At 42.4% G+C, this 121,907-nt stretch overlaps 1 protein-coding gene across 2 annotated transcripts; it reads right to left on the bottom strand.

The window, feature by feature from the left end:
* Positions 1–2,528: 2,528 nt before the first annotated feature.
* Positions 2,529–82,310, bottom strand: LOC129707311 (casein kinase II subunit alpha). 2 transcript variants are annotated; one of them, XM_055652251.1, is made up of 13 exons: positions 81,981–82,310; positions 52,447–52,679; positions 37,459–37,570; positions 35,391–35,492; positions 27,878–27,928; positions 23,921–23,977; positions 18,712–18,795; positions 13,561–13,671; positions 7,927–8,028; positions 4,905–5,005; positions 4,612–4,760; positions 3,931–4,020; positions 2,529–3,794 (listed from the first exon to the last, which is right to left on the bottom strand). In XM_055652251.1, the coding sequence occupies exons 2-13, from the start codon at positions 52,545–52,547 to the stop codon at positions 3,679–3,681; spliced, it is 1,176 nt and encodes a 391-aa protein (XP_055508226.1). In that variant the 5' UTR covers positions 52,548–52,679; positions 81,981–82,310; the 3' UTR covers positions 2,529–3,678. The 2 variants fall into 2 exon arrangements, with proteins under 2 accessions (XP_055508226.1, XP_055508225.1); XM_055652250.1 differs by having other exon boundaries at positions 23,921–23,980; positions 81,981–82,309.
* Between the last annotated feature and the right edge of the window lie 39,597 nt (positions 82,311–121,907).

Raw genomic sequence — 121,907 nt, 5'->3', positions numbered from 1 at the left:
TAGGGTGAGAATGGGAGAAAAAGGATTTGAGGGTTTGGATCAGGCAGTTGTGATAATTTTTCATAAGAGTAACACTGTTTAGGGTGAGGTTTAAATATTTTTTACTCGGGTGGCAATCATAAAATTGTCACACCCAACAACTTCCATACCGATCCCACCTGCATTGAGAAACTTTGGAATGCAGCAAAAATTTCAGTTGGAGATCGAGAAGGGATAGAACAACATTAATTTAGAGAGGCAACTGGGACAAAAGTTGGTCTCTGCAATCTGCTTAGGTGTTTATCACTCTGCTCGAAAAATTAGATGGAAAACACCCAAATATAAACCGATCAAATGACTGCAACAATTTTACTTTAAAATCAAATCAAAGAAATATCAAAGAAACTGGAGGCCATAAATACATGTAGGCCAGAAGATATCCAACACAAAAAGAGTACCATTTGCATTCTCATGAGTTAAAAGATTCAACCCCATTTTATCCATAATTAAACCAAGTTTTCACAATTAAATTTTGTTAAACTGAGTTTGTGCTTTCCCCCCCATTAATTTTAAAACAAAACAGAGACTTGCAATTTCAGCAATTTATTTTTTAACAGATCACCTGTCAAATCTAAATGCATTTCACATCTAAATTAGTTCGTTATTCCTAAGACTGCAGGATAACAAGTAGCTCCATTTAATGATGTAAATAGGTGCACATGGCCATAGGTGTTTTTGTTTAAAAAGAGTCAATGTCTGATTTGTGTTGACATTTAGAACCTTCAAATACTTTTGGTTTTGGTAGGAAATTCAAAAAGAATAGATACAATCTATATGCTGTTTTATGACGACTGTTTTAAATCAACAGGGCTGAAGTTATTTGATTATATACAAAGATCAAAGAGGACCCTTGAGTTTTGTCATGTGCTACTGATTCTCTGATCCGACATCACTAATAAGCACAGAAACAGCAGAATGCAGTACAACAAAATGGACATGACATCCAAGTGGTATAAGGAGGCTGTAAACCAATTCAACCATTAAAAAAATCCTTAAGACTGGATAGCAACAAATGTACGTTTGAGGAAAGTTTCCTTAAGTCCATCTTCAATCAATTTGTTGGTAGCCTTGACATTTCATTGCAAACATGTTAGTAAATGTTGACATCTTCCTTACAGTTGTACAGTACCATGACAAGAATAAGGTTGCTAAATGTAAACCAAGACAGATCCAATGAAATTACAAGTCATACGACATGCGGTGTATCATAAAACATTATTGGGGCATTTTACCAGTTCTTTTATTAAAAATTCTCAGTTTTGCACAGGTCCGAAATTCAGATAAGTTATTGTAATTTGAAATGCAGATCTTGGACCCATTAGTGAAGTTTTGGTACTCCATTCCAAAAAATTATAAAGGGGAAGGAGAGGAGCTTCAAATATTTACTGTGAAACAGTAACATGTACAACACATTGCTCTATCATCGTGTTAATGAACCATCTGCACAAAATGGAATGTGATTTTAGAAAGGAAAGCACGAGTGTCAAATCTTAAATCCAGTTGTGCTGCTGATTAATTGGGGATTTAATTACAATTTGTGAATTTCTTCGGTAGAAAAATTAAATGAAAAATATCAAAATTAGGGCTGAATATCCAAAATGGCTGTTAACTTACATAGCATAACAATTTTAGTAATCATTTTAGAATATAGATCGTATTAAGCCAAAATACTGTTCCAATGATTGTATTAGTAGACCATCCGCACCTCAGAAAAATAAATCAAGATACAGCAGTGCTTCCTATAGCTTTCATTTTAGTTTTTTTTTTTTAAGTCTTGTAAGTTTTGGTGATGATCTTTGCCACTTATTTACATGAGGTGTGTGTTAGAAGACAAGCATCACCACAAGGTTTGGTACGTTGAAAGTCAGCCATTTCTTGCTCCCTTATCCAATCCAAATTTGTTTACCTACAAGTGCAGTGCATGCATTGACCCCCCAACGAGGGATACACAGAACCAGATTAAAAACAAATGATAAAGTATCTTGTCTATGTTCATATCAATACGTGTTAGTGACGACTGCATTTTGATTGCAGCATTACTCTAATTTTGCATTTCCATGGAAAGCAACTCCTGAATAACAAATTTAATGGGTGGCTAAAAAAAATGCTTATATAGTTCCTAAAAGATTTCCTGGACTGGAAATGTTTGGGGATCATTGGTGTTAAAACGGCTTTCTTGTACTCACAAATACAAACAGCACTGCTCTGCATTTATTAATATGTGAATGTATATGGGTACTGCTGTTCAATGAATAGCAATGTATGGCCACTGCATAACCACCACATTTCTGCATATAAACATGCACAATGCCATTAAGCCCCAGCACCAACTGAGCTGCAGAAGTACCCTCATCGCTGCAGCCTACAGGGCATCAGTAAGGTTACCCCAATGACTCAGAGTCTGACTCAATACATCCAAGAAGGCAAATGCACATACCACATGATAAAATGCAGTGGAAAGAACAAATAATGCACCTAACTGGATGATGAATATGTAACCAGGGCCTGTTTAATAAAATGTAGTCAAACACAGTATTTACTCAACTGCCATCTCACTAATCACCAGCAGCAGCCTTGCTTCTAAACATTTTTTCTTTAAAACAAAAAAAAACACCCACAAATTTTCCTTCCCCACCCTCCCGAAAAAAGCTGAATCTCTCGTTTTAGGATTCAACATCCCCACTTCCCTTTAACTGCTTTAAATAAAAGGCAACCAGAACAAAACAGTTGAAACAATGGAAAATGAGCATATAAAGTGGTTGTCTACGTGGCATTAATGGTACTGGTGCTGCCGTGTGTGTGGAAATATACTCAGAGCTGTTAAAAACTTTCAGTCCAAGAGTTTCAAAATAAATTCACCATGGTTCAAACTCTGAAAACCGTTGCATTAACCAAAGTAACTTTATGGTATGCTGTACTTGGGACAAAAAAGAGGAAAGCTTGCTTGCTTTTTTCAAGCAAAAAACATTAAAACGTGAAGGAACAAATTAGCTTTCAAGATACTCTTAAATAACAGCAGTTTTGCCAGAGTACTTTGAAAAGCACAGTACACATTTAATGTTGTGCTTCCAGTATTTAATATTTCCAATTCCAATAGGTTGGAGGTCAGAGACAATCTCTCTTAGCATAGCCAATACAGGCCACTTGGATTTTAGATGGCAAAGTTGCAAATCGCATTTATTCCCATTGTTGGTAAAAAAAAAAAGACTTGAATGAAAAGATGATTATTTCAAAATAAATTATTTCCAAGTTGCTAAGTTTACGGCAGCAGACAATGCTCAGAGAAGTAACGTCGTCCGCTCAAAAACCTTAGGGGGGGAAATGTGGTAACACTGAACAAGTGCTTTTGTGTAGGCAACAATTTCTGACAGAGGCATTACATATGCCCTAGTAGGACTAAAAGAGGTATACTGTCTCTAAGTTTGTAACATACAAAACACAAAAAAAAAAATTCTCAAGTAAAAATCTGCCATTTTTTTCCTTTTCAAAATGATTGAACTGAAGAGAATCCATAAGCAACTGCTCAGACGTGACAAGCCCAGCTGGTTCCCTGTGCTTCCAAGGAGTGAGGTGGAAGGGAGGGGGTGGAAAGGGGTGACCAGGCTGTTGCCAGGGTTACAAGTAGTCAGGAGGGTGACATCAAGGCTGGGCTCCAGCAGTGGCAGGAACCGGCGTCCCCAGGGTGTTGGTAGCAGAGATGACTGGCGAGCCAGCAAGGGGTCCCAGTGGTGAGGAGGTTGGCATTGCAGATATCCCTGTGGACAAACAGATTAAACAATATCAACCACATGAAGGAATAAAACATTTTTGAACAGATTTAAAGTTAGTGGACGTCAACCAGTAGGAAAGCCCACCCGTCTGGTACAAGATGCTAAAGGCAGCAAAACTGACCTGACATCATACTGGCTGAGCTGATTGGAGTGCTACCAGTTGGCATGTTAGCACAGGAGCCCATTCGGGATTGGTCTTTCACTATTGGGTCTGTGGAGCAAAACAGAATAAAAACTTGGTACAAGCATGTGTTTGTATCCACTCGTTATCACCTTTTCCACAACCAACAATGAACCATTGTGGCCTCCATCGTTCCTTGATCATTGTTACTGGATTTAATTTGTTCATTTCATCTTTCCATACCACTAGATTCCCACTCCCCTGACTCTCATCTGAAGGGTCTCGACCAGAAATGACACCTATTCCTTTTCTCCAGAGATGCTGCCCGACTCACTGAGTTACTCCAGCATTTTGTGTCCATCTACAAGCATGCACAATATCTCTTGCTTTTTCCTTCAACAAGGATATGATCAGTTTGTTGAAATATCCAAATCAATTTTCTTTTTTAATCCATTCCCTCTGTTCCCAATAGTGAAAGAAAGCCTGTCTTTTTTAATTGGTTGAAGGAAACATGTTGCAAGCTCCCTCTGACATTCCCGACCTTGGCAAAGGAACTCATTTGCACCTAGTGTTTAGTTGGCAATAAAAGACCGACGCGGTTGTGGAATAGTAGAATGGTGTCCTTCCGATGGGAATTGGAAACAAGACCCAGCCCTGGCAATCTAAGAGAACAGGACTTACAAAAATAAGGATGCTCCATAGCTTCTCGTGCTGTTAGACGCGTTTGGTGATCGTATCGTAGCAGCTTATCCAAGAAATCCAGTGCTTCTGAACTGACAAGATGCTGATTTTCACTGTGGACAAAGCGTTCCCATCTTTTACGGGAGTGTCTGAAACAGAGTAAGAGCGGGTCACCCAACTTTGCCCGATATTGTTTCTGTGCACAAAACATTAAAAGGCACAATTTATTTGTCATTTATATGCTGTTACATAAATGATATATCATCCCATTTTAACACAAGATATTTACTAACCTTCCCAGGATATCATTAAACCGAGGATCCAGCTCAATGTTGTACTTGTCAATGTAGTCATATAGGTCTTCCGTGCCTAGCACTTTGGCTATTCTGACCAACTTCAGGGACAGAGGGGAAAGAAATTGAAATTGTTCAGAGAAACAAAGATTATACATGAGTGTTAACCCTTAAATTAATTTGAATTTCCTTATAAAATAACAAATCTCACTGGGAAAATTTGATTTTGATAGCAATTTGTTTGTACTGACCATGTAATCAGTTAAAACTATGTAGAGATGAATCCATAATAGAGAACCAGTGAGTTTTGCAACGTCACCAATCGCTTTGTGAAGCAATTAGTGACGTTACAAAACTCACTGGTTCACACTCAGTGTAAGGTAACACCCATGCACTTGCTGGGTTTCAAGATGTTACAATTTCTCAGGTGTTCCTGTATTCCCTATGCACCTCGTCTTGGGAAACAATTCAAATGTTTCAACCTGGGTTGAAATTTTAAATAAGCCGAGTTAATCAGATTTTATCATTCTAATTTACATAACAGTTAATCATGGGTTTGTCAGAAAGGTTTCATTCTGATTTAGTTTAATTGATTTTACCACATGACCTAAGACGCAGGAGCAGAATGAGTAGGGTGCTGACATGGATAGAGAACTGGTTATTGGCAGACATGAAACAAAGAGTAGGAAATAACAGGTCCATTTCAGAATGGCAACCAGTGACTAGTGGGTTGCCGCAAGGCTCAGTGCTGGGACCCCAGCTATTTACAATATATATTAACGATTTAGACGAAGGAATTAAATGTAACATCTCCAGATTTGCGGATGACACAAAGCTGTGAGCTGCTCGGAGGATGCTATGAGGCTGCAGAGTGACTTGGATAGTTGGGTGAGTGGGCAGATGCATGGGAGCTGCAGTATAATGTGGATAAATGTGAGGTTATACACTTTAGTGGCAAGCAGAATTCAGATTATTATCTGAATGGTGTCAGATTAGGAAAAGGGGAGGCGCAACAAGAGCCGGGTGTCCTTGTACATCAGTCACTGAAAGTAAGTATGCAGATACAGCAGGCAGTGAAGAAAGCAAATTTTCTAATTAGGCCATTCAGGCTATTGCGTCTGCTGCACTTTTCAATCATGGCCGATCTATTTTCCCCTCTCAACCCCATTTTCTTGCCATCTGCCCATAACTAACACCCTTACTAATCAAGAATCTATCAATCGATGCTTTAAAAATACCTCATGACTTGGCCTCCAAAAGGTCTGTGCCAACGAATTTCACCACCCTCTGGCTAAAGAAATTCTTCCTGATCTCCATTCTGATGTACGTCCTTTTATTCTGAGGCGGTGCCCTCTAGTTCTAGATGTTCCCATTACTGGAAACATTCTTTTCACATCCACTCTCGCTAGGCCTTTCATTATCCGGTAAGTTTCATTGACATCCCCCCTTAATGTAGTTGAATTGAAACCCATGAAAATAGTTTGAATTTTAATGATTCATGAAATGGCAAATCCAAATGTCTAGAAAGCCTATAAAATAAAAATGTGTGGATGGATTTCCTGCAGTGATAATTCAGACAAGGCTAACTCATACATAACTTAAGAAACAACCAGATACTGGTGTTTATTCTGGGGGATTACAGACATGCACCTTCCTTCCAGACAAGGACAGTTAATATTGGTAAATTGTTTCGTTAATCCATATTTATTTTGCAACTTGCCCTGATACAAGAAAGGAGTTTTCAAATAAAAGGCCAATACAAAAGCTTTTTTCCCCCCCCACCAAAACACAAATATATTTTATACACCCAGCATGGATCTTAAAATCTTCAATGCATCCCATTGTTTTTGTGGAGCTTTAGGTAGGTTATGCCACCCACCCGTGTCACCACAGTGCCACGGTGAAGGGAAATGTGAATTCAAGTTATAGACGTGTGCCAATCAACCGAACAATTCTGAAGACTGGAAGTGGTATAAAAGGTAGCAAAGTACACTGTCGCAATTAATTTACACACTTGTAACCAGGATGCTAATTACACATTTCAAGTAAATTTGATACATTATGTATAATTAAATCCCACTTATATAAATGTATTTTCATAACTTAAAAACTAGCTACTATTATGTCAGAAGTTGTATTCTCAGGATTCTTCACCTCAAATTAGCCACAATGTCATACCAGCTATTCCTCTGCAATGAGTTTTAGTTTTTACACTCTGAATATTATGCCATGTGGAATAATCAAATTGTCTTGGAGTTGAAGCAAGGAAATTCTATCAAAACAAAATGGAAAATGACAGATAAGAAGGGCTATTGAACCGCAGAGGGATAAATGGAAGTAAAGAAACTGATCAACCATGACTTTACTAAATGCCAAATCTGACCAAGTAGGACAAATTTAAACACTCTAGTTTCTTGGTTGGGGATGGCTGCGACTAACAAAATAATCTACTGCAAAGGAGAAGAAATCTTCCAGAGGGAACTTATGGGGGCAGCGCAATGGCACAGCAGTAGAGTGGCTGCCTTACAGCGCCAGAGACCCAGGTTCAATCATCACTACGGGGGCTGTCTGCCCAGAGTTTGTACGTTCTGCCTGTGACCGCGCAAGTTTTCTTTGGGTGCTCCGGTTTCCTCCAATGTTCCAAAGACGTGGAAGTTTGCAGGATAATTGGCTCCTCTAAATTATCCCTGAAGTGTAGGATAGAACTAGTGGACGAATTGCGAGTCAGTGTGGATTCAGTGGGCTGAAGGGCCTGTTTCCACGGTGTATTTCTCAACTTAAACTGAATTTAGCAAGTGCAGTGTCTTCGAACGAGGAACTTCAGGCTAATTACTTGAACTTGACTGAGATGAACACTACTATTTCAACTGACAAAGCATTTGAAACTCTTGATTGTCCCAAAAAGCAGTATACAAAGTACTTTCATTGATTAGCTGGTTGGACCCATTTGAAGTCGTGGCAGTGCAAAAAGTTGCATTCTTAAAAACAAGCCCTTGCATAATGAAAAAGTGAAGATTCTTACCTGATCATAATTATCATGCCCGTGGAAAAATGGCTCTTTTCTGAATATCATGCTGGCAAGCATGCAACCTAAACTCCACATGTCTAGACTGTAATCGTACATCTGCAATGAACCAAACAAAATGTTTTCAGGAAGTGGAAATTACAGGGGACCACTTGAAATAATGAAAATAAATCTTTTAAACCCCTTTCAAAAGAATTTGGGTGCACAATTACCATGTAAAATATTCCAAGGTTATAAGTGACATGGTAAGTGGAAACACTAAAGCAGCCATATGATCAGCTCCTGAAACATTGATTTGAATTAAACATTGCAACAATCTCAGTTGCTGAAATGCATCCCTTAGAAAATGGTTGCCACCAACTCCCCTATTACACATGAGAATTCTAAATTAACAAATCTTCCATCCATAAAATTCTTCAACAGTCATTTCTTAACATTCACCCCTTCTGGGGTTGCAGCCTTTTGTTCATGTTAAAGGAGCAGAATTAGGACATTTGATCCATAAAGTCTGCTCGCCCTTTAATCATGGCTGATCTATCTTTCCCTCTCAACCCCATTCTCCTGCCTTCTCCCCATAACCCGACACCCTTACTAATCCGTACTTTTTGTCAAAGGGTATTTTATTGTCACATGTACCAATGAAGGTACAGTGAAACTTGATTTATCATTTGGAGGCATTAGTGTTACTCTTGTACCTCGCAGTATGAATTTTCATGAGTTAATTTATAAATAGCCAATCTTTTCTGCACAAGGTTATCACCAATAATCTCCAACCCAGGACAGATTTTTCAAGGGGCTATAAGAGAGCAACTATGAACAGCAACCCTAAATGATGCTCCACATTTCATCCTTAAAAGGCAGTGCTTCAATTAAGACGTTAGCTCAGCCTGGACCAATGATTAAACTTGGGACTACTTTTGTATTAATCTTTCAGTTCAGAAGATCTGAGTGTACTCTAATTGTTATAAAGTACTTAGATGTTTAGTAATTATTGTAAAATAGGGAAATTAGAAAACAAACTTCACATAGCAAAATTCTATTAACAGTAAAGAATTGTTAAAGAAGCAGCATGCAATGGCGAAGAAGCCACTGAACAACCATGTCCAAAATTAAAGAATACGCTGCGGTTCTCCTTAAAGTACCCGAGAGGCAGGCTTGAAAATCAGTACATTCAGCAGTGCCACACTTTCTCAATTCTAATCAGGAGTGTCAGCAGAGGTTATGTGATCAACACCTGGCATCTAAAACTCACATATATCTAAATCAGGCAAAGGAGCCAAAGATGGTGCCATTTTTATATACAATGATCTAATCTAATTCAAACAACACTTTCTTAATAAGTAAAGATAGACACAAAAATCTGGAGTAACTAAGAGGGACAGGCAGCATCTCTGTGCTGGCTCAAAGGGCTGAATGGCCTCCTCCTGCACCTAATTTCTATGTGTTTTTCTATGAGAGAAGGAATGGGTGACGTTTGGGTCGATACCCTTCATTGGATTTAATGTCCTTTTCCTGTCCTACCAAACCTTGCTCCGAAATCCTAAAAACAAGACATCCTAAATAAACCAAAATATGAATTTAATCAAATAAATCTGAAAGGTTATAAAGATAAAATCAACTGCAGACCATTTGATTTTATACTCAAAAAAGTGCAACACCAACAGAGGTGTTTATACTCCTAAACATGAAGAGGAAAACTGGTGTTTTGAAGTAGCATTCTAAATGCCATCTCTAATAGAAGAGATCAGAAAAAGCACAACTAGAATTTACCAAAGTAATCGCAGCCTCGGTTTCTAACAATTGTCTTTGAAGGTCACCTTTTGTCTACCTATCGGCAATTTGTTTGTCAACTGCCAAGTACATTATTTTTGTTAGTGTCCTGAATATCAATTCCAGCTCTCCTTTGAGAAGCTGACACCTTTTTATAAACACACTTTCTTAGAGTTTCGTTATTTACTTTGGATGTCAAAATGTTTGTCTGAAATCAGTGTTTAAAAGGCTTTTTTTTCCAATGCAATACTCCACAATTATCAAGTCATTCAGTACAACACCGGGCATGTAATTAGCTACTGTGAAACTGTCTCCAGATCCCTCAAACTAGTTATTTGGACTAGCATCTTCCCACATCAGTGACAGCCTCAATGTCGCAGGGCACTTGTGGTGTTTAAAATTCTCTTGGCTGTTCAACACACATCGAGATTATGAAAAGATCTCATCCAGAAACCTCTTAAGCTAATTCTCCGGTTTAGTTTAGTTTAAAGATGCAGCATGGAAACAGGCTCTTCGTCCTTCCAAGTCCATGCTGACCATCCATCTGTTCACACTAGTTTTTTTCTGAAGCGTTTCACTGTACCTCGGTAGAGGTGACAATAAACTCAAGTCAAACTAAACTCAAACACTAGTTCTATGTTATCCCACTTTCTCATCCACTCCTTACAGACTAGGGGCAATATTACAATGGTCAATAAAAATCTACAAGCCCACACATCTTTGGGACGTGGGAGGAAACCGGAGCACCTAGAGGAATCCCACACAGTCACAGGAAGAATGTGCAAACTTCATACAGACAGGACCCAAGGTCAGAATGGAACCCGGGTCTCTGGCGCTATGAGGTAACAATTCTACCATCTACGTCACTGTGTCATCTTGTTTATTCTATTTCCATGTACTTAATGCTAGTGTGAATAAGATCCAAAGTGGCATGTAATCATTGATGCAAGAGCAGGTAATCAACCGTCCAAAGATACCACGAAGTTTAAGAGTCCAATTTCAAATATTCTACATCCATCACAAGAATGGAAGTAACTAAATTTGTCTTCTGAAAAGGATAAAGGGCCAATAAAACTCTTCTCCAAGACATTCCCTCATGCTTTGCTCAAGGATATTTTATGCAATGACACATTTTACAATGGAGCCTAAAGAAGCTTCTTTTCTTGCTCTTTAATTTTTACTGAATACAAATTGCAAAGGATGGCAGTGGAGGGGTAGAAGGCAAGATAAGATAAAGGGGAAATGTCGATATCTATCAAACATTTTCTTTCTAACATAGCTGAGGGAGATCAAAAGTAAAGAAATCTGTGGATGCTCGAAATCTAAATTAAAAACAGAAGATGCTTGAAATACTCAGGCCAGGTGACATGTGTTAAAAGAGAAAGTTAACAGTTGATTACCTTCCATTATTATGATGGCAAGACAAGATGATAAGGAAGTTAGATAGATGCACAGAGCCTTTGTTTGGACAGCAGCAAAGAAGGAAGGCAAAGAAGGTACGCTGATTTTGTAATAAAAATATTGGTTTGTAATAGCCCAACCATTGCTAACACCTTTTAGGAAAGATTTCAATGCCTGTAAGTATGCAGAGGAGAGACTATAATGTTCAGAGGAGAAGAATTCAACGTGCGTAGAGAGAAGTTAGATATATTTTCCACATTGCAAAAAAAAATGTTGTAACCAATTATTGGAAAAAGCTATTTTCCCTCCGCTGCACAAATTTTGACTTTTGTAGATAAAACTTTACCCATTCGAGCCAAGCCTGGATCACACAATTTATTATTTTGGGAAAATGCCCTGGAGTTATTAAAAGTTATGAAAAGTGCTCAGCCTGCATCAGCAAAAGATATTACAATCGACTTCCTTTAAAATTGACCATTTAATTTGCCAGATTCAACGTACATAAACAGCATCTCAGGTTCAAATGAGCAAAACAAACCATTTTGAGTGTTTGCAATTACCCAAACTCTTCATAGCTATGTCAGGTTGAATTTTCTCTTGCCAAATGCTTAAAAAATGCTTGGAACTTTTAATATCCTTTTCACTTTTATCATTTTTTTAGATAAAATGGAAAAAAGGAAAATTTGTTAGAACACAGAATATAGTACAGGGCAGCACAGAAACAAGCCCTTTGGCCCACAACCTATAGAATTCACATTTTAAAGAACATAATGCCCAGATCCCTTTTTAACTGAACTGTCTGAAAAAACATTGTTCATTGTCTCCATAAACTTCAAGAGTAGAAACAGGTAAATTAAATCTGCATTTATAAAATCACTTGCAATCTGATTGAAAATTCACCAAAAGGATTTTGTCTGTGGGAGATTTTTAAGGCAGAGATAGATAGATGCTTGATTAGTACAGTTGTGAGGGGTTATGAGAATAAGGCAGGATAATGTGGTTAAGAGGGAGGGATAGATCAGCCATGATTGAATGGCGGAGCAGTGTTCATGGGTCGGATGGCCCCTAATTCTGCTCCTATCATATTACCTTATGATCCATTTTTGAAAATGCTAGCAAGGAAACTAAGTTTTCTGGAAATCTCTCTCCAATGAAATTAGTTACTTTGAAAACTGAGAAGAGGAATGATTTAAAAGTGAAATAAAGGACAATAGGAAAAAAAATGACTGGGTTATAAAATTTGGATCTGTTCATAGAGACTGTGGAGGTTCACTTGAAGGTCCCAGGAAAGAAGGTAAGAGTAGAAGTCTGCGTTGGATTCTAATTTCAACAACAGTTCAATGACAAGACCTTGGAAGGGTTTCATAAAAGTCTGAAGCAGTCAGAAATAATATTTTTCAACTGAACAAGTTTATTTAACCTGCCTGGTATCTAAAGCTAATATAACCCGTCTGGTTACAATAATATTTTATGGGTCTTTATATCCCATTTATTTAAGGTGGACTATAATCTAGCATCTAGAAGCTGACCTGCTAGAAGCTTCCAGTGTCAAGATAATCATAAATAACCTGATTATTTATACTCACAATTAAAAATGTCTAAACTCCAAGCTATTAGAAGTGTTTGAAAATAGTAGAGGTTGCAACTGAATAAATCAACTGTATAATCTTACAAGTTTGATCATGTAAGGCAATATCCCATGATGTTTTCTAGACCACAGCATATGAAACCTCATGGTGGCATGTGATGTGTCTAGTGGGCAATGAGTACTGTACCAATTTTCGGTTGGGTCTTTGTTAATTATGCTGACATAACATTGGCTGAATAGAATTCAAGTTCACCCACAGAGGAGCCTTAGATTTTGAATGCAAAGAAAACGTGCTGACCCCAAAAAATAGATTTTTTTTGCACTATATTCCACATCTACAATCTGCATATTAAATTGAAGATGGACACAAAATGCTGGAGTAACTCAGTGGCCCAGAGGAGGGGCCGAGGAAGGATCCCAACCCAAAACATCAACCAACCTTTTTATCCAGAGATGCTGCCTGACCCACTGAGTTACTTCAACACATTGTGTCTATCTTCAATATGTACCAGCATCTACAGTTCCTTTCTGCACACTTCTGCATATTAAAATCGTTGCCAATTTAAATAAAGCCTTAAACCAAATAAAACAGATGTTGGACATCTGGCAAAGAGGAGACAGGATTGCTGGAAGTACCCTGTAGGTCAGCAGCTGTTGTGTTCTGATGTCAAGACACTGACCCAAAACCTTGTTCTGGTTTCTGTCTCCATAGCTGATTTGAGGATTTCGATTTACTTCATACCTACCAAAGTACTTGACCTGTGTACTAAACTGGTAAAACTAACCAAATAAGGTGGGTACAATCAGGAAAAAATACCAGAGCAAATTAATTCAGTGCAGACGTTTAAAAAAAAAATGTTTCTTGGCCTCACCTGATAATCTACAAGTAGTTCGGGTCCCTTGAAGTACCTGGAAGCCACTCGAACATTGTACTCCTGGCCAGGATGGTAGAATTCTGCCAGCCCCCAATCTATCAGCCGCAACTAGTCAAAGATAAAACAGGCCACAGATTGGCATAGATGTCATTTTCATTTAATTAGGTCAGAGCAAGTGATTGAACTAATTAGAACTGAGGAATGGAAGATTAACAAACTAACAGCCTCTTTTGAAACCTCAAAAACCTTATCTAAACCTCATCATTTCCACACATTGCGGAGACATTACGCCAGTGCCAAGACTAATGACATCCCCACTGAATCCTTTACCAGCAATAACTCAAAGCTAACACCTATATAAAAAATACTGACAACATGCATCAAGTATTTGTTCACCACCGTTATCAGGAACCGGCCTGACTGCATTTATTAAATTTACAGCATTTTGATATCAATTATAACCATTCACCCACTAGAACAGGGGTGTAGCACTTATACACCCACTCGTTGGTGGTTGAATTAGTTATACCTATCGCTTTAATAGAAGGGTTGATGAGGATAAGGTGCTAGATACGTCTCCACAGACCTTAGCAAGGCAAAAGTACAACACAGTTCAATATGCTTGCAAACAGCCAACGCAATACGAAGCAGACATGTTGGTGCTGAAGACAACGTTGAACCATTTGCAACAATTTTTAACGAGAGGTTTTAAGCAGTTAATCTGTCTTCCCCTACTGATAGCTTTCCCTTCACAGATGTGTCTTCAATCAATTCACTCCACAAGAAGCGACAAAGAAATGGTTGATTGCATCAGATACATAAGAGGTTATAGACCTCAAAATCATACAGGATATTCTGAAGACATGCACTCCAGAAATAGCTTCACCTTTAATTCAAGGTGTTACAGCACATAGAACAGAATCCACTGAGCAGTGTTGAGATATGTTACCACAATAAGCGAGTTCGGTATTCCGACTGCGCGTGCCCACGTCATAGGTCACTAGCGATAAACAGTCTAGGCAACGGTGGTGCTGCTTGTGTGCAGGCTAGCGTTTTCTCCGTGGTCGGGGTCTGGCCTGGCTCTCCTTTGCTGCGGGTGCTGTTGAGTTGCTGTTGGGCCGTCCCCGTCCTCTCACCGGTGTTCCGTCACTGTCCGGGTGGCACCGCTGGCTCCAGCTCGGTTCTGCCTTTCCAGCCGGGTTGGCCGGCTGCCCTGGACTGGCCGGGTCGGGCCAGGCCCCCCGTCGCTGCGGGCGTAGTTGCTGCTGGACCGTCCCCGTTCCCTCCCGGGAGTCCTGTCCCTGTCTGGGGGCGGCCCCGGACTAGCTGCCAGCGCGGGGGAAGGAGCTGGCTCTGCTCTGGCTCCCGGGGGGGCCGTTCCCCAGCGACCATCGGCTGCGCCTCTCGCTTTTCCAGTGGCTGTTGAGAACTTACATTCTCTCAATGGGAAAGATGCCACCGCCCCTTGCCCCCTCATCTTTCACACTAGAGTACAACAGCACCCACAAACTCGGAGGGGAGGGTGACACCCTATGGGAGACGGCACCCAGCCACAGCTTGGGAGAGGCAACATCCTGATTCACTTCTCTTCTCCATCTCCACCTCAGTCCGACACCGAGATTGTGATGAAGATGGGCAGCCGCCGGCCCCAGCCCGCCTCCCAACTCGTATCTGCCTCCTCTATCTGCCCCCGACAAATACAAACTTAAAAAAAGACCAAAGAAATCGGACCCAAACTATACTCACTGAAATTACAGCACTTTGTTCGATTTTTATTTATACGTTTGACCTTTGACAAATCCAATGATTCCTTGCATTTTTTCGGAATACCAAACTCGCTTATAATGAAAGCAGGAGAAAACTAACCCAACCAACTCCAGCCCTAATCAAAGGTAGACACAAAATGCTGAAGTAACTCAGCAGGACAGGCAGCATCTCTGGAGAGAAGTAATGGGTGACGTTTCAGGTCTATACCCTTCTTCAGACTCTCCCCCTCTGTGGTTCCTCCTACACATCCAGCCCTAATCAATCTAGTCTCAACCATCAGTAAGCGCTAGCAAGTGCATTTATTTATCAATAACTTGCTCAACAGCATCAGTCCAGTCCAACTTGAACTACACGGGTCCAGACCTCATTGAGGCCTCAATCAATATATTGAATTCCAAGGGTGAAACAAGGACACAGTCAGTCAAGGCAGCATTTGACTGACTGCAGCATCAACTAGCACTAGAAAAAATGAAAACTATGTTAATCAGGACAAAACTCTCTACGGTCCAGAATGTGGCTGGGATAAAGGTAGCAGCTGTTTTGGTTGGTAGCCATCATCTTGCCCCAGGCCATTCTCTCTAGAGTTCCTCAAGGCGGTATGCAGCAGCTAAACTTCACCTTCAATTGCTTTAATTTCATCACAAAGTTTAAATCCATTTGCAAATACTTAGATAACATTTAATACTGGACCAAATGGTGGGAAACATCTGCAGCACATGTGGCAAGTAACTACAATCTTCAATAAAAAGAGAAATAACCAACTCCCTTTGATGAGGGATGGAACAAAAGTGCATTCTGTCAACATTCGCTAGCCATAATTTTAACTAAATTGGCCAAATAAATCTTGTGACTAAACAAGTAGATTAGAGAGTGGGTATCCTGCAGTGAGTGACTGCCATCTAACTTCAAAGAGCTTTTCACCATCCATGAGCTCCAAAATCAACAATATTTTCCTCATGAAACTAAAGGACCTGCAGATGCTGGTTTATACCTTGACACATAATGCTGGAGTAACTCAACGGGTCAGGCAGCATCTCTGCAGAAAATGCATAGGTCACGTTTTGGGTTGGGACCGTTCTTCTGAAGAGTTCTGCTGAGTTACTCAGGCATTTTTTGTCTATCTTTGGTCAACACTTTCCTCATGTTTGGCTGAATGCAACTTCAATCAACACTCAAAAAGCTTGACACCACCCAGGTCTAAACAGCTTGCTTGATCAATAGCCCATCCTCCAGCTTAAGTATTCATTCCCTTAATCATAATCACAGAACAACAGATTGGCAGTAATTCACTAAAGCTTCCAACAATACCTTAAAAACCCATAGGTTCCATCCCTTGCCAAAGAAAGAGCAACAAGGCCAGGGCACTCTGCCATCTTCAAGTCACACACCATTCCTAATTGATAGCTCTACTGATCATTCCCAGGCCAAAACCGTAAAACCTCATAAGGAACAACATTACTGAGGTTTATCTGCAATGCAGCGGTTTGAAGTGCAGTTCACCATCATAATCATCTTCTCTAGATAGCCAATAAAAGTTCCTGCCAGCAGCAGGAACATCCATGCATGACTAAAACACAGCCCTGGTAGAAATTTAATGATCTAACTGTGTGTAGGTAATAGCATTTTACTTAATAGCATTTTACTTCTAAATTACAAATATTTGAATTTACATTTTGTCTAAGTTGATTCAATGGACTGTCTTAAGCCTTACAAAGGAATTACAAGACAGTGAAGAAACCCTCTGTGTTCACAGAATTATTTTTGATCCCAAAAATAATGAAAAACATCCAAACATAACAAATCAAAGGCAATCATTTATCCTTCCGTATGTATAACTTAATTTGTTTTGTCTTGGCTGGTTTATTTGAATAAATTTAAATGTAGCCCAATTACCAACCCTTTCACTAACTAAAAACACAAGCAAAAACCAGACTGCTGTAGAAACTCAGCATGCCAGGCAGCACCTGTAGAGAGAAATGGATGGTTGGTGTTTCCGTTTGAGACCCTTCCTCTGGACCTGTTGAGTTCCTCCAGTAGTTTGCTTTTTGCTCTGGTTTCCAGCATTACTAGTCTTTTATGCCCAAGAAAACACACCAAAGACTACCATTGTTGGAAACTGAAGCAAAAAGCAAACTGCTAAAAATAAAAGTTTTCTTCACTGACTACTTATAACCTCATGCACAAGTTGGACAGAAAGATGCACTTTTTACCAGTTTTACGCTGAATGATATAACCCAGATCTGAAACATCATTACTTACAAATCAGTCAAATAAATAACACAGCAATACAACATTTCAGACTACCATAACTAGAATCACAGTTGAAAAAAAAACAATGCATGAGGCAATTACAATCATTACTTGTTCTAAAATAACTACCGTATTTCTAAGCAATGAAGACGCACCTGCGTCGAAGACGCACCCCTATTTTGAGTTGCTATATTTTGAAAAACGGCTGGCGGGACAGGATCAAGGGTTTGGTTTAGTCAGTAGAAAGGAAGATGTGCAACTCCTTCACGGAGGCAATGAGGACTGGGGAGCCTCCATCTTCGCCCGTCCCCACAATGCTCTGTGTGGTTCAGGTCTGAGGGACGGGAACTTCCTGGCACAGGAAGATCACATAACGGGGGGAGAGAGAGAGAGAGCGCCCGGGACGGAGAAGCCAGCCATTCGCCCAGTAGCTACCCGCCAACCACCACCTCCACCGGTTGCGTCTGTGCCGAAGCAAACCGTGGCTGGCGGGCAAGCGGGTCTACAGAAGGCACTGTGGTGGCGGCCGGTTGCACTGTCCTGTCCCGGCATCAGTGGTGAATCAGTTGCCGGCCCCCTCCTTCTCAACGCTCCTGCCCTCCCAGCAACTTTACCCCTGGCAGCCCAGCCAAGTTTACTACTTTGTACAACCCACGCCGTGCTGACCCAGGCCAGACTCCCCACATGCTGTGGAAAGGAACTCCCCCCCCACCCCCGCAGCGCTATCCTTTTACAGCTGCTTCCCACTTCACACAGTTCCAGGTTCGAAGGCGTGGCAGGTTCCGCGGAGCAGTCGCTACGAGAATGGCATTGCTCGGCCTAAACTTCGGCCTCCAAGACGCAGGTAAATGTTCGAGCCTTATTTTAGGGTAAAAAATAGCGTCTTCATTGCCGGGAAATACGGTAATTCCAATCAATACAAGCTTTGAAAGCTGCTATATATCAGCTGCAACACTAAAAAATGAAACATGAAAACACTAATTTGAACACTGCCTTTGGTTAATTCTCTTTGATTTGCAGAAATCAGAAAGCATTACCTATACGAGTTTAATTGTAATTGTTAAATATTTCAAAGGGAAAATGGATCATTTTCTGTAACCTGTACTAAAGTAGTGGGTTATTTCACCTTACCTTTCTGTGCTCATGGTCGATCATAACATTGTGTGGTTTAACATCTCTGTGCATGATTCCCATACTATGGCAATAATCCAGGGCCTGTAAACATAGGTGTATTCTCAGATGAAATACAAGAGTCCTATTAGGATTTCACGCCATCAGGAACTGATTTTGTTTGTTATGTTAGAAGCATTATCCATCATCACCCAATTTGGATGGATTCTCCCATACAATTTCACCAGAAAATGTCTTAGCCTGTGTGTGACATTTGGAAAATGATGACAGAAAAGTCACCAAGTGAATGTCTTAAGGTTTCCTTACCATGCACAAATTTATTTTGGCCAGAAAATTGAGACCAGTGCAAAAGGGGTTGATAAACATCTTCTAATTAATCATATTATAGGCACAATTATTAGCAAAAACGACATGTTTACACCTACACTGTTCTAATTGGCAAAGTATCCACTTTATCAAAAGACAACTGAGAAGGAGAAAATAGGGATTTGGCGGCAAAGTAACGTAATGCACTGTGATGATGATAATCTCATTAAAGGCATTACCTTGAATGAAGGTTTGAGTTTCTGTGTATAAAGTTAAAAAAATAATTGCAAATCATCCCAGGCAAGTTGTCCATTTATAACAGAGTAACATTCCAACAAATAAGCTCCTAGCAGTGAGCAAAGAGCACTTCAAATGGACATTGAAAATAATATTTTTGCAGATAATTATTCTTGAACATTGCAAAGAAAGGTGCAATTAGAGCTGGGTCTCTGCTTTGAACAATTAATGCCCATCTGTAATTCACTTTAAATATTATTTTCAGTTTTCTAACACCAAATTAATAATTTAACTTACAGCTGTAATGAGCAGCAAACATGAATGTGTCAAGGCTTTGGATCCGTATCTTCTTGTAGCGTAACATGATAAGGAGAGTGATGCTGCATAGTAGATCATGCATCTTTTAATATGATAAACAGCCTCACTTCTCAGGCGGCTGGTGAGTTTTGGCATGCAATCTTTCGAATAGCGAGGGAGATTTCTCTGGAATTTTGGCCAACATATTAAAACTGGCAGCAAAGTTGTGGGTGTATGGAAATATAAAAACTTCATAGCATCCTACAGCATGGAATAAGCCCTTTGCATCCAAGCTAGTCCCATTTGCTTGCGTCTGGCCCATATCCTTTCCTAGCCATGTACTGACAGTATCTAATGAAAGGTCTGCAAACTAAAACATTGGTTCCTCTTTCTACAGAAGCTGCCTGACATGTTTTCCAGTTTGTTGAATCTTACAGCATAAAATTCCATCACTCCACATTCTACATCAAAAAACCTCCTTGCCTTTGGCACATCAAGGTCATGGAAGCTCTTTTATAAATGGACGTTTTTCGTTCAATTACATCAGCATAATGTATACACCATTTGTATTAGTGGTGCAAGCCAAACCAGATCATGGGATGGAGTCAATGATCAGGCAATGATCAGACTTGCCACTCTATAATCTCAGTGCAACTGGTGGTGGCCTGTAGCTGGACTCCATGAGGTATCTTTAGGTTGATACCTTTCATTAGAAACTGTTAGAATATGGATAAGAAAGGTTTAGAAGGATATGGGCCACCTGCAGGCAAATGAGACTAGCTTGAATTGGGCACCTTGGTTGGCATGGATATGTTGGGCTATAGGGCCTGTTTCCATTCTGTATGACTATGGAATTACAATGGCATGGACTTCGGCGTATGCTTGACTACATTGCAGAAGTTATTCAGATTGTCAATCTGGGCTTCCCTGCAAAAGTTGCTCTGAATACTATAGGCACAATGTATGTGGAACAATATGAATTAGTCTGTATTAATTTGTATTAAAGAATCTTTTTTTTTCTCCATACTGGACAAAATTAACAATTCTAAAGTTAATACTTGCATCAATAGTATTGTGCATGTCCATAATTTTTTTTTAATAAACAACCCCATTGGCCCCCTTTGTAATTCATCAGCGAGTGATAACTTTCCAAGGACAAGTGTTAATCACAAAGGGGGAGAGAACATGAAATTGATTTGGATTTATAGATAAGAGCATCTTTCAGCAGTTAGAATACTAATGTCAATTTTTTGTGTTTACAGAATGGCCAATCTTACATAACCCATTCTAAATCAACATTATAACAATGGCTCGTGACGTGAAGACCAACTGTAAAGAATAGGAAACAAATTCCATGCGTGGTCTGCTTTATAGAATATTATGTAAAAATGAAAAACTATGAAGTTAATAAGCACAGGCGTCCTGCAGACATGACAAATAAAACTAAACAGGACAACTGGCCTGTGGACTGTGTAAAGATGAAATGCAGACAGGCAGCCTCCATTCAATTACATTTCACAGCCCCAAAATATAAAAATCTAACCAACAGCTGCATTAAACATTTAGTCTCAGAGAAGCAAGACTGCACCAAAACTACAGGGGCCTGTGGTCACACTGCAGAATAAAATCACAAAAACAGCGCTTTTCTGCATAAGCATTACAGTGTACACTTGACTTGTAGAATTGATGGATCATTTATATCAAAGTGCACTATGTAACTAATGCACTCCACGAAAGAAAAAAAGGCAGGGTAACTGCAGACAACCATTTACCAAAAAATATAAAAAATCTTTCAAGAGAGAATATGGGCCAAAAAAAAAAAAAAAATGCTTGTTGGATTCTTGTAATCTATAGATCAGGGGTATGGAGCAAAACTATAATAAAGCGATAGGCACAAAATGATGGAGTTACTCAACGTGTCAGGCAGCATCTCTAGAGAAAAAGAATAGGTGATGTTTCGGGTTGGAACCCTTCATCTTTATTGTTCCCTTATTCTTCTTCTGAAGAAGGACTCCAACCCGACACGTCACCTATTCCTTTTCTCCAGAGATGCTGCCTGGCCCTCTGAGTTACTACAACATTTTGCATCTATCTTCAGTATAAACCAGCACCTGCAGTTCCTTCCTACATATAATAACGCCATACATTTTTTGAATGGCAGAATAGGAATAAGATGTCAAAACGGCCACTCCCGTTCAGAAGGTCTATCGTGTAGGATCTTTCTCACCTTTTGGGAGGCAACCTGCCGATATTGGAGTCCAAATTAATCAACATTCAGGAGGTTGGCATTAACTTGGTCTCACCTTCATGCTCTATTCGTGAGCGTTTTGTTGCAATGGTTGAAATATCAAGCTAATACTCAGGGAATTTACTTCTGCGGACATGTTAAATACTTGCCAAGAAGAAGGTGGTCTGACTAAAATGCTGCAGGGGCCCACTAAGAGAGATAAGCTGTTTCCTCCAGGTGGTTATTAAGAAAAAGGTGACAATCTTAAAATTAGCAGCTGGCCACTCAGAAATAAAAATTAAAAGCACCTTTTCCATATTAAGGGAAGATGAAATCAAATTCCCTTCATCACGCTCTAAACGTTGGGATTATCTCAGCTCTGAAATAAGGTTCTTGATGTAGAGGGATATCAAGGGATTGTGGACCCATGTCAAGTAAATGGAATTGAGGAGAAAACAAATTGTTGGAGCAACTCAGTGGGTCAAGCAGTCCTGTGGAGGGAATAGACAGACAATGTTTCGGGTCAAGATTCCAGCATCTGCAGTCTCTGGTGTCTACAAATGGAATTATGGAACAAATTACCTACAATCTGTTCAATCTTAATTAAATTGTTTGAGGAACTGAGCGGGCTACTCCCAATTCCAGTTACTTGGTACTCCATTTCCACATAATTAAAAGAGACTGAAATACAGCAGTCCAGTTTAATCAATAGCCTTGGTCACCATCAGAGCACATTAAAGTGTGAGTGCCAGTGGCATTTATAGATAACTGGCTGATTCCCCATTCACCAAAAATACCCTTTGTGAAAAACAAGCACTGCTTACCAAACTAAATGCAGTTGGTGCAATTCTTGTTGACTGTGATGTACAGTGACATCAGCTTAAGTGCTTAGAATATTGACATGCTGGTATTGAGCAAAAGCAGGAATGCAGAATAGAGAACCCTGGTTCAGTAGAGCACAAGGATGGTTGGAATTCGGAATTAGCTGCCAGAGGAGGTAGTTGATGCAGGTACTGTGATGGTATTTGAAAAGGTACAAAGATAGGAAAGATTTAGAGAGATATGGGCAGTGTTGAGGGGACATCATTGTCAACGTGGGAAAGTTGGGATGAAGAACCAGTTTCTATGCTGTATGGCTATTAAATTATCCAGCAATTGATACAGTAATGAAGTTGGTGGACTTACCCCATTTCAAAATGATGGTGGAAGAGTGCCATTTGATTGTTTCCCCCCTGCCCCCTCCACACACAAAATCCACTGCAATTACTCACTTGGATATTCTAACCACACCTCCCAAATAAGGGTGGAAAGAGCATGTAGGAAAGAACCACAAATGCTGTTTTATACCGAAGATATGCGCAAAATTCTGGAGTAACTCAGAGGGTCAGGCAGCATTTCTGGAGAAAAAGAATTTACAACGTTTTGGTTTGGAACCCATCTTCAGACTCTGGTCTTCATTCACTCTTCTCGATTCTTCAGGGCTGAGAAAGGGTTCCGACCCAAGATGTCACCTTTTGCTTTTCTCCAGAGGTGCTGCCTGACCTGTTGAGTTACTCCAGCATTTTGTGTCAAGAAAGAGCATGGGTCCTCTATGACTTGCAGGATGGATCATAAGTCACTAATTTAATCATGATTTTAGACTATTGATTGCTCACAAAGAAATATGAGTGGTTAATACCTGCCACCTGAACCTGCAAAATATATTCTTGAAGAACCCACTAGTTAAAAATATGGCTGCTGTTCAGCTGACTAATTAATCAGTGAATCAATGTAATCATCCCTACTCACTGTGTCCCTATACCTTGTAAAGGTGATCTCACTACATCATCTTCATCAAAATCAGGAGTAAATCTAAGGCTCACGCACTACAATTTGGCCTGGCAGTCAATTATAGATTCCACAGCAGTAATGACATTACAATCAAAAATTCTTTTGAGAAAGCCTCTCGAGTTTAAATCCACAACTGACACAAATTACCTCCTTAAAATTGTAGTCAGCTCAGTGTAAACCATCAAGGAAATTAGTTATTCTGGAGGATTGACCATTAGGAGTCACTGGATTATGCTGTGCAAGTATTCTAGTTTTTGCTCCATATCAGTTATTATCCTTTTAATAAACACTTTAAATATTTTTCCAACATACCTTCAAAATCTCATACATGTAGAACCTTATATCATAATCTGTTAAGGTCTGGTACAGCTGCTGTAGGGAATACATTCAGAAAAGGTTAATATTTTCCAATTGAGTCAGCAATGTTTTACTGCAAGATCAAGATGCAACAAACCTTAAACACAGATCAATGACAAAACGTATTACCACTCCATACACGTGGATAGCAATTGCAAAATGGAGCAGAGCACATCATTAGAAATTGAACCTTTGTAAAGGTATTAATAGTCGATGAGAGGGTGGATGGACAATCGCATTGAGGCTTCGAGTTAACAATCTCAGTAATGAAACCAAGAATTTAAATATACATTAGCAAACTTCTCAGAATGCTACAATTAATTAGATAGAAGCTCAATGATCATTACATTAGGAAGGAACAAAGCAGGTCAGTCATCGCATGATGAAACTTGTGATCCATTCTAATTTCTTCCAGACCATAATAATAGTATTAGCAATAAGGAATAAAATAAAACAGATTAGACGATCTGCATTTTCAAGCAGCAAGGGGGTTTATAAGTTCAGGTCCACCACCGATTTTCGAGCAACTGGTGGTCTGGCGCATCCTTTAATCCGAACAAATTACGTGATCGCACTTGAGCCCCCACCCCCAGGGGCACTGTGGCCGGATGACGCGACTGATCGTAACCTCATTGGGGCATCTGCTCCAATTGGCGGCTCGAGTTTGCCCCCTGTGGTCAGACGTTATGGGGAGAAGGCAGGAGAATGGGGTTAGGAGGAAGAGATAGATCAGTCATGATTGAGGTGGAGTAGACTTGATGGGCCAAATTGCCTATCACTTATAACCTTAAAAAGATACCTTTAATTAGAAAAATGTTTCCTCCCAATGTTGTTAGTTCAACCTAGACCCCAACCTCTGGCTCTTCAGCAAAACAAAACCGAACAAACTATTAGAGGAAGGAGGTGAGGCAGAGGTTCTCCAACCTCATCTGTTGCATCCGCTGCTCTAGGTGTCAGCTGATCTACAGCGGTGAGACCAAGCGTAGTCTTGGCGATCGCTTCGCCCAACACCTCGGCTCGGGTCGCACTAACCAACCTGATCTCCCAGTGGCCCAGCACTTCAACTCCCCCTCCCATTCCAAATCCGACCTTTCTGTCCTGGGCCTCCTCCATGGCCAGTGAGTCCCACCACAAATTGGAGGAGCAGCACCTCATATTTCGCTTGAGCAGTTTACACCCAAGAACATTGACTTCTCCAATTTCAGGTAGTCCTTGCTTTCTCCCCCCTTCCCCTCCCCAGCTCTCCCACATAGCCTACTGTCTCCGATTCTTCCTTTCTTCTTCCCGTCCCCCCCACCTCCACTTCAGTCTGAAGAAGTGGTCTCGACCCGAAGCGTCACCTATTCCTTCGCTCCATTGATGCTGCCTCACTGAGTTTCTCCAGCATTTTTGTCTACCTTAAACTATTGGAGGAGCTCAGTAGACAGGCAGCAGCTGTGGAGGAAGAGACATGATCAACGTTTCAGGTCAAAACCCCGATGCAGGGTCTCAACTTGAAACATCGACCACTCCTCAGCCTCCACTGGTGCATCCTGACCCACCGAGTTCTATCAGCGATTTGTCTTTTGATCCAAATCAAAGCATCCGCCGTCTTGTGTTCCTGTCTCTTCAACCGCTCCTCAAGAATGCCTGCAATTTGTCAATCATATCTTGCTGCTGGCAGCAGGGAAACAACATGCCATCGCGGAATTATATCTGTAACCACAGAACAGGTCTTTGCTCCCCCAACCAGAAATTTATCCTTCCCTGCCCCCATTCTCCATATAATTATTGCTGGCTCAGTCCTTATCATCTCTCCTTTCTATACAGCTGCCATACCATCTTAACTCCCAGATAAATCCTCTTTCTCCATTCCCTCCTCCATCAGATTCAGAATCGAATTCTGACCTAAATGCCCACAGGGATATCCTGAAGTACCTGCCTGCTCTCTCACTCAGACACGTATCCAGCCCTCCATCCGCACTCTCGTGCTATGGGGCAATGACCTCAGGAACCATGTGTTCCACAAAAGGAGCAGCAGCACAGTTGTGCAGCCGCCAAAGCCGCTGCATCGGAGACACAGGTTCAAGCTAAAGGCCCTGTTTCCACGCTGTATCTCTTAACTACACTAAACAAAGCCTCCCAAATGGATAACTGAGACATCAACTAAAGCTCAAATTCCAGAACCCGTCTGACAATACTTTCTGCACATCAGTGCCAGGGACATGGGAATCATCCTAGATTTCCACAAGTCACAAAATAAAGGTGCCCTGCCACATCTTCATTAGATTAAGCCCAGCTTCTCTTTTTCCAATTCCACAACTCACCAAAATCATGTCAACAGTTGCACCATAACTTAAAATATAAGGAATAAACTGAGTCATTACGGTAAATTTAACTCTGGTGGCAGGCAAATTATCAGAATCCATTTTGAGAGGTGGTTAAACCATAAAAGGGCACTCATTTATCATGGGCTGTCAGTATTTGTTATGGGAAGATCATGCCTGACTAACAATTGAATTTTATTTTGAGGAGGTGACAAGGAGGATCAATAAGAGGAGTATGTTTTATGATATCCAATGGATCTTAGTTATGCTTTTGACGAGACTCAGAGTCAAAATTGTAAATACTAATGGGATGCAGAAGAAAGTTGCACGTTGGATCGCAAAATAGGCTCGGCAGCAGAAAGCAATGGGGAACAGCTGTCAGGTGCTTTTGTGACTGGGCGTATGTTAGTAGGGTTCCACAGTGTACTCTGAAGGCCTGGGGTTTAAACATGGAGGGCATGGTAAAGTATGCAGATGATGCAAATATTGGCCACATAAATGAGATTGAGACCATTTAAAAATTCAGGTTACACCATTATGTGAAAGATTTAGAGGCAAGACTTAGTTCCAAAATGGAGCTCCTTTACCCTTTCAGCATAAAGTATAATTTGTGCACATTATGGGGTGATTCAAGAAGAACTGCCTTCAAGGCCAGGGAATTTTTTTCCTGTTAAAAAATATAGCTTTTTAAAGCACAATCTTCATAATTAGTAAACGGATATTTGTTGTTAAAGGGAAAACCTTTGTAGGCTGTAAACATAAGTTCCCTTTTATAAATATCCTTTTTAAAAGGCATGAACAGAAAATGTATTGTGCTGCTTGAATATCATGAGCTTTGATAACAAGCAGTCAGCAGATTTTTGGGACGAAATATGGAATTAAAAGATGAGTTAAGATGAATTTTAAAATAAGGGGCCGGGAGGTATTGTCTGTTTAATGTGCCAAATCACGTGGAGAAATAAAATAGAGAACCAGTGGACATTGGAGAATGTTGCATGGATTAAATAGTGGGCACAGAAATAAGATTTTCAGAGAACAACTACCTATTGCAATCTTGGATATGCCACCATTGAAAGAAAGCTGATGCCCATGTACCAAGTGAAATGAAAATACTGCAACAAATCCACAGCTACTGTATGTGGGCGATTTTTTAGTTTAGAGATACAGTGCAGAAACAGGCCCACTGAATCCGTGCCGACCAGCGTGCCCCGCACACTAACACACTAGCGACAATTTACAATTTTACCAAGCCAATTAACCTAGAAACTGGCAAGTCTTTGGAGTGTGGAAGGAAACCGGTGGACCCGGAGAAAACCCATGCAGGTCATGGGGAGAATGTACAGACAGCACACATAGTCAGGATTGAACACGGGCCCCACGTGCTGAAAGGCAGCAATAACCGTTGTGCCACTGTGCCGCCTCTAATAGATAATGCGGATGGATGAATGATGGATGAATATCTTTGGCTTTAAATGGTCCGCTATATTCATCCAAGCAAGGTTTGCACTTTGCTGCAACAAGAATAGAGATTGGGGGTGTGGGGGGCAAGGGGGAAATGAATACCATTGCTATGCTGATAGCTGGTTTAAAAAAGGTCCAATCTTACCTTGAAATCTGTGTTGTTTACATGTTCAAAAACCAAAGCAGGTGTCCGTGACTAAGGAAGAACAAAGCATGAGAAATATCAATAGTTTATCTTTTTTTATTTTTATACACTTATCCCGCTACAGTGCATACTGAAGCTGATGTACACTGGCACTGGAGAAATAAACATCTTTCTCTTAGATAATGTTGTGCAGTTGCCACTTAACCAATATTTTGTTTGGTTCATGACTTTTGCAAAGTGGATGGTGAACAGGCTTTGACCTCTCAAGGAACAGCAGATGCTGGAGTATATGCATTGAAAGTGCTGGAGCAGCAGGTCAGGCATAATCTATGGTGGATATGGACAAGCAACGTTTTGGGTTGGGATTCTTCTTCAAACTGACTGCTGTGGGGTGGGGGGCAGGGAGGAGAAAGCTGGAAAAGAGGTAGGGGTGTGACAAAGCCTGGCAAGTGATAGGTGGATACAGCTGAGGGGATTTTGACTGCAGATGGGTGAACAAAAGCTCGAGAAGAAAATGATTTTGGTTATCACATAATCAGTCAATTGACAAGAGATTGCATCTATTCTGGTTTCTTTTGGTAGGTTGGTCCAAATTAATGACAATGTTTACCATTAGAATAATGAGATGGACAATGCCAATAAATATTGAGAATGTGCCTTGGCTTTCTCTGCATTGAACATTATGTTTAGAACATAAACTATATGCAGTTAGCCAGTGATTTTCAAATCACTTCAAATACACCCTTCATACAAGCTGAACAGACTGAAAAATAACACCTCCAAATGAAATTAATTAACCCCTTAATGCACACAAACACCGTAAAAAGAATACTTGATTGAAGCAATGGCCAATAACGAGTTTTTTGTAAATAAAACAGCACTTTGCACTTTAAATAAGTGGTTGTAGTAAAATGAATATTTGTAAAACACAAAGCACTTCACACGCTCGCAGCTACAGATTCCCAGTGGGAACAAAGCAATCATTCAGGACAACCCTATTTTACAAACATTATTAATACAACAGATTGTTTATATAAAATGCAATGCAATTTGTCCACACCCATACAAGATGCAAATTAAGCAGTTTGAACTTCAGAATATATCAGTACTGGGCAAGTGAGCAAACTTGCCTGTATTGGACGTGCAGAAAAATCACACACACTGGAAAATGCATCCGTGCAAAAAAGGGAAAAATTATGACCATACAAGCAGTTCCCTGCATGGCTCATTACCACCAGTCAGATCATTGGGACAAGGTGAAGATCAAGTTCCTTTGTGGGGATTGGTGCAGTTAAGAGAAATAAATGATCCACAAATTCTGGGTTCCTTAAAGGTGGTGATTATTTTAGGTATCAAAAACTGGTAGATTAGTGTTCAAGAAGGAACTGCAGATGCTGGAGAATCGAAGGTAGACAAAATTGCTGGAGAAACTCAGCGGGTGCGGCAGCATCTATGGAGCGAAGGAAATAGGCAACGTTTTGGGCTGAAGAAGGTGTTCGGTCCAAAACGTCGCCTGTTTCCTTCGCTCCATAGATGCTGCTGCACCCACTGAGTTTCTCCAGCAATTTTGTCTACTGGTAGATTAGTGGTCTTCTTGGACTCCGTGCCATTGGATCCCGACCCAGATCCGTCAAGGTGGCTGTCTGTGCATCAGTCTCTCCATGTTAAACAAAGTCACGCATAGGCGTCCTCCGTGAGAGGAGTCATACATGTTTTGAGTGACTGCCGATGATGAGATTAGTGCCTTAAAATACTGGTTGTTCTACCACCACGACTAGTTTTAATTCAATCTAAATTGGTGGAATGAGGCTTAACGTAGCATTCAATACAGGCAGTTCTGCTATAATGTCAGTGTATAGCAAATCGCATTGTAAAAACAATTGTGTTAAAGGGGAAAGGATTAAAGACTAGAGTTTCAGACTTGTAATAACAAACTTATTTTCCCCCATAGGATTTTCAAACGGTCTTTTTTAATAACTATAAATTTGTTTTTGTTACTACATGCAAAAAATATCAAAGGCTGCATGTTACAATGTTCAATTGTATAATATTGCTCAGGTGTTAATAGAAGTGATCACATATTAATCACAATTTTCCTCCCATAGTGAAAGTAGCAGATGTGTTCTTAAGAGACAATGGTGTTTGATTATTGTAGGGAAGTTACATGGAAACAGTTTTATTAAGACAGCTTTTTTCCTGCATAAGTTTCTTTTGCTCCCGATCAAAATTGCATTGTAACCAATTGGGCCCCAATTCAACAATAGTAACATATCTAATTTGCGTTGTGGAAATACATGTTGCAGCAGAATTACCCATATAAATAAATTATCTACATCTGTTATTAGATGGATGGATATGTGTAGAAATTGATACATTCGGTAACAAGAAACATTACAACCAAGTTGATGAGTTTGTTTAGTGCTGAAAACAAGAAATGCAAAACAAAATGGAAAAGCAACAAAAACCAAATAACAAAAATTGTAATAATTTAATACGCCAAATCAAAAAAAGTTTTCATATTAATAATTTATTCTTCATAATCAGACAAAACTTCCTATCATTCTCTTAATCCTTCTCTAATTGGACTATTTTGCATTTCATCAATCCCCTTAAATCATTCGATGAAAATAACATCTAACCACCATTTAACGTGGCTATGATTTATCTTAGATTTCCTAAAATAGTTATTTTGTGAAATAACTATGCAAACAATATAAATCCCAAAAGAACTTGAGTTTACATAAGAAAAGAACATAAAGCTGACCATTCAATAAAATCATGACTGATCTTCCAACTGAGCTAATTTTTCTAAACTATCTCCGAATCCCATCTCCCTTTATACTTAAATCCACCTCTGTCCTGAATATACTCGGCCACTGAGCCTCCACAGTCCTCTTGGGTACAGAAATCAAAAGATTCACTATCATCTGAGCAAACAAATTCTTTCTTATTGTTGTCCTGATTATCTGGTCCCTTACATTCAGACCATGATTGATTGAATTGATTGCAAGATATCCAGCATGGAAACAAGCTCTTCAGACTGCCAGTTCACGTTGACTGTTGATCACCCATTTACACTAGTTCGATTTTATCCCACTTTCACATCTACAACCTGCACACTAAGGGACATTTAACCGGGCGGGTTTTCGGGATATGGGAGGAAATCGGATCATCCAGGGTAAACCCACATGGTCACAGGGCAAATGTGCAAACTCCACACTGCACTGAGGTCTGGATAGAACCGGGGCCCCTGGCTCTGTGAGGCAGTAGCTCTACAAGCTGTGCCACTTTGCCAACCCAGACAGGAGAAATATGAGCGTAATTTTAATCCTGTCAAGCCCCTTAAAAATTGTGTACTTTTCAATGAATTTGAAGAATTTTCTTCGAACTAGAAGATACTCAAACTATGTTATTTATTCAGCGGGCAAACATGTGGTCTTTTGGTGCAACTAGCAGATCCAAGGATGTTTGAAAAGTTGTGGATGATCCCTCTTTCGGACTTCTATTACCATTTTAGGAAGTGATCCACCACTTTCCCAGACTCATTGGTTCATCTTAATAAATTGACTCACTGATTTAAAGCTACAATTTTGGCAAAAATAAGGTGTGTCGGTCAGGACGCATACATTTAGCAACCAAATACTGCAGAAGATTGCTTTTATAGCACAATTTATTAGGACATGGAATGTCTTACCATGTAAGGGGTGGAAAACAGAATGTTATTTTTTTTCTAAAACTCTAAATAGCTGTATTGTTTTCCCCACACCCAAGGGCAGGAAAAAGTGGGAGAAGTAAATTAATTGGTTTAGTTTAGTTTGGTTCATTGTCATGAGTACCAAGGTACAGTGAAAACCCTTTGTTGAGTGCTAACCAGTCCGCGGAAAGACGAGACGTAATTACAATCGGGTCTTTGAAAACTCTAAAATATGCAGTGAATTGCATTTCTGCTAGTTAGTTCATGCCCTTGAAGTGCAGGGTTTTTGAGTCATGCTTCTTCCAACTTGCTAATTGCAACCAGCATTTTTATTCCAGCAGTTCTGCATCAGCAGGGCTTTCCCTTTTTTGCAATTGTAGTTACAATTCAGGCAATATTATGACTGAACAATGTGTAGGAAAGAACTGCAGATGCTGGTTTAGATCGGGGGTAGACACAAAATGCTGGTGTAACAGCACCTCTGGAGAGAAGGAATGGGTGACGTTTCTGTTCGAGACCGTTCTTCAGACAGATGTCAGGAGATTGGGCGGAGATGTAGTCGGAGACAATAAGATTGGTAGGAGAACTGGGAAGGGGGAGGGGGGAGGGGATGGAGAGCGAGGGAAAGCAAGGGCTACTTGAAGTTAGAGAAGTCAATGTACATATCGCTGAGGTGCAAGCTACCCAAGCGAAATATGAGTTCATTCATCATTGTTGAAAACATTAGACGCAGTGGTGCTGGTTTCCAACGGGAACGGTGACGGAAACACCACACATCTCCGTCCTCCATTTCCTGCGGACTACCGCCACTGGAAGTATAGGGTTTTGGTGTGTGTGCTTACAATGCTATGTATGGCAGTGATCGCAACTTCTATTGAAGTGTGGATGGCCGTTGGCTCGCCAGAAGCTCATCCACCCTTTGAGGTGCTGTTCCTTCAATATGCGCTGGGCCTCACTCTGATAATGGAGGAGGCCCAGGACAGAAAGATCAGTGTGGTATTGGGAGGGGGAGTTCAAGTGTTGAGCAACCAGGAGATCAGGTAGGTTTAAGTGGACTGAACAGAGGTGTTCAGCGAAACGATCACCGAGCCTGCGCTTGGTCTCGCCGAAATACATGTTCCCGATGTTGAGGGCGTCCAGAACCAGGAGCCACAGTTTAAGAATAAGGGGTTAGCTATTTAGAACGGAGAGGAGGAAAAACTTTTTCACACAGAGAGTAGTGAGTCTGTGGAATTCTCTGCCTCAGAAGGCGGTGGTTCTCGGGATGCTTTCAAGAGAGAGTTAGATAGAGCTCATAAAGATAGCAGAGTCAGGGGATATGGGGAGAAGACAGGAACGGGGTACTGATTGTGGATGATCAGCCTTGATCACATTGAATGGCGGTGCAGGCTCGAAGGGCCGAATGACCTACCCCTGCACCTATTGTCTATTGAGTCCACACCTGGAACAGCGGATACAGTAGATGAGGTTGGGGGAGGTGCAAGTGAACCTCTGCCTCACCTGAAAAGATTGTTGGGATTCTTGGGACGGGGGAGGTATAGGGACAGGTATTGCATCTTCTATAGATGTGATTTCCGGTGGGCGGCGCGACTCACGTCGCAGCGGCCTCTGCAGTCTGTCTGTCTTTTTGTTGTTTTTTGTCTCGTTTGAATGTCGTTTTTATTATTTTTTGTGTGTATGTGTGTGGGGGGCGGGGGGCGGGGGAAACTTTTAATAATCTATCCCCTGCACGGAGAACCCGACCTTTTCTCTGTCGGGTCTCCGGTGTCGTTGGGGCCTAGCACCGTGGAGCGGCCTCCAGCAGGAACGACCTGGGGCTCCAGTTGCGGAGCTGCGGACCTACTCACCATCGCGGAGCTGGCAGAGTTCGGAGCGGGAGGAGTGTTGGTGGCACGCTGCTGTGACCCGACCCCGGGGATTCGGAGGCTTACCGCAGGTCTGGTGGACAATGACAACGGGAGCCCGCGGGTCCCTGCTGGGAGACCGCTTTTCGGGGCTTCCGCAACGCGACTTCACCCGCCCGAGTTGCGGGGTTGAAGAGTACCTGGAGTGGGGCCTTACATAATCGCCCGGCGTGGCTTGGAACAGCTGTGGGACATTGCTAGCACCCGCCGGGGGCTCCAACAACAAGACCCGCAGCGTGGCCTTGCATCACCCAGCGCGGCGTTAATGGCCGCGGGACAATTGCCATCACCCGCCGGGGGCTTTGACTTTGACTCTGACATCGGGAGGGGAATGGGAAGTGCAGGGGAGAGATAAGCCTTTGCCTTCCATCACAGCGAGGAGGAGAGGCGCTGTGATGGATGTTTGTGTAAATTGTGTTGTGTCTTGGTTCTTTCTTGTGTGTATGACTGCAGAAACAACATTTCGTTTGAACCTCAATAGGGTCAAATGACAAATACATTTTATTGTATTGTATTGTATTGTAGTTACAGGGAAAGTACCTGGGAGGGGGTAGTTTCGGTGGGAAGGACGAGTTGACCAGGGAGTTGCGGAGGGAACAGTCTCTGCAGAAAGCAGAAAGAAGTGGAGATGGGAAGATGTGTTTACTAGTGAGATCCCGTTGAAGGTGGCGAAATATAACTGTACAAAGCATTTTCATATTTATTATAACATCTTGCTGATTCCCATGAATGCTAAATTCTCATGTTATTGAAAGTCAAATTGTTCTCAGTAAGTTGCTTTGTAATCATAACTGGGCAGTCAGCTAAATTCCATGTCTCTTGATAAATGTCAAACTATGTGAAGATGTTACTCTTTTGTCCCAAAAAATATAGGTAACTAGATTTTTCTAAATGATAAATGTAAAAAAAAAAAAAAAATCTGTGAACAATCATGCATTCACTCCATGGGTTACTCAATGTATGATCTTGTTCTCTCGAAATTTAAATCATTAACTACAGATGTTAGCTGGTCTCCATGGAGGCTACTAGATCAGCAACATATTCAACCTGATCAACTTTATCCATCCAGACTATTAAATGATACAGCCACCAAGTTAGCCAATCAATTTACTGCGTCTGTAATGTGATGAAACAAGCAATTCTGCATTTAAAAGTCAGAAGGAAGAATGTTCTACACAATCCATCATAAAAATGTATGTTAAATGAGTGACATTTTTGTTCACAAACTATAAGTGTACCTGTAGTCACCCATCATTCTCAAAACCATTCAGAATTATATCCAGTTGAAGGAGACAACAAATGCAAATGTTGGACAACTTAGGATTTGGGCAACAGACAGAAAAGGAATTGGCATAATTTATCAATCACACAAATCACATTTTGGAACAAACTCTAAAAAAAGTTAGTTAACTAAATAGAGATTTAAGACATCATCTGATGAATGCAGCTCCGTATGGGGTATTATTCTTGATAAAACCACTGACCTATTAATGATCACAATATAATTACTGAGCAAGTTTGCTAAGAATTTATCTGCATTCAATTAACTACTGTGAACACTGTCATCGTGAATCAGATAATAGTAATGACGTTTGTGTAATGCAACTCAAGTAGAATTAATCCATGGAATAAAAATCATTTGGCTGTTCAGAAATCTACCAATTTAAATGAGAGGTACACCAGAAGCATAATCAATTAATCCATTGCAAAATGTGACAATAACAAATGTTCAATCTTAAATAATTTTATTTGTATTCTCATGATTTCAAGGATTACTTTTCTCAATGTTTTTAATCTGTACAAAATGACAAGAACTTTTCCCCAATGTAAATTATTTACAATTAAACTTTCATAAGTTTAATACCGTTAAAGAAGGATGATAGAAGGATATGAAAGAATAGAAATCTTCACATACCACTGGATCTTTGACGATATCTATGAGAGTGATAATATTTGGACCGCCACGCAGATTCTCCAATATTTTAATTTCACGCTTTATTTTCTTCTTCTTTACAGGCTACAGGAAATAAAAGTACAAAATATTATAAAGTAAATTGTGTTGTTTCATTTATCCTTTCGGTGACCATACGTCAGCATGCATGCAACAAGTGCTAAAGTTGTGGTGTACTTTCTGAGATACAAAGTTTCCCCTAATAGTACACAGGGATGAATAGATAAGACAATTGAGGAAGTCAAATCAAGATACAAATCAAATAACTTCCATGGCCAGACAGGGCAGCACCAATTGCAGCCCGATAGCAAAAACAATCCCTTCGCTGAATTCAGAAAAATAAACTTTAAAAGATTATGTAGAATTTCAAACGTGTTGGAAATAGGGGAATATTAGCATGCACTGACATTTGAAGCAGAATCAAGTCTCCAGTTCGTCACTAATTATTTTGCAACCGAGGAAGGGAGAAAGGCTTTCTCACAAAGATTTATAATGAAAATGAAATAGTCCCTCCGAAGATGCTGCCTAAACTGCCTTTGTCTTCCAGCTGCTTTCCTCTCTCCCCCCCACCCTTGATAGATTCCAGCATCTGCAGTCTCTGGTGCCTCCATGAAATTATATTTGCTTTCTCAATTTGCTTCCTCACATCCCTGACAAGCCCCATAAGAATCTTATGCATTTCAATGAAGTCACCTACTAAATCTTTACGAGCGGTGTTAGGCATTTCTTTGTAATTTTTTCCTCAAATTACACATTTATCCCAGCTGCTCCTCCAATTTCCAGTGGTGCTCACTCTGACCATGGAGGAGGCCCAGGACAGAGAGGTCGGATTCGGAATGGGAGGGGGAGTTGAAGTGCTGAGCCACCGGGAGATCAGGTTGGTTAATGCGGACCGAGCGGCGGTGTTCGGCGAAACAATCGCCAACCCTACGCTTGTTCTCACAGATGTACCGGTAGGCGGCGCGGCTCTGGCCAGCAGCGGCCTCTGCAGTCTGTCCGCGTTTTTATTATTTTCTGTCTGTGTTTTAATGTAGTTTTTGTTATTTTTTGTTGGGGTGTGTGTGTGGGGGGGTGGGGGGGGGGGGGGGGGGGTGGGGTGGGAAACTTTTTAAATCTCTCCCTGCACTGGAGACCCGACCTTTTTTCTCGTCGGGTTTCCGTTGTCGTTGAGGCCGCAACGAGGAGCGGCCTCCAACAGGAAGAAGCCGGGGACTCTGGTGCTACTCACCGTCGCCGCCGCGGGGCTGGCCGAGTCCGGAGCGGTTGGAGCGGTGGAGGAGCGCTGCTGCTGCTGCTGCTGCTGCTGAGTCGGAGGCTGCTGCTGCGGGTCTGCGGACAGCGGCGCCGGGAGCCCGCGGATCCCTGGAGGGAGACCGCTTTTCGGGGCTCCTGCAACGGTGAATTCTCCCGCCCGAGTTGCGGGGTCGAAGAGCTCCTGGAGCGGGGCCTAACACCATTGCCCCGCGCGGCTGGAACGGCCGCGGGACTCTGCGAGCGCACACCGGGGGCTCCAACACCAAGACCCGGTGTGCGACCTCGCACCACCCGGCGTGGCTTCAATGGCCGCGGGACAATCGCCATCGCCAGCCGGGGGCTTTGACTTTGACTCTGACATCGGGGGGGGGAGAGTGCAGTGGAGAGATAAGTTTTTTTTGGCCTTCCATCACAGCTATGTGATGGATGTTTATGTAAAATGTAATTATGTTGTGTCTGGGTCTATTTGTGTGTAATGTATGGCTGCAGAAACGGCATTTCGTTTGGACCTCTAGGGGTCCAAATGACAATTAAATTGACTCTTGACTCTCTTGATGTAGATCAGCTGATGTCGTGAACAGCGGATGCAATAGATGAGGTTGGAGGAGATGCAGGAGAACCTCTGTCACACCTGGAACAACTGCTTGGGTCAAGGCAGGGCTGGTAGGGTACTTAGTCTCATTTATCTTTGATTCGACAACATATGCTTCAAAAACATAGATCTTGTAAAAATGAAATATTAGTGTGCAATGTTAATCAGTACTGAAGCATGGCTTACCTTAAGTATTTTAACAACTACTTTTTCATTGTTTGTGATGTTAATAGCTTCAAACACTTCACTGTATTTCCCTCGACCTAATTTACGAACTAACTGGTAGTCATCTTGATTTCTGCACGAAACAAAAATAATACATGGTTTAAAATAAGTTCAAAAGCAAAGCACATTTTACCTAAAGACAACAAAAATGAAAACATAAAATAGTTTCCAACTTATTAGTCTTAATTGTAATTTAAATATAAAACATTCCTGAAATGCTTTTCGCACCTGTAGAAATTTGTATTTCAGTTACTGTTGAAAATATTGCATCTTTGTCCTCAATAGTAAAATGGTAAAATTGATTGCATGAAAGATGAGCACTGTTTTTGAAGATTATTTTTCCTGGGCAGCAGTGGTGGGTGCTTGTCTGCAGAGTTTGTACATTCTCCCTGTGACCGTGTGGGTTTTCCCCGGATGCTCCAGTTTCCTCCCACACTCCAAAATGGGCAGGTTTGTCAGTTAATTGGCTTCTGTAAACAGTCCCTAATCCATAGGTTAGAACTAGTGTACAACAATCACTGGTCCTCGTGGACTCGGTGGGCTGAAGGACCTGTTTCTACGCTGTATCTCTAAAACTAAAACGTAATTCTGCATTTCATGGATGTTCACCAAGTATTGCAAATGAAAGCTTTTGATTAGTGAACAATTTTGGAGTTAGAATTGAAACCTGCTAGTTGTGTCTTATTCACAATTGTATCACCACACATCTCACCCCATGACCAATTTTCTCCAATGAATAAAATCCCATGGAACAAAGGAGTGGTCCTAAAGAGGATGCAAAATATATCCCAATGACAGAGATCAATAATTACACTATTAAGATGTTGAATGTTTAATAAGAGCACACTTCCTTGTGCTCTTATGAAAATATATCATTGGGCAAGACAGATGATCACAACACCAAGAAAAGTTTGAGGTTTTAGCAAGGTCCATGGAACGTTTACATTGATCAAAGCTATTCACAAAATGAACAATGCTCTGCAGCTGTTTTGATAATGGACAATGTAAATGGAGTCCTTTGCTATAAAAATCCAGTATTAAACTTATTCATCCACAAGAAAACTTAATTACAAGAACTGCACTCAAATGGATTAGAATATTTGAAAGCACAAGGGTGATACATTTTCATTAGAATCAAGGTCACTTCAAGAGTGTTAGGATGTTTCTATAATGGTACAGCAAATTTCATACCGTGAAAATATTCAGTTACAGAATAAAGAATGGCCACAAATGATTCCAAGTTACGGTCTCAATATTTGTAGCACAACAGCTGTAAGTAAACAACCTTCAGAATAAAGTAAGAAATCTAATATATCTTGATCACAGTCTGTTGTACACATTCCATTCTGTCTTCCATTCCCTTAGTGTGAATTGTTCAAGTTCTTCCAGTGCAACTCAAACAAAAAAAAGTATACTTATTAAAACGGTTTTACTCAGATCACTAGTAAATGCTGCTTTTTTCTCTTGCCAAAAATAATTGGGGATAGCTTGATTGCAATCACATATAGTGTTTTCCTTGACAGGATAGCACGCAAATAAAAGCTTTTCACTGTACCTCGGTATATGTGATAATAATAAACTAAAATTAATTCGTGCACAATCTGAACAAATCCCTAGTTGATGGCACATATAAGGTGGCAATTGGTCAGTCAATAGTTCAATTGTGCTTTATTGCCACGTATACACTGCCCAGTGAAATTCTTCTTGCATAGATCGCACATGCACGGGTTGCCATATTTTGACACCATTTATAAAAAGTTCCATGTGCTCGATGTACTGGAGCGATTCCTAATCCAGTTAAGCACCAGACTACTGCAGGGACTCCTCCGTTGGCCTCAACCAGATCGGCCTGCGAACCAGGGTCACTCTACTCGCCAACCACCTTTGTGTCCCGGGGGGGGGGGGGGGGGGATCTCCTGCAGCCAACTCGGAAGGCTGCAGACTGTGACCCGCCAGGTCTTCCTTCATCGGGCCACCAGATCTCCTGGGTGGGTTCCCCGCTCCGTGGCAACCTGGGAGCCATGAGGGATTATCGATCCCCAGGCAAAGGTCAATTTAAATGATCAGATATTACCATCTTCACAGGCCCCATAGCAGAAGCGTCCACACGTCGGGCTGGAAACTGGAAGTACCTGAGCTAATTCTGTTACCACCATCATCTATTGCAAAGTGATGGGTCCCACTGATTGTTGCCGGAAGCTTGCATCCTTTTCAGGACAGATGATGACAGCGATGATGACATTTGAAACATGGAAGATGGACACAAAAGAAAAAGACCATCTTTATAGGGCCATTTGCAGAAAGCGAGGAAAATAAAATGCCTCTTTTAGATGGCAATAAACATCTTACATTTAGTGATAAGGCAGCAGTCTAACTGAAGAGATGGAGATGCGAGTTGTAGTGTGCGATAATCTCTATCCAACATATGTATACTAGCTTGAAACATTCATACCCAGTATTTTTGGAATACAGCTTTAAGTGGGTTCACTAAAATGACTGCATTGTTGAAGAAACCGTACTTGGCAATTTTAAATAACTTGCTATTGATTTTCTGGAAATTTGGCAGTCACTGCACGTTGTTCGTCAGTTATTCTCAAGCAATACAATGTCATTCATTTTATATGTACGGAGATGGTTGATTAAACAAATTTGGGCCTTTCACACAGGTGACAATGGTGTAGGAATGCTGTAGCATCAGTGGTTCTTGATTGTTGAGATTCTCTTTTCCTCTTTGCTTCCACCATTCTAATCTTCTCATATGAGTGAGCAACACTTTTTATGCCGGTAGGTCAAACAGGACAATCCAATACTAGTTGTTTCCAGTGATGCACGTCAAGTTGGAACTGTGATGGGATGTTTGAGGAGTCTTTGAATCTCTTTTTCTGTTCAGCATGTGATCGTTTGCCCTCCGTCATCTCTACATCAAGAGCTGCTTTGGTATTCTAATATCAAATAATCTTCTGACATGTCCTGCCCACCTGATCTGTGATCTGATGTGTAAATGTTGAGGTGTTTTATTTTGGAACAGAATGTGAAGTATTCTACGCAGACAGGTCATATGACAGGGGTTAAGCTGTGTGGCATGTCTGCTGTACACTGTCCATGTCTCACAAGCATAGAGCAAGGTAAATATGACAACGGCACAATACGCCTTCAGTTTGGTCTTTAGGCCAATTCCTCTTTGTTCCCACACTGTACTTCAGTCCATCAAACACAGAGCTGGCCTTTGTTACATGGTTGTTGACTTTGTCATCAATGTTGACTGAACTTGAGAGAGTGCTGCCAAGCCCCTGACATTCACAAGGATGTTAGGTTATATGTATGAGGTGTTTGGTGAAGATTGGCGCATAATTTCTGTGCTAATTGTAAGGCGATATTTGCCACAGGCATGGGCAAAATTATCCAAGCTTTCCTACAAATTAGTTTCTAAACTTGCATTGAGTGCACAATTCAACAAAGAGGTGCGGCACAGTGGTGCAGAAGTAGAGTTGATTCTTCACAGTGCCAGAGACCCGGGTTCGATCCAGATCTCGGTGCGGAGATTGTATGTTTTCCCTGAGACCACGTAGGTTTTCTCCGGATGCTCCAGTTTCCTCCCACATTCCAATGACTTGCAGATGTATGGGTTAATTGGCTTCTGTAAATTGTACTTAGTGTGTAGGATAGAACTAGTGTGTATGGGTGATTGTTGGTTGGCGTGCACTTGGTGGGCTGAAGGGCCTGTTTCAACGCCGTATCCCCCCCAAAAAAATGAAGTCCCTTCAGCCTTTTCTCGTACTTTGGTTTTCGTTGAGCTTCCTTAAAGGAGTATGTCAGTCCTGTACACAAGATTGATCTAGTCTACTTTATTAGACATAGGCATCGGACCGCATTGCAAAGAACATCATACCAAAGATGGTAAAAACATTGTTCAGAGAGACCGTGACTGGGTCTGAAGACTCTGTCAATCTTTACTATGGCCATCAAATTGTCATAAAGTTGTCAGCTAACTGTGATGAACATTTTAGGGCATATATACTTTGCTATAGACACACAAAACAGCTTTAAAACATAGGTGGAAAGGGCAACATTCCTTCTGCTAGCTTCACAATTGACAACTCTTCAATCCTTCTGACATCCTTTTTCATCTTTGGCATTTGTACAGACATCTGCCCATCGAAACTCTCCCCTCACCAGTATCCAGCTATTACCTGGCAGGGTTTGTCCCACCCCTCCTCCCTGCTTTCTCTCCCCACCTCCTACGATCAATCTGAAGAAGAAACGTCACCCATCCATGTACTCCTGAGATGCTGCCTGACCGGTTGATTTACTCCAGCATTTTGTCTTTTTTTTTGGTGAACGGTCAGCTACAATTCCTTGTTTCTAAAGAAAAATTGATCTTGTTTTTCCTTTCTTCTATTTAGCCATACCAGATATTTTCTGGCAATCATTCCAGGCTGTGCAAAAACAGCGTTCAATAAGAGCCACAGTACAATATTAGAAGTAATACACAAAGGGTGATGGGTGCGTGGAATGAGCTGCGGAGGAGGTAGTTGAGGCAGGCACTATCACAAAGTTTAAGAAACATTTATATAGGTACAATGGACAGAATTGGATTAGAAGGATGCAGGCAACTAGTACTAGAGTAGAACAGGCATGTTGGTTGGCATGGAAAAGGTGGGCCAAAGGGCCTCTTTCCACACTGTATAACTATGAATTCAGAAACTGCCAGGTAGTTAAACGTAATAACAAACCGGGCACAAGGGTGGGCGGGGGTTGGATCTCATGACGAGGAGGCAAATGGCATAAAGGGGGGGGGTGACAAGGTGATGAAGCAGGGAAAGAAGGCTTTGGAAAATGAAAGAAAGGAATCTAAAGGGGCTATTATGTGAAACTAATTAGCCAGGATCAGATAAACGTAAAGCACTACGGCGGGCTACGTGATCCACCTAGTTTGTGCAGGCCATTTCACAAAAATGCTTCTTAACTCTGCAGAACAGGCAGCATCTCTAGAGAGAAGAGCTGGGTAACGTTTCCGGTCGAGCCTTATATAGTCCACTCAGCCACCAATTAACCATTCTACATTTCCTTGGATTTCCAGTTTCCTGACAAAACGTCTTCAGCGTGTGTGTGTGAACGGAAAGAGCTCCAATTGGCATCCAGTGTTGAGTGGTACACCTCAGGGCACAGTACTTGGCCCACATCTATTTTTGCTTTACATAAATGACATCCATGAAAAAGTCGCAAGTACGACCAGACTGTTTGCTGTACCGTCCAATTAAGTCAGCTGATGATGAAGATGCTCTCCAAAAGGATCTCGATACTATGGTTGAGTGGTCACAACAATGGGGCATGCAGTTCAACCCTTCCAAATGTAAAACCATGCGTGTCACCAGAAAGAGGAATCCAGGCAAAACATCTTACAATATACTTGGTGCCACCCTTGAAGAATCCAAACAAACCAAGTATCTTGGCACCAAATTGCAGAATGATCTGCGTTGGAATGGTCAGACTCATCATGCAACGGTGAAAGCAACAGGTGTCCTAAACTTTCTGAGGCGCAACTTTCATCATTGTTCACCTTCTGTCAAGAAGAATACTTCATCCTCGTTAGACCTCATTTGGACTACGCAGTTGCAGCATGAGATCAATACACAAATAAAAAAAAATATTCCATCGAACGTGTCCAAAGACAGGCTGCTCGATTTGTTACTAACACCTATGAGAGAGAAGCGAGTGTCACCAAACTTCTGAATTCTCTGGAGTGGAACCCTCTCCAAGACAGACGTGAAGCTCACCGTTTGACCTGTTTTTACAAAATGTTAAATGGTCAGCTTAACATAGATTACAAGACCTACACCAAACCCAAACAAATTAGGAGCAGACGAGGGCATTTGATCCAATTTGTGATCCCAGCTACAAAGACAGATGTGTACAGCAATTCGTTCTTCCCCCGCACAATTAAAGCAAGGAATAATCTCCACCCTACTATAGTTACCCAACCAGATGCAACTAAATTTAAAGTAGCTCTTTCTTCCCAATAATCCTTTCTGGCTTAAGTCCTCCCTCCACCACCTCCAGTTTAAATTCCATTTGGAATATTTTGGAGGACCAAGAAACCAAGAACCAAGAAAGATCCATCATTTATTTATTTGCCTATGTACTCCACAATTTGAAATTTGTAATAGAAGAAAATCACATGTGGTTAAAGTGCACATTGTCAGATTTTAATAAAGGCAATTTTTATACAAAAAACCCCCCAGCAATTGCATGGCAACATATACGGCACAAGGGGAGGCACAGTGGTGCAGCGGTAGAGTTGTTGCCTTACTGCGCCAGAGACGGGAGTTCACTTCCGAATATGGGTTTACTTCTATACGGAGTTTGTACGTTCTACCCGTGACCATGTGGGTTTTCCCTGGGTGCTCCGGTTGCCTCCCACATTCCAAAGACATACAAGTTTGTAGGTTGATTGGCTTTGGTAAAGATGGTAAATTGTCCTCAGTGTGTAGGACAGTGCTAGTGCTCGGCGTTTACTTGGTGAGTCAAAGAACCCGTTTCCACGATATATCTCTAAACTAAACATGTAGTGACATGTACAGGGGAATATCCCTCAAATATGGAGAAATACAGTTCAACACAGGGATTAGAATGAGGATGTGGGGCCATGGAAGCAGATTGGTTGGCAATGACAGCTATGTTTTCAGGTAAAAATGGAAAATGATGGAGACTCAGCAAGGCAGGTAGCAACCGTGGAAAGAGAAATAAAATCAGCTTATCTGATCAGACATTTTGCCAGAAACGAGGGAGGAAAAACAAGTTGCTTTTAAGCTGCAGAGGGGGGTGGGGGGGTGGGGGTTGAGAAAAGTGGGCCGTATGGGATATCTGCCATAAGGCGAGGTTACGGTTGCCATTGGGAAAGGCAGTAGAAGGGAATTTAGTCAACATTTTATCAAAGACATGGGAAACCACTGAGGGCGAACAAAGCCGAAAAAAGGCAAAAGTCTCATGGAAAGTGAAGCAGAACTTCAAGGTCGGCATCCTTGGAAGAGAAGTGGCAGTGCATTCAACAGCCAATACATAGAATTGGTTACAATAACACAAAGAATGCTAGTGGTAGTTGAAATGTGACAGACATGGCTCAAGGGTGTGCACAAAGACTGTTATAGAAATAGAGCTTTAGGTTGTACACATGGATGAGACGCATTAACAGTTGGTCGGCATAGCAGAATTGTATAAAAGTGGCTTTAGTAAGGTACATGGAGCTTCAATATTTACTTTTTAGATAAGAATTCAAGGTCTACTGAGAAAAAATGATAAAACTTCATGCTGGCTATATAGACAATAGGTGCAGGAATAGGCCATTCAGCCCTTCGAGCCAGCACCGCCCATTCAATGTGATCATGGCTGATCATCCCTAATCAGTACCCTGTTCCTGCCTTCTCCCCATATCCCCTGACTGCTATTTTTAAGAGCCCCATCTAGCTCTCTCTTGAAAGTATCCAGAGAACTGGCCTCCACTGCCCTCTGAGGCAGAGAATATATAAATCTTACAGAATTTATATTTTGGGTTACTTTGCTCTCAGAAGGTTACACATGGCTTAAAGATGCATCTATTGCCTAACTTGATGTGTCAGTGGCATTACACAAATCTTCCAGTATAAATGGTAATTTTTTATCAATACAGCTCTGAGTAATCAAGGTATTGCCAATTTCAATTTAATTGTGGTATATGGTTCAGAAGCTGATGCATTCCTCGACTGATTTAAAAAAAAGTGAAAATGCTGAAAGTAGTAGAAATCCAAAGTGAACAAAAAATGAAAACAATAATTTCATCCCCTTTTGAGAAGATTCTGACTGAAACTGCATTCAAGGTCAAATTGTATGTTTGCATTTCATCAGATCTAACTCCAGGAAGCAGCCCAAGCAATGAACAAAATTAATCAAGATATCGGCAGTTAAGTTCTTCCTGGAAATCAACAATATAAAATTGTTACATAAAATCAATATAAGCTTTGAACTGGTGTTTGATGCAAACTAGAGAGCAGCACAGAAAGAGGCAGAATAGTCAAAGCTATGCAGCACGGAACAAGGCCCCACTGTCCAACTCGTCCGACCATATTGCTTAACCAAAGGAGTTTCCTTAGCATGCACCTGTCCATATCCATCCAAACCTTACACATCAAAGTGTATTTTAAATGTGGCAACTGTACCTGCCGCTACCAGTATCTCCGGCAGCTCAGTCTATATAGGCACCACCCTCCATGAAAAAGCTGTCCCTCAGGTCACCTTTAAACCCAAGGTGAGTACAGGAGCTCTCAGTTTCCAGTTCCGGTCCAAGGCGAATGCACGCTGTTATCTGGCAACTGAACGATTCTCTCATCAGCTGGAGTGCAGTCTTGACCACACATCTATCTCATTGGATACCTTTAACTATACTCAGACTTTATCTTGCACTAAATGGTGTACCCTTTATCTGTGCACTATACACCGGCTTGTTTTGTAATCATGTATAGTCTTTTCGTTGACTGGATAGCACGCAAGCAAAAGCTTTTCACTGTACCTCGGTAAACGTGCCACCAATAATAAATTAAGCACATATTTCTGTGCAATAAATGGTTTCCTCATTTATTACATTTCAGCAGCAATTACATTTCAAAAGCAAGATTTCTTTAAAGTAATCCAATGGAACGCAGATAGTCATGCTGAGACCCAAGTTTAACATCGCATCTGAAAAGTGGCACCTCCAACAGTGCAAAGCTACTTTAGCACTGCACAAGTGCCAGCATGGAATGTTGTGCAGTTCTCTAGTGGGACCAACTCGCAACCACCTTATCTTATTGTCATGGTTTAATTAATTGCAAAGCAGAAAGAAATTCAGTTTAAAAAAAAATCTGAGTCCATATCGCCTCCTAACAAGTTGGCCAGGCATATTCTGAACAAATACCTTGCTTTATGTTCTTCAGTGCCTGATAATTAAACAGCAGTTGTTCTCTACTCTTAACCCGACTCCTGCTGCTGATAGTAAGCACTATAGATCACGGTTCATTTTCATCAGAACTAAAAAAGGTTCAGTCCTCAGGTTTCTTGAGTTTTATTAATCTGCATTTCAATTCTGGACAATAAAATAATTTAAACTACTGCCTCATTTCAACCGATTCAGATTAGTACTGTTCTATCATTTCAAAGTCCCCAATGTCATAACATTGACAAACAACTCTGTGTAGAAGCAGTGCTAAATATGATTGTCTTGAAGCAGTCAGGCTTCCACTGTTGTATTAATTTGTACATGCTTCACATTGGTTCTGTTACATGAATTAAAAGCTTTTCAGAACCGCAATGCTTATGAAAATGATATGAATATATAGATAACTCAAGATGGCTTTCACCAAATGTCTTATAAACATATAAACAAAGAAAATAGGTGCAGGAGTGGGCCATTCAGCCCTTCGAGCCAGGGCTCAAAGGTTATACAGGCTATATGATCATGGCTGATCATCCAAAATCAGTACCCCATTCCTGCTTTCTCCCCATATCCCTTGATTCCGTTAACCCTCAGAGCTATATCTAACTCGCTCTTGAAAACATCCAGTGAATTGGCCTCCGCTGCCTTCATTGGCAGAGAATTCCACAGATTCACAACTCTCTGGGTGAAAAGGTTTTTCTTCATCTCAGTCCCAAATGGCCTACCCCTTATTCTTAAACTGTGACCACTGGTTCTGGACTCCCCCAACATGGGGAATATTTTTCCTGCATTTAGCCTGTTTCATCTCTGAAGAATTTTATATGTTTCTATAAAATCCCCTCTCAACCTTCCAAATTCCAGTGAATGTAAGCCCAGTCGATCCATTCTTTCATCATATGTCAGTCCCGCCATCCTGGGAATTAACCTGGTGAACCTATGCTGTAATCCCTCAATAGCAAGAATATCCTTCCTCAAATTATGAGACCAAAACTGCACACAATACTCCAGGTGTGGTCTCACTAGGGCTCTGTACAACTGCAGTAGACCTCCTTGCTCATATAGTCAAATCCTCTTGCTATGAAGGCCCATCTTCACTGCCTGCTGTACCTGCATACTTACTCTCAGTGAGTGACTGATGTACAAGGATACCCAGGTCTCGTTTCACCTATCCTTTTCCTAATCTGACACCAAATTCAGATAATAATCTGCCATCTTGTTCTTTCCACCAGAGTGGATAACCTCACATTTATTCACATTAAACTGCATCTGCCATGCATCCACCCACTCGCCCAACCTATCCAAATCGCCCTGCAGCATCATATCATCCTCCTCGCAGCTCACACTGCCACCCAGCTTTGTGCCACCCGCAAACTTGGAGATGTTACATTTAATTCCTTCAACTAAATCGTTAATATATATTGTAAATAACTGGGGTCCCGGCACTGAGCCTTGTGGCACACCACTAGACACTGCCTGCCATTCTGAAAAGGACCCGTTAATTCCAACTTTTTACTTCCTGTCTGCCAACCAGTTCTCTATCCATGTCAATACCCTACCCCCAATACCATGTGCTTTCATTATGCACACTAATCTCTTGTGTGGGACCATGTCAAAGGTTTTTTTTGAAAGTCCAGATACACCACATCCACTGGCTCCCCCTTATCCATTCTACTTGTTGCATTTTCAAAAAATTCCAGAATATTAGTCAAGCATGATTTCCCTTTCATAAATCACTGCTTTCCAAATGCACTGCTATTACATCTTTCATAATCGATTCAAGCGTCTTCCCCACTACCAATGTCAGGCTAATTGGTCTAAAATTCCCTGTATTCTCTCTGTTAAACAATGAGGTTACATTAGCTACCCTTGTCTTTGTTAAGCACCTATGTTAAATGTAAACTTACCCAGTGAATAAGAATCCACCACAGTTCTTTTCTAACAAAAAAGCAATAAGAATCTCTTGTATAATTGCAACTTCTGTTTCAAATTCTGTGAAGGAACTGAACCCCACACACACCTGGGATTGTGATGTTGTGCATTACAAGGCGAGTCTACGCAGTATCACACAAATACCATGTTATTGGCAAGACCTCTGCCATCAGCAAATGAGAAAATGTGGCAGCATATTTTTACGTCACCCGTAACAAACCTTCATGTAACACAGTAAACAGGTGGAAAATAGTGCAATATTTGGCAAAGGGAGCCCAATTACATTTTTTTTTTAAAGAAAACCATGCCCCTTTGACTCTGGAATGTCTATTCCATTATAATTTCTGATTCATGAGCAATAAATAATTTGTTCAGAACCCATTTATTTTAATTTGGTTGAAGAAAACTCTACACTAACTCACTGCTTCATTTGTTTACCATTAAGTCTTAATGAACAACAGAAAGCCACCTGAGTATTTCCTAGTTAGGGTTTGTGGTGATTATATAAGCCATAGACATTTTTACAGATCAGTTTTAAACCAAGAAAAAATGTTAAATCAGCAAGTAGTTCCCCAAGCAAAAAGATGTATCAACATTTTAACCTTTCATGGTCCCTACTTTACAATTGTTTTCATTCAGGGAAACAAAACACTTCAATATCTCCCCACATTCATTAATTTTCATCAAGAACAACCCTGAATTGATTTAACTTCAAGTCCTCCAAATGAGCAAAGTGTCTCGACATTAAATGGGTTCCACAATAAGAGCCCGTAAACAATGACATATACAACCCGATGTCTGAGGGAATGGAATAGAATACTTTCTTGTCACTTGTGACAAAGCAGAGTGAAATTTTTTGCTTGCATACCCAAGGTGTACAAATAGCGGCCAACCATGGCGCTGACAAAGTTACAAAATATGCCGGCTCCTCCTTTGTCCCGTCCCCCCCTCGCCCACAGCGGCTTCCCCATGCCGTATCCTCCATTGTTCATTGTTCTCCCTCCATCACCCACTCCTGGCCTTCCCCCCATTGCCCCATTGTCCATTGTTTCCCCCCCCCCCTCCCCCATGCTGGGTCCTCCATTGTTTCCCCCCCTCCCCCCACGCCGGGTCCTCTATTGTTCTTTCCCCTCCCTCACGGCGGTCCCCCCCCCCACGCTCTCATTGACCGCCGGTCGAGGCTTCACTGCCACGGCAAGGCTTCAACACCGTCAAGGCCCCATCATCGCAAGCGTATATTTTTGGTCAAGGTATTAGGAGTAGTCCGACCCTTTCTGGATTGAATTTTAGATGAGCAGATAACCAGAACATTAGTTTAAAGTCTGATGTGAGCATTCCATCAGTATGGCACTGGATTCTAAATTGGGACAGGGAATCCCAACCATCTGATTCCATTTTGAGAGTGGCTGCAAAAGGTGTCAATCTAACATTTAATTAATTTTACAGAACCTATAACCATAGACTTGACCTTGCATTTTTCTCACTTTTTGTTCACCCTATCTTCCCCCATCAAATACAAATCAACCATGCTGGTACACTGAAAATATTATTTATAGAAAAACACCTACAATCATTTTAAAAGCATAAGCTGGTGGATTCCAAAATAGAAATATAACATTGAATCTAGTTCAGTGATTCTGAATGGCAACAGGTCCTTCGGCCCAACGCATCAACGCCGACCAGCGATCACCCAAATACTAGTTCTAGCCCTACACACCAAAGGACAATTTACAGCAGTCAATTAACCTACAAACCTGAACATCTTTGGGATGTGGAAGGAAGCCAAAGCACACGGAGGAAATGCACGAGGTCACAGGGATGACGTGCACATGCAAACTCCGTACAGATAGCACCTGTTGTCTCAATCGACCCCGGGTCTCTAGTGCTGTCAGGCAGCAAATCTACTGCTGCACCAGTGTGCTGCACTTGAGCATGTTTATGCAAACTAATTGCATCCCAACTGAATATATATTTGCTTTGATGACTGATGTTCCAATTTGAACTCTTCCTGTATTTTCTAGATTAACTTTATGTTATTTTTAAATTGGTTAAAAAACTGAGGCCTGTTATGTAATAAACGTTAATAGTCAGGTGGATGGACAAACTAGAGATACACAGGCTATGTGGGAATATATAAAAGAAAAAAAGGGGGGAGATAAACTGAGATACAAGACACTGTTGATGCTGGAATCAGGAGCCAAAAAACAAAGCTGCTGGAATAACTGAAGTAGACCAAGTAGCATCTGTGGAGGGACATGAACAGCCAGTGAGTTGAGTTGGAACCCTTCATCTGGCCTCACCTTAGTCACCTTTAAGGTTACAATTATTTACTAAAGCAACAGATATACAAAGAAACAAACTAGCATCGTACAGACCAAGCACCCTCATAGGTCTACATTTTAGCAACAGCACAATTTTGTACCAATTCGTTTCAAGGAAAAACAAATCGACTCTCAGGGGAAAGGAATGCAAAAGCATGGCTTCTGCAAACACTTTTAATACACATGGGTAAACTCAAGATGAACGACGGGTTGGTACAACCAGGTACAATAGATGTAGATTTGAGGATTCCACTATCACCAATATCCACTATTCCATATCCACCAGTCCAGAGACACAACCTTGCCTTTGCATTCCCCGGAAACAGATTAGACCTAACCAGCCCAATCTTTATTACGCATCAAGCAGTGCCCTTGAAGAAGGGAAGAAGGGTCTTGACCTGAAACGTCACCCATTCCTTCTCTCCAGGGATGTTGCCTGTCCCGCTGAGTTACTCCAGCATTTTGTGTGTGCCATTAAAGAGATGGTGGTGAGGCACCATTTCCCACATTGATCTTTGTGGTCCTAGTCATAGGTGCAATCATTTGTTTCAGGGTAGCCCAGGCAAGTGATTAAAATTTTACACCTGTTTCTACTTTCAATGTTCTCGCCAATCTGTGAACCCCATGGGCAATCACTACCAAAGTGTCTGCCCACACACTCAGTACAACTCTCCTACACTTGTCTCCCGTACTAAGTCACCCCAACCTTTCCCTCCCAACTCCAGTCCCGTCCCGACCCCCTGGGAAACTGAAGGGAGCGACAATCAACTGCCATGGATACAAATAATGTCATACACAAGAAAGGGCAGATGCTGGTTGACAAAAAGTGAACATACAGTGCTGGAGAAACACAAAGACGCAGCAGAATTCTGGAAACGTCATCCCGTCACCCATTCCTTCTCTCCAGAGATACTGCCTGTCCCGCTGAGTTAAAGAGTGCCCACGGAAGACTCACGAGTCGCTACGGTAAACTCACGGGCTACTACGGTCTTACAACAAGTTTAAAAGTTTAAAATTTTTACTTCAAGAGTAAATTTGACTTGTGGAAATCTTTCATCATGTTGAGAGATTTTCACGAGTTAACAAGTTTCCCGAGTACCTGCCATTAGCGTTACGAGTCGCTAAGTTACGTCCACGAGTTCCGACGTTCCCCGCTACATTAATTCTACGTGATTACCACGAGTTTGATTTGTTTTAAACTCGAGGTCACTCGTGGGTGGACTCGCACCAGGAGACAGGGAGCTAACCCTGCAAAAGGTAAATGCCCCCACAGAATGAAAGAAACCAATGTAATTTCAACCACCCAAGATTAAGTACCGTCACAATTCTTTCGAGGATTTATTTTCCTGAAAGGGCAAATCTCTTGTGTTCAGACATCAGAAACTTGTAGCCAAACAATTCTCCAGGGCTCTTTGCCCAGTTTGACAATTCGAAGTAGCTCCATATCTCCAAAATCACTGCATTTCAGATTAAATCATAATACCTGTTCAGATGGGTCAAATTTAAACCCACATCTAAGGAATTAATCCACTGCCCAAGGCAACACAAATTCATACAACTTACACAACTTGCAGATTCGTAAGACCTTAATGTGCACAAATTGAGTGAATATTTCTTAAAGTAACAAGCACACTAAATTAAATTCATTAGCACTGAACCATTTAACATGTTCCTAGGTTTCAAAAGATAATACATAATTGGAAGTACCAACATTTGTTGTTGAACATTCAAGCAATCTGATTTAAGCAAACTTACCCCCATTCCACCACGTGAGATTCATAATCCCAGTATTCTCTTGGTTTGTGTGTATTCACTTCAGTATAAACTCTGGCCCTGCTTGGCACAGGTCCTGCCATGTCTTATTGGAGGAGACCGGAGGCAGATCAGAAGCAGATGTTGAGCGGTTTAACAGCTGGGGGCAAGCAATTACTTTTGGTGTTGACAAGCAATGGAGTGGGAGGGGCCTCTCTTAGATCACACTTTTTCCACTGTTAAGAGAACACAAATGTTATAGATTAACAGTGGGCATCTTTACGAGTTTTGCTTATTGTATCCATTCCTCAAGACACGTTTGTAAAACTATTCCATTATCAACAGAAAAATACATGCAACAAGTTTCAAAGCACTCAGTAAAATAGACTGAAAAATGACCAAGAAACAATCAATTACAGGCCACAGGCAGGCAGAATTGGTTGTGGTACATTTGTACTTTAGGCTGTTGGTTATTCAGTAGGTATTACACTGCATATGTTCCTATTGTCCTTTTTATTGATGTGCATTTTCAAACCTGATGGGAGGTATTAAAAATACATAAAATTAGTCTTAAAGGCAGTATCTGGACGGTGTCCGAATGGCAACAATTCATATACTGGAGAGGACCTGTAATGTGCTGAATACATTGGCTATAGACTGAGCATACCATTCTTGAATGTATTCAAATGGATTTCAAATATACTTTAATGAAGTAACACCAAATAAATCCGCCACTGTTCCACCTTTAACTTTTAATTATTTTTCTCAAAAGAACACCGTCTTGAAAAAGTTGCTATGTTGACTTTAAGTCACAACGTCATTAAAATACTGTACCATATTCAAGTACTGAAATAGAATTATTGTTCCCACACCATATGGCAGCCTTTAAAAAAAAATAATTGATTAGAAATAAACCACCAATGCCAGGGAATAGAAGAGTTTCTACAACAAGAACACTGACTGCTGCACACAGAGCAGATTCAATCTTTGAAATTATAACACATGTGTATACTACAGAATATAAAACCCCCCAAAATCAATTTAATTACATAACATTAGAATACAATTCAATCTTCCCTTCTATTATTTGAATCTTTTGCAATAAACTGGAGAAAGGGAATGTTAATTTCAATCTCCCATTGAGAGAAACACATTGACAACAGGATCACAAAGCATAGCCTTTTATAAGGCACAGAAGGCGACGCGAGTCTTGCACCTGTACTAGTGCTTTGAACGCACCATCCAATTAGCGCCACTCCCACTCTTTCCCCATAACCTTTATCCAGTATATCTATTTATTTTGAATGTTACAAACCAACTCACATTTCAGTCTCTACAAGGAAAATTGCCCCATTTCTCCTCTGCTTCAATTGCTGATTTAAATGATGTATTTTAGTTAGCAATTCAATGAACAGAACAACACTTCCATCAAAACCTTTCATCATTTCTACTAACATATTGCCTCCTTAACTTTTTCTGCTCAAAATGCAATGCCATCTTCTATATTTTCTCACCTCAAATTCGTAGACGACACCTCCATACTGGGCCGGGTATCAAATAATGACAAGATGGAGTAGAGGAAGGAGACCGAGATCCTTGTAACCTGGTGCCAAGACAACAACCTCTCCCTCAATGTCAGCAAGACAAAGTAGAAATGATCGACTTCAGGAAGTGGTGACACACATACCCAGGTATACATTGATGGCGCCAAAGTAGAGATGGTTGAACCCTTAAATGTTCTTTGGAATAAATATCACAAGCAATTTGTCCTGGACCCGCTTCATTGAACCAATGGCTGAGTAAGCAGATCAACGCCTTTACACCGTTAGAAAGCAAAGGAAGTTTGACATGTCCCTAACAAACCTCACCAACTTCTACAGGTGCACCGCGGAGAGAATTTTAATCAAGATGCATCACAGTGTGGTTTGGGAACAACTCCAACCAAGACAGCAAGAGAGATGTGGACTTAGCCCAGCCCACCATGCAAACAAACCTCCATCCATTGACCATCTGTACTTCATGCTGCCTCGGCAAGGCCATCAAAATAATCAAGGACCAGTCTCATTCCGGTCACTCCCTCTTTCCCCCTCTCCCATCAAACAAGAGATACAGAGTTTGAAAAGCAAGTTCACACTTGATATTTATTCTTTTATTCTGTTCGAAATAAAGAATTAATTAAAAACAAATTAAAAAATGCATACAGTACATTCAGAAAGTATTCAGACCCCTTCATTTTTTCCACATTTTGTTACATTACAGCCTTATTCTAAAATGGATTAAATTCTTTTTTTTTATCATCAATCTTCACACAATACCCCAAAATAAAAAAACGAAAACAGGTGTTTAGAAATGTTTGCAAAGTAATTAAAAAGAAATAAGTGAAATATCACATTTACATAACTATTCAGACCCTTTACTCAGTACTTTGTTGAGGCACCTTTTGCAGCGATTACAGCTTCAAGTCTTCTTGGGTATGATGCTACAAGCTTGGCACACCTGTATTTGGGTTATTTCTCCCATTCTTCTCTGCAGATCCTCACAAGCTGTCAGGTTGGATGGGGAGCGTCAATGCACAGCTTTTTTCAGGTCCCTCCGGAGATGGTCGATCGGGTTCTAGTCCGGACTCTGGCTGGGCCACTCAAGGACATTCACAGACTTGTCTCCTGCGTGGTCTTGGTTGTGTGCTTAGAGTCATTGTCCTGTTGGAAGGTGAACCTCCGCCCCAGACTGGGGTCCAGAACGCTCTGGAGCAGGTTTTCATCAAGGATCTCTCTGTACTTTACTCCATTCATCTTTCCCTCGATCCTGATTAGTCTTCCAGTTCTTACCGCTGAAAAACATCCCCACAGCATGATGCTGCCATCACCATGCTTCACCGCAGGTATGGTATTGGCCAGGTGATGAGTTTCCTCCAGACGTGACGCTTGGCATTCAGGTCAAAGAGTTAAATCATGGATTCATCAGACCAGAGAATCTTGCTTCTCTCATGGTCTGAGAGTCCTTTAGGTGCCTTTTGTCAAACTCCAAGCGGACTGTCAAAAAAGGCACCTAAAATTCTCAGAAAGCAAAATATCATCGACATGCAAAAAATACCAAACGTTCCTGTACAAAATACAAGCAGTACTATTCATTACTCCAATTAGAGGGCAGCCCTAGGAATGGTCTTTAAGTAGCAGAGAACAGCTATTGAGATACACTCTTTATGTAAATGTTAAATACAAAGTTTAAGGAAGTGCCCAACAATAAAGCTGTACAAACGCTCAGGATTTTTTCCAAAAGCGAGTATGTTTGGGTGTAATTGAAAATACATTTAATTGAAAGGATAATTAAAAGTTTAAAGTCTGTGACCAATATTTGAGCCAAGTCAAACCTCAACTGCTTTAGCCCAAACCTTGACTACATAATACCCATTCAAACTAATATAATCATCACTAAGAATCGATATATACTCGTCCTTATTCCCAATGCTATTAATCCCCTATATCTTATTGCCAAATGTAAATTTGATGGCTCTACACAACCAACTCTTTTGTGGGTAATTCAAACCACCACTTGGGACAATAACCTTGCCACTGAGCTACTAAACAGGCTGAGCCAGGGTTACTACACTTTGATCAAGATCAGCTCCTGCACTTGCTATTTTCCTGCATGTGCATAGAAGTGCAGAATTGTAGAATTTTGTTTTTAATCTTTGAAATTCCAAACAAAAATAAAGTATAGCTACTTAAATGCACATATTAGCTAATTATGAATGGTAGAAATTAGGAAAGATGTTTTAGTACAAATTCAGCAATTAAAACACCAGCCGTAGTTATGTTATATTATTACATGACTGAAAATTGAACATACGGGCCAATTTCTACAACCAATTTTATTTTAAATGAACTATCCTATAACCTTTTGCCTCCATTTTCTTACCAGTAATTGGGAACCTAATTGAGAAATAGGAATGCTAATCAGTTAGCAGCATCTATAAATATTATAGTCTTATAAATATTATAGACAGTTAACAGTCGTTGCTTGACTTGCGAAATAAACACAACTTGTAATCATAGGTATTTATTTATTGTTTTCGGTTATGAAGAGGGCAGGCTGTTAAATTAACTGCTTGAAAAGTTGCAGGATACACGGCACACTTTTAATTGATTCTCAAAAATGATTCTCAAAATCCCAAAAGGGGGCAAAATGAAAAGATAAGTAAACACTGTCAACTCCACCTTAGCTTTCTCCTGTATACCTCTGTCATCATAAAAGCAATCCTTCAGAAAATTCAATTTGGACAACTCGGTCTCAAGAAATGGCTGAGAACACAGGAATCAACTGGACCTTGTGCTAGGAGCGACTTGCACTCCAGAACTAGTTGCATCTTTAATCAAACTGTTCCAAAATGATACAAAGGTGCGCAACTGGTATCGACCTGACCTAGTTATCTTCAATCCACAAGCAGGCCAAGTCAATTCAGCTAATTACTTGTAGGAAAGAACTGTAGATGCTGGTTTAAATCAACGGTAGACATAAAATGCTGGAGTAACTCAGCGGGACAGGCAGCATCTCTGAGAAGAAGGAATGGGTGAAGTATCGGGTCGAGACCCTTGTTCAGACTGAACTTCAAGCATTTTTGTGTCTACCAGCTTATTACTTCCCAATTCAAATACTCTCAATCATCAACATGATGGAAGCTATTAACAACAGTGAACATGGAAAAGGAGCTCCAAGAGTTCCATATTGTGTGAACAAACCAATTACCTTAAAGCCACTTTCTTACGCTAACCATTTTTGCTTTAACTTTGAAAGAATATCAGTGCTGTTCAAGAGGCACTTATTCTTCCAGTCTGCCCACTGTACAAAGATTAGAATCATTCTTTCCACAAAACAAATTGGAGGTCAATAATCCCAGCCTCTGGACATCAAAGAAGTTCCACAGGGTTGTATCAACACAATATTCACGATTCATAAATTATCTTGCCTACTATTATAAAGTTAGAAGGAACTAGACCAAGTGGGACCTGTTGGGCCCCGTTCCCCCAACGCAATATGCCACCACTCACCCGTTCCCCAACGCAATATTCGACCACTGACCCATAGCCCCTCATCCTCTCTCTATTTAAACTTTGAAAAAAATGCAAGCACTTGGTACCAATTCCACTTCCCCTGCCTTCCCCAGAACTTCCTCCCCTTCCAGTTCAGCCTCACTCTGCCCCCTCCCCCTCCTGTTCAGCCTCACTCTGTCGGGATTAAGTGTTCTATGATTGCAAATGAGATCCCATTGTGATGTCGTAGCTGTAACTGCCAGCAACTGGCACTGAAGTGTTGAAGTGATTCTTTCTCAAACTGGATTTTGCAAAATTAAAAATGTGATAACTTGTAAAATATTACATCAATCTGACAAAACCTGTCGAAAACGCACGACAGGACAATTGTGAGTAAGGTGGTGCAAACATTTTAGCACTATCGTGTACCGTTTTGGCGTAATTTCAGGATCTTACACGCACGCACACAGGCAGACATCCAAACAAGATGAGAGTGTATTGGGGAATGGGGAAATGAGCTGCAGCTGCGCAATTGGGGGCTATGGGTGAGTGGTATTGTGTTGGGGGTACGGGTGAGTGGTGCAATATTGCGTTGGGGGAACGGGGCCCAACGGGTCCCATAAGACCAAATGGGACCCGTTGGGCCCCGTTCCTCCAACGCTATTTTGCACCACTCACCCGTTCCCACAACGCAATATTCCACCACTCACCCATAGCCCCCAATTGTGCAGCTGCAGCTCATTTCCCCATTCCCCAACACTCGCTCCCCTTCATCCTCCCTTTTCTCTCCCCGCTCCTCCTCCCCTCCCCATCTCCTTTCCCCTACCCTCAGTCACTCCCTATCCTCTGTCACTCCCACCCTCCCTCCATTACCTCTCTCCCCTCCCTACCCCTGACCCATTGGGCCCCGTTCCCCCAACGCAATAGTCCACCACTCATCCGTTGAAATCGACCTATTAGAGGAAAAATGCATCTTCAATATACATGTCTCTCCCCACCCCTGAAAACAATTGCATTTAAGTGACATATCATCCATTCTGCAGGTATGCAGTTATAATCAAATTTATTCTTATACGTTAATTCTATATGATATTTTACTGTTATTTCAGGTGTCGATAGTTGGTCCAGAATACTCGTTGACAAGATCTTACACAGGACTACGGAGTACTTGTCAAAGAACTGCCGTCTTTGGTCTGAACACCCTGTACATCTCACACATAAAACAATGTAAATTATGTAAATCTTACCATAAATGACAGAAATATAAAGTGTTATCCTTGTTTATGAATTTTGATGTAGAATTATTTAAAATTGTGTGGATTGATGCAACATACTGCTAACATACAAATGTGTAGTTATGAGATATTCACATTTAAAAACTCAGTAGCTCGGGTGGTTGCGAGCGGCCGCCGGGACCGGACAGCGGAACTGCAGCTAGACCCGGGGCTCGCAGGTGACCTGGGAACTGCAGCTAGACCCGAAAGGTCCTGGTCCCTGTGCAAAAAAGGCTGCGGACCCCTGGACTAAACCAAACCCTCGATCCTGTCCCGCCAACATTTTCTCAAACTTTAGTAACTCAAATGGTGGTGCGTCTTCATTGGCACGTTAACCCAAATATCATAATAAATTGGTACGTAAACGCAAATAACTCAAATATACGTTATATTTTCCTCAAATATATGTTAAATTAAAAATTCATGTCTAAAGCTCGCGCCTCTACATCAATGTAGGTATGTATACACTACATTTCATTTCACTAATATAGAATGAAAAAATATCTTGCCATGTGTTCATTGATACTTTATTCACAATATTAGGATTTCAGAGAGAGAGAGGTTGAATGAAAGAACAAAATGGTTCAACAAAGTTAGAAGAGATCACAAGAAACTAGAGAAATATACCCATGTGTGTATTTATATACATATATATCACACATATATACGCATATATATATATACACACACATATATATATATATGCACACACACACATATATACACACATATATATACACACACATATATACACACACATATATATACACACACATACATATATATATATATATATACATACATATATATACACATATATATATACATATATACATATATATATACACACATATATATATATATATACATATACATACATATATACACACACACATATATATATACACACACATACACATATATATATACATACATACATATATATACACACACACATATATATATACATACATACATATATACACATATACACACACATATATATACACACACACACACATACATAGTGGCTTGCAAAAGTTTTCATACCACTTGAACTTTACCACATTTTGTCACGTTACAACCACAAACGTAAATGTATTTTATTGGGATTTTATGTGAGAGACCAACACAAAGTGGTGCATAATTGTGAAGTGGAAGGAAAATGATACATGGTTTTCAAATTTTTTTACAAATAAAAAACTGAAAACTGTGTGGCGTACAAAAGTATTCAGCCCCCCGAGTCAATACTTTGTAGAACCACCTTTCGCTGCAATTACAGCTGCAAGTCTTTTTAGGTATGTCTCTACCAGCTTTGCACATCTAGAGACTGAAATTTTTGCCCATTCTTCTTTGCAAAATATCTCAAGCTCAGTCAGATTGGATGGAGAGCGTCTGTGAACAGCAATTTTCAAGTCTTGCCAGAGATTCTCAATTGGATTTAGGTCTGGACTTTGACTGGGCCATTCTAACACACGAATATGCTTTGATCAAAACCATTCCATTGTAGCTCTGGCTGTATGTTTAGGGTCGTTGTCCTGCTGGAAGGTGAACCTCCGCCCCAGTCTCAAGTCTTTTGCAGACTCTAACAGGTTTTCTTCCAAGATTGCCCAGTATTTGGCTCCATCCATCTTCCCATCAACTCTGACCAGCTTTCCTGTCCCTGCTGAAGAAAAGCATCCCCACAGCATGATGCTGCCACCACCATGTTTCACAGTGGGGATGGTGTGTTCAGGGTGATGTGCAGTGTTAGTTTTCCGCCACACATAGCGTTTTGCATTTAGGCCAAAACCTCAATTTTGGTCTCATCTGACCAGAGCACCTTACTCCACATGTTTGCTGTGTCCCCCACATGGCGTGTGGCAAACTGCAAACGGGACGGTGTTAAGAGACGATGGCATTTGATTACCGTGGGGAGGTAATTATTCCCCCCCCCACCCCACTTTTTTTTGACAAAACGGGAAAAAAAACTGGAATGCATATTTCCAAAATAACATAAGTGGTTCTCTAGTTCCCAATTAAAATCATGCTCTAACCAATTCAGCTAACATAATACAAACAGCATTCCCCAATTCATCAATCGCATTATATCCAATTCAGGATATGGAAACATGGAAATAGAGGGGGTTGCACGCAAGGTCATCAGGTCAAAGGGCGTGACGCACGGAGTAGCTCAATCTTTCTGGAGTGCAAGGCAGCTTCCGGCATACACTAATAACACACGAAACACGTACGTTCTTACCTGTTTGAAACTGCCAAAATGGTCAATTTTTGCGCTGTGAAATAGGAGTAACCGTGAGAGAAAACCGACAAAATCACTGCTACACATTGACTTGCGAAAGAGCAGCGTGCCGGCGGATTGAGGGCAAGTCCCAGCCCATGACCCCCCGGGGCTGGAGTCACCCTCCAGTCTGAACCCGACCAACAAGGTGCAAGCGGCCGAAGGAACAGATCCCCCGGGACAGTCCCCACTCTCCCCCAGGGGTCAGCGATGTCCGGCTACGGACTAAACCCGCCAACGTTCCCGTCAGCTGCAGCAGAGTTGGGGACAGTCTAGTCCCTCCGTCCACCCAGAGTCACTGACCGCACCGGACCCCGACATCGGGGTGATTCAACCCCCGACCCCCAGCACCACACGGGCAACTGCTCTACTCTAGACCGCAAGACATTGAATAGAGTTGTGAACATAGCCCAGATCATCACACAAACCAGCTCGTCCCCCATCGATTTAATTAATACCACGCTGCTGGAGGAAAGCAACCGACTTAGACTCAAACCCCAATAATTTTCTCTTCTCCCTTCTCCCATTGGACAAAAGATACACAAGCTTGAAAGTACACCACCAGATTCAAGAACAGCTTCTTTCCCATTATCAGATTCTTGAACAAACCTCTCATATGCTAAGGATGAATTTTCAATCTTCCAATCTACCTCGTTGTGGCCCTTCACTTTTTAAAAATCTGCACTTTTGCTGTAGCTATAATTCTGCACTGTTTATTTTATCTTTTATGCTACCTGGCGCACTCATGTAAGGAAAGATTTGTACAAAGTGTTTCACTGTATCTCGGTACATGTGGCAATTCTAAACCAATGTACTATCGATATCATTGTGCTGCTTTGCTGCTGTTCAAGGAAACCATTTTGAAGTGTAACAGGACGCAAATCAAAAAGTGGGTGAGTTAGCAAATGGTGGTTGCTTCATGGGTGACAACTTGTGTTGCACTGCACGACAAACTACACTTCAGAACTGTCTTTCAGAGATGCATTCTTAAGTATTTACAGGGCCTAGATAGATTTTTGAACTAGAGGGATCAAGGGTTTGGCAGTTCTGGCGAGGAAATGGGCAAATTCAAAGATCACGTAGATCAGGAGTATCCGGGGGAGCCCCAGCCCGTAGACAGGGGACCCGCCCAGAAGGTTCAGCTCGCCCCCTGGAGACTGAGGCCTTGCCCGCCCGGTGGGCCCAACTTAAGCACCATGGATAGTAGAACCGCGACCCACGTTGGAAAACGGAACCCGCCCAGAAGGACTAACTCGCCCGCCTTGGATTCAAGACCCGCCCGCCACGGACAGAGGACCCGCGGACCGGACCCACCCAGAGGGCACAGCTCACCCACCTTGGACAGGGGACCTACGGGAATCCACCTGGAGGGCCGGTAAGCAGACTGGCTGAGGGGAGCGAGTGAACAGCCTCGACGGCTGGAGGCCCTGCAGCAACCTGGGGCTTGGCTGGTCCGGGCGCTGCTCCCAGTGTCTGAGCACATGGACCGCACGCGGCCTCAGCGGTAGAGCAGTGGCGGAGGACACCACGGCTACACCTGGCCAACTCTGCAAAGCCGCCAGGACAACGGGCCTTCGTGGTCAAGTCAAGAACCCTGCACTTACAACAACTGTGACTTGAAAATGGCACCAAACTGACGAGTTTATTGCTTTCCCATTTCTTATTTTATGTTCTTAAGTTAAACATACTTGCCTATTATCATAGATGTGACGATTCAGTTGCTTAATACTGCTGGGAACATCAGCCTAAAAGCCACAGTTTACAGCAACTGACTGATTTCAACTTAAAAGTTACACCATTTCCCTCTCAATCAACTGTTGTGTTACAAGTCTCTAAACCCAAGTAGGTTATTCAAGACAAAATTAAAACAGAAATTAAGTATTATTGCTACATTCAAAACATATCATTTTGAAATCAGTTTGCATATGCAAGAAAGCGTATCAATGGAAAATATATAAAAATGACTAAACAGAAATCAAGGTCTAATTTCTAAAATCAAATTCATAATCACATAACTCAAGAGTTAACCTCAGCATAATACAGTGCATTCAGAAAGTATTCAGACCTTCACTTTTTGTTACTTTACAGCCTTATTCTAAAATGGATTAAATTATTTTTTTTTAAATCATCAATCTACACACAATACCCCATAATAAAAAAGTGAAAAACAGGTGTTTAGAAATGTTTGCAAAGTAATTAAAAAGAAATAACCGAAATATCACATTTACATAAGTACTCAGACCTTTGCTATGACACTCAAAATTGATAGGTTCATCCTATTTCCATTGATTATTCATGAGATGTTTCAACAACTTGGTCGGAGTCCATCAGTGGTAAATTCAATTGAGTGGACATGATTTGGAAAGGCACACACCTGTCTATACAAGGTCATACAGTTGACAGTGCATGTCAGAGCAAAAACTAAGCCATGAACACGAAGGAATTGTCCATAGACCTCCGATACAGGATTGTGTCGAGACATGGATCCGGGGAAGGGTATAAAACAATTTCAGCAGCATTGCAGGTCCCGAAGAGCACAGTGGCCTCCGTCATTCTTAAATGGATGAACTTTGGAACCACCAGGACTCTTCATAGAACTGGCCACCCGGCCAAACATAGCAAGCGGGGGAGAAGGGCCTTGGTCAGGGAGGTGACCAAGAACCCGATGGTCACTCTGACAGAGCTCCAGAGTTCCTCTGTCAAGAAGGACAACTATATCTGCAGCACTCAACCAATCAGGCCTTTATGGTAGAGTGGCCAGAAGGAAGCCACTCCACAGTAAAAGGGTCAAGTCAGCCCCCTTGAATTTTGCCAAAAGGCATGAGAAACAAGATTCTCTGGTGTAATGAAACCAAGATTGAACTCTTTGGCCCGAATGCCAAGCGTCACGTCTGGAGGAAACCAGGCACCGCTCATCACCTGGCCAATACCACAGCTGAGCATCAACGCTCCCCATCCAACCTGACAGACTTGAGAGGATCTGCAGAGAAGAATGGAAGAAATTACCTAAATGCAGGCGTGCCAAGCTTGTAGCGTCATACCCAAGAAGACTTGAGGCTGTAATCACCGCCAAAGGTGCTTCAACAAACTACTGAGTAATACTTATGTAAATGTGATCTTTCAGCTATTTCTTTTGAATTGCTCTGCAAACATTTCTAAACACCTGTTTTCGCTTTTTTATTATGGGGTATTGTGCGTAGATTCATGATAAAAAAATGAATTTAATCCATTTTAGAATAAGGCTGTAACGTAACAAAATGTGGAAAAAAATGAAGGGGTCTGAATACTTTCTGAACACACTGTATGCCTTGACAGCACTGCGCCACATAAGGCAAACATTAAGTTGTATCAGCTCTATTTTAAAAAAAGTCTAGCACTGATCTTTTCCATATAGTCTTGATGCCACCAATAATGTTTAAAAAAGGGAAATAATGATCAAGAAAATGTGATTCAGCAATTCCTGGATGATGCATTTCAAACTGTGCAGCAAGTGCCAAGATAAGAGACAAGCGAACAATTTCTTCAAAGAAAATATAGCAAATGCTGAGCATTTAAAATGAAAGAAGACTATGGAAGCACAATACATTGGTCAACCGTTGAAACATATAAATGTTTAACATTCTAATTTTTACAAATTTGCTGCAAGAACATCCATGAATTTCCAAAATCTTGATTGGATTTAAGGGAAAATGTTAAAATAAGACATTATATAAAATCAGAATTATGATTTGGCCAAGAGTAATGTTTACAACAGCAGAATTAAGGACTACTAAAACTGAACCAAAGGATATGGAGAAAAAATTGGCAGCAAAGGACGCCTAACTCTACAAGCAAGCTAGGTTATCAATTTCTCCCTGCTCACATTTCTGTTTATTGAAAAGACATGCAAAATGACAAAAAGGCTTCTGCGACAGAATTCTGAACCAGTGCAGAGAAAGTTGTGGAGAGCACCAACTGGAAATGGCTCTTCACACTGATGAAGCCACATGACTCTGCAGTTCTGCATTTCAAGGCAGTTCAATACTAACACCGCAGATCTTATTTACATTTTCACTTGGGATTTAGGATGTCTTCAATTTTGAGTTTGCAGTATGAAACTAATAACAAAAAACACCCCCTGACGACAAGCCCTTGACATAAAGTGACGTAGTATATAAAACAGTGATTGTAATAGTTTTAATACTTAAGACTGATTGCTCAGAACATTAATCTTTTCGATGATAAATCTTAAAAAAAATTACGGAAAGGTATTACTTAGACTGGTGTGCTGTAACCAGTGGTGTCCCACGGGATTCAATGTTCGCTTCTTTGTTGTTTGTGATATTTGGACAAAGACGCTGATGAGTTTAATCCAAGAACATGTGAGGCATTACACTTTTTCTCCCTCTCCTCTACACCAATGACTGCACCTCCACTGACTCCTCTGTCAAGCTTCTCAAGTTAGCGGTCGACACAACCCTGATTGGATTGATCCAGGATGGGGAAGATTCTGCCTACAGACAGGAAGTGACTTAGCTGGTGGCCTGGTGCCATCACAACAACCTTCATATCCCAGCTCAATATTCTTAAGACAGTGGAATTGATAGTAGGCTTTAGGAGAGCTCCCCCTCCCCTCACCCCACTCAATATCAACAACACCACAGTCACACCTGTGGAATCTTTTAAGTTCCTGGGAACCATCATCTCCAAGGTCCTTAAGTGGATGGCATCGCCTCCACAGTCAAAAAGGCACAACAGAGAATGTACTTCCTGCAACAGCTGAGGAAGCACAATCTGCCACAAGCAATGATGGTCCAATTTTATATGGCTATCGTAGAGTCCGTCCTCACCTTCTCCATCATGGTCTGGTTTGGCTCAGCCACCAAGCACGACATCCGGAAGCTGCAGCGAATTGTCCGATCAGCTGAGAAGGTTAATGGCTGCAACCTTCCCTCCATTGATGAACTGTGCACTGCAAGGGCCAGGAAGCAAGCAGGTAAGATCATCTCTGACCTCTCTCACCCTGGCCACAGAATCACATCCCTCTGGAAGGTGACTCCAGACTGTCAAAGCTGCCACAGCCAGACATAAAAACAGCTTTTTCCACGAATAGTAAAATAACCAAAAATCTGTAACCTCCTTTTGCTCTGGTATGTTATTTAATTCACATGTATAATCAATAATGTTTTATTATTAATGTTTAGTGTTTTATGTGTCATTCCCAACTGTCACTGTATGTTGTTGTCACTTGAGGGCGGAGCACCAAGGCAAATTCCTTGTATGTGAATACTTGACCAAATAAACTTATTCACTCATTATTTATGTGTTTATTTATTTATTTGTTTGTTTATTTTGGGGGGCCAAATACAAGAGAAAAGTATACAAATAAATGGTTTGTCCCTTCAGAGCATGGATGTAGTGGGATTTTGGGGGCATGTGTGCAGCTCCTTGAAAATGGAAATAAGCTAGGGTGCTAAAGGTGGTGTATGGCATTCTTGCCTTCAGTGGGTGGGCCACTGTTAGAAAGACATATATAAAAATCAGGAAGACATGTTGCAGCTGTATAAATCTTTGGTTGGGCCACATTTGTAATATTGGGTACAGTTCTGGTCACCGCATTACAGGAAGGATGTGGAGGCTTCAGAGAGGGTGCAAAAGATTCATTAGGATGCTCGGATGTTAACAAAAAATCTGTAGGGTGAAATCAGTAGATCGAGCAGCATTTATAGGGGGGTGGGGAAGAGAGAGAGAAATTGTTGATGTTTAGTGTCAAAACCCTGCATCAGAATTTCATTCTCTACGAGAAGTTGGACAAACTTAGATTATACATGGAATTATGAGAGGCATGAAAAAGATACAGGGCTCGAAATAAACAGTTGCCCGGGTGCCAATGACCATCTAAAGTCCTGCTGGGCAACCTAAAAGCCGTGCCATTTTGCCCGGCTTGGCAAGCACCCGTGACACCTGCCGTTCAGCTCTGAGCGGGCCCCTCTTTATCTCTCTCTGTCACTCTCGGTCTGCCATCCGTGTCCGGGCCGCCGCTCTAAGATCTTTGGCCGGGTCTCCGCTCTCCGCCTGCTCCTCATCCGCCGGCATGGACGGCTACCTTGCACATGCGCACTGCCATGTCCTGCACATCCTCGTCTTGCACATGCGCACAACCACGGCCAGCATGCCATCGGCAGCCCTGCACACGCGCACTGCCACAGCAACTGGTCGGCGCCGTGCACTTTCTCCTTCCCTTTGCATTGTGGGAGATCTGGCCGCCATTGCTGTCCGGTCGCCGTCAACCAACGCAGAATCACTCCCTGGAGCTGGAATAACTCTTGCTTCAGGGAGCAAGAGTTACTCCAAATATATTCCAAATGGACTTTAAACTAGAGGTGGTGAAGGGTCCACCACCAAAGTCCACCATTGCACTTTATCTGTTTATTTATTGTGTATATATGGTCTTTGGTACATAGAAACACTGAACTTTTATCTCCTGTTCAGTATTATGTTTACATATTCTGTCGTGCTGCAGCAAGCAAGAATTTAATTGTCTTATCTGGGACACATGACAATAAAATTCTCTTGACTCTCGACTTGGACTTAAGCAAAAAAGGGTTCATGGGGAAAAAAGAGCTACCTTAGATTTATTGTATTGGGTAACTGTGGTAGGGTGAAGACTATTCCATGCTTTAATTTTGCGGGGGAACTCCATGGAGCAGCCAGCATCTCTGGATAGAAGAAATTGGGTGACGTTTTGGGTAGAGGCCCTTCTTTAGACTCCCTCTGGTTTTAGTGTTTTTAGTTTAACTTAAAGATACAGCGCGGAAACAGGCCCTTCAGCCCACCGAGTCCATGCCGACCAGCAATCATCCGTACACTAGTTTTATCCCACGCATTAGCGATGTAAGTCAAGAATGTTTTATTCTCTCACGTCCCTGTTAGAACAATGAAATTCTTACTTGCAGCAGCACAACAGAATATGTAAACATAGTATTCGGTAAACAATGTTATAAATGAGAAAACTAAACAGTGTATATTTATATATGAATATATATGAATATAATATATAACACTATATGTATAAAGCAACTAAATATATATTCATATATAAATATAGTTTTGTTTTCTCATTTTCTCTCAAAGTGTGTGTGTGTGCACACGTGCGTGCGTGTGTGTGTGTATATTATATAAACACACACACACACACACAATTTCCCTCCTGGGATTAATAAAGTTCTATTGTATAGTATCATGTGCGTAGGAAGGAACTGCAGATGCTGGTTTAAACTGAAGATAGACACAAAAAGCTGGAGTAACTCAACAGGTCAGACTGAATCTCTGGACAAAGGAAAATATTACGATTTGTGTTGGGTCTCAAAAAGGGTCCTGCACACCTTTGGAATGTGGAAGGAAGCAAGAGCACACGGAGAAAATTCATGCGATCAAAGGAAAAAGGAGCAAACACCATACAGACAGCACCCATATTCAGGATCAATTCTGGGTCTCTGGCACTTTTAGGCAGCAACTATATGGCCAATGTACTGCCCTATATTCTTGAACGGAATTACAACACACATTTTTGTTTGGAAGTGGAAAGGAATAATAGAAATTGCATTCATTGCAATGTATATAAAGAGTACAGATACTGTATTATAATTTTGCTGCATGTCATTGTGATATATATCATGTCTTGATTGATGAATATGTTTAGTTTGTGACCTTATTTGAAGCAGAAATAATATGTGAATGCTTCGAGCATAATTCCGACTGGTAACTACGCACTTCGTCCGAGCACATTATTGCACGCGTCATGCAAGCTGTCTTAGATGACCACCTAAACTGTCATTTGGCAACCTAAAAAGCTGCCTAGGTTGCCCGGCTAGCAACAGAGAAAAAAGTTAAGTGAGAGCCCCGAGATAGATAATCCAAGGATTTGTTTTTCCCCAGGTAAAAATGTCTAATACTGAAAGGCACAATTTTATGGTGTGAGGGGGGTGTTTATAGAAGATTTCCGTAGAGAGTTTTTTGTTGGAATGGAATGGTCAATGCTTGGAATGTGCTGCAAGGAGAGACGGGGAAAGCACATGCAAACAGCACCATTTACACCAAACTTTGTTTTGAAGTTAAGGATTGGGAACGCACAGCCAATTTCATTTTAAGAAAGATGAAACCAAATGTTCCCTTCTACAACTGCCATTTCCATTATATATTTAAAGCACAGTGGCTGGTTCTTACTCTATTATGAACCATTACGAAGATCTGCAAGCTAACACAATTGTGACAATGAGCAAAATGGCCTGAACACACAACCTGCAGGTTCTGCTTATCTGCAATTACCTGGGTTGGATGCCAAAGGCTGATCAACCTCGGCAAGTATTCGGTCTCCTGCATTGCACTGCCATGCCCCCACATTTAGAACATCATGACAGTATTTATCAGGAAGCACAAGTTGTGAGAGTTAGAGCTTTTCCTCCTGTCTAAACTCAAGGAAATTTTGGAGCCTTTAAAATGTCTACCACCATATATTCAAACCAATTTGAAACATTCTTAAATAACAAAATGACATTAAAAATTTTAAGTTAAAAACATTAAACACAACTAGTTAAAAAAAATTAAGGTTTTCTTCCTTGTCTCCTGACCAGGAATTCCTCTTGGAAAGAGTGAGGTCTCAGAACCAGGAGATGCAACACCTGTGCCCTTACCTCCCCCCTCGACTCCATCCAAGTGCCCAAACAGTCTTTCCAGTCTTTCCTGAGGCAGAGGTTGATTTGCACCTCCTCCAACCTCATCTACTGTATCGGCTGTTCCAGGTGTCAATATCTCTACATCGGCGAGACATAACGCAGGCTCAGCGATCATTTTACTGTGTCCGTCTTAACCGACCTGATCTCCCGGTGGCTCAGCACTACAACTCCCCCTCCCAATCTGTCCTTTCTGGCCTGGGTCTCCTCCATTGTCAGAGTGAGGCCCAGCGCAAATTGGAGGAACAGCATTTCATATTTTGCTTGGGTAGTTTGCACCCCAGCTGTATGAACATTGACTACTCTAACTTCAGATGGCCCTTGCTTTCTTTCTCCATCCCCTTCCCACTTCTCCCACTAGTCTTGTTGTCTCAGACTACATTCTATCTTTGTCCCGCCACCTCTCTTGATATCAGTTTGAAGAAAGGTCTCGACCCGAAACGTTGCCCATTTCTTCTCTCCAGAGATGCTGCCTCACCCGCTGAGTTACTGCAGCATTTTGTGTCTTCCTTCGATTTAAACCAGAATCTGCAGTTCTTTCTTACACATTGGGCCCCAATTCAAGACTTCTCTTGAAACTCAGCAGGACCCTGGTTTTAGCATATCCTTTGAACTTACTGTGTCCCCAGTTCCGGTACACTTCAAATTCACCAGAACATTTATTATAATGTGTAGCATCTAAAATGATTAATTCAAACTATATTGGGATATTAATAGGAACAACATCCAATAGTGAAGAAAATCCAATTGTTCAGCACACCACCAGAGGTCTTGTGCATGTCAGATTGTCAAACATTTAGAGGCAATGCTAATTTAAGATGTATTTAACTGCTTACAATTTCAAGATGTGTTCATACGTTGTTATTTTTTTAATACTGTGGACTTGCTATTTAATAATGGGACGGCCCTGCACCTCATCAGATTCGTCTGAAGCCCGAAAAAATAATTTCGCAATTTCCTCCACATATGCTGTCTGGCTTTCCGAATCTCTCAAGCGCCTTTTCTCCCCCTCAGAAGCTTGTACATTTCAATAACATTTCAACCTTTTAAATTCCAATGATTATTGGCCCACCCCCCCATCAGATATACTAATCAACTAAACTTCATTATTGTTATCAAACTAGTCAATCCCTTCTAAACTCTGAACAATTCATGCATATTTCACCTTAAATAAGGAGTGTTCTCAGCATAACTGAACCAATCCTTTATACTGTTGTAGAAAGATTTTCCCACCTTTAAATTTCAATCTTTTTGCCGTAAACACTAAAACTCCACTTGACGTTCTAATGACTTGCTGCAACTATTGTTTCATGAACGAGAACACAAAGATCCTTCCCCACAACGGCATTTTGTAATCTCTCTCCATTTAAACAATATCCTGTTTCTTCATTCTTCCTATCAAAATGACTACCTCACATTATACTCCATCTGCCAAATTCTTGCCTCCTCAGATAATCTACACAACCCAACTATGTACAAATTACCAAATTGAAATTCACCCATTCACTGATAGATTTTTGCTTGTTACATTTTCAAACAATTTTTTCAGGTGACCAACTTTAACCAAATGGTTCACATACGCAACCTAATAATAATTTCTCCACCATAGATATTCAAATAGGTGAAGATGACGACTCACATTTCAAACATCCCACAATCCATCCCCTCACTGAAAACCACTGAGATAGCCAATCTTTCTCCATTTCCATGAGATCTCTTCATGTACAGCAACCATTTTGGTGGATCCTTATCAAAGATGCTTTGGAAATCTACATAGATTAAATCTACTGAATCCCTTATCCATTCTCATTTACAGACCTACTCAACCCCATATCTGTGTTAGCACTGCTTTACTATATATTGACATTGGAAAGATTCTGCTGTTCATTTAGCAAAGGATTCAAATATTTTCCTAATGATAGATATTATGCTATCCAGCTTAGTTTCTTGTTTTGTCTCCCTCCTTGGTAAATAGAGTATTAGATTTGCACTTTTCCAATACTGAATGACAGTCCCAAAGTGCTGCCATGATTGCATTCAGTCACCAACAAAGAAATTGGTGACATGATCTGTGGCTTAGATGCAGTCTACATAGTACACTTACTTTGTGTTATTAATACAATTTCAATGGTATTAGTATGCTTAGTTTCACCATCTTATGAATCTATAATAGCAACCATTTCATTCTTCTGTGCTAGAAATCTGCAAGTAACTTATCTGCAATTCTATCAAACCAAAAATTTCTAATTGAAAATAGATTTTACCATCTTCCATGAAACTCAATTTCAACAGCAAGATCAATTATCATTGTAAAATCAAGGTGCAAGTACAAGTACATTTGCGCATTATTCTTGTAGTCTTGATCTTTTGATGACGTACACATGTAGAATATGTCGTACATGTTGCCGCAATATCAATGGTACAGCAATTAAAAGACTAAACTAGTAATCCAGTAATCCAGATACCTGGACTAACAATCCAGAGACCAGGGTTAAACCAGACTACAGCAGCCTTTAGTTCAATTTAGTGATACACTACAGAAAAAGGCCCTTTGGCCCATCGAGTCCACACCAATCATTCGTCACCCATTCACACTAGTTCTATGTTATCCCACTTTCTCATCCACTATAGAACTAAGGAATTGTAAGGGTAAGGGTAAAAAGACCCTAATGGGACTAATCTACAGGCCTGGACGTAGGGCTCAAATTGAATCAGGAGTTAAAATTAGCATGTAATAAAAGTAATGCTGTGGTTGTTATGGGAGATTTCAACAACAGGAAGGCAGATTACCATCTAAATGCCGTCACATTGGTGATATTTCTCTGCTTTGTTCCACTTTTAAATTGGATGGGCGGTCCCTTCCCATCCAAAAGACAACTGAAAAATACCTACAAAGGTTTCCCTGTCAATCACCCAGGAGGATCAAGCATCATATAATCAGCGCACATCGGGGCTTGAAACATGGCCTCTGACAATCTGCAGTTGAAGCGGATCCTGTCTGCCAAACACAGTCAGGAATTCGGCAAACTCAGTGGTAAACTGCAAAGAACACGTTTTGCTGCTTTGAACAGACATCAAATTGGTTAATCCAGCCCATTAAATAGCACAGAAAAAAACTCAAGTAATCAATCACAATTCAGATTTCCAAAATTCATCTGCAGTTATCCAGGTACAAATATTGGGACAATCCATTCAGGCTATATTTGTAACCTCCAGATCATCACAATAATCACACCACAATGAGAACATATTAAACATCTGCAACAGCTATGAATTTTAAATTGAAACATTCATGATTAATGATTATCACATTTTCATCATGATATTTAAGAGGTGCCTACCTAGCCTATTCCTTAGATTTTCCAACAAATTCTAATGAGTAATACTGCATTCAATTTAATTTCCTCTCTCAATTTTAAGCAATGTTCTCAAGAATTACTGCAATAAGCATAGAATTTTACTCAACTAAAATTCCAATACATTAACCCTGCTTTCTCACTCAAAAATAACATTCCCATAATTAATGTAAATTAATTCGGATGTTATCCTTTGCATATTTCAGGATGTCAAACCATGCCCTCTCCAGCTTGTTGCAATAGAAATAAATCACTTAATACTGCTAAATCAAAAATGGACATTCCTGAATTTAATACCTGCCAATATATCTTCGTGCTAGCAAAGACAATATACATAGATTAAGTCCAAAGATAACAGTGCACTTAAATCTTGATTTCCCAGACTTCCAATCTCTGAATCTATTTACAACTTCCGAGTTCAAGGCAAAATGATGATTGTTCCAAATTTTTGAAAGTACATTGAATGATTCAGCAGAGACCTTGAAATCATTACCATTCTAGTGGCTTTAAAAAATATATTTTTAAGTCACAGTACACTAAAGTTTTTTTAAGTTTAAAATGAGCAGCCGCTGCGCAGTTGGGGGCTATGAGTGAGTGGTGGAATATGGCATTGGGGGAAACTGGTTGCGTTGGGGAAACGGGTGAGTGGTGGAATATTGCCTTGGGGAACGGGTTGCGTTGGGGGACCAGGCCTCCCATGGAGGCCATGGGTGAGTGGTGGAATATTGCGTTGGGGGACCAGGCCTCCCGTGTGACAGGGACCCAATGGGTCCCACTTGGTCTCGCACAAACACACACACACAAATATATATATATAAAAAATATATCATATACTTATTAAAAGTCTGATCTTGTACGTGTGTATATGTGTTTTTACATCTTCGCGAAAAAACTACACGATAACGATAAAATATTTACATATTGTGGTTCACATTTTTCCCGTCGAGTGTAAAATCACCTTATCTGAACATTTCATGCTTTATTTCTCAAGATTACTGAAAATGTTTAAAAATATCAAAATACTTGTTTTTAAATTCTTTCGCTGACGACGTCACAATGTAGGTATGTTACAAAACTTACCTTCAGTGGCGCTGCAATTCTGCCACTGGCGTTGTGCGCGATTTTGGCGCGTTTGAGGGGGGGGGGAGGGGTTAAAACGGGGTTTTTTTCCCGACCTGGTCCTGAATTATATTTGTTGGAGTGCAAGATGTTGCTAAAGAATCGTTCCTACGGCCGTTCTGTGTGTTTTTAAAAAAAATTAACCCGACAAGTTAATCGCTGGAATGATTTTAAAATCAGCTTCTGAAGCCGTCAATGCCGACAACTGGGACGGATTTTATGAAGGACCAGGTAAAAGAAAGTAGTTTATTTTTATGTATAAAAGTGTTTCTTAAGATGTATTTAATTCACATTTTCCCCCCCTAAGAGCCGGCAGTGTATTTGCTGCCGATATGGGGGACTAAATTCACCGCAACCTCAACGTTCCAAATGGTCCCGTTCCAGAAAATCCACTCGCAAGCTGATTTAAATGGCCATTAATTTACAGGTATTAAACATTAAATTCCCTCCATTTGGCCTATCAACCCATGACAATGAGATTTAAAAATTATGGTATATTCTGAATTCTTGTGTGAATGTTATTTGGACACTTAGGTTATTTAAAAATGTTAATCTATTCTTAAGAAATGGATAGATGTTTAGATCTAGTAATTGAATTTTGTAATCAGTTACAATTAGGTAACTAACTAATTATATGCTTTAATTTCAAGTCATCTAAGTAAGATTGTTTCATATTTGTTTCAGAATGCTTCAATCTATAATAACTGAAAATTTCTTTCTCTTAAATTTTAAGAAAGTTATCGGCTTTTAAATGTTCTCGGTCACAGCTTTTGTGTTAAGTCAATGAAAAAGCAATAGGGCACAAGATGCCAATTTCCGAGTATGAAAATGGCCATAACCTTTTTTAATACTGAAGATATGAAAGTGAATTAGGTGTCAAATTAAACTTCCTTTTATGCTTTATCTGATGGGATAAATTAAAGACTTGATTTTTAAATCTCAAAATTTTGTAACATTGCTGGTCTGTTCCAAGCCGTCTCACACACAGAATCTTCCACGCTCTCCGAGTGACGTCAACCCCACCTGATCCCTCCCCCCCCCCCCCCCCCCCCCCCCCCCCCCCCCCCTCCCCCCTCCCGTCCCTCGGGTTATTCAAAAGATGGGACCAACAGGTCCCACTTGGTCTAGTATATATTACTAACACTCTCATTCTGGAAACTCCGCCAAAATGGTACACGATAGCACTACAATGTTTGGCCCACATTACCATTGTCCTGGGGTGTGCATTAGCCACGTTTCGTTCAGATTTATGTTATTTTACAAGTTATTGACATTTTAAACTTTACAAAAAACACTTTTCCACGCCCTGCCTGTCAGCCATTTAAGTAAAAAGAAAATCACGATTTTCATTGACATTGATTTTATTCTAAAAAAACACTCTGTTTAAATTAACAGTTTAAATTGTGTTTAGGTTATTTTAAAAAAAAAAAACGATTTTCATTGAGAAATTCAATTTTTTTAAATCGTGATTTTCATTATGTGTGGGGTGCGATAGGGGGGTGAGGAGTGGGGTAGCAGGGGGATAGGGAGAGAAAAGTGGGGGAGGTGAGGAAGGAGAGTGGGTTGGGGGAGGTGAGGAGTGGGGGAGCTGGGGATAGAGGGGGAAGGGAGGGGAGAGAGGTTATGGAGGGTGGGACAGAGGATAGGGAATAGGAGAGGGAGGGAGAGGTGAGCGAGTGAGCGGGGGAGGGGAGAAAGAAGAGGGAGGGGGAAGAAGCGGGGGCTGGAGCGCTGGGGGATGAGGGGGAACGGAGGAGGATAGGGGTAAGAAGAGGGGTGGCGAGGTAATGGAGATGGGGGACGGAGGGAGAGAGAGGAGGAAGCAGAGTTGGTGGTGGAGGGTGGGGAGAGGGGGTAATGGAGATGGGGAATAGAGGACTGGAGAGTGAGATGCGTGCACATTGATATAATATTTTACAGTTTATTGCCATTTTGAATTTTAAAAATGTCGCAGGTACGCTCCTACTTGGCGGCTGCGCCTGCGCAGTTGGGGGAGGGTTGCCATGACTCACGTCACAACAGGGATCTCTGGTGTCACAACAGGAACCCGTCAGCCGCGCCTCCGCAGTTGGGGACTATGGGTCAGTGGTGGAATATTGATTGGGGGACGGGGCCCAACTTGGTCTAGTATGTCTCTATATGTCACAATTCTGCTCATCTCTACGCTACATGTCTTTATCAAACTGCCTTTAAAACTCTTCTGTTGAGGAAAGGGAAGACAATTGGGATAGCTAGAATGCTCTGATGAATGAATGGCACAGGTTCAATGTGCCAATGGTTTAACTTTATGTCCTGCAACCTTTCAGTGCTTCTGTGAAATTGATATTCACATTATCACTTCACTTTCCATCTCTCACATCTTGTGACTCATTTCTTCACAATTTGGGAGTTACGGACAAACCAGAATACACCTCAAGGAAGTGAAGTCCAAACTTTCAAGGGAATCAAACATATCCATCACATCAGAAATATAGATATGTTTCATATAAACTCTTTAGGTCAGAGGTTATGGGGAGAAGGCAGAAGAATGGGGTTTGGAGGGAGAGATAGATCAGCCATGATTGAATGGCGGAGTAGACTTGATGGGCCGAATGGCCTAATTCTGCTCCCATCTCTAATGATCTTCTATCTTCTCTTATGCACTGACAGATATGCTGTATAATTTCTTCTTGTACTCGTTTTTTATTTCTATTCAATGGCTCTGCTTAACATCAAAATAGAAAATATTTATTTTAACTCATTTCTTTTATATTTTGTAAATACCTCAGTCTTTTAGTAATTTTCAACAGTAACCATTGCACATCCAAATTAGCTACTTTAAGATAAAATGAATAAACTGGTTGCTCCCCATTTCCAAGTAAATAGTTTCTCGTCTCAGCTACCTGCACAATTATACCACATCCCATTTGTTTCTTTCCTGCAAAGAAACACAGCTTGCTAAAGTTGTTAAAAGCCATAAATTCTGCACCTCAGTTAGTAAAATAGAAATAAGTTGAATCATTTTGAAAATAATTTGAACTATCTAATAATTTGAATTAAGTAACATGGATTAAATAGACACAATAGAGTATGATCTTCCTCGGCATCTTCCCTAATCCAAGTACCGTATTTCCCGGCAATGAAGACCCACCTGCGTCAAAGACGCACCCCCATTTTGAGCTGCTAAATTTTGAAAAAAAGCTGGCGGGACATAGAATTTCTCACGCTCAAAAAACAAAAATAAAGAGAGTAACAATTCAATTTGCCCAAGGCTTCCAGATCTCCTCCATTCTGAATGACTGAATGGGTGGGGGGTGGAGGGTGATGGCAGGTGGAGAGAAGGTGGGAAAAACGGGAGCACACCGGGACAAGTTGAATCAGTTGTGATCTTATTGAATGACAATACTAGTTCAAGGGACCAATTGAGGTTACTCGCGCTGACACAGGAGTAAGCTCTAACGCCCGCTGTCCTGTTATTCATTGATGCTGACCCGCTCCGCTCTATGATCTTTGCTCTTGAGCTGGTCCCCTCACTGTCTCCAAGCCAGGTCAAAAATAGTGATAATGAGAATTTCAAAACTAATACCAACTGCTTTTGTGAGCGTCTGTTGACAAGGCAGCAGCATTCTTATTCTCTGTTATTGTCACTTGACCGACAACCGCCACACACCTCCAAAGCATGTCCACATGCAAATTTACATTGAAAGACACGGACCGGGCAGTGAATGCCGTGCAGTGTCACCCAGCGTAGCAAGTGAGGCCATGTCCTGCTCCTGGCGGCATTCGGAATTCAAGGATTTGCGGGAAGCGGCTGACATGAGCGAGGCCGGCGAGCAGCAGGAGAGAGATGTTCAGACAGAGAGCATTGCCAGAGGTGAGCGGGCCGGCAGAAGGCGCTGAGGTGGTGGCCGGTTCCGCTGTCCGGTCCCGGCGGCCGCTCACAGCCACCCGAGCTACTTCCCGCCGCGGCCACAATGTGGTAGTTCCACGCCCGGTGCGCAGCGACAGCGGTGAGTGAGTTGCTGGCATGATCCCTGACCCCCTCCTTTTCAACGTTCCTGCCCTCCCCACAACTTTACCCCTGGCCAGACTCCCCACACGCTGTGAAAGGAATTCTTCCCCCCCCCAAGCAGCGCTGTCTTATTACAGCTGCTTCCCATCAGCTACCAGCAATGAGGGATAGACTTGGCTATCCCTCAGTACAGCAACATCGTTCATGATATTGCTGTACTGAGGGATAGCCAAGTCTATCTTTCTTGGCTAACAACCTAAACTTTGGCCTCCAAGACACAGGTAAATTTTCGTGCCTTATTTTTGGGTAAAAAATAGCGTCTTCATTGCCGGGAAATACGGTAACTAAGAAAGAACAGTTCTGGGCAAAGAAATGCTGCTTTGGAATATCTTTTGTGAAATCTATATATTTTTTAATCTCTAAAGGCATCTATTTCTAAGTCACTTTAAATAGAACACCCTGAAACGGTGAATGGAAATTAAAAATATATAGTTCTAAACTGAAAACTGACACAGAAATTCACAGAGACCTGGTTTCTGCAAGCGTTCAATACTACAGACCCAGTCTTTCAATTCATACATTGCTGTCCTATTTCAACATATTTCACACCAAATTGTCTCAAAAAGCCTTCAGGCTTCTGAAAGGTTAATAGTCATGAGATACCCAATTCATAGTTTATAAATTAGAAGACCTAGAATAATATTTTCAACAGTATATTGTATTCGGAATATTCCTGCAATAATCCAACATTAGATCACATAAACTCAACATCTGTGTACTTTAGTAAAGCTTATTTTCCACCTTCCATCTAAATATGACAAAAATTACATCAATAATGTTTTTATTCATTTACTTATGAGATTACTGACATCACATAGAAACATAGAAATTAGGTGCAGGAGTAGGCCATTCGGCCCTTCGAGCCTGCACCGCCATTCAATATGATCATGGCTGATCATCCAACTCAGTATCCCGTACCTGCCTTCTCTCCATACCCCCTGATCCCCTTAGCCACAAGGGCCACATCTAACTCCCTCTTAAATATAGCCAATGAACTGGCCTCAACTACCCTCTGTGGCAGAGAGTTCCAGAGATTCACCACTCTCTGTGTGAAAAAAGTTCTTCTCATCTCGGTTTTAAAGGATTTCCCCCTTATCCTTAAGCTGTGACCCCTTGTCCTGGACTTCCCTAACATCGGGAACAATCTTCCTGCCACTGTATGTATACCTTGATTGTCCCTAATTGTTCATGAACTTAGGAAGCAGACATCCATAAGTCTCTTTCCTTAGAAGACACTTGTGAACCAGATAGGTTTTCAAACAACCGTTTGATAGTCATCATTATTGGTACCAGCTTCTATTTTTAATTTGATTGTTTAAATGTAAATTCTCCATCTATCATCGTAGCATCTGACACACCTCTGAACTTATAATTCAGGCCACTGTATATAAATTCAATAACAATGATTATGCTATCCACCATATAATGAGGTATTAATTCAAAATAGGTGAAAAAGTCTGGGCAAAGGTCTGAGCTTTTCTGATTTCAGATTTCATAGGTTTAGGCTTTAGTGCAAATTAAAGTCTCTTTGCCCGGTTTTATTCTTCGAGGGAATACCATCAGGATGGGAGAGAAAATAAAAGACAAAAAGTGTTGGCAAAGCATCTGCAGAAAGAAGAGTTCATGTTTGAAGTCAAAGACCATCAGTTTGGATGAAGGGACTTTGACTTGAAACATTATCTGTTTCTCTTTCCACAGATGCTGACTGATTTCCTGAGCATTTCAAGCATTTGCTAATATTGTTGCAGATTTTCAGTAAATGTCGTTATTTTAATTTTCACTCACTGTTAGGAAGAGAACTATATTACTCTAAACATACGTATAAAAGAGTACTACAAATATCTCGTGTCTTAATCGTCAAGATGGAACAACAATTAGAGTAAATGAGAACACATGGGGCCAGTTTCTTGAAACACATGGCTGTCACTCTCAAATTCCACTGGATGCAGTGTTCAAGGTATAAAGATGACTGTCCAACTAAAGCATAAGGTACACAATGCCAAGCAACCCCCCCAACACTACAAAAACACAACCTCCAAGGGAAAACTGTAAGTCCCACCCTCAATTTGACCATCCCCAGGGGAACATTACAAACCCCTCCCTCCGTCTATGCCTCCAACACTTCAAAATCCTCCCAAAGCCTGTCCTCCCAGAGTGAACATTGCAAACTCCCATAACTCAAAACCTCCACAGGAATATCACAGGTCCCATTCTGAAACACACCATTCCGGACACATCACAGACCACCTTCTACCACCCCACCTAGCATATTAAAACCACCCATACCCCTTCCCCATCATTTATTACAGGCCTCCCCCCGCAACCCCACACACTATAGGCTCCTTCACCAACTAATCCACCACAGGTCCCCCTCCCCCTACATATATTACAAACCCACTTCCCAACCCCAACGCATTCCAGACCCCTGTGGAACAGCATCTCATATTTCGCTTGGGCAGCTTACGGCCCAGTGGTATGAATATTGATTTCTCTAACTTCAGGTAGCCCTGGCATTCCCTCTCTCTCTATCCCTCCCCCACCCAGGTCGCACTAACTTCTCATTGTCATCCTACAAACAGCTTACAGTGGCTTGTTTCCTTTATCATTGTCACTTTTATGCATATCTTCCATTCATTGTTCTTATCTCTCCACATCACCGTCTATATATGTCGTTTCCCTTATCCCCAACCAGTATGAAGTAGGGTCTCGACCCGAAACATCACCCATTCCTTCTCTCCAGAAATGCTGCCTGTCCCGCTGAGTTACTCCACATTTCTGTGTCTATCTGGTGCATATTACAGGATGTCGCGCACACACACATATTAGAGGTCTCCTCCCATCCTTTAATATTACAGCACCCCCTACCAAACCCATATTTATAGGCCGCCCTTCCCCTCCATCCCACACATATTTTTAGCCCCTCCAACATATTTAGGTTTTCCCCTCCGCCCAACACGTATTTAGGTGTGTGTGTTCCCTCCAATTACCCAAAACAAATAGATATTTTTACGGCAGTGATAGATAAGATTCTTGATATGTACGGGTGTAATTAAATTGACTCTTGACTCTTGTGTCAGGGGTTATGGGGAGAAGGCAGGAGATTGGGGTTAGCAGATCAGCCATGATTGAATGACAGACTTGTTGGGCCTAACTCTGCTCCAAATACTCATTACCTTATGATCCCCTAAAGAGGGCCCTTCCCCACTATCCATATTACAGGTCCCTACAAACCCCCCTCATATTTATTAGCCCCCTCCCTCCCCACACATTTATAGCCCCCCCCCCCTTTCCCTCCACACACACACAATAGAGCCCCCCCTTTCCTTCCCCCTACGATTTTATAGGCTTCCCTTCCATAAAAGGCTGCACACATTATAACCCCCTATCCCACATATTACAGCCCCTCCCCTTACCCCACACATTACAGCACCCCTTACCCCATATTACAACCCCCTCCCCCAAATATTAGCACCCCCCTTACCCCACATATTACAGCCCATACCCCACATATTCAGCCCATTCCCCACATATTACAAGCCGTCAGAAGCCCCCACAAACTCCCTTCTCCCCCTCCCCACCAACCCCACGAGGGGGACATGAACACCACCTCCATCCCCTCCTCCCTCACCCCGCCCTGACTTGATGCGCGGCCCCGACAACTTCGCCGCCTGCGGCCTCCCTCACACACCCCCGACCACCCCCCTTATCCGCTCACCTGCCAGCGCCGATTTATTTTTTCCTTCTTTCTTTCTCTTTTTGGGAGGAATTGCTTGAGGGAGGGGAGGAGGGGGGAAGAGTTTTTTTTTGTTTTTCGTGTGCGTGTGCCTATGGAGTTCGAGCCCTCTCGTTCTTTTTTTTAAAACTCCCCTCCCTCTCTTTCTTTCTTCGAGCGCGGCTGGCTTGCTGCCTTTTTCCCCCCCTTTAACTCCGAACCGCCCGATTCGGCGCGGAAAACACCGACTGCCGACAATATGGCGGCGCCGCGCTTCCCCCGCCAGCCCCGCGCCACAACGAGGTTGCGCCGGCCTGTGCGCCGCACAACACTGTCCGCCGCGCCTCACAGGCTGCGCAAGGGGAACACTAAACCTGTTGCACTGCCCCTAAAGAGTCTTCTTCTGTCAGAGGCACCCAAATTCTGAGGCTGGTGGACAGACCTGCCAGAGGAGGTAGTTGAAGCAGGTACCTTTAACTTAGATGTTATTATTTTAAATATTAAAATTAATTATTTAAAAATATATATTTAAATTAATTATTCATATTATTTTAAATATTAAAATTGATTATTATTATTTTTAAATATTAATTCATTCTTTTTTTAATTATTACATTCTAAATATTAAAATTAAATTTCAACAACATTTGGGCAGTTACATGGATAGGAAAGGTGTAGTTTAGTGTACAAAAGGACACAAAGTGTGGTTATGTTGTTGGATGCTGCTGAGTTACTCCAGCATTTTGTGTCTATCTTCGGTGTAAACCAGCATTTGTACTTCCTTCTTCCACAAAATGTTGGACATGTACATGGATAGGAAAGGTGTAGTTTAGTTTACAAAAGGACACAAAGTATTGAAGTAACTCAGCAGGTCAGGCAGCATCTATGGAGAACATGGTTAGGTGACGTTTCAGGTTGAGACCCTTCTTCAGACTGATGTATTGGGTCAAGACCCTTCAAGTCACGTGTACCGAGTTACAGTGAAAAGATTTTGCTTGCGTCCTATCCAGTCAAGAAAAAGACAATCAAGCCTTCCACAGTGTGGAGTTTAAAGGGTGCAACGTTAGGCCAAAAGCAAGCAAGTGGGATTAGCCTAGATGGGGCATCATGGTCAGCTTGGAAGAGATGGGCCGATTCTACGAAATGGAACAATTGACAATAAAACTAAACCAAATGCACATTGTTTCACATATAAAGGCAAAATCATAATGGGGTATTTAAACCATTGCTTTATATAGAGAGGCTAAATCATGGTGTCATGCAGCATTGAAATGAAACCGGCTCTTTGGCCTAACTCGTCCACACCAACCAAGATGTTCCATCCGTGCTAATCCCATTTACCCAATGTCCCTCTAAACCTTTATGATCCATGTATCCTCCAAATGTCTTATAAATGCTGTTGTAGCACCTGCTACACTTTGTCAGTTCCATATATCCACCACCTTCTGAAAAAGTTGCCCCTCAGGTTTCTTATTAAATCTTGATCTTCTCACCTTAAGCACATGTCCTCTTATCTTTGATTCCCCCACCCTGAGTAAAATACTTTGTCCATTCACCTTATCCATTCCCCCAATGATTTTATACACCTCTCTCTATAAGATCACCTCTCAGCCTCCTGCACTCCAAGAAATAAAGTCCTAGCCTGCTCAGCCTCTACCTATGGCTCAACTCCTAACAACATCCTTGTAAATATTCTGTGCACTCTTTCCAGCTTAAATGCATCCTCCTCACAGCAGGACGGCCGCAGCAGATGCAACACTTGTCCCTTTACCTCCCCCCTCAACTCCTTTCAGGGACCCAAGCAATCGTTCCAGGTGCGACAGAGGTTTACCTGCATCTCTTCCAACCTCATCTATTGCGTCCGCTGCTCTAGATGTCAGCAGATCTATATCGGTGAGACCAAGCGGAGGTTGGGCGATCGTTTCGCCGAACACCTCCGCTCGGTCCGCAATAACCTAGCTGACCTCCCGGTGGCTCAGCACTTCAACTCCCCCTCCCACTCCGCCTCTGACCTCTCTGTCCTGGGTCTCCTCCATGGCCACAGCGAGCAGCACCGGAAATTGGAGGAACAGCACCTCATATTCCGTTTGGGGAGTCTGCACCCCGGGGGCATGAACATCGACTTCTCCCAATTCTGTTAGTCCTTGCTGTCTCCTCCCCTTCCTCAGCTCCCCTGCTGTCTCCTCCCACCCTCCAGCCTTCCGGCTACTCCTCCTTTTCCCTTTCTTGTCCCCCCCCACCCCCACCCCTGATCAGTCTGAAGAAGGGTTTCGGCCCGAAACGTTGCCTATTTCCTTCGCTCCATAGATGCTGCTGCACCCGCTGAGTTTCTCCAGCTTTTCTGTGTAACCAGCAGGATGACCATAACTGAACACAGTACTCCAGATGTGACCTCACCAACTTCTTATACAACTGTAACATAACATCCCAACCTCTGCACTCATTAACCTGACTGATGAATGCCAATGGACCAAAAGCCTTCTTGATCTATCTACATATGATGCCACTTTTAGTGAACTATGTACTTTTACTTCTAGATCTGTCTGCTCTACAAAACCCCTGCCATTCACTGAGAGGGTCCTGCCCTCGTTTAACTTCCCAAAATGCAATACCTCACACTGATCTACATTAAACTCCATTAGCCACTTATATCCCATAAACCGGTATTTAAATCATTGTTTGAGGTAGAAACGCTAAATCTTAATGGGGTATTTAAAGGTGTAATTGTACTCTTCCAATGCACATTGCCAAATCTCTTTTAAGCAATTAAAGTCCTCATCAACACCCTCCACAAATTATGTGGCAGTGCACATTAAAATCCCCTCCAAAATTGTCAAAACATGCTATAACATGCTCTGCTAAATACTCGTTCATATTGCTAATCCTCTTTAAAATGCATCTTTAAATCTACAAATTATTAAATTAATAATAAAATACTTTCTTATTAAAGCACATTATCTAAACTATACACCATGGTGTTTGTATTTATATAATAAAATTCACCCTTAAATCCTAATTTTTAAACCTTCCCTTACAAAATACCTTCTCAATTCCCCCCAAATGTTTAATCTCTTTTTATACAATAAATGCGTTCTTACCTTAAGTCGTTAAAGCTTTTTAATGATTTTATGATATAAATCCCTCAGATTGTTAATATATTCTTGAAACTGGTAAACATCCTTTATAAATTGCACTCTTAAATGCCCCATTATGATTTAGCCTCTCTATGTAAAATAACTTAAATGTCCCATTTATAAAAACCTCTTTTTACATTACCGACATACCTTGCAAGATCACCAAATTGTTAACCCTTAAAACTTTTGATGTAATAAAATGCATTCTTAATAATTAGACCACAATAGTTGTTAACAATCTCATAAGTTCTAGGAGCAGAATTTGGCCTATCAAGTCCACTCAACCATTCAATCATGGCTGATCTATCTTTCCCTCCCAACCTCATTCTCCTGCCTTCTCCCCATAACCCCTGGCACCAGTACTAATCAAGAATCTGTCATTCTCCGGCTTAAAAATATCTATTGACATGGCCACCTCAGCCGTCTGTGGCAATTCATTGCCACAGATTCACTGTCCTCTGAAAGAAATTCTTCCTCATCTCTTTTCAAAAGGTACATTCTTTTATTCTGAGTCTATGGCCTCTGGTCTTAGTCTCTCCCATTTGTGGGAACATCCTCATCATTTATTTTTCTTATAATAAAATAAACTCTCAAATTTACCTTCCCGCAAAATTGCTAAATCTCTTATTTGTATACGTCTTTAATACTCTTCAAGTTTCTATGATCCTCTTGCCAGCAACTCACAAACACAACGTATTTGTATGGAATAGCTTTGGAATGCCATACCTGCTGTTCATTTTTTTCTAGTTATGTTGGCAATGCTGGTTTAAGTTTCATTTATCGTTCGTGCACATTTGTTTTGGGAAGGACCTTGGATTGTACACAATCACAACATCGAAATGGGCTTTTCAATCTTCTAACTCCATGTTGCTAGGAATAGCAATGACAGAAACCACCTACCTTTACTGCCATTACTCCATGAAGCTAAAAAACATTTAGTTGCTTGTACATGTATGGATGAACATGGCAATCAAAAGTTACATTCAAACACAACTGTACAGGAAGTAGGCTACTTAGTCAATATTCGGTGAGATCATGATTGATCAGTTTGTAATCTTGACTCCACATTCACATTTATCTGCAGTAACATTTCACCATCTTGATTAGCAAGTATATAGTTAACTCTCCCTAAAAATAATCAAGGACCCCAGCTATGCCTGCCTCTTGTACGGTTCATCAAACAATCACTGTTCCAGGCGTATACTGGCCCTATCCCCGAACTCTACCTCCACTACATTGAGGACTGCAGCGGTGTTACCTCCTGCACCCATGCAGAACTCACGGACTTCATTAACTTTACTACTAATTTCCATCCTGCACTCAAATTCACTTCGACCATCTCAGACATCTCCCTACCATTTCTTGATCTCACCGTCTTCATCACAGGAGACAAACTATCAAATTACATCTATTATAAACCCTCTGACTCCCACAACTATCTAGACTATACTTATTCCCACTGTGCTTCCTGTAAAGACTCTATCCCCTACTGCCAATTCCTCCTTCTATGCCGTATCTGTGCCCAAGATGGGGTGTTCCATACCAGGTCATCAGAGATGTCCTCATTCTTTAGGGAACGGGGGTTCCCTTCTTCCATTATAGATGAAGCCCACTCTAGGGTCTCCTCGATATCCCGCAGCTCCGCTCTTGCTCCACCTCCCCCCATTCATAACAGGGACACAGTCCCCCTTGTCCTCACCTTCCACCCCATCAGCCGTCGTCCACAGCACAAATCCTCCAACATTTTTGCCACCTCCAATGGGATCCCACTACTAGCCACACCTTCCCATCTCCACCCCTTTCTGCTTTCCCTCCGCAACTCCCCGGTCAACTCGTCCCTTCCCACCCAAACCACCCCCTCCCCAGGTACTTTCCTCTGCACCCGCAGGACATGCAACACCTGTCCCTGTACCCCCCCTCAACTCCGTCCAAGGACCCCAACAGTCCTTTCAAGTGAGGCAGAGGTTCACTTGCACTTCCTCCAACCTCATCTACTGTATCCGCTGCTCCTGTATATCGGCAAGACCATGCACAGGCTCGGCGATCGTTTCACTGAACACCTCCGTTCAGTCCACTTAAACCTACCTGATCTCTCGGTTGTTATACACTTTAACTCCCCCTCCCATTTCCACACTGTCTTTCTGTCCTGGGCCTCCTCCACTGTAAGAGTGAGGCTCAACACAATTTGGAGGAACAAAACCTCATTTTTCGCGTGGGCAGCTTACACTCCAGCGGTATGAACATTGACTTCTCTAAATTCAAGTAACCCTTGCTCTCCGTCTCTCTCCATCCCCTCCTCCTTCCCAGTTCTCCAACGAGTCCTACTGTCTCCGACTACATTTTATCTTTGTTTGCTTCATTGTTACCTTCTCCCAATTAATAATGATCTATTCTATATTTTCCTTGATCTCTATCCCTTTCGTCCTGTTTTCACACCTTACACTTCCTTAACTATACACTTCCTAATCTATGTACCTCCCACTTCCCTGACATCAGTCTGAAGAAAGGTCTGAACACAAATCATCACAAATTCCTTCTCTCTAGAGGTGCTGCCTGTCCCGCTAAGGTACTCCAGCATTTTGTGTCTAAAAAATAGTCAAAGTCTGCTTCCACCACCCATTGAGGAAGTCATGGAGTCATATGGCATGGAAACTGTAAGTGGCAGAAGGGATCCATCACCAACTACTCACTTGTCCATCTGATTAGCCACCTCTTGCCCCTTCTGTGGAAGAGCCGGTAGCACCCACATGATCTTCATTAACCACCACAGAGCTCTTATAACCAGAGTGGAAATAAGCCACCCTCAGAGCCGAAGGAAAGAAGGAGAAGAACATAGAAGAAGGGATTTTTTTTAAACGATAGTGCATATATATCTCTATACTTATAAAACTCTGATCTTGGATGTGTGTGCATTTGTCTGTGTGTGTGATGTTCTGGTGCGTTTCACATCTCCTCAAAAACACGACGCGCTAACTGTGACATTTTTACATATTCCGATAGAGATTTATGCCATGATGTCAAAAATTGCCTTACCTGAAAATTTCATGCAATATTACTCGCGTTATTTATGACAATGTTCACAAATCTCAAATAACTTAGAAAATAAATGAGATGGTCTCGCTGATGACATCACAATGGATCTGACTGCCTGCCGCTGCATGCACTGCGAGTGATGTCACCCCTGTTCTGCCTTCTGTACTTCTTGGCTTCTTAACTTTTACTTCTTTAAATTCGTCACTTAGCATTTTTAAACTGCTGCTCAGGTTGTGCTGCGTGCTCCGCTGGGCTCCTTGAAGATCTAGAACATGGCAGCGGCTGTTGTTATCGCCACGCGGGTGACGGTGTGGGGCAGCACAGTGGGAAGTGGCAGCCATTACTTCCTCTGGGAGAGGCCGTCTACGGAGCCCTGCGATTCCTTCGTCGATTGCAGGGACTTCGGGAATCGTGACGCCCTTTCCTCGCTTGTGATCCTGATCCCACCTGGTGATCTCTGGCCGTCACGGGGGACTACCACCTCTCCTTCTCCCCCGCCCAATCGGATATATATATATAACTCATGTCATACATGTCATATATTATATATATATAATATATGTATAATATAAGATAATATAATATAATATAATAAAGCATGATATATATATGTGTATATGACTTAAGGTCATCATGGAGGCCCAGCTAGTAGAGCTGCTGCTTTACAGCGCCAGAGACACAGGTTGTCTATACAGAGTTTATTTGTTCTTCCTGTGACCTCGTGGGTTTTCTCCAGGTGCTCTGGCTTCCTCCCACATTCCAAAGACGTGCAGGTTTGTAGGTTAATTGGCTTCTCTAATTTGGTGTAAGGGGTGATCCCTAGTCGGTGCGGACTGGGTAGGATGAAGGACCTCTAAACTAAACTAAACTAAAGTAACGTGCATTGATGTACCTTGCCGTCATTCCTTACTAAAGTTCAGTTTTTCTAAAGCTGCCGGTGTCGTCTGACATATTGTGCTTTCAGCTTATCAGCAAAGTCCAATGTCCAGCTGTGAATGTGTGACAACATAACAACTTGATCAGTTGTACTTCTGCGTCTGAGCTTTCGAACGGGAACATGAACCAGGAACATTCGGAATGTGCACTAAGAGTGCCACGACACGAACAAAGAGAAAGTGAGTAAGTAGTAATAAAAATAAACAGCAGTTGCTGGTTTATACCAATGACAGACACAAAATACTGGAGTAACTCAGGGGGTCAAGCAGCATCTCTAAAGAAAATAGACAGGTGACATTTTGGAACGGGATCTTTCTTCAGACTGATTTTGTAATGGGGGAGTGGGGGGAAAAACTATGTATCCCTTTTGGGCTCACAACTATCTCGTCAACAATTGGCCTCCCAGGGAACCTCCTTGCCTGAGGTCATTAGTTGCTGGCCCTGATTTGTTCTGTTTCTTTCGCTTCCAGTTTTTTCCCACTGTCCTTTATTACAACTAGTCTGAAGAAGGGTCCCGACCCGAAACTTCACCTATCCATGTTCTCCAGAAATGCTGCCTGACCCGCTGAATGACCCCTGCATTTTGTGTCTATCTTGAGTAAATAGCCTTTGATAGTCATAGTCATACAACGTGGGAACAGGCCCTTCGGCCAAACGCCCGCACCGACCAACATTTCCCACCTACATGAGTCGCATCTGCCGATGTTTGGCCCATATCCCTCTCAACCCATCCTATCCATGCATCTGTCTAAATGTTTCTTAAATGTTGTGATAATACCAGCCTCAACCTCCTCCTCTGGCAGCTCGTTCCATACACCTACCATCCTATGTGTGAAAACATTATCCCACAGAATCTGTGGAATTCTCCTATTAAATCTTTCTCCCTTTACCTCAAACCTACTCCTCCAGACAGAAATTAAGAAGAGCAATTCTCTTGAGAGAACATGGACATGTCTCTGTAGTACCCAACTGGCGACATTAATAAGCAACAGTCAGGTATTATAGAGGTGAAGATGCGAATGAGGAGCAAGTTCACTTGGTCCTTCCATCTTGCTTCACCATTTAATAAAATTGTGGCTTATTACGTTATACACACACGCTCAGTCTCATAATGCTCACAGTAACCTTTCACTCCCATGCTTATCAAGAACCGATCTACGTCTGCCTTCAGAAACAATCAAAGCGTCTACATCCAAGGCCCTTTGAGAAAGCAAGCATCAAGGACTGAAAGAAAATGTTTTAGAAGGATACTCATTATTTTTAAACAGTGGGGTATTAGCTTTAGTGGGTTTACGCACAAGAGGAAACATCTTCTCCACATCTGCCCTATCAATATTACTCAAGATTTTAGGTTTTGTTCAAATCCCCTCTCAATCTTCTAAACTCCTGCAGATACAAGCTTAAAAAAAGACTCAAAGTGCTGGAGTAACAGTGAGTCTCGCAAAATTACACAGAGAGTGGTGAATCTGTGGAATTCTCTGCCACAGAAGGTAGTTGAGGCCAGTTCATTGGCTATATTTAAGAGGGAGTTAGATGTGGCCCTTGTGGCTAAAGGGATCAGGGGGTATGGAGAGAAGGCAAGTACAGGATACTGAGTTGGATGATCAGCCATGATCATATTGAATGGTGGTGCAGGCTCAAAGGGCCGAATGCCCTACTCCTGCACCTATTTTCTATGTTTCTATCTCTGGAGATCCGAAACATCGCCTACCCATGTTCTCCAGAGATACTGCCTGGCCCGCCGAGTTACTCCAGCAACTTTGTGTCTGTCTTATGTGAGTAAGTAGCCCTGGCTAGACCTCCCAACAGAAAATAAGAAGAGCAATTATGGTGAGGAAACATTTCTCTGTAGCAAGAAATTACAAGCTTAACCTGCCCAAATCTTCCTCGTAAGACATTTGCCAGATCCAGGTACATTTCCATGTTTAGTGGGTTTTAACCATTATTTCATAGAATAATGATAGGGAATAAGTCTTTTCGAGCACAACATTTTAAATCACAAACAGATGCAGAGTTTTTGCAAGAGTGTGGTGAGTTATAACCTTCTTTTCTATCGGCCAAATTTTATTTTCATTGCGTCGAGGTCTATATTGACTATCTTACGCATGAACAGGGTCTAAACGATCTATAGGCTGCATGCATTGAGGAAACAAAGAACTGCTGATGTTGGTTAATACACAAAAGGACACAAAGTGCTGGAGTAACTCAGCAGGTCAGGCGGCATCTCTGGAGAACATGGACACAAGATGCTGACCTGTTGAATTACTCCAGCACATTGTTTCCTTATGTATATGCCTTGAAGATATTTATTAAATCGAGTCCATCAAGTTTTAGAATATCATTGAGCGTGCCCCGTTACAAACTAATAAAACAAGGATAAATTGCCAGATTCTGTGAACAAGCATTCACAGTTGTGCAGCAGTAGTCTGTGCAGAGTTTGTATGTCCTCCCCATGACCTGCGTGTGTTGTTTTCCCCCCATACTCCAAAGACGTACAGGTTTGTAGGCTAATTGGCTTCGATAAAATTGTAAATTGTCCATTGTGTATGTAGGATAGTTTTAGAGTGCGGGGATCAGCGCGGACTTGGTGGTCTAAAGGCCCTGTTTCCTCGAGAATCTATTAACTAAACTCATTCATCTTGTTTCACTAAAGCCTTTCAGTTTGAATCAAAAACCAAATGGCAAATGTTTATTGTGAGAGGGGCAATGTAATAGGAACCCTAGGGGCAACTTTTTCACACAAACCTCTTCAGCACCATCTCTGAAGCCTCCACATCTTTCCTGTAATTGGGGTGACCAGAACTGCATGCAATACTCCAAATGTGGCCTAACCAAAGACCTATGAAGCTTCATCATGACTTCCTGAATCTTACGCCCAATGCTCCGACCAATGAAGGCAAGCACACCACATGCATTATTTACCACTATTGGTGTGTTTTGCCGCACTTGAGGGAAAGATAGATCAATTGTTGATAAGCAATGGAGTGAAAGGTTACCATTGATGGACAGGAATGCGGAATTGAGGTTATAATCTATCAGCGATGATCTTATTGAAGATTGAACAAGTTTGAGGGGTCATATGTCCTACACCTGCTCTTAATTTATTTGCTTGCATGTATATAATTGGCTATAAAAATATTTTTGTTAAAGATGTGAAAGAAGTTATAAGAAATATCAAACTTTCATTATTTTATAATGTTTCTAAACATGTCCGGTATAAACACGGCTGCATTGTTTGATCTCGTAATGGGATCGGTTTGAAGGGAACTTTATCCTGTCTGACTGCAGTGTGAGTGTAACAGGATCTGCTTAGGATTCCGGACTAGAGATGACATCCTTCCTGCATCTCTTCCTGGCTGTGTAGCATCTGCTCTCCAGTATCTTTTGGTTTCCTTAACAAGGAGCCTTTATTACAAATTCACAGTTTACAAAGTAGCAATGTTACAACATTTTGAGATTTAAAAAATCAAGTCTGCAATTTATCCCATCAGATAAAGCATAAAAAGAAGTTTAATTTGACACCTAATTCACTTTCATATCTCAAGTAATAACAAAGTTATAGCCATTTTCATACTCGGAAATTAGCATCTTGTTCCCTATTGATTTTCTATGGACAACAAAAAAGCTGTGATCATGGACAGTCAAAAGCTAATAACCTTCTTAAAAATTAAGAGAACTGAATGAAATTTTCAGTTATCATAGATTGAACCATTCTGAAACAAATATAAAATAATCTTATTTGGATGACCTGAAATTAAAGCATATAATTAGTTAGTTACCCAATTGTAGCTAATTTCAAACTTCAATTACTAGATCTAAACATCTATCCATTTCTTAATAAATGATTAACATTTTTAAATAGCCTAAGTGTCCAAATAATATTCACAAATAATTCACAATAAAACATGATTTTTAAATCTCATTTACATCAATTTATAGGCCAAATGGAAGGAATTTAGTGTTCAATTGCTGTGAATTAAAGTCCATTTTAAATCAGCTTTCTAGTGGGATCCTGTGAACGCGCTGGTTTAGAACGTTCACATTGCACTAGATTTGTGCCCTCAAATGCCCAGAAAAATACTGCGGGATATAAAGAGCCCAAAATGAACTACTCGCTATAGTAAACTTTGTATAAAGGGGTCTTAAGAAGCCCCTTTTAATGTAAAAATAAGGTACATACCTTTAATTGTTTGCTTTATAAAACCCTGGGGCTGCATGAGGTCGCGGGTTGAGAGAGTGATTTTAAAACTATTATAACTATTATTTCAGGCCTATAAAACTAATAATATCTTTTGCGACGGGGTCTTTCAGCGATTTTTCGTTAATGATTTACTAGGCTGAACATCTTCGATTGGAACAGCCTAGTAAAAATCGCGTTTTAAACCCGCCCCCTCTAAACAGCGCCAAAACGCGCACACGGATTGGGGCAGATTCTCATCGATGATTCAGGTAGGTTTTGCAACATACCTATACAAAGTATTAGATTAATCGAAACTGCTACTCGTGCAGTTTGGAAACATCGACCATCAGATTACAACATTGTCAGCTGTACCCACGAGTCACTCTTGCTTCCGCCGTGACCAGTGTTCACGAAAGGCTTTCAAGGTCTAGTGGACACCGCGTGTTCCCTCTCCAGGGACAAGCGGGCACGGACGTAGGCCCAGAGGAAGAGCAGGCAGTCAACCCAGGCAGAACCCTCGACTGGCAGCTGCCTGGAACCATGAATGGCCATCTTGGCCAAGCCGAGGAGCAAACCGACAGGGAGTTCCTCTCACCTACTGTAGATTAGTGTCACTCATACTGTGGCTCCGCCCACAGGCTTATTAGAGAGCTTCCACTCTCTCTCTCTTAGACTAGTTGTGCATGCTGAAATGAAAGCTCGTTGAGTTACCTTTGCAGAGTTGCTAATAAAATACTATGGATTCTAATCACTTTGTGTGAGCTTGATCATAATTCAACATGGTGTCAGAAGTAGGATGCCTGTCTCCAAGATGATGGTCACGGCAACAAGCCTGTCGCCTATGCTTCGCGCACCATGACTGACATGGAACAATGCTACGCCCAGATTGAAAAGGAGCTGCTAGCGGTCGTTTTTGCATGCAAGAAGTTTAATGACTTTATCTTTGGAACTACGATCACGATTGAAACTGACCACCAACCCCTGATCAGCATCTTGAACAAACCGATACATGCCTCTCTAGGACGCCTTCAACGGATGTTACTACAGCTTCAAAAGTATGATATTGTTTTGACCTACAAACGTGGCAAGGACATGCACCTGGCTGATATCCTCTTGCGTGCTCCCCGAAAGACCTGCGAGGGTCCCCCGCACCAGATGACGGTTTTGTGGTAACGACTGTTTCCTTTATTCCCTCGTCCTGTTTGGAGGACCTGGTTACCCACACTGCTGCTGACGATACCTTACGTTCGCTCTCCTCAGTCATTAAACGCGGCTGGCCTGACAAACAATACAATCTACCTCTTCCAGTTTGGCCCTTCTTTGCCGCCCGTGATGAACTAGTACTACAAGATGGCATTATCGTAAATGTCCCTGCCTCTCTACACAGCAAGTATTTTGATGCTGTCCATGTGGGACACCCAGGCGCCAAAGCGACTGTCCTACGAGCGTAAAACATGTTTTACTGGCCTGGCATGACGGATTCATGAGAATGTGGCATCCTATGCAGTGTGCAACACTTTGGCACCTCATCAACAAAAGCAACCACTGCTCTCACACCCAGTTCCTACCCTCCCGTGGTCCACAGTGGCAATTGACATATTTGAGTGGCATGGCAAGCAGTACCTGGTTCTTGTCGACTCGTATTCCGGTTGGTTTTACATCGATCTTCTTAGTAGTCCCACCTCTCATGGGGTTCTTAAGCTGGCTCACCACTCATCAGACCACGGAGCTCCTTGTCAACTTCTATCTGATAATGGCAGTCAATTTACCAGCCATCACTTCAAAGACTTTGGTGCACGCTGGGGTTTTCGCCACATCACCACCAGCCCTGAATATCCTCAGTCGAATGGGCTGGCTGAACATGCCGTCCGGAGTGCCAAACAATTAATGGAACGATCCCACCGAGCTAATTTCGATGTGTACCTGGACCTACTCAACCTACGCAACATCTCCCGCGACCCCATCTTGGGTTCACCTGCTCAACGTTTATTGTCAAGGCAGACCCGAGCCACATTGCCTGTGGCGAATCAGGTACTAGTCCCACAGGTAGTCCCACCATCAGATATCCAGTCCAGGCTGCAACAAAAGCGCGACATTCAAAAAGGGTGGTATGACAAAACGATTCAACTACCTCCTCTTAGTTGAGGGGCAAGTGGTGCGTCTGCAAACTGACAAAGGTCTTGATCGCATCAGCATAATTTCTGAAACTGGCTCCAAGCCACATTCATAGCTGGTCAAGGCCAATGGCGGCACCTCCAGATATAATAGGCACCATATCCTGCCTGTGAATGGGCCAGCACCACCTCCATGCTATCCTGACTGTACAAGTGTACTTCCATCCATATCCAGCGGCATCGGCCCGCCTGCACCAGCACGACAGCCTGTTTCTGAAATGGTTACTTTGCCGGCGGCTACACCACCTCCGCCTATGCCACAGTCTCCTGTTCCGTCACCGGGAGTGCCGTTTCAATCTCCGACACCTATTATACCACCGATTGTGTCCCCGGTGGCGAATGGCCTATATCGTACACGTGCTGGGCGTGTTTGTAAGCCCACCGTAAAGTACCCAGGCTAAGTTTGATCTTCCTCCAGCTTATTGCCATATACTATGTGTGCTTTATATAGTCAGTTTTGTATTTGCATTTAATTTTTTAAGAGGGAAGATGTAGATTAGTGTCACTCATACTGCGGCTCCGCCCACAGGCTTATTAGAGAGCTTCTCCTCTCTCTCTCTCTTAGTTGTGCATGCTGAAATGAAAGCTCGTTGAGTTACCTCTGCAGAGTTGCTAATAAATGACTATGGATTCTAATCACTTTGTGTGAGCTTTTGATCATTATTCAACATCTACCCACCTGCCTCTGTACCAGGTGCCCAAAGATCAGGAGTGTGAGACTGAAATGCAACTAAAACTTGAGGAGCAGCCCCTTTATGCACTTGCTCTCCAGTCGCAGCAGATACAACCCTTCTCCACACTCTCGGACTCAATCTTAGCACCTTCCTTTCTCCAATCTCTCAATAAAATGAATATTGGCTCCAGACTGACTTGCTTTTTTTTGGTTGTCGGGAAGTTGAATGAACTGCATTTCATCAAACACATCAGTATGTCAATTGGAGACTCAATGAACTCCATATGTTTGTATGAAAAAAAAAGCTACAAAGTGCTGGAGTAACTCATTGGGTATTTTTAAGTAACATCCCCCTTTCTCCCCCTCTTTCTTGTGTCCCTTTCTTGTGTGCACCCATTTCTCCCACTAGCCACCTTTTCCCTTACTACCCTATCTCCTTCCACCTATATCCCTCCCTCTGGCTTTACATTTCACTCCTCTTCTTTCCTTATCTGACACCCCTTTGTCTCCTTTTCATCTCCAGCCTCTGCCAATCAAACCCTCCCCTCTCGTCTGCATCCACATATCACTTCACAGGCTTTGTTCTGCCCCCACCTCTTTTCCTTTTCCTCTCCTATCCCAGACTAAATAATACACATGGCAGTTCAACCTCAATCAACCTCCTTGGTTCCAAAGAAGATACCCACAACCTATCCAATCTTACCTCATGGCTAAATGTATCATTCCTGTATTCTCCTCTTTACCCTCTCTACTGCAACCACATCCTCGTGACCAGGATTGTAGGCAGTGCTACAGCGGTGGCCTGACAAGCATCAAATACCATTTCAGTTTAACCTCCCACCTTGTATGTCTCAGTCATTCAAGAAAACTCTCTTGCCTGCCTTCTGAACCACTTACACATACATATCTTCCAGGAGCGGACAAAATGTGTAGAACTGCAGATGCTGGTTTAAATCGAAGCTAGACACAAAATGCTGGAGTTGCTCAGCGGAACAAGAAGCATCTCTGGAGAGAAGGTGACGCTTCAGGCCGAGACCTCGAAACATCACCCATTCCTTCTCTCCAGAGATGCTGCCTTTCCCGTTGAGTTACTCCAGCATTTTTTGTCTACCATATCTTCCAGGATCTGTGACTCTTCAAGGTCCCTTTGATTCTCTACACCTTCCACTTATTAATATTGTGCTTTTTCATCCTTGACACTCCAATAGATTGAAACACATATGTTACTGCATGTCTGGAGGGTGGATAAAGACATCAACTCAACTACAGCTGGTAAAGCCACTGCCGCACAGTGTCAGAGATCAGGGTTCAATCCTGGCATTGGGTACTGGCTGTCGCATTGCCCTGTGACTTTATTCCGGGTGCTCCGGTTTCCTCCCACATCCCAAAGAAGGGTGGCTTTGTAGGTTAATTGGCCCTCTGCAAATTGCCTCTAGTGTGTAGGCATTGGATGATAAAGTGGGATAACACAGAACTAGTGTGAACAGGTGATCAGTGGGCGGCTTGCATTTGGTGTGCTGAAAGGGCCACTTTCCATCCTATATCTCTAAACAAAACTAGCTTGCTCTCTGAATAAGGTCTAAAGAAAGGTCCCAACCCGATACATCACGTATCCTTGTTCTCCAGAGATGCTGCCTGGCCTGCTGAGTTAATCCAGCACTTTATGTCCTTTTGTGTATAAACCAGCGTCCGCAGTTCTTTGTTTCGAGCTTCCTCTCTGGACTCTGTGGTACTTCTAGCATTTAACTTGCTCTGCTCTGCACTGCATTACATGCACTGCTCTAACCTGTATTTTAAGGCACAAAAAATAACAAATGAGTCCATGCCTGTTTCCACCAGAGCAGTTCCATCAGTTCCATTCTCCCCCTTGTGGGTCCTGCAACATATTCTCCCTTACATGCCTATCCATTCCTCCCTTTGTCTCCTTTTTGACACTCTACGACACAATGGGGTAATTTACAACGATCAACAAACCCAAGCTGGACACAAAATGCTGGAGTAAGTCAGCGACTCAGGCAGTATCTCTGGAGAAAAGGAATAGGTGACGTTTCGGCTGACGCTTGTCTGATGAAGGGTCTTGACCTGAAACGTCACCTATTCCTTTTCTCCAGAGATGATGCCTGACCCAATGAGTTACTCCAGCATTTTGTGTCTATCTTGGGTGTAAACCGGCATCTGCAGTTCATTCGTACACATTTGATCAACAAATCCAATTGGAAACAAAATTGTTCGGCAGCAATTAGTCCCATTTCGTGCATCAGTCAAGGTCACCAAACTTTGGGCGACTCTACGCGGCACTGGAATTTGGTCCCAGTTCCCAAGATAATACATCTATCCAAAACTATTTCTCGTGCCACCCAGGAATATTTCCCATGATCAGCAGCATACTCCTTGTAAGCTTGGGTGCTTGGGACTCATCCAGAGACTGCTGCCAAAGAAACCGATGGGTGGGTGGTCGTGTTGGGATATAGAAATAGTTTGTACTTTCACATGGTCACTGGGGCTGCCTTTGTGACAGAAACAGAATGATCTTTGCAGGTTCTACACTCTACCACTGGATGGTGCTACAGTAATTCTATACAAAAATAAATTGACTGAGGAAACAAGGAACTGCAAATAGGCAGTAGACACAAAATGCTGGAGTAACTCAGCAGGACGGACGGCATCTCTGAAGAAAAGGAACAGGTGACTTTTCGGGGTCAAGTCTCTTGTCTGAAGTAGGGTTTCGACCCAAAACGTCACCTATTCCTTTTCTCCTTAGATGCTGCCCGCCCCGCTGAGTTACTCCAGCAATTTGTGTCCATCTTCAGTGTAAACCAGCATCTGCAGTTCCTTCCTATGCTTCCAGATGCTGCTTAATACACAAAAGAACATAACGCGCTGGAGTAACTCAGCATGTTAGGCTGCATCTCTGGAGAACAAGAATGTACAACCCAGAATGTATGATAATTGAATTTTTAGGTAATCTCTAATCACCCCCCCCCCACCACCACCCCTTTCTCCCCCAAATCTCCTCCCCTGTGCCCCATCAGGACTCCCACCTTTTTCTACCCTCTCCCCCCTCCTATACTCCCTCTTCAATCCTATCTCACACCTTCTGCTTTTATCTCTTACTTTTGTTCCAAACCATCTGCCTATCGAAAATCCTCCCTCACCAAAGTGCCTGCCACGCTTTGTCCTGCCTCACCCCTCTTCCACCTTCCTTCTCCCCCCTCCCACTACAATCAGTCTAAAGAAGAGTCCACACCCAAAACATCACCTATCCATGTTCACCAGAGATGCTGCCTGGCCCAATGAGTTTCTCCTGCACTTTATATCCACTTCCTTAACAGTTAGTTCCATATACATCCTCTGTATAAAGGTTACCCCTCAGGTTTCTAATACATGTTTCTCCTCTTTCCATAACCGTTTGCCCTCTAGGTCTTAATTTCCCAATCCTGAGAATATGACTGTGTGCATTCAGCCCCTTGTCATTTTATAAGATCACCCCTCACCTCTTATGCTCCAAGGAATTAAGTCCCAGCCTGCCCAATGCCATTTGCTCTTCATATAGCACCTTCAAAGTAACACTGGCATCATCGTCCAAAATAATTAATGCAGAGCCACATAACGAGATATTAGGACTTTGTCAAAAAGTCTGGAAAATTTATAAAAGGGTTTGAGTTCTCACTACTGTGCTAAATTTATACCTGGAGCTAAATATATTTATTGTCATTACACTGCTGATCATGGCATTTGTATCATCTACAAGGCAAGAGAGTGTGCTGGACCACTCTCCACTCACCAAGATAAGTACAGCTCCAAACACTCAAAAGAAAATGGAGACTCAAGGAACTGCAGATGCTGGTTTACAAAAAAAAGGACACAAAGTGCTGGAACCACTCAGTGGGTCAGGCAGCATCTCTGGAGAATGGATTTAAGCCGGGTCCAAATCATCACCATCTTCTCCATAGATGCTGCCTGACCTGCTGAGTTACTCCAGTAGTTTGTGTCTTTTTTTAACTGTTAAGAAGATAGTTGCTTTCCAATATAATGCTGACTGCTGGATTAGCAACCCTATCAAACACCTTAAACATTCACACCCACCACTCCTAGTCTAAAATGGTTGCAGATTGTACTATTTGTACAATGCACTGCAATTACTCACCCTGAATACACTGAAGCACCAAACTAGTAACCTCCACCACCAAGATGGACAATGGCATGTACCGAGGTACAGTGAAAAGCTTTTAGTTGCGTTCTAGCCAGTCAGTGGAAAAGCACACATGATTACAATCAAGCTGTCCACAGTGTACAGATACATGATAAAGGGCATAACTATTAGTGCAAGATAAAGCCCAATTGAATATAGTTTGAAGGTCTCCAATGGGGTGGATGGGAGGTCAGAACCGCTCTCTAGCTGGTGAGAGGATGGTTCAGTTGCCTGATAACAGCTAAGAAGAAACTGTCCTTGAATCAGAAAGTATGCTTTTTAAAACATTTGTATTTCTTACCTGATGGGAGAGGGGAGAGGCTAGGGTGAGACTCGTCCATGATTATGCTGCTGGCTTTACTGAGGCAGTGTAAAGTGTAGATGGAGTCATTGGAAGGGAGGTTGGTTTGAGTGATGGTCTGGGCCACATCCGCAACTCTGCAATTTCTTGCATTTCTTTCTTGATTCGGGATGAGTTCAGAAGGGCATCTTAGTCAGCTTGGTTGAATGTGAACAAAGGACCTATTTCCATGCTGTATGACTATGACTCTTAACAGTTCAAGCAGGCAGCTAACAGCAACGTAGAACAGCACAGGAACAGACTATTCGGCCCTCAATTTCTGTGCCGATCATGATGTCAAGTTAAGCTAATCTCTTCTCAAGATAAATTAGGAATGGGCAATAAATGGTGGCTTTGCAACGTAGCCCACCACCTGAAAAAGATTTGTTTTTAACTAGAGCAAGTGGGACCAACTGGGCCCCGTTCCCCCAACACAATATTCCACCACTCGCCCATAGCCCCCAACTGCACAGGCGCGGCTGACGGGTTCCCGTCAGGGGGTAGTCGGCGCTTCCTGGAGCCAATGAATGTACTCGATTTTTAGGTCGGCGTTGGCACTCCCTTGTTTTCGCACACACTCAGAAATACTTCTTGCAGACCTTAATAAGACACAGGAGCATAATTAGGCCATTCAGCCCATCGAATCTGCTCCGGGGTGTTTGCTCTGGCTATCGACAACAGCTGCAGAACTCCATCCTGGAGTGGGCTTTCAACACCCTATGTTCCTATCTGGGGTTAAAATACAGACTGTGCCCTCTGTAAAATGCATAATAAACAAAAGAAAGTTCAGTATGTATAAAAAAAACAAACATAAATAAATAGACAATAATAGTGCAAAGTCAAAAATAATGGTCCCAAGTCTATGTAGTTCAGAGCTTATTTGGAGGTTGTGGTGTATAATAGCCTGATGGTTGTAGGGAAGAGGTTGTTCCTGAACCTGGACTTTACAGTTTTCAAGTTCCTATACCTTCTTCCCAATGGCGGGAGTGAAATGAGAGCATAGTCAGGATGGTGATGATGCTTAGACCGTCACATAGGCTCAGTATCAAAATTCAAAATGATCAAAAAAAATCTAAATGTTCCTGTGCTGTGCAGTTCTATATTCTGGATCTGGACTCCCCTTTCAAGCAAACAACCTTGGTTTCTACCCAGTTAATCCTTTTCAGAGTCTCGTGGGTCTCTTCGTGTTCTTCAGAATTCCTGTGGAGTAGAGGTTAATCTTCCTCAATCTCTCCTGATAATATCTTCCCTTCATTTGGGCCCCATTTCTGAGGAAGGATATGCTGGCTTTGGAGAGGGTTCAGAGGAGGTTTACAAAAATTATCCCAGGAATGATTGGGTTAACATATGATGAGCGTTGGGACAGCACTGGGCCTGTACTCGCTGGAGTTTAGAAGGATGAGGGGGACCTCATTGAAACTTACCGAATAGTGAAAGGCCTGGATCGAGTGGATGTGGGAAGGATGTTTCCACTAGTGGGAGAGTCTAGGACAGAGGCCATAGCTTCAGAATAAAAGGACGTACCTTTAGAATGGAGGTGAGGAATTTCTTTAATCAGAGGGCGGTGAATCTGTGGAATTAATTGCCACAGACGGCAGTGGAGGCCAATTGATATTTTACGGCGGAGATTGACAGATTCTTGATTAGCACAGGCATCAGAGGTTATGGGGAACAGGCAGGAGAATGGGGTTGAGAGGGAAAGGTAGACCAGCTATGATTGAATGGTGGTGTAGACATGATGGGCCGAATTACCTAATTCTGCTCCTATAAGTTATTAACTTATGAACTATTCCAGAAACCAATCTAGTGTGTCTACACTACACCGTTTCCAAGGTCCGTATATCCTTCCTTATCTGCAGAGACCACATATGCACACAGTACCTCAGCTGCAATCTCATTGCCATGAAATGTTCCTACTTTTTCACGTGGCAACTCAGCTAGAAATAGCCCACTCTGGCTCCAATGTCTCCAAGTCTCGATGCTAAGATGGAAAGGTGCCTCTTAAACAGGAAGGAGACTTGATAGGGAAATGTGGATCTGAGTCCACACTGCACACTCCAATAAAAATATCCAATGTTCCTGCAGTGTTGAAGCAAAGGGACCCAGCAGCCCCACGCTTAAATCATTGCAGTTGAATCCTTTGACCTGACCTCCACATAGCTTCTTTAAGGATCTTTTTTTTGGTCCTGGTCTCTATTTATTTCCCCACATGTTTTCTGCAGACTTTGGCTAATTTAAGAGTTTCCTAGGCTCAAGATAAGTTGGTGTTGTAAACTGGGCACCAGCCATGAGTGCTATCAGTGACTGGAAGCGAGCCAAGAGAGTGTAGTGCAGGTGCCTACTCCTTGGAGACCATCCCGGGGCAGACCTTCGGAAATGAGCAATTCATTTCCCCCCAGCCTGGTCTCGAGAGAACTTGACGTTGATGCCCTAACGGTGAAAGGTACTCATTTCAATGTGAAACCACCTGCCCTATGTCCCTTAACCTCCCTGAGTAAATGTTTTGATAATAATAAGTTATAATAGTAATGTTTAACATATGTTTCTGGAAAAAAAAAGCCCAGACGTTTCCCTCCAAAGACACCCTTTAACTACTGTTAAAACCACTGTTTTAGTTTACAGAAGGGAGGGAATGTATACTGGCTGGTGACTTTTATAGGCTTCTGGGATCTTGTATTGTAAAATGCATCACAATTGCCATGTAGACCTGTGTATAAATCCAGTCATCATATATAGAGGTTTAGTTTAGTTTAATTTAGAGACACAGCATTGAAACAAGCCCTTCAGCCCACCGGTTTCATGCTGACCAACGATCACCTGTACACTCGTCCTATTCTACACACTAGGGACAATTTACAGATCCCAATTAACCTATAAACCGGCATGTTTTTGGGATGTGTGAGGAAACCAGAGCACCTGGAGAAAATCCACACAGTCACGGGGAGAACATGCAATCTCTGCACAGACTACACCCATAGTCAGGATCGAACCCGGGTCTCTGGCACTGTGAGGTACCAATGCTACCACTGCACCACTGGGCCACCCTTCTAAAGGTATAGAGGGATTAGAGGGTCATAGCTATAAGGAGAGGTTGGACAGACTTGGATTGTTTTCTCTGGAACTCTAGAGGTTGAGGGGAGACCTGATAGAAATATATAACATTATGAGAGACACAGATAGGGTAGATAGTCAGGTCCTTTTTCCCAAAATGGAAATATCAAATACTAGAGAGAGATGCAAGAAAAATGCAGATATTGGTGTACAAAAAAAGATACAAAGTGCTGGAATAACTCATTGTGTCAGGCATTATCTCTGGAGAACACAGATGGGTGAAGTTTTGAGTCAGGACTCTTCTTCAGAATGATTTGTGGTGAGGGGTGGGGGGGGGGGAGCTAGCAGAGAGGTGGGGTCGGGACACAGTCTGGATACAGGTGAGGTGGATTTTGATTGGCAAATAGTTGGACAAAGATCAGAGATGAAAAGCCAACAAGTGTGATAGCAGGCCATAGCTTTAAGGTGAGAAGCATAATATTTAAAGGAGACATGCAGGACACATTTTTAAGCAGAGGATGGTGAGTGCCTGGACGCACTGCCGGGGTGGTGGTGGAGACGAGATACAATAGTGGGTTTAAGAGACGTTTGGATGAGCACATGGATATGGAGGTGTTTGGATTATATGCAAACAGATACTTTCAAGTTCAAGTTTACATTTATTGTTACATGCACCAATTGGTACAGTGAAATTTGGGTTACCATACAGCTATATGAATAAATAAAACACAACACACGATAGAATTTAACATTAACATCCCCACATAGTGGAATCAATGTTTCCCACTGTGAGGGAAGGCAGCAAAGTTCAGTCATCTTCCTTCCTTCTCTTTGTTGTTCACCCATGGTCGGGGTCTCCCGAGCCCTCCACTGTTGCCTATACAGCGGCCCGATATTCTGGCCCTCTCGCCAGGATGATCGGAACTCTGATGTCGGAACTTGGAGTTTGGAGTTCCGAATCGGCCACTTCACACCGGAGACCGCAGCTCCTGAAGTCCACAAGCCGAGCTGGGTGGAGATTCAACACTTGCGGCACTTGGCAAAGGGATCACCAGGGCTCCGCGATGTTGAAGTTAGCGCCGCCCCCGCGGCTGGAAGCTCCGCAACCACAGCTCCACGATGATAAAGCAGCAGGCCCAACACTCTGGAGCCTCAACAAGCGATCCCCGGCAAGGCATCGCCCACTCTGCGATGGCAAATCAGTGCTGCACCACCGCTGAAGCTCTGGTCGGTCTCCGGCAGGAAAGGCTGCGCCAATCCAGATGGTAGGCCGCGAGGGAGGGGGCGAAGACGCGACTCGGAGAATGGCCGCATCCTCGCCAGGAAGTGACTGAGAAACGGTTTCCCCCTTACCCTTCCCACCTCCCCCACATAAAAAGACGATGAAACCTCCAAAACAGACTAAAAATAACAAAAAGATGAAAAACAGACAGGCTGTAGGCTGGTCTTGGCACAGGTTCTATGTTATTCCACTTTCGCAGCCGATTCCTGCACACTAGAGGCAATTCACAGAGGCCAATTGACCTACAAACCCGCATATCTTTGGGATGTGGGACGAAACCGGAGTACCTGGAAGAAACGCACACAGTCACAGGGAGAATATGCAAACTCCACACAGACAGCACCTGAAGTCAGGATCAAACAGGGGGTCTGACACTGTGAGGCAGCGGCTCTACCAGCTGCTCCACTGTGATGTCCCACTGAGGGGTCTTCAGAAGCAATTTGGATTGTTAATCTGATCCTGTAGCAAAACTGCACCATTGTATTATGTATGTCTATGTCTGGAATAGACAGACTGTTGTACCATGGAACCAGCAAGGAAGTGGAGCTCAGACCAAGGTCAGATTCGATCAAATGGCAGAACAGGCTTGTAGGGCCGAGTGGTCTACTCCCAGCCATATTTATTTTTATCTTATGTTTTTAACTTCATAACATTCCACTGGAACCATAGTGCTCGGATTTCTGAGCAAAACACAAAGTGGTGGTGTTACTCAGTGTGTCAGGCAACATCTGTGGAGGGAATGGATCCATGACATTTCACATTGGACATCCCTCTTACTCCCTCCTCAGGATATTTTTTAATTCTTCTTCCACCTTCACATGTTTATCATCTTAAATAGATCATTCCTTGTACCACTGTCAGCAGGTCCCGCATATTTAGCACTCCTTATGTGGAGAGTGAGTGCCAGCATGCTGGTTAAGTTACTAAACTAAGTGATCTATAACCGTGAGTTCAAACCCTGCCTTGGCAGCTGGGCAATTTAAATTAGACCTGGAATTTTGAAACGCTCAGCGTGAAACTTCTGGATTGAGTGAAATAGGTTTGTTCAATATCCTGCAATTGCATAAGTAATACAGGAGAGCCTCTAGAGTTCCCTTTAGATTTATTGGTGATTTCCTTACATTTATCATCCCAGTTTCAGGGTCCCTTGCAATTGGAAACATCTTTATATCCATCCCATCAGATCTTTTTGTATCGTTAAAGACCTCCATGAGTCACCTTAACTTTTCTAGGTCTTAACTTTTCTAGGAAAACGAGCCCCTAACTTTTTAATTATTTTATAATATTTTCTGCTACTCAGTTCCAATATGAGAGGAATTGCTAGATCAGACAATCTGAATGTAAAAAACAAAGTTCTACAGATGCTGGCTGACACCAAAGATAGACACAGAGTTCTGGAGTAACTCAGTAGGTCAAGCTGCATCTCTGGAGAAAGAAAATGGGTGAAGTTTCGGGTCGGATGAAATGTTTGACCCGCTGAGTTACTCCAGCACCACGTGTTTGTCAATAGACAGTCTGAACCTTTTGTTTCCATGGTGGAAATGTCAAGGAATAGAAGGCATAGGTTTAGCGTTGAGGGGCAAAGTTAAAAGGAAATGTATGGGGCAATTTTTTGACACAGAGGGTGGTGGGGACCTGGAACTGCTGCCAGGGGTGATGGTGGAGGCAGTATGACAGTGGAATTTAAGAGGCTTTTAGATAGACAACTGGATATGCAGGGATATACAGGCTGAGGAAATTAGTTCAGCTTGGCATCATGTTCGTCAGAGGACCTGTTTCTGTCCTGCTCTATATTCTATGAGAACATTCTTCTGTAAATCCATTTATGGATTCAACCCAGTCCATCATGGGCACCACTCTCCCCTCCACTAAAAGCATCTACATGAGGCACTGCCTTAACAAAGTAGCATCTATCATCAAGGATCTCCACCATCTGGGCCACGCCTTCGTCTCACTGCTACGCTGAAGTCCCACACGACCAGGTTCAGGAACAGCTACTTTCCGACAGCTTTCACATTCCTGAAATGACTTGTACAACTCTAATCCTTGGTTTAGTTTCGAGATACAGCCTGGAAACACATCCTTTGGCCCACCGAGTCCAAGCCAACCATTGATCACTCGTACACATGTTCTATGCTATTCCACTCTCGCATCCACTCCCTGCACACTAGGGGCAATTTACAAAGGGCCAATTAACCTACAAACCCGCACGACCTTTGGATATGGGATGAAACTGGAGCATCCGGAGGAAACGTGTCCGTCACAGGAAGAGTGTGCAGACTCCACACAAACAGCACCCTAGGTCAGGATTGAACCCGGTTCCGTTGTGTCGTGAAGCAGCAGCTCTACCAGCTGCATTACTGTGCTACCCTGATCATGTTTCAGGTCGAGATCCTTCTTCAAGTCTGAAGAAGAGACTCGATCCCAAATATCAACTGTCCATTTCGTCACAAATGCTGCTTGACCGAATGGCCTAATTCTACTGCTCTGTTTTATGGCCTCAGGGCCCCGGCTTAATATGTTCATGTTATAGGAGCAGAATTAGGCCATTCAGCCCATCAAGTTTACTCCACCATTCATATATGGCTAATCTATCTTTCCTTCTCAACCCAATTCTCCTACCTTCTCCCAATAACTCCTGACACCCTTACTAATCAAGAATCTGTCAATCTCCATCGTAAAAATATCCATTGGCGGCCTCCACAGCCATCTGTGGCAATGGATTCCATAGATTCACCACCCTCCAACTACAGAAATTCCTTCTCATCTCTTTTCTAAAGGTAAGTCATTTTATTCTGAGGCTGTGCCCTCTGGTCCTAGACTCTCCCACTAGCGGAAACATCCTCTCCACATTCACTCTATCCAGGCCTTTCTCATTGAAAAGACAGCACTGTATTTGGAACATAAACTCACATTCTTGTGCTTAACTCTCTGGAGTGGGTCTTGAACTCATAACTGTTTCTGACTCAGAGGTGAGAGTGTTACATACTGAGTCACGGTTCACACTGATCCTTCTGGGTCCCCAGCACAGAAGGCATGCTGTCTCCCGTGATTTGTTTACAAAGCCCCTATGCCCTGGTTAGCTTGGCCTTCGAGCATATGATTCTATTTACAGACACAGGGCCACAGGGAAAGGGAAGAAAAATGTCCACTCTGCAGCTGCACTGGGCAGCTAGCGGGGATGGTGGGAAAAGCGGTCATCAGGAAGGAACTAAGATTAACCCAGCAGCATTAACCCTTTAGACTTCAGAATCTCCCTGGCAATAATCTGCCATGTTTAGTCCGACCATGTCATTCTTCTGGCTTTCTTCCCCCCCCCACCTTTATTTACAGCCACAGATCTAGGAGTGCAGGTACATAGCTCCTTGAAGGTGGCATCACAGGTAGATGGGGTGGCCAAGAAGATTTTCTGGCATGTTGGCCTTCATCAGTCAGGGTATTGAGTATAGGAGGTCATATTGCAGTTACTGTATATAAGATGCTGGTGAGGCCACATATAGAGTATTGTGTTCAGTTTTGGGCACAATGACCCAGTGGGGTGGTGCGGGGCAGGGGGTGGGGGGATCAGGGGTGGAGGGGTTGAACCAGCTGCTACGTGCGGCAGCAGGCAGTGGATAGGAATGTTTGGTGAACTTTTATAACTTTGTTGGCGCCAAAACGTGGCGAAAGACACTTAGAATGGTGTGAGTTTTAGAGAGATGGGCGAAACAGAACTAGCTGATGTGGACAACTTTAACTTGGTCAGCAAGGATGATTTGTGCTGAAGGGCTGTATAACTCTGACAGCTGAACTCTAAACTTTAATAGTGACAGCTATCATGCTCCATATTCTGCTTTGTACACGGCGAGCGACATATTGCACTTTAAATATTTTTTTTGCTTTACTGGCAAATCATATTATGTCACTATTTACCCCCTGTGGTGGTTCTCCCCAAAGATTTGAAACCTGCATCCATGCTTATAATAACCTTTGACAGCAACAAACAAACCTTTGGAGCCTGGTTTCATTGAACGGTTTGGTAAAGTCTATGCGCTGGTGACCTGTTCCCTGTGACCGCATGGGTTTTCTCCAGGTGCTCCCACATTCCAAAGACATACAGGTTTGCAGGTTAATTGGCTTTGTATAAAATTGCAAATTGCCCCTAATATGTAGGATAGTGCTAGTGTACGGCGTGATTGCTTGTTGGCACAGACTCGGTGGGCTGAAGGGCCTGCTCCCAAGCTGTACCTTTAAAGTCTAAACTATGTCGAGATATCCATAAATTGGGCATTTGTGACCCATAGACGGGGGATTTAATTGTATGAAATCTCTTCATCCAGCACCACATTATCACCATTCTTGTATGACTGTAGCGTTCCAAATTGTCGACACAGCCCAGACCATCACGCAAACCAACCTCCCTTCTATTGACTCCATCTATACTTCACGCTGCCTTTGCATTCCACCAGCATAACCAAGGACGAGTCTCACCCCGGTCACTCCTTCTTATCCACTCTCCCATCAGGCAAGAGGTACCGAAGTGTGAAAACGTACACCTCCAGTTTCAGGGACAGTTTCTTCCCAGCTGTTATCAGGCAACTGAACCATCCTATCACCAACTAGAGAGCGATCCTGACCTCCCATCTACCTCATTAGAAACCCTTGGACTATCTTTAATCGGACTCTACTGGACTTTATCTTACACTAAACATTGTACCCTTCATCCAGTATCTGTACACTGTGGGTGGCTTCATTGTAATTCCTCTTCTGCAGAGATGTTGCTCAACCCGCTGAGTTACTCCAGCATATTATGTCTATTTTTGGTGTAAACCAGCATCTGCAGTTCGTTCCTACACATTGTTCTCATGCATACACTTCGCTGACTGGATAGCATGCAACAACAAAGCTCGTCACTGTACCTCGGTAGATGTGAGAATAATAAACTAAACTAAACTAAGGTATGTCCTACTTTCCTTGTGTTATCATAATATTGGTCTCTAAAGGGTTGGAGGTGGGAAGCAGGCTGTTTGTTTGACAGTCAGGAATCACTGCTTTAGGAACTGAAGTGGACCCTGAATGGCAACCACCAACAACCCTGCTTGTGACCCAGAGCAAACCTCTTGAAGATTGCCTTTACAGGTCTGCCTTGTGCGTGCTTTCCTTCCTACTTCGATGACATCTTCCTGTCCCACGGAACCACAGGGAACTATTAAGAGAAGTCTGAACTCGGGGTCAGGTTGCATTTAATCAGCAATCTCCGGCACCACTCGTGACCCGGTCTGCCAACCCTCATGGACTACTTGGGAGTCTCCAGGAATTGAAGAATACTGCTGGGAGCAACACAGGAGATAAAATCACAGGCAGCAGCTCAATACATTGTTGCTTGGAAATCTGATTGCATAACATTGTTTTTTAGCGTTATGCAACTGAAAATTGACATTTCCATCAGCAAAACTCAATAACAACCATTTTGTATTGCATCACCCCAAAGTCCGACTGCAGACTTCCTTTTGTGAGTCACTCTTGTGGCTTCCAACTCCACAGTACCTCATTCCCCTTGCACTGCTCCTTTAGTGTTTGGGGGTGGTTTACAGCACTGTATTTAGAGGTACAGCACTGTATCTCGAAAGTCTAAAGTTATTTTGAACCATTATGAGAAGAGTGTATTGCAGTCAATTCCAGGGACGAAGGGCTTCAGCTACACTCATGGACCGAAAAAGATATGATTATTCTCTTGAAAACAGAGAGATACAGTGCAGAAACAGGCCCTACGGCCCACCAAGTCCGCGCCGACCAGCGATCACCTTGTACACCAGCACTATTCTACACGCTGGGGACAATTTGACAATTTTTACTGAAGCCAATTAACCTAAAACCTGCGAGTCCTTGGAGTGTGGGAGGAATATGGAGAACCCGGAGAAAACCCACACAGTCACAGAGAGAACATACAACTTCCGTACAGAAAGCACTCATAGTCAGGATTGAACCCGAGTCTCAGGCACTGTAAGGCAGCAACTCTACCGCTGCGCCGCCGTGCTAACCTCTGTACTTTTACTTTCTCTGCTTCTTCTAGTTATAAAGCTCCTGTGTGAAAACTTCAAAATGTTTGCATTTTCTGACACCCATTTGCATGTTTACTTTAGCACATCAAGTTGCCTTTTTTTATTCTTCCGACCAAAATATATCACCACAGTATCTATGCGTTAAGTTTAACCTGCAAACTCCCCCCCCCCCCCCCCCCACATATCATGCCTATTTCTTCACCATGAAGCCTCTCACAGTTCATTTATAGGTTTTGTCGCTTACAAAATTTTAAATCTTGACCTCTGAACCCGTCCAAATCATCAATATATGTCAAGAAATGCAGGGAGCATGCAAGTGACCTCTCAGAATACTTCTATATTTCTTTCTCCATCTCAACAGCAATCATTCAGCCGTAGAGTTCCTCCAGCACTTTGTACTTTGCTCAAGATTCCAGCATCTGCATTTCTGTGTATTTCCATTCACCAACACTCTTTCGTTTCACTGCACCTTTCAGTTCAGAGGCTTCAAATGTATTGACAGGTTTATTCATGCAATGCCTTATTAAAGTCCATATACACCGCATTGTTTATGCCAAGAAGTAGAACTTGCACTTATTCTCCCGTCCACCCACTGCTTCCCTTCACCCCCTCTCCTGTTAATGTCTCCCTCTGGCTTCATAATCCACAACTCTTCAAACCTGTCTCATTCCTTCCTTTCTTATCTCTGGCCTTTGTTCTCCACCTCCCCCCCCTCCACCCCACCCCACCCCACCCCACCCCTGCAATCAGTCTAAAGAAGGGTCCCAACCCAAAACTTTTAAGAGGCATTTATAGAGGCACATGGATATGCAGGTAATGGAGGGAGATGGATCATGAGCAGGCAGATAAGATTAGTTTATCTTGGTATCATATCTGGACTACACTTCTTCCCACCCTGCTTCCTGTAAGGGCTCCATCCCCTACTCCCAATTCCTCCGTCTACGCCGCATCTGCTCCACGGATGAGGCGTTCCACACCAGGACATCTGAAATGTCCTCACTATTCAGGGAACGGGGGTTCCCCTCCTCCACCATAAATGAGGCTCGCACCAGGGTCTCTTCCATACCCCGCAACACTGCTCTCTCTCCCCATCCCCGCACTCGCAACAAGGGCCGAGTCCCCCTAGTCCTCACCTTTCACCCCACCAGCCGCCACATACAAAAAAATAATCCTCCGTCAGTTTCGCCACCTCCAACGTGACCCCACTACTCGCCACATCTTCCCATCTCCCCCCATATCTGCCTTCCGCAAAGACCGCTCCCTCCATAACTCCCTTGTCAATTCTTCCCTTCCCTCTCGGTCCAACCCCTCCCCGGGCACTTTCCCTTGCGGCCGCAGGAGATGCAACACTTGTCCCTTTGCCTCCCCCCTCGACTCCGTTCAAGGACCCAAGCAGTCGTTCCAGGTGCGACAGAGGTTTACCTGCATCTCTTCCAACCTCATCTATTGCGTCCGCTGCTCTAGATGCCAGCAGATCTATATCGGTGAGACCAAGCGGAGGTTGGGCGATCGTTTCGCCGAACACCTCCGCTCGGTCCGCAATAACCAAGCTGACCTCCCGGTGGCTCAGCACTTCAACTCCCCCTCCCACTCCGCCTCCGACCTCTCTGTCCTGGGTCTCCTCCATGGCCACAGCGAGCAGCACCGGAAATTGGAGGAACAGCACCTCATATTCCGTTTGGGGAGTCTGCACCCCGGGGGCATGAACATCGAATTCTCCCAATTCTGTTAGTCCTTGCTGTCTCCTCCCCTTCCTCAGCTCCCCTGCTGTCTCCTCCCACCCTCCAGCCTTCTGGCTACTCCTCCTTTTCCCTTTCTTGTCCCCACCCACCCCCACCCCCGATCAGTCTGAAGAAGGGTTTCGGCCCGAAACGTTGCCTATTTCCTTCGCTCCATAGATGCTGCTGCACCCGCTGAGTTTCTCCAGCTTTTCTGTGTAACCCTTATCTTGGTATCATGTTCGGCACAGACATTGGGGGCTGAAATGCCCGTTCCTGCACTGTACAGTTTTGATCAAACTTCTCCGCAGGTTCTGGGAGATGGGTTATTGTATCACAGCTGTGCCAAGTGGATGCCACTGCAGTGTGCGTCACAATGGCCGCCAGCAGGGAATGAGTTAAGAGCCGACTACAGCTTCCATACATATATCCTGTCACCTGTTTTTGTAACACTGGAGATTGTTGTTGCATATGGGGTCAAGGCCCAGGCCGCTTTCGTCAGTCTCCATGTTTAGGAGCAGTTATAGCTCTCTTCCTTTTGGTATTCTGCAATACAGTTAATTGCACTTGACAGAGAATCACAAGAAGCAATCAACAACTTCTCCACTCCATCCTCTGCACTGCTCTGTACCGGTGGGTGAAACTTAACACTGGTATCATGGTGTAACAATATATGACACAGTAGCGTGTTAGTTCTTGATGTAGCGCTTTATAGAATTAGAGTTTAGTTTAGAGACATAGAAACAGGCCCTTCGGCATATCGAGTTTGTGCCGACCAGCGGTCTACATACACTAACACTATCCTACACACACTAGGGCCAGATATAATTATACCAAACCAATTAGCGTACAAACCCTGTATATCTTTGGAGTGTGGGAGGAAACCAGAGCACCCAGAAAAACCCCACAAAGGTCACAGAGAGAACATACAAACTGCTTGCAGACAGCAACCGTAGTCAGGATCGAACCCGGGTCATTGGCGCTGCGCCACTGTGCCGCCCTCAAAGTAGGCCGTTCTGAAGAACCCGACACAGTGTCTGTTCATTCCAGCGGGTTTTTGTCTCTGTAAATTACGCCAAATGGGTGGGGAGTGAATGCGAAAGTGGGAGAACATGGAAATAGTGTGAACGGGTGATCGAACGCTGGTGACACTATAACTTGCAGGACTGTAAGAAGAAATTGGGGGAAGGTGACTGAATGTTTGTCCAGTCTTGGAGAAAGCATGGACTGATGGGACCTCCTGTGGAGAAACAACGGGAGGCGCGGTGACGCAGTGGTAGAGTTGCTGCCTCGCACCAGAGACGCAGTTTTGATCCTGACCTTGGGCGCTGTCTATGTGGAGTTTGCACCTTCTCCCTGTGACTGTGTAGGTTTCCTCCAGGCGCTCGGGGTTCCTCCCGCATCCCAAAGACGCTCGGGTTTGTAGGTTAAGTGGCCGCTGTAAAATTGCTCCTGGTGTGTATGGAGTGAATGAGAAAGTGGGATGACGTAGAACTTGCGTACAGGTGATCGTTGATCAGTGTGGACTTGGTGGACCAAAGGTCCTGTTTCCATGCTGTATGTCTAAACTTAAATAAATCAGCTGCTTTGCAGTCATCCAGCAAACGGTCCGTGACTGTAGAGTAGGTGTAGCTTTGCTTCATTTCAGTGGTGAAACAATGTGTCTGCACCACAGGCATAAATTACAGTTATAATAGTAGTCATAAAATGCTACCACACAACTGGGCATAAATCCTCTGCCCCAAAGCCTGTAAAGAATAGGCAGACCAGCGGACATAATGCTGAATGATGGAGTAGTGTGTTACGTCTGTGGTCTAACCATACTCTATCCATTGGTGCCACGATCCTTTATGTCCCAGTTGCCAGCGGTATTTATGCTGCTAGTTTAGAGGTATTTTATGTCCTGGGGTGCGACAGTATCTCATGCCCAACCAACCTTAAAATTGATTTGTATCAATTTCGACCAATAAATTTCCAAATTCCTTTCAAGAGTTGAATCAGTGGTTTAGTTTTGTGTAGAAATAAAGCAAGGAAACAGGCCCTTCAGCCCAACAAGTACACACTAACCATCGATCACCCATTCACACTAGTTCCACAGTGTATGACTATGAATCTACTTATGCAGTGCAGAAGGAGGCCCTACAGCCTATTAAGTCCATGTTGACCTTCAAGCAGATGTTTTCACTAATCTGGAAACAAGGAACTGCAGATGCTGGTTTACACAAAAGGATACAAAGTGACTACAAAGTATACAAGTAGAAATCCTTCATTTCTACCTTTTATCTTTATGCATTGTAGATGGCTTGATTGTATTCATGCATAGCCTTTTTTTTTACTGCATAAAAAAGCTTTTCACTGTGCCTTGGTATCCCACATTCCCATTCACTCCCTACACAAGTCAGTCCAACCTCTCCTTATAGCTGGAGCCACAAGAAACCGCAGATGCTAATTTAGAAGGAAAAGACACAAAGTACTGGAATAACACAGCGGGTCAGGCAGCATCTCTGCAGCACATGGATACATGTGCAGGTTTGTAGGTTAGTTGGTTTCTGTAAATTGCCCCTTGTGTGTAGGATACGAAACACGTATAACATAGAACCAGTGTTTTCGTGATCGCTGGTCAGCGCGGACATGGTGGACCGAAGGGCCTGTTTCCACACTGTTTCTCTAAACTAAACTAAATTCTTTATAGGCAGTGACCTGACCAAAGCAGCACACTGATGGTCCCCTAAAGACAAAGGGCATCAATCAAAGCCTGACATGGGTCAACGTTGCTCACAAAAAGACAAATTGTGATCGTCCTTCTGCGTGCAAATATATTTATTATCCCGCAGTCGTAGTGACAGATAAGACAAACAAAATCCTTCCTTCCTAGACTCAAAATACTTTGAATGGGTATTATGGAATTATAGATTGTCGGAGTAAAAAAGTAGGACATTTGGCTGATCAGGTCAGTGTTGGGTTTAAGCACGGCAATGCAGTCAGTCCCATTTCCTAGCTCTTTCCTCCCAGCCTCGCAAATTATGTGGCATTCTTCCTTGAATGGGGTTGAGAGGGAAAGATAGATCAGCCATGCGCCTGCCCTGCTAGGTCCCTTCTCTCCCACCTGGCAGTCAGCAGACAATGGATGGGCATCGTCTGTTTCCTCAGAGCGCCCGGCACAGGAGTGAAAGCAGAATGCACCATTACACGTGGTAGACATAAAAAGCTAGGGCAACTCAGCAGGTCAGGCAGCATCTCTGGAGAACATGGATAGAGTCATATATAGTGTGGAAATAGACCCTTTTGCCCCTGTCCCACTTAAGCCTCTGTCCCACTTAGGAAACCTGAACGGAAACCTCTGGAGACCTTATGCACCACCCAAGGTTTCCGTGCGGTTCCCGGAGGTTGCAGGTGGTTGCCGGAGGTTGCAGGTAGTGGAAGCAGGTAGGGAGACTGACAAAAACCTCCGGGAATCACACGGAAACCTTGGGTGGGGGGCACAAAGTCTCCGGAGGTTTCCGTTCAGGTTTCCTAAGTGGGACAGGGGCATTTGGCTCAACTTGCCCACACTGACCAACATGGTCCAACTACACTAATCCTACCTGCCTGCGTTTGGCCCATATCTCTCTAATCCTGTCCTATCCATGTACCTGTCCAAATGTTTTTTAAACATTGCGATAGTACCTGCCTCATATAACTCCTCCGACAGCTCATTCCATACACTCCGTACTGTGAAAAAGTTACCCCACAAGTTCCTATTAAATCATTTCACCCTCACCTTAAACCTCTGTCCTCTGGTTCTCAATTCCCCTACTCTGGGCAAGAGACTCTGTGCGCCTGCCTGATCTATTCCTCCCATGATTTTGTACACCTCTGAAAGATCACCCCTAATCCACCTACACTCCAAGTAATAAAGTCCTAGCCTACTCAACTTCTCCCTATAGCCCAGGCCCTCGAGTGCTGGCAACATTGTCATAAATCTTCTCTGCACCCTTTCCAGCTTGACAACATCTTTCCTATAACATGGTGCCCAGAACTCAACACAATACTCTAAATGCAGCTCACCAACATCTTATATAACTGCAACATAGCCTCCCAACCTCTATACTCAAGCTGCTGAAGAAGGGTCCCTACCCAAAACATTCCCTATCTATTTTCTCCAGAAATCCTGCATGACCCGCTGAGTTAATTAACAATTTATAGTTTAGTTTAGTTTAGTTTATTATTGTCACGTGCACTAAGGTGGAGTGAAAAGCTTTTTATTTGCGTACTATCCAGACAATGAAATGACTATATATGCTTACAATCAAGCTGCCCACATTCTACGGATACAGGATAAAGGGTACATCATTTGGTGCAAGATAGAGTCTGATAAAGACCATTTTGGGTCTATCTTCGGTATAAACCAGCATCTGCTGTTCCTTGTTATTACCCCATTCTCTCTCATACCCGCCAGCTTTGCAAAAGATGTATTGTGGATCCCAAGGGCTACATGTATCAGTGTATATGAATGTAGGTCTCTAAACGTTAATCAAAGGTGATAATAGGATTTGGGGATTTAATTTTTGTCTGCTGTGAGGGGATGAGTGACTTTCTACATTGCACATTCATGTTGCAATAACATACCTGGTACTTTGGGGAATATGCTGTTGCAAACAATGTTAAGCTGTAACAAATGTAATTTTAGTGTGTAGAAATGAAGAACTGCAGATTATGGTTTATCTCAAAGATAGGCACGAAGTGCTGGGGTAACTCAACAGGTCAGGCAACACCCCTGGAGAAAAAGGATGGGTAATGTTTCAGATTGGGACCCTTCTTTGGGTCCCGAGCAGAAATGTTACCCATCCTTTTCCTCCAGAGATGCTGGCTGACCCTCCAGCACTTTGTGTCTCACTTTAGTGTATGTTGGTTTTAACTCATAAGTTTCTGTGATCTGGAGAGCACTCCTCTTGTAAGTGGATGCAGATTAAAAAATAACTTTTAAAATGGAATTAACTATTTAAGAAGAAGAAAAATATACACAGGATGATGGAGATGGTACAGGGCAGTTGAATTAATCTTCCGACAAAATATCACAAACACAAAGGGCCGATTCCTATTTAACCTTCACACAAACGCACATCTCTCTTCATCCAGCCCTACCAATATAATCTATTCCTTCCCATCACGCATGTTTAACTGATTCCCTAGTCCACTGAGTTCCTCCTGCAGTTTGTTTCTTGCTCCAGAATCATAGTCACACGGCATGGATTCAGGCCCTTCGGCCCACCTTACCCACACCGACCAACATGCTCCATCTACACAAGTCCCACCTGCCTGCATTTGGCCCCTTATCCCTCTAAACCTCTCCTATCCATGTACCTGTCTAAATGTTTCTTTAACGTTGCAATAGTACTTGCCTCCACTACCATCTCCGGCATCTGCATATTTCAGCTATTCACCTTAACCAGGAGGACAGGTTTTAATCCCACTTTCTCAGGTAAGAAGGTTGCTCCTCAATTCTCCACTGAATTATATCAGTCATTATGGTCCCTGGGACTCTGTGAAGGACATTTGGACAGATACATGAGTAGTAATGATTTTGAAGAATATTAGCCAATAACTCATCTCTGGGTGCTCCAGTTGAATTCCCATACTTCAAAGGCGTACAGGTTTGTAAGTTAATTGTTCGATATAAAAAATTGTCCCTAGTGCGTAGGATAGTTTATGAGGTGATAGCTGGTGGGTGGGGACTAGATGGGCCGAAGGACCTGTTTCCACGCTGTATCTCTAAAGTTAAAGTCTAAAGTAAAGGATCTGTTTCTGTTCTATGCGACTATGACTCTCCTCTGTCCCATTTGCCCACTTTTCTTCCTGCAATATCGGTCTCCCCTGTCACACTACTTTATAATCTTAAAGATCTTTATCAGCTCTCTCTTCAGTCTTCACTCCTGGAGAAAGGAGACACAGCTCCTCAATCTCTTCAGACCGATGTAACTTCATGGATCTGATTTTTTGCAAAGAAACTAAATAAAACCACACCATCCTTTAGACTCTAGAGATAGGATGTGGAAACGGGCTCTTCGGCCCACTCAATCCACGCCGACCAGTGATCACTAGCATTATCTTACACACTGGGGGGTAATTTACAATTTTACAGAAGCCAATTAACGTACAAACCTGCACCTCTTTGGAGTGTGGGAGGAAACGGGAACACCCAGAAGAAACCCATGTAGTCCCAGGGATAGTGTACAAACTCATACAGACAGCACCCATAGTCAGATTGAACCAACGTTTTTGGAATCTTTAGATCGATGACAGCTGTAGGTGTAAACATCTGTCAGGAAATCAAATTTGCCATCATTGTTTAATTAAAAGATACAGCGTGCAAACAGGTCTTCGGCCTACTGAGTCTACGCCATCCATCGCTCAGCCGCTCACATTTGTTCTGTTACCCAACTTTCTCATCTACTCCCAACTAGGGAGAATTTACAGAGGCCAGTTAACCTATAAACCCACACGAGCACATCTTTGGGATATGGGAGTAAACTCAGTTGGGCCAAGGTCCATAGGCACAGTGGGGGGGCAGACTGAGAGGGGCCTGGCGTGGTGGGGTTGCTGAGAACTAAGGGGGACCCGGTATATTTTATGCAAATAAAAGAATGTCTCTGTACCTAGGTACATGTGACAGTAAAGTATCATTGAATTGAATCATTATAGTACTTGTGCCACGCTTATGTATCAGAGTGAAAGAAATCTCTCACACCGTGCACTGTCCACTCCCCGACCGTTGCCGCATGATAGAAAATACATGAGTGTTGATGACAGATGGTCTCATTTGTGTTGCTTTCCTGGGTCAAGTAGACACTTGGACCTTGGTTTTGTGATCACTCATGAAGGATGGTTAATTGGGTAAATGGAGCACAAGACAGGCAACACCTGTGGAGTATTAATTCAACATGGCTTCATACCTTGAGTGGAAATAGCAATGGTGCAGTTGTTAAGTCGGTGAGATCAGGTTTAAATGTGGGTCGTCACGGTGTGTTAAGTTGCATTTCCTTACAGTCCCTTGTATATTAAATTCAGACCTTTGATGCTGCATAAAAATAGGGAATGAAAACAAAGTTTGCACGTTTGAAATCTGATCCTGCTCCATCAAACATCTCACTGCATGAAAAATGATAACTACCAGAGAAGGAGAAGATCTTTAAGGCCACGTTGTAACTTAAGCCTCAGGAAACAGCAGTGTTATTAATCTTTCCTCTTGTTTCGGAGTTTACCAAATCCCTTTCACTTTCCTTTTATTTTCGAGCCTTCTTTGCTCTCTCACGTGCTCTTTCCATTCTGAAGCAGAAGGCTTTGTGTTGGGGTGTGTCGCTTTGTCGTTGAGTGGGCACCTTCCCCCAGTTGCATGGGAAAACACTTCCTCCCAGCTGTTACAGTAGATCAGCCATGAATGAATTGACTTGATGGGGCAAGGGGCCTTATTCCGCTCCTATAACATGAATGTATCCCCTTTTTCCTGTATCTACACCGTGGATGGCTTGTTTGTAATCATGCACAGTCTTTCTGCTGACTGAATAGCACGCAACAAAAAAGATTTTCACAGTAGAAACAAACAACTACGGATGCTGGTTTACACTAAAAATAGACACAAAGTGCTAGAGTAACTCAGCAGGTCAGTAAGCATCACTGGAGAAAAAGGATAGGTGATGCTTACTGATGTCCCTCAAATGCCACTATCATATCTTATAACCCTTGGGTTTCTCTAGAATCTTTACCCTCTCACCTTAAACCTATGTCCTCGAGTTCTTGATTCCACCTACCCTGCCCACTGGGTAAAAGACTGTGCATTCACCTCTATTTGCCCTCGTGATCTTAATCACCTCTAGAAGATCACTGATCACCCTCCTGCACTCCAAGGAATAAAGTCCCAGACTGCCCAACCTCAACCTATGGCTCAGACCCTTAACTTGTGGCTGAGGTAGAGAGAGAGATGAAGCAGAAATGGAGAGATAGACAGTGGGAGAAATCAAGATTTAAAAAATGGAAAAAATGAAGGCAAATTGGCACTATAGATGAGGTCACCATTTGTTACAATGTGTCCCAAGCCAGTGGAAGCCCTTGGTAATGGGACCACACATCAGGAATGCAACCACTTGCTTCCCATGATAATATTCCATTTAAAGGACAAACATTGCAGGGAGTGCATGCTTGAATTTGTAAAATGTGTTCCCAGCTTACAAAGCTCCCCACTGGGACAATCATTTCATGCAGTTGCTCCTGTTGCGATGGGGATTAATGTTACAGAGATAAAGACAGGCAGGCGCACAGCAACAGGCAATGTTAGAGGCAGCGAAACCGGTGATTGAAGGAGATAAACCTGGAGGCACATGGAGGGCAACTCAGCTGACATAGAAACATAGAAAATAGGTGCAGGAGTAGGCCATTCGGCGCTTCGAGCCTGCACCGCCTTTCAATATGACCATGGCTGATCATCCAACCCAGTATCCTGTACCTGCCTTCTCTCCATACCCTCTGATCCCTTTAGCCACAAGGGCCGCATCTAACTCCCTCTTAAATATAGCCAATGACATACAGGTTTGTAGGTTAAATGGCTTTGGTAAAATTGTAAATTGTTCCTAGTGTGGTAGGATAGTGTTCGCGTGCAGGGATCGCTGGTCGGCACGGACTCAGTGGGCGAAGGGCCTGTTTCTGCACTGTATCTCGTAACTAAACTAAACTATTTTAAATTATGAGAGGCAGAGATAGAGTAGACAGTCAGAACCTTTTTTTCCTGGGTGGAAATGTTAAAGACTAGTGAGCATTGCTTTAAGGTGAGAGAGGCAAAGTTCAAAGGTGATGTATGGGGCAGTTGTTTTTACGCAGTGGATGCTGGATTCATGAAATAAGCTGCCTGGGGTGGTGGTGAGGTAGATACGCTAGTGGCATTTAAGAGGCTTTCATGCGGCAACGATTATGGTGAGGGGCGTGTTTTTTTACATAGAAAGCAATGGGTGCCTGAAACGTGCTGGTGATGGTGGACGCAAATACAATAGGGGCTTTTGGAAAGGCACAAGGACATGCAGGGAATGGAAGAGTATGGATCACGTGCAGGAGGATGAGATTTGTTTAGCTCGGTGTCATGTTTGGCACAGACATTGTGGGCTGAAGGGCCTTTTCCTGTGCTGTACTTTTCTATGTTCTATGTTCTA

Source organism: Leucoraja erinacea, chromosome 21 (assembly GCF_028641065.1).
Source record: "Leucoraja erinacea ecotype New England chromosome 21, Leri_hhj_1, whole genome shotgun sequence".
Lineage (NCBI taxonomy): Eukaryota > Metazoa > Chordata > Chondrichthyes > Rajiformes > Rajidae > Leucoraja > Leucoraja erinaceus.
Note: the sequence above shows the minus strand (reverse complement) of the source record. Positions and strands in the feature narration are given on the sequence as shown.

Coding starts and splice junctions, on each gene's coding strand:
- LOC129707311 (XM_055652250.1), bottom strand. CDS start 52,547: ATGGCAGGACCTGTGCCAAGCAGGGCCAGAGTTTATACTGAAGTGAAT. Junction 18,796..23,920: donor ACATGTATGAGATTTTGAAG/GTATGTTGGAAA, acceptor CTATGTTTACAG/GCCCTGGATTATTGCCATAG. Junction 4,021..4,611: donor TATGGAGCATCCTTATTTTT/GTAAGTCCTGTT, acceptor TTTGCTCCACAG/ACCCAATAGTGAAAGACCAA.